Here is a 144179-nt window from a genome sequence, read left to right as displayed (position 1 = left end):
GAACCATCAGTATATAAATGTAGAAACGTTTTATATTTTAACAGCAATTTCGAGAAGGATGAACGAAAGTTGTAACTGACTGTGTCTGATTTATACATGTCATGAAATGAAAAGTCAACTTCAGGTGAATTCATGAGCCAGGGTGGAATTTCTATTGTTCCAAATGACTGAATTTGGTTAATATCAATATTTGTGTTTTGTAAAAGAGCGGAAATTCGCAAACCGAATGATGGATGAGTTTTTAGTTAGTTGTGAAACAAGGTTTTATATTTTAGATCAAATATAAGAGAAAAAGCAGGATTTGAAGGATTTGACTTTGGCTGAATGGTGTATTGCAAAGCCAATTTATTTTGACGGCTATATAGTGATGGTTCGTTAGCCTCTACATAGAGGCTTGCTGTAGGTGTGGTCTTAAAAGCTCTGAGAGCGAGCTTGAGACCTTGGTGACGAACAGTGTCTAATAATTTTAAATGTGAAGGTCTAGCAGATACATACACGATGGAACCGTAGTCTAATTTGCTATCAGCTCCCCAATCAGCTTGGGACACAACCTTTAGAATATTCAGTGTCATAAAGTATTTGGCTTTAAGGTATTTTATATGTGAAAGGATCGACAATTTCCTGTCGAATATTTCGTTTGCTCAACAACACTACAGAGAGACAGATTTGGATCGTCGTGTTGTTTCCGAATATAACAAAAATGCATAAAAACTGTTTTTGATTGTGAAAATTTAAAACCATTTTCATGTGCCCAAATTTGTAGTCGATCCAAACATTGTTGAAGTTGTCTTTCGATGGCTTAGATCGATAGCATATGATGAAGTCATCGACATAAAGAGCGCCCTCCACTGAAGGGGCGCCATTTGTTACCGTGGGTTCACGCTGATGTTTGGTTCATTCAATGTTTATTCTTGTTAAAAGAACCCTTCAACAAATGAATACAATATTCACTTACTACATTACCCGTACACATCTAACGATCGCATGGACATTCAAGGGACACAACTCAAACATGACAATATTTTAGCATTAAAAGCAATAAATACAAATCCGCCAGACTAACCTTATCTAACGATTCTAGTCATAGATATAACTTCAGATTATACAATTTAGGCAAATAGATATAATTTAATAGCTATTTACTAATATAACAATGAAATACTTTATAATTTAATTCCGACGTAATGTAGCGTTACGGCGATACATATTTTCTATAGAATGTATAGAAGAATAGGAAATCGAGTAAGAAGGTGAAGGTTACACCGATGGATTGGAATTGGGGAGAGGATCAATAGAAAGCTTTTTAGAAGTTAAAGGAAATACTTACCACACCTCCTGTACTAGGATACCCTGATCTCTCGTTTCCTTTCCAGTTATACACTGATGCCAGTGGAAAAGGACTTGGCACTATTCTGTATCAGACCCAAGATGGAAAGAAGATGGTTATCAGATACGCTAGCAGAGGATTGAACAAATCAGAGATACGATATCCAGCACATAAACTCGAATTCCTTGTTTTAAAGTGGGCCATTACAATTTTTTTTTCAGATTATTTGTATGGAACAACGTTTACAGTCTTGACAGATAACAACCCGTTCACGTATATTTTAACGACAAATAAACTGGAAGCAACTGGACACCGATGGCTTGCTGCCCTGTCTAACTACAACTTCACCATTAAATATACACCCGGACGTAACAACACAGATGCTGACGTTTTATCCCGTCTACCAGAGGAGCTGGATGCTGAGTCGATATAGCTGTATGTGGGATTTGCAGGATGATGGACGAGCAGAGATCCTCTCTACAGCTACAATGGATGATTACTCTAGTGATATGGAACAGATGTGTAGTAGAGATTGGCGACATGTACAGTTCAAAGACTAGTTCCTTCATCCATTCATCCATGCTGTTAGGGAAGGAAATACACCTCATCGACAGAAACTGAGCCCCAAACAGCAAATCCTTCTTAGGAATTCCCATCAGCTCGTACTGGAAAACAGCATCTTATACATGGAGACTATGAAAGATAAGGTCAAGGTGCGTCAACTAGTCCTGCCATCATCGATGATGAAGAGAACTCTGACATTACTGCATGATGAAGTTGGCCACCAAGGCAGGGACCGTACCCTTTCGTTGGTCCAAGAGTGCTGTTATTGGCCAGGAATGACCAGAGATGTTGAGGATGGGGTATCAGACTGTCAACGTTGTACTTTACGGAAAACACCCACTACTCAAAGAGCATCATTAATGAAAATCAGAACCTGTCAACCCTTCGAATTAGTATGTGTTGATTTTCTTACGCTAGAAACATCAAAAGGAGGCTATCAACATTTATTGACTCTAACGGATCACTTCACGCGATATGCCCAGGCTTATCTAACCCGTAATATGATGGGAAGCTTATCCATGAGCTGTGCTAAGTAGTGGAATAAAAAATTCAAGGACTTCACCATACCATCCTAGCTGTAATGGAATGTGTGAAAGATTCAACAGGATGGTGTTTAACATGCTTGGAACATTGGAGCAAGATCAGAAGGCTGTTTGGAAAAGACATGTTGGACCTCTGGTATATGCTTATAACTGTCCGCGGCATGAGCAGACAGGATACAGTCCGTTTTATCTGGTGTTTGGGAGGAAAACATGGTTGCCCGTAGATTTGGCCTTTGGGATTGACGGACAGGAAAAGAGTGTCAAGCGCTGCAAGTATGTGGATGAACTGAGGAGCAGACTGAAGTCAGCCTATGATGTTGCCACCAAGAGTGCAGATAAAGCGAGTGAGAAGCAGAAAGACCAGTATGAAGAGAGTTCGAGGTGCCAGCATAGCGGCGGAGACAAAGTATTGGTAAAGAAGCTTAAACATGAAGGGAAACACAAGGGAAACACAAGTTGGGTAACAGGTGGGAGGAGGAAGTTTATGTAGTGACAGAACAGGGGAAGGAAGATGGTGCCAGTATTTACGATTAAGCAAGAAGTAGGAACCGGTCGTACACGATAGCTTCACAGGAACTTGCTCTTGCCAGTTGGTGAATTATTTCGTAGTACTGAGGAAGATAAGGATGTAGATCCTGTCACTACAAGGCAGAATCACGAGTCCATGGATACCAACAAAGGCGAAGCACGGGATGCTGAGGGGGATGGTCCAGCAGATGACATATCAAGTGCTACATCCAGTGCTGATGATGGTATGGATTCTGTCATGGACCAAGGAGTCTCTCCAGTTGCGAGTGCCGATTCGTCACCTGAATGGACTGAGGTGGAGAACGGTGCTGATGACGATCAGACCTCTACTAATGAGGATCACCAATCTTTACTTATGACAGACTTCAACTTTTTAGGAGAGGAAGGAACGGCATCGGACAAGGCAGTAACAAGAGGTCCTGTCAGGATTCGGTCAACACCTTTTCCTAGGACTAAAAGAACGTGTCATCAACCAAAGTAGCAGACCTCAGGAGATCATGTCATGCGCCAGTGTCCAGTGCCTTCATAGTAGATGGCACGTGTCACATATTTACATAATTTAAATGCAGATGGAAATCCAGAGAAAATACCTGACAGAGGATTCCTTACTGTCAATTGTCAGCGGTAATACATGATTGTTTTATTGTTTTATTTTGCAGTTGTTTTATTGATACAAATATTTGCTGTCTTTTTTCATTACAGGTGACCTTTAAACCCCAGTACAATGACACGGTGGTCATTCATCGGGGGGGGGGGGGGGGGGGGGGGGGGGGAGGGTAGTATATAACAGGACTGTAATTAAGTGGTATTTTTATATTTTGTTTGCATTTGTTAATCAATTAATGAATTAAATGCAAATATTATTTGTGATGTAAATGTTTGTGTCAGGACCGTGTGCCTTTGTATGTAAATGATCTGAACAGGTAAGGGCGAGTAGAATGTAAGGAATGTGAGATTGTAAGTCACCTGGACAGACGATTTTCATTGGGTACTTTTATATAAACTCCTTCATGACTAGAAGCTCACTTTCATACACTTCTTTCCTTTCCGTGTCTGTCATTGTTCTTGGAGCCCATGCACTATTATGTAGGGGTTCTTTTAACAAGATTAAACATTGAATTAACCAAACATCAGCGTGCGATGTTTTTATATCAAGTGAACCTCAGGTAACACAGATATGAAAACAGTGTCAGACATAAGGAGTTTTTTCCATGAAAGGTACGTTTTTGAATCGTCTGTCTCCTTATCAAATCATATTTTATCCTCGTCCAATCGTGCAATCAATATGGCCATGATTTTGCTGACAGAACAATAGAACATGTCGGCATGGTTATTTATTTATCACCTAAATTTCATTCTAATTAACTGTATACTACAATGTGCATTCAAGTTGTAATATGAAATCACATGTAACGGAGACATGTAACCATGATAGGTTAGGGAAATTTTAGTGTTGCTATTTAGAAATGGAAATTCTACAATATAGAAATTTATGGGTGACATGATTAGGCCAGATTAGCCGGTAATACGAATGATCTGGTTTATGTAAAGCATGAAATAAAAACTCATGTAAAGTGTGTGTGTGCAGATTTTTACCTTTCATTCTTTCTTTTGTAAGATTAAATATCAATTTTTCCTTTAACTTTTCGTTGGTGTATTTTTCAACATCTTAATGTTATATTAATAATTTGATGATTGATCAGCATATTGTTTTACGTAAATATAAAAAAACACTCTACCGTGTATACATGAGCCTTGCTTCTACTTAGAATTACCAAAACAGAAGTAGAATGTGATAATATGGCGTCTTAAATGGTATAAAACATACACATTACCAGCATATATCAGTGTGGATATACCAATTACAGGTTTTAATAGTAAACTAAACGAGCAATGTGTTTCCTTTGAGGATTCATTACTGCAGGAAATTCTGTATTTGATAGTTAATATGACTATTAAAGACATTTATTAGTATGATAAGAGTACAACCAAACACACATGTTATACATACAGACTAGTGTATCTCTCGATAATATCATTATTACCACATTCTAATCATGAATGTTTTTCTGTTACTCACGCAAAAACTAGTGTATTTTTATTATGTCACATAAACACACATTAAGTTTGCTAGATACGACCATACGTATAAGTTCAGTGCAACGATTAGACGGGTTAGGCACCAAAGGTTCTGGATTTTTTCCATTGGCACTGATTGCTTCCTAGCACACAAGACAGTATGTCCAGAATCACCATGACTGACCTTATCGGCAGGCTTTACGACGACATTGTGGGCTGATATGGCTCAGTTGGTACGCTATAGCAGCATTTAGTATTACATCCGGTCTGCTCACCTAGATAACCTTGAGATGTTCGTCGCCATAGCTTAATCTACTATATTGATCAAAATAGAGTTAGTCATCTGTGTAGTCAGTCATTTCGTGTGGATCAAATAAAGAAATCTGACAAAAATCTTTGCGAAATTATCAAGTTATATTCGCAAAACCCATTGGATATAACCGTCTGGGCATTAACGAAAGAAGTGTTGAAAATAATATATAAAACATGCCACATCATGCTCCAAGCGTCAACTTATATACTTGAGGTTATGGTTTACCCCTTAAAACAACAACGAAGATACCGACACGCCAACAGAATTTTGAGTGAAACTCAAATCCGATCTAACTAGGCCAAAATATGAACACATGACAGAAACATCACTGAAAAATGCAAGGCAAATAAGACTAGGTACTCCTGAAAAGTAAGTGTCTCTTGTTTCCTCGATGAAACTCGATATCTTTATCAATCCAAGTAAGTAATGCCACTTTTCCAGACCATCACATCCATCATAAAAACAATAAGTAAATGCTATAGTATACAAGACAACCATTAAAAATGGAATGAATAAAATCATCATTTCTATACCACATGTATTTCTCTTTACTTATTTTTGCTTCTCCTTTTTAAACTAAGGTATGGATGCTACACGTTGGCAACTGAATGCAACATATGGTAAAATTGGTATAAAACAAAATTTGCTTTTTGTGACCAATTAAAGGTATGAAGAAAGTGATTTACTTTGGGGATATTGACCGTAATACAATACTCAGTGGAGATGTAAGAGAAAACATCACAATAAATAACTTGTCAACATTTATTACCAAAACATGTTCATCACTCTTATAATTCAACACAGATGCAACACACGGGAGATAACAAATGTATTACTCTAGAGGCAATGATCGACGACATGTTCTGCTAATTTATCTTAACATGGCACAAATATGTTTGCAATTTACAACACTGTCACTACTTTAACAGATGTTAGTTTTATGAAATGGATAGTGACGTTTTTTTTCAAATTGTATTTCAAAGATGAGCGTTGCAACTAGGTATACAACCAACGATACATGTATATACATTGAATCTGTAAAGCAGTTCATAGATTTATTGTATGCGTCCTTAGAGCCTACATAGATATTCAGTATGTTTTAAGATTGCTGCATTTTCTATTGTTGGTCCTTATATGGACGTTTCCAGATTTAATGCTTTCACGATTTGTTTTCCTTTGATGTGTAGCATTTACCCATGTAGATCTTCCATAGTCGTATGCTAGGTTTAACAACAGAAGCCCTCAACATCACTGATGGATCCCAGAGGGACGAAACGGCTGAATGATGCAGTTCAATTCATTATTTGGCTCTCCGGCTATTTTTTTATATACATTCTTGAAAGATTAATCTTTCTTGCAGTCGCCATAGATCTAAATTGTTTTGTCTAGTGCTTGATTTCAGTATTGCTTTCGAACATCACAGTTACATAAGTACGTTATTGATAAGATGCAGTACATCTTTACACTAAAGATAAAACGGAATAAAAGAAAAACAATTTTATAAATCCTGACAACCGATCGGAACGAAAAAGTTGATGTGATTTTGTTAATATGTTCATATTAATTTGCTTTGTTGAGTGGAGGAGGGGAACTGCCCATTATTTTTGCTGCCAAATTCAAACGTATCTGCTTTTCTTGCAGGTCAAAAACAATTTTCAAGTAACTGATAAAGGTTTGAGGCAATTGCCGAATTTATATTTATATATACAGGTCCAGAGCTATGGATTCGCTGGAAACAAGAACGGAAGGCAGGGAGTTACAAGTACGTGGCCAAATTGATTGAATACGTATATAAGAATAGTAAACATTTAAACATAATATTTTAAGTCAGTTATCATTCTGAGTCGACAAAATCTATGTGTAGACCTGATCGTCATTCGAAGCTGAAAAAAAGCATAAGAATATTAAGAACGAGTTTTATCGAAGTATGTTAATCTTCTTCTTCATTGACGAAGCCGTGTTAGTCTAGATAAATATATTTAATGTTACGTTCTCAAAATATGACTTGTGTTAGTATCGTTAAAACGAAAAAAGCGTCACATTATCGATTCCTGAAATAACAGATTTTCTCTGCGACAGCATTCCTGTACTATTTGATTTGTTCTGCATTTCTTCAGTATAAACTGGAATTTGGACGATTTCATGACAAGCTCATATCTAGGAAAATCTTGGTATACTATTTACAATGAAGATTTAGTGTAATGAATTGGTGTGTTGCGTGCACCAGGCCTCACTTAGGCAGAATCGATTGCAACTGAAGCAGTAAGAAAATACACATTGTTATAACTTATTACCCAGCAATAACTCTTCGTAGAATCATTTGTCTTCATTTAGTAAACAGACTCAAAGGGTTACTGTTTTTTTTTTTTTTTTTTTTATCTTTTATTGTTTTTTTCTACACAGCTGTATGACTAAAGCCTGTCATTATATATCAACTGTAATACCATAACAGTAAAAGTAAAATATACCGGGATTAAAAAATAACATAATTCTTAATTAATCTTCATAATAACATGTCTACCACATGATGAATTCTACTAAGTACAATATGGTACTGAGACTTAAAATCACTCAATCATGATCTTTTGTGTATGTGTATGTCAAAATGATTTAAGAATTAAATTGAATTATTGTGGAATCGCGTGTACATTTGCACAGTATTTCGAGATTTCAGTTCTTCAGCAAAACACGTTTGGCAAACATTTGTTTCCATTCTTTAATTGCTTTGTTTTCATTTTGCACTTAAACCGACACTCTGCTGTATTGATGGGGCCGTGAAGTACTCAGCATTGTCTTTGTCTACTATCACAGAAGAGATGAACATCCAAAGTGTTCATTTGATATCAGGAAATGGTTGTCACGAAATAGACCTAATAAATATCAACATATATAACTTGAATGATATCTCGTTTAGTCCATCTTCTCCCATGTCTCAAAATAACAAGGCTTTCAATTAAGCAAATGTCATAAGGCTGGGACCGTTTGAGTGATCGTGCATGCAAGTGCTTTGATAGCGCTGCGCACCTCTTTCTGTAGCAATAAACAGTGCGATTGATGCAGGTATCAATCTATTTTGTTTCGTTTTATAACATCTAAAGAATGATTAAAAACAATTAGTTTGTTGTTCTTATCTCCTGGCTTGCTTAAAATGTGTGGTGATATCTTACTGTAGCTCTTGCCCAATTAGTTAATGCTTGATGTATCTTGTTAGAGACGGAAGTACGTTCGGGATAACGAACGTAAGGTTTACGTGTCGTTGGACTGTTTGTGCAATTTGCATCCATATATTAAAAGATGTATTTGAATTTCATCAAAAAAAGTTACCTTCTACTGTAAGGTTTGAGTAAATGAATGATTTCGCATTTGGGTAAACACATAATAACACATGTATTCTGAGTTGATAAAGATTAAAGAAATTGGAAATTTGAGGTCATTTGAGTAGAATGTGAGGCAGTAATTTACACCTGATATTAATGGATAACATGCATGTTAAATGGAGTACTAGAAGTTTATCAGAACTGTGACTTTAAACACTATAAATTACACTTTACTGCTCGATGAACATGGCTCTGTCATATAACATCCTGCCAAATGAATTTTATCGAAAGGAGTAGGTGTACTTCTAAATGACGAAACAGTACATCTGAAATACTTTCACAATCGACAAACATATTGTAAACCGTCATAGTGTAGGTCCTGCCCAACGAAAATTCAAGTTTGATTTACTCTTATACACGCTTTATATTTATCTGATAGGATGTAAACGTCGTTGAGACAAACGATTTTCATTGTCGTTTAATTGTTTTTTCTTATGATGATCAATATGTGTTAAAAGGCGATGTTGAAAATTGTCATTGGTGAGAACAAGGTGAGATATGTTAAATTACTTTAAAATAATTTGATTTTCTTTTACAGAGGGAGATGCAGCTTCCGTTTAAACTGTCTATAGCAATTTGGATATAACAGCACGCAACGATCCGTAATCTCCAGGTTGCCGAGTTCTGACAACACATTTCGAATCCACATCTGAGGTTGCCAATTCGGATGCTTTGCAGTCTGAAATACCGTCCAAATTTTAGCAAATGAGTATCTACAAGATGACTCCTGAAATGAGAATCAGGCTAGGTGTTCCGGAAGTGTAATCGTCTGCTGCTTCATTGGCGACACTTGCAAATATAGAACAATGGAACCAACAGGCTAGTTATCAATCTTCAAATACGTCCAGCTTCATATCGCGCAAAGAAATCGAATATCTTAAATGAGATCACTATGACGATTAAAATCTATATCTTGTGGAACTCTACGATGTTGTCAGTCAGTTGACGAGTTTTAGCAAGAAGATGGTGATAATAAAAACAGGCTCTTGAATATCGAATTAATTTCAATGTGTAAACAACATATGTTGGGGGTGCAGTGATATTGTACAACTTGGTGGAAAGCCGTCATGTAGAAGAGTCTGTCGCGTTTGTTGATTTACAATTCTGCTGGATATATACGATGGACGTGATAAGTAAATATCTAATTATCTAAATACATGACATCCTCAATATATCTGAATTTTGATCAATTCAGCCTGTTATAAAAACAGAAATAATTTGGCTGACAAAGGAGCAGTTATATCGCATTAATATGTCATATAGTTAGATAAAATATATCATGACCAAAATAGACGAAGATTATTTCTGCCAGAAAGAAACTCGATCATATTTATGATTTCGTCCTCTGTAAAGGTCTTCTTTGATTTGGACATACAGTTATATGTTTCACAAGATACGCTTCAGTATAGTTAACTTTTTTTGGAGAGGAAAACCCTCATTGCAAGAGTTGAGTAAATATTATCACAATAAGACTGTAACCCAGTTTTGAAAGTGCTAAATTGGTAATTAATAGTTTTGACGAAAGTTTAATTGAACAGCTAGACAGGTTAGCAATAAAATACTGGTCCTCTGGATTCTTGTGAGATTTGGGGATCCAATACGAACAAGGAGGTCCGTATCCTTATTAATAGGCAATCTAAACAATTGTAATACTACAGCATAATACACCATGTTGCATAATGTATCGATGGGATTTCCTACGTTTTCAAGCAAGCCTAGTTCTTTTTGCAAAAACGGGAAATGCAATAATATTTGCAGACAAAGATTCAAATGTAGATTACAGATTTGACTTTATCTTTACCCACGTCGACAGAACACTGACAATCTTCGGTGAGACGAGGAAGGAAAACATGTCATCCAACCAAATAATTACTTTACTCATCAATGACTACTCTTATTTGACAGCTCAGCATTAAATATTCCGAATTGGGGGAATGTAGGATAGTTTCAGTAAGCCATGTATGTGACTCATTTCTACGCCAAAGCTACATCTGAAGTACTTCGTTAGAACTAAAGACACCTTTCAATGCATTAACGCAAGGCGACTGCGTCCTCTGTTGTTTCCTCCGTCTTTGTGCATGTAATGACAATCGTGCTCATGGCCTGGAATAGCACGAGGTGATGGATTAAAATTTCACCTGAATGCTTATCAAATAACTCCATATTTTAAAGAATTTTGCAAAAGACACGCCTTTATTTCCAATACAGATTGCATAAATTACGGTTAGACAAAGCATAACAATTTAAATAGATTACTGTAGGAATACTATATTCTGTTTTTCTATATTTATTTAATTACATTGTCAAATTTAAAGCTAAAACTGAAATATTCTGACATCCTGTTGACCTCTCCAACATCGCACTGTCTGATCTCTCTTGATTTATTGTCTTTGGAATGTAGTATCATGTGCCAACTGGCTTGTCGTAAATAAACATGTATATCAATAATTATTATGCTTAACAGCATTTGAATGTGAAAGAAGTGTGGTGTTTATAGTCCCTTCTTTGTAGCAGATATGAGAAAGGCTTCCTGCGCCAAATCCATATTGAGCTATAACGGTGATATCAAACATGAAATTCAACGACACGAGACTAATACCAAAGCAGGCGAGTTTCAATATCATCTAGAAAACATATTAATAAAAAGCATTGTTAGTACTGTTAGCTTAAATATTCAACAACAATTTATGAATTATTCTCCATTCCAAGACAATTTTCATTTCAAAAAATGTTCAAATGGATTTCACCATGTGCACGTTTCTTTTTTATAATTACTTAAAACTGTTGATCAGCGGCTTCTTGACTTAAACGCGTTGGTGTCCATGATTATGGTAAAGCAGTCTTATCCCAAGTGTTGTTCAGATGTATTGAGTTGTACATCTATATAACACAAGCGCTGGGTGACGTTTCCAATTACTAGCATGACTTGTAATCGATAAAACGAGAAAGTTTTGATTGATGTCACGAGAATCTTAAATCGGTAGCCTTTGTGTGTTGTTAATCTCCGAAGACACGTACAGAATAATAATTGTCGTGTTCTGATAGATAGGCGGCCATTTTCTAGAATCTACAGCCTTGCTTTCATTACTTTGTTATAAATAAGACACTAAATTAAAACATAAATGACTACACATATAGGGTGGTAAATAAGGTTTGGTCAATGGAACTTATTTGAAATGCTAAAGTGATTTGCGCCATATCACTATTTATTACTAAAATCAAAAAGCCTGAATCTATCCTTACTAAGATCATTAACTTCATATGCGAATGAATAACATATCACGTCAACACATGCTAATTCAAAAACAATATCAAGAAAATAGGAACAGAGCAACATAATCATAATTATGAACGGATAATCCTTAACATTACAAGGAGAATAGGACCAGGTGTTCCGGCAGAGAAAGCGTCTTTTGTTTCTTCGACAATATCCACAATGTAAACATTGGTCAATCCAAGTAAGAAATGTCACGTTCTCAAATGAGAATAAGATGTACAACAACGGAACTAACAGTCAAACTTACGAGCACCAAATACGCCCAGCGTCATGTCGCATAAAGAAATGGAATATTTCTTATTGAGATCACTGTGGTGACCATCAAACTTCCCCATGATTTTCATCACCCTTATGTTACGAGTTTGTCATGCAGTTGACGACTTCTTGCACGAAAATTGTGATAATTCGAACAGGTCCTTGTACATCGAATTAATTGTGACATGTAAATACCATAGGTTGGAGATGCAGGTATTCTGCTATCCAGAAATTGAAAATTTACAATAGGGAGATTGAAATCATCACGCTTATCATACTATTTTATGGAAAGCTGTCCATGTTGATTTCGTTGGTAGAAATGATCGAAATAAACAGCTGATGTAGAAGAGTCCTGTCGTATCTTTGATTTCTAGTTCTGGTGGATATGTTCGGTGGAAATACTCAATACATTTCTTGTGAAGGTGAGAGTAAACGATTTTGCAAGGTCCTTGTGACCTGTTTGATAAGCTCTCCAATAAGTGCAGCATAAAAAAAAGTCAGCCAACAGAGAGGTGCAGTTGGTTCCCATAGGTATGCCAATAGTTTGTTGGAAGATCATGCCACCTAACTCGACGAAGGTGCTGTCAACCAAAAAATCGATCGTTTTTATGATTTCTTCACTCCGTATATTTCTTCTTTGACTTTGATTTTACGAAATACACTACAGTATAGTTCACAATATATTTATACCGCTGATCACCTTTCTTGGAGAAGACAGATCTCATAAGAAGAGAAAGAAGGTGATGTACAGAGTGGAAAAGTCAAATGTTCTTATAGAAGTTGTGTAGAAAAGAGTGTTGAAATTTAGTCAAATGCTTTTTGGTGTTCTTGAAATCCTTATCATCAAAAGGCAATATAAATTATTGATATACCGAAGATTTGATTGAAAGATTTCATAATGTATAGGTTTGGTTTCCTTCGTTATCAAGCAAATCAAGTTCTTTTTGTAAGCAGTAAATATAATATTGTTTGCAGACAAGGAAAAAAATTATTGAACACCTTATCTGTAGGCACAATAACATACCTGTCATGTAATATGTCACATTGAAGTGTGGATTTAACATTAGTATCGAGGAAAATTGACCTGTGTTTCGTTTTTATTTTCAATTTTAAGCTGCAGTAAAGTGAATCCAACGCAGCATCTTCTCGTTTCGACCATTCTCTGGCATAGTTTTCAAAAGAGTCCATAAGTAGCTTGGAATTCACATTCCATTTAAAGGACGAGGTTTCACGATATTTAGGACCCTTCATGAAAGGCTCTTGTACCTTAATATTTTGAATAATGTTTAAATCACCAGTTACTAAGTACCCAGTTGGTAGAGGTAAAACAAGAACAAACTGACGGAGGACTAACTATAAGGTCATTTATATTCAGTTGCTGTAGCATTTGTTGAAAAGTTTGAATGCAATGGGCTTGCAAGAGCGAGGTTTATGGCTATGAATCGATTTGACACTGTTACCGACAGTATATCTATGTAATGCCAAGAAGTAATTAATAATACAAGCCGAAATAACTCTATTTTCAACAAGCTTACATTTGGGTAGGGTTACCACGTACGGAGTTAAACCTTGGTTACCAAGATGTAGATGGAGACGGGTGTAATTGAAAGTAATACAGACATTGGCAGTCATAATATAGATATTGGGTGTGTATGATCAATGTAAAGGACGATCAGAATGTCAAATTGAACTAAAATTATACGAACATATAGCAAAAAAGTAGGTCACTTAATAAAACTGCATTATATTATTAAAACCGAAAAATACTTGATAGTGTCGATTCTTCTATGCTGCAATTGAATACAGATCCGTTTTGCCTCTCAGATCATCTATTTCTGATATCATGAGATGACAGATCAGATTTCAAATGATCATTAAAATGTGTAGGTATTGATAGGGATAATACATTAACAACTACGTCAATGTAAGACTTTATGCTAATGAGTACAGGGCTTTTTAACAGCTGATGCCTGATATTATTAGAACAGATCTGCATTGAAAATGCAAGCATATCCCATCTTTAACACTATTCTATACTTTAAACTTTTATGTCGAGTACACGTTGAAGTGTTTTAGGTGTGTGCATTCATTAGATATAACAATATTAGATGTTTAAACTAAGATGGAAGTTATCACGAGTATTTCAAACAAGAAACCATAGTAAAAACAATAAGTTCTACATTGCGAGAGAAGCTGTATATTTTACTAACCCTCTAATATACACTATAAATGACGTAGCTCTGGTAGTAGCCGCAAAATATGTTAAAACAAGAAAAACAAACAACATTCTTGACCGGCTGATAACATGTCTTTAGTAAATTAAAATTTACCAACCAATAAAATCCACGTATACTGCTAGCAAATGCATTTAACAGTGTTGTGATTGACAGACAGAAGCTCTAAAGCATTTCGAGATTGCGGAACACAGCACCAACATGAACTGATGCAATATAATATGCAGAATTTGATTATGATCATTAAGGCTTTGATCTTAAAGTATCTACGTTTATACTTCAAACATCCCCGACGTATAACACAATTATAAAGCAAAGCACATCCATCATGCTGATATTTCTTCAATGTAACAGGGAGAACGTGAAATTGTCCTAGTTATATTACGTTATGTGGTGATATGGTTTAATGACTAATGATATGAAGGTACATATTTTGTAATCATAAAGAACAAACCAGTAACCTAAATGAAATACCCATCTACAGAAAGCGTAATCTCGAAGTCGTCGGGACCGACGAAATACTTCGAATTATACAAGGTCTTCGAGTTACATGAGATCGAGATAACGAGGTTTACTTAGATGTAAATATTATACTTGTAATTTTTTTCTGATTTAAGATATAAGTACATTCATTATTTTCTCATATGCAATTGAAGCCAGTACGGTATATACGTCTCTGATGAAGCAGATCCAGAAAATATTGTTGCGTTGTACGTTGCATACTCATCAGAAACACATGGTATTCAATAAGTGTAAAACATTTTATTCTGTAACCAACATTTCTTCCTTTCATTTGATGCTCATTATGTAACTATTGACATCACAAATGAAGGTTTATCACACTATTTTATTCGCAGAAATAATATATACATATTGTTCTTTCTATAATAAAACATTGTATCAAAATAAGATATGTTCTTGTATATTTAAGCCAATAACTTATCCGAAGTTGATACTTTTATACTTTTCTTTAACAAAATGTGCTTCGAACAGATTTATCAGGTCTCAAAAAGCTGTCACTATTTGTATCCTATCTTTTCACTTCTCCGCATCTTTTTCTAACACGCCAATCTCAAATACATTTACCATCCAAAATACTCATTTTGAAAGAACGTTTCAGGGAAATCTATTGATAAGCTGACAATTTCATAAATTTGATAAATGTTTTTTTTGTAAATAGAGTTAAGTAGTGAATGGTTAACCGCGAAGTCAAGTGTTAAACATTGAAGTTATTATACGATTAGAAGAAATAAGAGTTTGATCGAAAGACAAAACCGGCGAACTGGATGAATTCAAATAATCCAAAGTACAATATAGCTGTGATTTCTATGCATGTCGTTTGGCGCCATGTTGAAGTGCAGTGATTTTTATGTCGAAGCATCACGAGGTTTGGTGGTGAATCCAATTAATGAATTATTTGTCCAAACTTTTCTCCTATAATGATGTCATTAACTGCGATGGCTGACAAAATTAGGTTGACTTATTAATTTTTATTACTTTTGCAATCAAAATTGTACATGTTTGCCAGAAGCATAATCCATTACCCTAATATCAAATAATTACCACAAAGGCGTTTCACAGAAATATGTCTTAAAGTTATTATAAAAGTGCATAACAAAATTATAAAACAAAATTTACCCCTAAAGGATACCAGAGACTTTAAACAAAAAAACATACATCACAATAGTACAGTTTACTACATTCTACCAAAATGCAACACTAGACTTCAACACAAAACTGTAAACTAAAATGTGCGGAAAAGTGTACCGTACAACGTAAGTATAGAACAAATGCTCCTCTGTAAAATGTTATAAAAGGGGTCTGTCATTATATTGATTTCATTACTTGTGTGTTATATTACAGTTGAATTATATCAAAGAATGCTTAACTTGAGTATAATTTTAATAATTTGGCATCTAAATACTTTCGGGACCTTTCAGTTATCAATTTTAATTGTTTGATTTGACTATATACTATATCTACTTTTTCTGTTTTAGAAATTTGAAATTGTGAAGCAATGTAAGTAGCACTATTGATGGTTTTAGCACTGAAAATATGAAATACTGATGAATGTATGGAATTATTAATAGAGGCTGACGTAAAAAACACAATAACATATATACAAACTTCATATAGAAAATACATCACAATTAAAAATAACCATGGTTATCAAATATGTAATAACAACTACTGAACATATTGAATTAATGCTTCCACTCCGTTATGGTAATTCAAATAAAAAAAATAATCAGAAAATCACACACATGTGTTCGTAATAAAATGACAGAGGGTACGTTTTGCGCGTGTGCAATAAGAATAATATTTGTTTAAAAAATGACTGATGCTGCTGTTTGTCATAATCATTTGGTTGACCTACATTCCTTTACTTTAACTAATGGAAGTTAATACAGTTATATTCCTTATGGCATCGTGTTGTTATTCAGTAAATCATCGTCTTTACAAAGATCTATGCATTTTTTTGGCGTCGAAGACATTAAACGCGGAAAAAAATTTTGGAAACAGATCTAATTAGTTTCGTTTCGTATATGTAATATGACATATAAATAAAATTAACGTTCAAACAGCTTTTTAAGTAAAAATAAAGACAAAGAATAGAAATAAAAATAAATTAAATCAATGACCAATCTATTGAATTGAATTGTTTCTACTGTAATCAATTACCATCAAAAAGGAAGCAAACTTTATTTCAACAGTGTGATTCAATCATTTCTATTGCAATGAAAATAAATATTCATTACATTTGTGCTTGACTAAACACAATAAAATGTTACACAAAGTGATAGTCATAAACGACAGAAACGTAAGTAAATAAGTAAAATTTAATCAATGTCAAGCGACCTTAAAGTTGAAGTCTCGTGCCAAATTTTAATTCATTCGAACAGTGGCGTTCACGTTTCATATATGTACATGTACTTGACTTTCTTCTGAAATAATCCGTCAGAGTTATTAAATAATGGGACTGGTGCAATAGATGAATATCTCTAGAATCAGTCTTTCTTACAAGAAGTACGTCACAACACTGCTTAAATATACTAGACCTGTACTTTTTTGCTTTGCAGAACACGTTGTGTCTTAAACGTCATCGAAAGTCTGCACTACATCAATGGTTGTTGCTATCTTCACACTTTGTCACTTGTAGACTGTTTACGCCGTACTATGTCACAAACAGTGGACAACATGGCGAATGTTGTCAATCAAGCTGAAGACACTTCCTTCAGGAAGACCTTGACTTATACTAGGTCTCTGACAGTCGTTAAGCCTGTACTCCATCAGAGACACCATTGGTATTTTCTACGTCACAAAGTGTTGGATTAAATCATTGGTAGCAAATAGTATCACAGGACGTCACTGACGACCAGTCACCAAATAAAGCATAATTACTGTTATATGTCAATTAATCCACTCTACATGGTGCCGTGCCGTATTATATAATTTTACTCAACAAACGTGTCCAATTTGAGCCAAACAATTTATGACAAATGGACCTAGATCAAAGGAATTGTAATACAACTACTGGGAAGCGAATAATATTAATCAGCAAGTATGTCATTTAAACATTGGAGATGTCTCCCTTAGTTACCTAGACGACTATCACTAAACGTCATGATATATAAAATTTTACCATCCATCACAATAAATGTTTCTGTATAGAATAAACTATTCTCTTTAAAAGATAAGTTTACAATATGCGCATTGCCTGTGGGGTTGGTAATTGGCAGGCATAGATGATTTTTTCCCTTTTTATTGTGATAACTTAGTGTTAATTGTTTGTGTTTAAAAGTTATCCATGACTTTAACGACTCGTATTATCCTGACGAGTATGGAAAACTAAACGCAGAGTCAAGGATTGTCTAGATCATCGTACTGAAACAACAAGCAAATATCGACATGTTATTAGTTGTTAGATGAGAATATTATCAATGCAACCTAAATTCTCAGTGTAATGATACATAGTGCTTAAATGTATGCTTAATGAATGTTGAAAACAACTAAATACAAACGACATGTTAAAGTAAATCAGTTATACTAAACGATGAAACAAGAGTGAAATAAGAATTTATTTACAGGACACTCTTGCAAACAAGGAGAATACAAGGAGAATAAGAGCAAGTGTTCCGGAAGGGTAAGCGACTTCAACGACGACAGACACTAGGTAAATATTGGTCAATGGAGATAAGAAAAGTCATCTGATCAAGCTAGAGTAAGGAAACCATCAAGGAAAGTACATGAAACAATAACGAACGCCGAACATTTTGTAATTCTATTGTACAAGTTATGAGATCATTGTGGTAACTGAAACACTGCAGAAGTTCTCACCAATATGGTGGTCAGTGAAACATTTAATATAAATGATGTGTTTTTAAAAAACGTAAAATCGAACTCGTGTGGCTTGGATGCCTTCAAATATTGTCGAAGCACATATATAGGGTCTGAGGTTACGCACGGTTTACTTGATGATTATCATTATGACATTCTTAACGGCCCGTCAACACATAAAAGGTCATAAGGGCCATCAAACGGTAAAACATACAGTGATCCAAAAAGAAAATAACATCAAACAAACTAAAAGGTAAAAGACAAATACAAAAAAAATAAATGGTCATATTGTCACAAAAGTTGTAATCAGTCTATAATACAGACCAATATCTTTCAGATAACCTAGAATTTTGTTAATTTCGACAGTTTCAAAAAAAGGTCTTTAGACTTGTAATGTTAAAATAAAAAAAAATCTGGAGTAGACAGGAAATCAATGCAGCCCAATAAAAATGTTTAACGGTGAATGGCTCATCAGATCCTATGCACCGAGGGTTATATTCGCCTTTCAACATATACGAATGCGTAAGGTATGTATGGCCCATCCGAAGATTGGCAAGAACAACATGGAGATCATTCACCGATGACAGATTTTACGGAGTGCAATTTATTGTTACTGTATTGATTCCATTGAGCCATTAAGAATTGTTTGATCAATGGTTTAAAATCAATAAAATGAATTTTAAAAACAACAGGTGGTAGCGATAATGCTTCCTTTGCGGCACGATCTGCTTTTTCATTGCCTGGTATTTCCATGTGCCCAGGAACCCAGCAAAAAACAATACGAAAGTAAAAGGCAAGTTCATGATATAGTATTAATGTATTACGTATGAAAATATTTTCGATATTTCAATTGCTAAGACTAGTACAGAAAGAGAGCTGAATAGATAACAGCTCTCATTTCTTTGTTTGAATACATCCAAGGGCCAGGAGGATAGCTCGCGCTTCTGCCGAGAATATTGAGACGTTTTCGGTAGCCGGCAAAAAGTAGGATTTGAAGGATTTTGCTTTAGCTGAATGGTGTATTGCAAAAGTCAACTTATTTCGACGGCTATGTAGTGATGGTTCGTTAGCCTCTACATAGAGATTTGCTGTAGATGTTGTCTTAAAAGCTCCGAAAGCGAGCCTCAGACCCTGGTGATGAACAGTGTCTAATAATTTATATATATCTAGCAGATCCATACACAATGGAACCGTAGTCTAATTTTGATCTAATAAGAGTACTATAAAGTCTTAGCAAAACTTTTCTATCAGCTCCCCATCCAGTGTGTGACACAACCTTTAGAATATTCAGTGCCTTAAGACATTTGGCTTTAAGGTATTCAATATGTGGAAGGAACGACAGCTTCCTGTTAATTATTACACCAAAGAATTTGGTTTGCTCAACAACTGGGTACACCACAGAGAGACTAATTTGGGTGACAAAAATGTATACAAACTGTTTTTGATATTAGAAATTTAAACCATTTCCATTTGCCCAAATTTGTCGCCGATTTAAACATTGTTGCAGTTGAATTTCGATGGTATTCATATGCTTAGACCGATATCATATAATGAAGTCATCGACATGAAGAGCGCCCTCTATTGAAGGGGATAATGTTTTGACAATACTATTAATTTTAAGTTTAAAAAATGTAACCGAAAGAATGCTGCCTTGAGGTACACTCTGATGAACATCGGAAAGGGTCGTTCCATTCCGGATTTGAAATACTCTGATAATCTGATAGAAAATTCGAAATAAAAATAGGTAGATTACCTGTAATACCTATATCGTGCAGATCTTTCATTATGCCATATTTCCATTTTGTGTAGAAAGCCTTTTCCAAATCGAAGAAAACAGCATTCAATTCTCCTTCTTTAGAAAAGCCTCACGCACAAAGGTTTCAAGTCTATCCAAACTATCGTTGATATCTTGCTTAGATCTAAAACCGCTCTGTAGGGGTGATATTATGTGATTAGATTCTAGATACCAAATCAATCTTGAATTTATCACCCGTTTTACAAACGCAACTCGTGAGTGATATTGGGCGGTAACTAGAGGGATATGTCGTATCTTTACCCTGTTCGGGAATAGGAATCACAGCTGACATTTTCCATGGATTTGGGACATTACCCGATCTAAAAATATAATTAAAAATATCAAGGTTTTAGGAACTGAGAGTGAGAATATAATCAGGTCCTGCTGCAGAGTCTTTTTTTCAATGATTCTAACATGGAGAAAGGTTGATTGTAAGTTTCATGTTTTCGGAAGAGAATTTCAACTTAGTTTTTTCTCGCGTGGTTTTAATTTTTTGAAGTTTTTTGGAACGATTATTTGCAGACGAAGTTTTGTAAAAACAGATTCTAAAGCATTTGCAATATCAAATTTTGATGTGGCTAATTTTCCATTAGTTTTCAGATGTCCCATTGTTTTGAATGGTGTTTTACCGCTGATTCGTTTAATCGTATCCCATACTTTTTTATGTGGATGTATTGAAACTTAATTTGGACACATACGATCTCCAAGACAAATTTATGTGTAAGCGTGTTGTTATGACCATTAAAGTCACCCAAAAGAATGAATGGGGGAGGCAGTTGCGATAGGAGTTCGTCTAGTTGGTTGTTCGTGAAATCAGTTCGGATGGAGATAGATAGAACATACTGTAAGCGTTCTATGGACTATAACACTAACAACAGTTGCCTGGAGGTCTGTATTCCATGGTATATTTTTGTGAGGAACTTGGTCGTCAACCAGGATAGCAACCCCACCGCTTGCTTTGTTGCTAACAGGACCGAAGCAATTAGACAATGAATAATTTCTGAAATTGATATTTGCCTCGGCTCTGGTGAGCGTTTCTTCGAGACAGATTACACTAGAGTTATGGTCTTGAGATAGTCAAAGAATTTCATCAATATTGGATCGAAGACCTCTACAACTGCCTTAGATTATTGTATCAATTATTACTAATATAACTAAGTGGGGGGCCATTGATCATTAGCTAGACTTCTTGTTTAACCCATGGTGGATTGACAGCTTTAATAGAGATAGAGAGAGGATTTGGAAGCAGCTACCTGGTACTCCATATTCTCCAAAAGCTAAATTTGTTGAAGGTGTGAATTGGGTTGTCAGACCCTTTTTTCCTTTTATCTAAGGGAATTTTCTGCTTCGGCTGATTTTCCACTTTTTGGGTGCTGGGATCTAACATTAGGTAAAACATGTCAATAATAACTGTAAAATCATATGATATAATGAGCCTCATTTTTGTAATTCTATTTCTTGGGCACTTGATTTCTTGGATAAATATAGCTCAGTAAATCTTAATTGTACCAGGTCTTATAAATCTGTGGATTAAGAATACGTATGAATTTAAATGTTGCTCCCTGAAACTTCACTCATTTTGTATGCATGTATTCATCGACTCGTCTCTATGGATGCAGTTACGTTCTGTTTATAGAGTTGGTGTCCTGAGAACAAACTTATAGATCAGCAGGTTGATGTCGTATACTGGAATTTAAAACATATACCTAGTATCAATACAACATCTTGGTACCTTTTTGGAACGGATTTCGGAGGATATATGTAACTGAAAACAACTTTTTATGTGTTCCCACGGCTGTCGTCATAGACGTGTGGAAAGAACATAAAATAATTTAATCCTTTTGAGTAACATTAACATCGACGTCTACTTTTTAAACTGCAACCTTGTAGCCTATATGGAAGTGGAAGTAAATGTGTTATCAATGCACAGAATGCATCTAACAATCTGAATTCCGTGTCCATCGGAATAATTTCAACGATAAATGTTCATGTACAAATTACCGTAACCTTACCTCGATCTTTTTAACGAACCATGAAAAATACGATTTGATGGTTTAAACCATGCTCTGTCCTATTGTAAAATTTGATATCACATTTATACTTCGATGTTAATGTTGCTCCATATCCCTGTCACGTGACTTGCGCTAATTGCAAAAAAAAATCAAAACGTCACGATGTTGTCGTGGGGGATACGTATCAACTATATCAGTGTGTATGAGACCTCTACCAAGTAAGGAATCATGAAATTAAGACTTTGAAGCAAGAATGGTGTATTTTTAACGGTTAAATGCTTTAAAGCAACTTTAAAGGTGATCCGTACTCACAAAATCAACGAGAATAAATTCTTTTGAAAATTAATAATTTTGCACTAGATTCTCTCTATAAAAATGAAATTGAACATTGAACAGTGGAAAATGAACTCATTTAAAAATAACACACAAAATTAGGTAGATTTCAACTTCCAATCAAGTTAGACATGTACATCTTGATTGGCTTCGATGTCATTAGAGATTAATCTGTGCTTTACATTAGATAATAATGTTAACATGAATCATGATGTTGTAACACATACCATAAGTAGACTTTTTTTTTTACCTTTGTGACATCATTTTGATATCTAACAGTTTTTATTTAAATCAGTCCAGTTTTCAAAATGCATTTTTCTTGAAGTGTTTCATTAAGTCAACAGCGAATGGTTGTTCCAATCGATTCTTTTCATTAGTAAAAACAAACATGCCACAGGAAGAAATCTTAATGTGTTAATTTCCGGGAAACTAAATGTGAACTTTTTCGTGATATCAACTATGATTGATGGCGTTGTAATTCTGCAAATGATTAATAGAGACTGCAAAAATAACATGGTAATCATCAGCCAGTATCATCGTCTGCAAACTTAAAATGTTAAACAGTAAGATAACGGACTGAAAATTACATTTGTTGTTCGTAAGATAGTCGGTACTATTGAGACTATCGATCCATTCATACACAGCACTGCATCCCTAAATGACGGACTTTTTCGTAAGATGTCTATGTTAAAAAGATACGTGATTGTATTATTTTATGTCATTACCAGACGGAGGCATATATCTTCACTTCTAAAGAAACTATGCGACCTACACCAGTATCGAATGTAGACATGAAGAAAGAAACGTTGACCTGAGAAGATAAAATTTAATTAAAAAGCAAATTTACACGGAAGTGGTCCTTCATGCAGCAAGCAAGGGAAGAATTTCAGCTTTACCAGAATAAAGATGGACACGTTCAATCTCAGATAATTTCACTGTTTCATTAGGGACTTTTCACAATCATAGAAACATATTTCGATTAAATACTTTCTTTTATAATGACACAATATATGTCTTCTTAACCAAATGCCTAGTCTGAAATAGATATTGGATTCTGAAAATTTTGAGGTCTCCGTCTGTTTTTGTTTACAATCCATGCCTGCTGATATCAGTGAAAATTTCCTCTCGCGGTGGGTCTAGGTTGAATGAACCCTAGTAAAAGATATGTATAACAAGCAAAACGTTTTGTCAAAATGTATACGTTGCTTTAGACATCAGCGCTTGATAATGATAAAGAAGACGTGCCTATGCATAATTCAGCTGAATCGTTTTAGCAATAAAAACCTTAAGTTCAAGGCTGAAGCGTACGGTCACAGAAATGGGACAACAGCATGTACATAAACAAATCTGCAACATTATGTTTCATTATTTTGACCAAGTAGTCATAATGAGCATCAAAACTAATCATGTCATTGATGGTGATATTGATACACATCACTGGTGCAATTCTAAATCAATCTTGAATGGTAGAATAGACACAAGCCAAAAGATGTAGCGCTTCCACATATACAATATTTGATATAAACGACATCTGACAGCAGACGGTTATGTATTCTGTCTTGAGTCTCGAAAGTCGCAAATAATGTGTCAAAATTATACCAATTACCATTAATTCTTTTCAGTGACGAGATGACCTATATTATCGATCATTATTGATCGGTCGCGCTCAGAACGACATTAGTCATTTCGGCACAATTAACTATCTACTGACGGCTACCATAAGCGTGCTACACGGACGTCAGAGTATTTTATTAAAGCATATGCAGCTTGCATGCTACGTCACAAGAAAAATTGTGACGCCTTGATACTTACATAAGATTGCAATTAAAAAAGTATCTATTGTTTTGAAAAAAGAACGTCGTAACTGGAAAAGGATAGAATTATAAGTATGTACGAATGTAGATTTAATGAAAAATTGAAGCTGACCTAAATATCTGCTTTGTCTTATTACAGATATGTTCGATAGTCCCACACGACTGGATATATCATTAGACCGTTCCATAGGGATACATGATTGGCACTTGTGCATTACCGCCTGTTGGGCCTCACGAAGAGAAGCAGAAAATTCCAACGTCAGCACTGTTTACTGCAAATAAACACTCCCTGTCCTTGTTGCCATTTTGTATTTGGCGTCATCGACGTTGCATGATAAAGCCCGGAGAGTATGCTATTTTGTCTATAGGTTGGGGTAAAATGTCGTCGTCATTCTTTCTTCCTTCGACTTTACATGTAATGTTAAGCTCACTATGCCGGAGTTGATGCATCAATACGCAAAACAGCAGGGAGCGTTGATTGACACTTGTCGGCGACGGTCTATAGGCGCGTGTTTCTCATGTCGTTTACAGGAACAAAGACAATCAAATTTTAGGACAAGACGAATAAATCCTTTGTCACAAACCACATATTTACTTGATAAGTAAAGCCTAATAATTTCATTGCATTCGCTGTTGGGACTATGTCTATTGCTATAGTCTGGACAAAACTTAATAAGCATTTATTGAAACTGTTATTCAGTCTCAAAACATACTCATCTGTCTTGTCCGTGTATAATTATAGATACAGGGAAAACAAGCAAATGCATAGAGTTTCCAGTGCGGCTTAACAGTTACTTCTGTCTTGATAAGAATTTTCATCTGTAACAAAATCACCTTTCATGGGTTGCTATATTTATATAATGGTTCAAATTCATATCCTGTTTTTATTTTGAAATTGACCCTTTCAATAATGAAAAAGGTGCTATTTTTGTGAAGGATCCTTCCATTTCAATCAGCGACAGTAGAATGGAGGTTACAATTGCCTTCTGATCAGTGAAGCAAACGTGGTTATATCCAAGTGACCGGTTATTACTTTAATGCCTACCTACATACAGAAGTCTGTAATTAATTGATAAAATCCTAAATTTTATGATACCATAGTGTTTATTAGCAGTGTAAAGGTTGCCTTTGTGGGAAAGTTATTTTGTCATGTCTTTGAGGCGGTTTTTTGTTAACCCCACATTGGCTTTTTAATTACTTAAAAATAATCTTTTGTTCAATTTATGGTTTATGCAACTGTAAGATATGTTTTAAATTTCATAAATAAATACAAAGTCACCCCCTCTGTAAGGATGGCCTTTTTCATTCATATTCATTGTTGTGTCATTCCTTGTCGTAGTGTGCAGATCATATATGAAGCTACTAAAAAGAGAAAACACTTAAGCAAAGAGTGAAACAGGAAGAAATAAATTTGGTAGCTAACACATGTAGGTTTTAAGGGAAAATGTATTCCAATCATTGTTAGCTTGAATTAGTTTGGATTTAAAGTCCATATCAACAATCCAAGATTAAATATGTGAAATATAACAACAACAAACAAAGGTTTAAGTAAAGCATCACATTATACGACGGAATTCGAATTCAATAAAATACAGTAGCACAGTTTTACAATCCAGTGAGCAGTACTTTTTTTTTGAAAATGGTTAAATCATTGGCTTCAACAAGGGAAATCAAACGCTGTGAAGTGTTTTCAAGGAGAAAATAACTTTGAAAGTCTTACGAGCAGTCTTTGTCGTAGAAGCCAATATCGCTGCAATTTATAGCTTAAATGGGCTTTTTGTGACTTGGAACTGTACACGTTTTAACACCGACTTGGGTTTAATCACATGGCAATGGTACCGCGATCTATTCGCTCTTGACTAATTGATTGGAATTAATTGTCAGGATTGCATAAAATAAACAGCAATAATTTTGGTTTCAATTCAATTTATCCTGTTGTTCACACGCACACATTACAAAATGATATAGACAGTTTAAGTGTCCTCATTAAAGATACTAATCCGTGTTAACAGCGCTTGTTGAAACAGAAATCCCACAATTTTCTGTGCGTTTTCTTAAGAACAATCGTGAAACAATATCGTTCCATTGTTCTTCAGAAATGATAGAAACACACCATGCCTAACAGTTTATGATTAAAACAAATCTTGACAATCATCCTTACATTTTGTAACATATGATTTGCTTGTTCATTGAGTAGAACACAATTTGATATTTCTACGTCTGAGTAAACATCACAAAACGTTAGAACGCAATATAACTTCTACATACTCAAAAAGGTGCATCCGTTCGTTTTAGGACAAGACATCTTCAATCTATGGTTTGATTTTATCGTTCGAACGATTTCTCATGATGTTCAAATTTATGTCATGATTTTTTTTTTTTTTTTTTTTCACTTTAGATTATATTATGTCGTCTACTATATCCATCAGAATAGAATTATAAATTGATATAAAGTATATTGTATACAGTTACAGTTGGATTAAAGTACACCTCAAAATGAAGACTACTTCGCTACTAAGACCACTTTATCTCAGTTTAAAAATATCTTTTTTGTCTACAATATTTAAATTACATCACATTTAAGACCATTTCGCAATTAAGACTAGTTTTATAAAGTCTTAACGATCAGTTTTGATTTGGATTCCACCCACTATTTACACCAATAAGCAGTCACATCAAGAATGTGTATTCCAGCGTGTACAGGTGCTAGGTATCAGATCAGTTAGCTGTATTTAGGTGTGTATTCCAGCGTGTACAGGTGCTAGGTATCAGATCACTTAGCTGTATTTAGGTGTGTATTCCAGCGTGTACAGGTGCTAGGTATCAGATCAGTTAGCTGTATTTAGGTGTGTATTCCAGCGTGTACAGGTGCTAGGTATCAGATCAGTTAGCTGTATTTAGGTGTGTATTCCAGCGTGTACAGGTGCTAGGTATCAGATCAGTTAGCTGTATTTAGGTGTGTATTCCAGCGTGTACAGGTGCTAGGTATCAGATCAGTTAGCTGTATTTAGGGGTGTATTCCAGCGTGTACAGGTGCTAGGTATCAGATCACTTAGCTGTATTTAGGTGTGTATTCCAGCGTGTACAGGTGCTAGGTATCAGATCAGTTAGCTGTATTTAGGTGTGTATTCCAGCGTGTACATGTGCTAGGTATCAGATCAGTTAGCTGTATTTAGGTGTGTATTCCAGCGTGTACAGGTGCTAGGTATCAGATCACTTAGCTGTATTTAGGTGTGTATTCCAGCGTGTACAGGTGCTAGGTATCAGATCAGTTAGCTGTATTTAGGTGTGTATTCCAGCGTGTACATGTGCTAGGTATCAGATCAGTTAGCTGTATTTAGGTGTGTATTCCAGCGTGTACAGGTGCTAGGTATCAGATCAGTTAGCTGTATTTAGGTGTGTATTCCAGCGTGTACAGGTGCTAGGTATCAGATCAGTTAGCCGTATTTAGGTGTGTATTCCAGCGTGTACAGGTGCTAGGTATCAGATCAGTTAGCTGTATTTAGGTGTGTATTCCAGCGTGTACATGTGCTAGGTATCAGATCACTTAGCTGTATTTAGGTGTGTATTCCAGCGTGTACAGGTGCTAGGTATCAGATCAGTTAGCTGTATTTAGGTGTGTATTCCAGCGTGTACATGTGCTAGGTATCAGATCAGTTAGCTGTATTTAGGTGTGTATTCCAGCGTGTACAGGTGCTAGGTATCAGATCACTTAGCTGTATTTAGGTGTGTATTCCAGCGTGTACAGGTGCTAGGTATCAGATCAGTTAGCTGTATTTAGGTGTGTATTCCAGCGTGTACAGGTGCTAGGTATCAGATCAGTTAGCTGTATTTAGGTGTGTATTCCAGCGTGTACAGGTGCTAGGTATCAGATCAGTTAGCTGTATTTAGGTGTGTATTCCAGCGTGTACAGGTGTTAGGTATCAGATCAGTTAGCCGTATTTAGGTGTGTATTCCAGCGTGTACAGGTGCTAGGTATCAGATCAGTTAGCCGTATTTAGGTGTGTATTCCAGCGTGTACAGGTGCTAGGTATCAGATCAGTTAGCTGTATTTAGGTGTGTATTCCAGCGTGTACAGGTGCTAGGTATCAGATCAGTTAGCTGTATTTAGGTGTGTATTCCAGCGTGTACAGGTGCTAGGTATCAGATCAGTTAGCTGTATTTAGGTGTGTATTCCAGCGTGTACAGGTGCTAGGTATCAGATCAGTTAGCTGTATTTAGGTGTGTATTCCAGCGTGTACAGGCGCTAGGTATCAGATCACTTAGCTGTATATAGGTGTGTATTCCAGCGTGTACAGGTGCTAGGTATCAGATCAGTTAGCTGTATTTAGGTGTGTATTCCAGCGTGTACAGGTGCTAGGTATCAGATCAGTTAGCTGTATTTAGGTGTGTATTCCAGCGTGTACAGGTGCTAGGTATCAGATCAGTTAGCTGTATTTAGGTGTGTATTCCAGCGTGTACAGGTGCTAGGTATCAGATCAGTTAGCTGTATATAGGTGTGTATTCCAGCGTGTACAGGTGCTAGGTATCAGATCACTTAGCTGTATTTAGGTGTGTATTCCAGCGTGTACATGTGCTAGGTATCAGATCACTTAGCTGTATTTAGGTGTGTATTCCATTGTGTACAGGTGCTAGGTATCAGATCAGTTAGCTGTATTTAAGTGTCAAACTGTCTACTCTGGTATAATTATGATGTGATTAATGATACAATACCTATAAGAAAATTTAAAGACTGAAAAATGGACAAATTAGAAAAGCGAAGTATGTCTACTTCGTCAGACTCTCTATTCAGACCATTCCGCCATCAATACCACTTTAGTCCAGTCCCCAATGTAGTCTTAATAGAGAGGTTCCACTGTAAAAAATAGACTATTCTGTAATAAAGATTTCATATATAATAAATAAAAATAGATCAATACCTCCGATCATCAACAGTACGTTTTCATAAGATAAGTTTGTAGAATTAGTAGAACAAATAACAACAAAATATGCATACAATGTAACCACTTTAACTTTTATCTTCTTTATTACAAGACGTGAACGAGAACATAACTTGTGATGTATTATATACACAATCCGGTGTAGTTGATACTTACTGCATATGAATACGATTCTAACACCTCATACTCATCACCTGATGTGAGGAGAAATCTACCCACCGTGCTTCCCTTGGTAGATATATTTTAGTTATCTGAACCCTTTAATGACGTAAAAGGTCAATACGTCTACCATTAATCAAAACAGGAATTTGTGTTCCTGATGATAGCAAAATGATTTATAGCCAATCGCGAATTCGAAGATCATTAACTTCATCGGAGTACTATAAATCACGATAACTTCAAACAAAATGGCTTCATATGAAATATGGTGAGCGGTGCTTGTGTGTTTTAAGATGCTTATGGTATGATATATAAACCTATATTATTTTTCTATTCCTAGTAAACAGACTCGTTCATAAATGTTACCATGATTTGTTGATCAACCTATAGCTATATATTTGTCTATATTTTTCCTGTATGTAAGGGAATATATTTCAAGTATTCTTCAATTCATTCGCTGATTATAAGAGGAATGCTGAAAGCTATTCTAGAACGCTTTTGTAGTCTCAAGAGCATTTTACAGAATAAAGCAATAAGCGCTACAATCTATTAACGATTTTCCCTTGTAGGTATTCTTTCGTACAATTATTAACGAATTTATTCAAAGAAAGATATGTAACTGAAAACATAATCTACGTGTATTATATTAAGCCCTAACATGTTTAAGCATCAGAACCAAACCGATTTTCATATTTCTCGTAACACAGATAAGTATGAAGAAATCAATTCATTATTCATTGCATGATAACTGTGAAGCAAGCATTACTAACTGACGTTAATCACGCTTTCTAACTCATATGAAAGTGCACGCTCTTTGTTTGGTAGGAAAAGGATTACACGGGGAAAATCCCAATATTAAGTTCCAAAGTCCACCAGGAGCAGAATTAGCCGAGTTTTCGTAACTCGGAGAGAGGAAGCAAATACAACACATTTCAAACATAACGGACATCTTGTGTTTCTTTAAAGTCTCGAAACGGCCTTCAACCTTGACATTGTATCAGGATGATTTTCTGTAATTGTTCATATTAGGCAATGAAATGTATTGATTCATTGTCTAATAATCTGCAACTACATTTTTCTCAAGAGATCTTAGTCCACGTTTATGCCGATTTTGACAACAGTAATAAGGTGTTCACCTGTAGGCCATCACTAATTAAAGTTTATATCAACCCAAAGATAACGAAAAGAAAAATCATTTTTCCTTTCTTTTCAGCGATGATTCTTTTTTTTCCTAATGACAGCTGTAGAACTTTCGATATTTAGTTGAATCCAATTTTTTCTCCTGAAATTTATACGGTAGGATTTTAAACACAAATAGGTTGGTATTGAGGTGTACGTGTGTATCACTTCATTTTTGTTTTCTCAAATTATATTTTGTATGGAATTTTCGGTGATTTCCAATAAAAAAAATAAACGACGTTTTTCTATTTCACCTGCAAGCAATTACATTTTTACCTGAACATAAACAAACTAGATTATAATACTTGTGGTAAACGTATTAGGAATTACTAAAACGAAGTAATGTGGAGTTCACTTTTGACAACACCGACGTCTTGGCATAGGATGACCAACTTAACAGGCTCATAAGTCAAGATAATAATCTTTGGTCTCACAAAATCTTTAGAGAGTCCTAAATTCCTAGAATATAACATGCGAGTTAGCTTATTCAGTAAAACACGATGAAACATCAAGCTCGAGGGATCAGAAACGCGGAGATGACACTGGCAGATATATGTTTACGGGATTTCTCCAAATACGTATGTATTCCCTAATTGTTAGAGGAATTAGTTCCATGCGTTAGGAAGAAGTTATAGGAGAAAAAAATATCCATAAATCTTTTTTGTGGACATGTATATATCATTCTTCCTGGCCCAGAGGAAACCTTACATCGAAAGAGGATGACTGTTTAAGATATCATTCGAGTTGTTAATGTTTTTTTTTTTTTTTTTTTCGTTGCATTTGTTCTCATATGCCTATGAATACAAACATAATAATGAAGTTAGTGAACCCAGCTGTGTTTTATCTTCCTTATTTATATTATGACCTTGTGGATGCATTAAATCGTTTATCTGTTAAGGGAATAAACCCCCACAAATCGAAAACGACATGCCTGTATTTTATTTTAACACGAATATGTTAATGTAATAGTGAAGGGTTGATGTAAAATTGTTTTCATTAAGTATTTTTATCCGCAATTTACGGTCGATTTGCAACGTTTATTTGAATTTCTTTCTCTATTTAATACAACGTAATAATTAATATACGGCTGCTGGATCTAACAGAATTCCTAATCAATTTCTTCCATACCAGTATGGAATTAAAAATAATCCGATGAAAGGTTATGATTCATTTCTTAGATAGGTTAAGACAAAAAACAAAAAATAACAGATAAATGTACAAACTTGATCGTTTAATCACGGAACCTTTTTTATCACAAATCATTAAGTGTAACAGCTGGCGTGACATGACGTGACGTCATTGACAGCTATTTCGCGGCATTTTTAAGCATTCAAAATTCTCGTATATTAGCTGCAAAAGATGTTTATGTAAATATTTACTTAAAAAGACATATTCAAAAACATTCATAACATATAATGGTTGCATTTTTCACTGGCATTTTTATCAGATTCGGGATAAATATCTAATGACGTTGCTGACAATGGTTACCTAGACATACATACGTCTAATAATTAAGATTCCATCGTAGGAAGATACAGATCAATAATATCGATCGTAAATCACATTACGCGTTAAGAGTACTGAAATACTAAACTCGTGGCGTGACCTAATCAATCTTATTCAAATCCCCATATACAAGGACTCTAGAATCACATCAGTGTCGTTCGTACAGTATGTGGCGAGCTGTGCCCAACTAGATTACGAGCCGACGGTTCACACTATCCTTGAACCTATCAACCATAAAAATCTACAATGCTGCTATAATGACCACATGTAGAGAGACCCGTAAATATATGACCATTGAGTGCCTTATATCGGTGACGATCAATTGACCTGAACCCTGTTATTTCTTAATGCTTAATGAACGGCTTTTTGTGAGAAACAGATTTGTGCATATTGTATATTTTCATCATGGAGTTTTCAACTACCTTTTTTGACCCGCTGATCTCTTCATTTTAAAACCAATTCCGAAGAATTTGACGTCTTTATGTAGTATAATTTATATATGTGTTAAGAGAGATATGTTTCGAAAATTTGACCTTGTTGACTCTAACAGTCATGCAATTCCGTTGACAGTGATTACCAATATAAGGTCACGTCACTCATAGCATTTCACTCCCTGATGTGTCAGTTTCACTACGACCGTCACGTCCCTAGCCTACCAATTAGTTGCCACACAAATTGTGTCGTTGGTTATTGATTATCTTTTGTACCTTAACCCTGAAGTCGGTTAAAACAGTTTTTTAAAGATAAATAGTTTTCAATAATTTAGATGTATTGTAAAGAGCTTAATTGTATTTTTTTAATTATTGATAGATAAAAAAATCCTTGTTAAGAAAAGTAAAATTATTATTTTTCATAATATTTTTTTCTTTATTTATTAATAAATGATGCCAGGTGTTAGATGTAAATCAAAAACATTCTAAGTTACAGTTTAACACAACAGAGGATACCAAACCCACAGATATTTCAACACTATCGGTTTTATAATATATTGACAATACATGTGAAAATATGTGTAATATTATCTTTGTGACATGCAGTACACAACGCTGCTGTTAAACGTCCGAATTTTCTAACATGGAATTGCATTTGTTTCAACAAGACTGTTAACTATTGTTAACGAACACTCTATCAATTAAGAGCCAAGGTCACCTCAATGCCGATAAATTTCATGTAAAACACAACAAACCGAATATGCCAAATGTCATTGAGTTTGTTGTGATGAATATCAAGCTTGCTACAACCTTTAGAGTTAGCCAGCATGTACATAATCACAATTGCATGTCTAGTAGGAAGCGGATTTGGTGTAAGAGTAAAGCATTTGCTAAATCGTTTTAAGCAGATAATTTCCTGCATTTATCCTGAAAGCCATATAATTTTTCACACCCTGGGGCAATGTAATGAAGCAGGCTATCTGTTTTACTTTATATAAATAAGCGGGCTGTAGACAGCTATTTGTTTCTTAATTTGCAGACAAAAACATGACATAGATCGCTTATTTTCTAGAGAAATAAAACTTAGCATTCGCTTTTAATACAGCATTAGTAGTCGTCGCTGCTAACAGTCAGGTTTACAGAAGGGGCAATGGGACAAAATTAATTTTAAGCTCGACAAAGTGAGTTCATAGTGAATTCCTTTTTCTTTGTGTGATATAACGCTGGACGTGTTTGATGCTCGTTAGTTTGCTCATTTGTTCCGTTGTTGTATACCTTATTCACATTTGAAAACGTGCCATTACTTATTTGGATTGACCAAGGTTTACGTGTCAAGTTTCGTCGATGAAGCATAAGACGTTTACTCTTTCAGAACACCTGGTCGTTTTATCCTCGTCCTTTTTCAGGGGTCTCCATGTAAATCATTCTTTTGTTCATGTTTTGCGTAAGGTTTATGGAATTTGAGTTTTGATTATGTTGCCATGTTAGTAATTTACTTGATGTGCTTTGACAATGCTGTGATCGTTACATACTACAACATATTTCACAATAAAACTTACACTACACTTCATTTATGTTGCAAGTCGTGACAGTGATATTGGTTTCAATCATAATAAAATAACTTATCGTTCTATCTGTTCTTGGCATATTATGTTTCCTTACTTTAAGCATCGTACTTTTTATCAAGGACAAATATATTCAGTTCTATCATTATTTCGAACATGAGAAAATGTGATTTAAGGAAAGAGTGAAATGTAACTCTTTGCATTTTATGTATGTTTGAATAATGGCGTAGCAAACATGAGGTCCACTATTGAAAGCTACATAAGCAAAAGCAATATATTGTTGAAGTAGGTAATTTAGCAGTAATCTTACATACATTTTAACGCTTTTTGTACTGAAATCATTCCGCTGAAATATGATTGGTCTAATTGCAGTTTCTGTATGCTATTGATTTATCACTTGATTGTGCCGCATTAAGCACGTTTACAGTACCTGTTATATAAGCTGTGATATTGTATACACTCAAAATTATGGGGAAAAGTTGGAAGCGTGCAGACATCCTCATCTCAGCCCATACCATGAAAATTGGATTAATAAGTATTATTCTCAGAAACACCAGATATTGTCATTAGAAATACGATTATTCAGCGCTTTTGATTTGTTTTCGGATCTGTCTGCTTCCTGTCCGGTATAGCCAGCTATGAGTTAACAAGTTCCTGAACATATATTCTCTCGCTGTGTTAATTAATATAATTTCCTTACAGTGTTTCTGAAATTGACCAATCAGAATTTGATCAATACCCTGTCCTATCTGTTTCCTATTTCCGCTACGTGGCCAGTGTCAATGATTCATACGTTGGCCATCAGTCATTCTTTGACGAAAGTGTAAAACACATATGTTCCCTTTAACCAAAGTTAGACGAATTCCTAGCAATTGAGTGATCTACTTCATCATCAAAAACCAGCACTCTAACAAAATAATTAGATAAACCCGTTTTAATTCGCTTACAAACCAAAGGAGAGCTCCGTTACGCTGATGTTGGTGATAATGTTTTATTACATTAAGACCCACATTTGTTTCTATCAAATAGTCATTAATTTGAGTGATGCCATTAGAATGATTTTGTAAAATTGAAACCATAATTGTTTATCATATAATCCTATCAGAACACGGTCATGCATTCTTGGTTTTCGTTACATATCTAAACTATGATCACGCACTTGTAGCATCTGCACGTGATCCACGTGTCCACAGAATGGTTGGATTAAGTATCTGGTCACGGGTTCCCGTGTCCTATAATCCCGAGTGTGACCATTAGTGTGAATTATTTGCTTAGATTTTTATTATGAATTATTCATGTGAATTTCATTGTGACTGTATATGGTATCCATTGTGCTAATTCCCTTTGAGGGGCGTGCGTCTGTCGCAAAGACCATCTACTTCTATCGAGCTTACTTATAATTGCCTTTTGCAATCTCCCAGACACTGTTTGCTTTCACGCCAATACGTGTGACACTATTTACCATAGAAACAACGATCTGCCTTACACGTAAGCTCGACAACTGCTCGTGTCACAAGTAACATTTAGGATCCATTTTCTAATTGAGTTGACATTGTGAGTGTTGATATAGGGCTCTGCCTTCTCCATGTTGGTAATGGATGGATGGATGAATGAATGGATGAATGAATGAATGGATGGATGGATGGATGGAATGAGGGATAATGTGAACAATTAAACTCTTTAGGTATAATAATTTCCAAGAAAACACATTCTTCGCCTAGTGTATATTCATAGAAATCCAATCCATTGTTTTACTCGAATTTGCAAGTTTTTTTTCACTGAATGCTCTATCGTTACAAAACTGCTTTCCAACTATGTAAATAATGTATCTGATGTATAATGAGGGCTTTGATTTAAGACTGTACAAGTATTAACTGTACATTAAAAGAAAAAAGTGAGTTGATATTCCTATCAAGAATGCATAAACACCTACACAGCATGTAACAAGCTGGTTACGGCGCCGAACTTCCTGGTCTGTTTACTTTTTTATGTAACATTAAAATATCATTGCTTTGGGGCAAATACATTAAATAGACATTATTTTGTTTTGCATAACACCAATCAAATGCATAAATTGTTTTATCAGAAATATTTACTAATGAACCAGCGAAACATTCGTATATCCTCCAACCTTATTTTTTCTTCTTACCTTTTATAGTCTCCTCTTCCATCCTCTTTTCGTTATCTGTGTATTCTTAGTCTTGTTAACTGCCGTATAGTAGTATTATCTTTGCTTTGAGTGATATAAGTTGACAAGGGGTATCACTTTTACAAGAGGAGTCGATGAAGCGGAGGAAGTTCCCCTCTAAGACACCTGGCCCGGGGATTATGAAACAGACTTAAATCTAAGACTAAACTGGACTTAAGGTTTTACTTTGCTAAAACTGCAATCTTAAATCGATCATGGAACGTGCTAAGCAAAATCTTAGCTAAGAATACACTTAAGTCAATTTCTGTAAATGTCACGGCGTATCAGGGTATTTTTTAGGAACTCTTCAGCGCGGGAAAACATATATGTTACCATCTGCAGTTTGTCTACAAACACCTGTTGAGTATCGAGTAAAGCCCCGTTAACTGTACGTAAGGAAGGAAGTCCAACTTGACATGTGATGAAGAGGTCATGCTGGTAGAGGAAGTGATATCCAAAGAAAGTTTGTTGTTTGAAAAGCACGATGATGCTGGGGGGACACAAATGGAAAAAAATCGTGGCAGGAAATCGCCGATCACCTAAAATTGTATGTTTTCGCATACAACCTGTGAAAATATAGTACATTGCGTGCATTACATATTCGTTGTGTTCCATAAATGATCAAGATTTTAGTACGATAAAGGCGATACGTTAAAAAGAAGTACAAAGGCTGAAAACTTGTTCTGTTGTGAACTTTTTAATTAAATGCAGAGACGTGGGAGAAGTGAAGAAGAAATACCAAAATAAAAAGCAGAAAGTTATTATCTTTGTGTTTATTTATCACAAGAGTGCATTGTTACTCAGTGCATAGAACCATGTCATAATTTTGTATATTACACACAACAATAGTTGCTATATATATTTTTTCTATCATAGTTGCTTTACAAATTAATCATGTGGTAAAAAGGATTTTACATCTGTTTCCGTTTAGTATATGATTTGTGAATTTTGTCACATTTTTTTCCCATTTTATTCGCCAAGGGTTCACTTAAATGAAAAAATTCTTGACTCATTTCTGTTCATACATCAAATGAATAATGTAAGATCTAACGTCTGTATGAAAGCCAACTTGACTTGGTGATTAAATTGTGATGTAGACAAAGATAAATCAGCCTGAAGGTAATATATTTTTGATGATAAGTGATGGAAGTTACCAAATTATTCTAGAAAAATGTCTCCCATTCAAAAAATTACCTTCCATACTGTGCGTATCATCCATATAATCATGGTGGGATATATCTAATGGTGACCTTTTGTCCAGCGTCGTCTGTTGACCAACGTCCGCTGTGCGTCTGTAAACTTTTATGTCACCTGAGACAAAGTCTCGTGATAACCTATTGCGATCAACTTTGTCCGGCGTCGTGGGTCCGAAAACCATTCACATTTTCGACTTCTCAAAAACACCGAAACTGATTTCAGTGAATTTTTGCAGAAAACTTCTCTATCCTAAGATGTACCCAAAACAAAAAAAGTAAATTATACGGTCCCCTCCCTACAAGGGCCTGATGGGAGGGGCCAGAATAGAATGGATCAACTTGTCTCAGTTTTCAAAAATGTTCTTTTCAACACCTAAATATGGTAGAATCAAATGCTGTTTATGGATATATATACTTAATATACTTTCCTGTAGGGAAGGGGTAAAGTTTACTTCAGTTCATATTTTTTTTAACATAATTTGCTTAATTTCAATTGGAAACACTTAAAACTTCTCTTTTTATCCATGTAGTTGAATAGTAGGTGACTATTTTGTGTGATCGCATCATGACAGTCATTTCACATGTTGTCATTCACGTTTCACTTATGTTTTTCAACCAAAACAGAAATAGTATCTGTAACTTACCGAAACTCGAAATGTTCAAAAATAGCTCAGCTACCCATAAACATGTTTTGAAATCATCCGGAATCTAACGCGTTTATTTCTGGAACTACTTTCATCTAATTAACTTTTAAAACTGGAGACACTACTGCCAAGTGATGCTGACGTCGTACGAGTCCGACAGCACGACAACATTGTTTAAACTAGTATACGAACCAACCAAGTACTGCTGCAGACATCCCCATGAGCCATATTTTGTATACTGCTCTGGCTCTGCAGTATTGTATGCAACAATCAAAACAAGTCTAAAAAATTACGATATCCATGTTGCATTAAGAAATTGAAACGACACTAGCAGAAAAACAACGATAATGGTTTTGTGAAATGCCGCATTGCCGGCTCCTAGGTACATATGTACGAAGTACCTGTAGTTTCAAAGTGTCTACTTCTATAGTGTTTAGCACTTTCTTAAATTATCCAGCATTTTCTTGTTTTGCTTGTCAGAGCGCATCTAGATCGCCATCAAAGTTCTGGTAACTAATAGGCAAATGCTTTTTTCATATCCTAACTTTGGTGTAAAATTATCTGCAGTACGGTTTAGAGAGGGGGAATAATGTCAAACTTGTACCACATGATACGTCAGTTAACACGGTTTGTAAATAAATAATGATGTTGATTCGTATAAGTAGAAAGAGGCAATTATAGTTTGTCGTGCAAAATCACCAAGCAAACACCAACATGTCAACATAATCCCAATACAAACTCAAAGTTCAATAAAATCATGGCAAAATATGACCAAAATAAATAGTTACAAGCAGAATCCTAAAAATGTACAAGGATGATAAGATCAGGTAATCCGCAAAAGTAAACGCCTTCTGCTTCATCGACGATATTCGCCATGTAAATTTTTGTCTGTCCTAGTAAATAATGTCACGATTTCAAATGAGAACAAGATATACAACGGTAACGGCTCGTTTTCTATGTCTGTACCAAACAAGAGCAACCCAGATTCGACTTAAACTTGTAAGCATCTATGTATTGAATGATAGACATACACAACGCTGGAGATTGAATGTTTACACAACTCCTTCTCTTTATTTACTTAATACAACAATATATACACCTTAAGCAGCACAAAGTAAAATTAACTAAGACAAATCAAAACCACACAACTAAATAACTAGTGAGAAACAACATGGAGAAATACCAGCCAATGGCTTTTGTATAGTTTCCGAACTACATCTTTCACAGATGTCGATACATTTTTCATATATATTCAATCAAACGTACAAGATAGTTATAGTACATACAGATTATTATAAAACCACAGCACAATAGTTGCAACCCAAAACACTATCACTCAAAACACTTCTCAAATACACAAATACTCTCTCTCACACTACATATTCCATACATTGTTGGCACATAATATTCATTCTTACACAAACACTTTTGAGCAATGGGTATAAAAAGTACAGAAATATTTTGTTCGCATAAAGGGACAGAAAGCTCGAAAAATCCATATCCATTTCACAACAACGGAACCAGCTGGCAAACCAACGAGCATCAAACATATCCAGCTTTATATCACACAAAGAAATAGAACATTTCTGAATAAGATCACTATGACGACATATAACATTTCTGAATAAGATCACTATGACGACATATAACATTTCTGAATAAGATCACTATGACGACATATAACATTTCTGAATAAGATCACTATGACGACATATAACATTTCTGAATAAGATCACTATGACGACCGTAAAACTTCGCCTGGGTTTTCATTAATCTTCATTTTTTGAAACCCTGTGTTACGAGTTTGTCATTTATCTCCTTCTTGCACGAGAAATCGTAATAATGACAATAGGCCGTTGAATATCGAATCAACTCTTAACACCGTCAGTTCGGGATGCAGGACTGTTGCCATCCAGAAATGAAAATTAACAATAAGATCATTAAATTAATCATGTTTATCATACAGCTTGGTGGACAGCTATCCATGTTGGTTTCGTTGTAGGAAAAGATCGATATAAAAAGGTCACAGACATAAAAGTCAGTTTTAGAAATTAATTTCGTCAAATTAATAACACATATACCAAGCGGCTGTTTCGTTCTTCTTTAAAGTTAGGAAGGAAGGGGAAATATATACTATACATTAAAATGTAAATAATTCAGAAAGGGAACTTGGGATTTTTTTTTTTAATTTAAATGTTTATAAAACTCATGAAATGAGGACAAAGTTACCTTTTGACAAGATTTCAGTCGAGGACAAAATCAATTGAAGAAGCCATTTTATTGCGCCATTTTCAGTGTATGAAGTAACGTCATCCTTCATATTATGACATCGCAATCAATTTCTCACTGGTTCATCAAATAAAACTTAATAAAAATGTCAAAAAAAAGAGAAACGAAATGCATTACGGATCACATGAAAATGTAGGCAATGTATATAAAGTAAATAACAAAAGAGGAGAGATTTTTAAACATTTGAAATTAACAGTGGTATCAAATCAAAGTGAAAATTCAGTTTTATTGATTTCATCCAAAATGGTGCTTGTCGTGAACATCAATTACTTTAAAAGAAAGGTAGAACTACACGGGTAACAGCTTAAATAATTATTTCGTTTTCACATAATTTTTTCTTGATCATAAAGTTCAGGCAAGTATGTCACACATAAGATATCATAATGCTTGCATTCCTCGTCGTAATATTCGAAAGTGTTAACACTTTATGTTATTCTGCTTTATATAATCAAGCATTATCTTTTCATTAAATATTTTCATATAGATTCCAAATGCATCTTACATTCATATACCTAACGAATTCTTCATTAATGTAACATAAAAATACTTCATGATCAGCAGTTTTCAATTTCTGGTTCATTCCAACGTAGATATTTTTTCAAAGAAATTTTAAATGCTATTGTCGACACAATCAATTGGTATGACTTCAGTAACAGAATATGATTTTCTACTTCTCAATCTTGTTTTCAAAAGTAAGTGAAAGCAAAACTTAGAAAAGCTAATCAAGGTCCGATACGATCAGCTTTAGTGAAAATAATGCGACAATGATGATACATTTGACAGTAAAGTTAATTGCCACGAAAATCTCTTTTTCAACTCCTTAAATTCAAAATTTCCAATTTGTTATACTTTGAAACATGAAGCATATGTATGATACTAATCTGCTGTAGAGAGAACAAAACTTAACAAACGTGAGAATAATTTCACCTAATCTCTTAAAGCTATTTGGTATTACAGAATCTGCTTTATTTTTTGAACGAGCCATAGTCTGTTTACTTCTAGGAAAGTAGAGGAGAACATGAATACGTCAAAAAATAATGAGCTTACACAGGCCAGATAATGTGAGAGATATTGAAACAAGAATAAAGAATTCTTTCTCATAACGGCGGCTATATTAAACTCACCAGAAATATTAACAGCCATATGATCTGAAGAAATATCATATGTCATAATTCTAATAACATTTTAGCCCGAGAATGTGGCACCTCCTTTGTAATAATTCATCTCCGTTCTTATAATACGCACCACGTCCGTCAGTATTGTAAGGCTTCAAATTCCCTGATTAATGCTGATCCTATTCCCATTAAAGCATTGTCCTTGAAACAGCGGGAGATACATTTTTGTAAATGAATGTTTACTTTATCTCTTTATTGGCTTTAGGAGAATTTGGTATTTTTCAGTGTTCTTAACGAGAAATTTGAAGAGCTGTAGTGGAATGATGTTGTTTCTGGTTAAAAGTGGGATTTTTTATAATATAAAAACGGTTAGTTTAGGAGAAGGAAGATACCTCGAATGACAACACTGATCGGAAATTTCGGACCATTTTCTTTGTAATGATAATGTTTATCAGATAGTATCTCATATATCACTACAAGTTGCGAAATTATATTCAATGATTCAATGGCTATGGTGTCACCTTCATCAGCAAAAGGACCAATGTGAAGTATACGTGCACTGAGGAATCAATTGTACGAGATGGTAATGAAATCATTGGACTTTTCGGCCATGGTGTATTTTTATGTACAGCAAGGTGGGAAGTAGTGTGACGAAATGGAGATAATTCTAGCTCATACAGCAATATAAACACATTGATCCGAACGGCTTCTTTGATCATTATTAGGAATGGTATAAACTGACATAGACACTGATATTCTATGACAAAATTAGATAAGTTATATAGGTAAAACTGTATACATTGTAGTTCATTAGTGTATATGTGATTGATATCAAAATTTTGATTGCGGCTACTTGTTCATTATGCGATTAACATACAAGAATAAAAATGACTAAAAGTACACCAATATCATTTTGTTCCATTACATGGCAGTAATGGGCAATACTAAAAATGGAAAAACGAAGACGGAGATATTCTTCATGGAAGTAAACCCTACCATTGATAATTTGTGTGTTGTCTGGAAGGTTACATAACTGGGAACAAAGAGCAGTGACGTAAATACAAGGAATGTCTGATGTATAAACAAAATATAAATTAGAGAGCTTATAAGTAAGAAGTAAAAAAGGCATTATATCATCAAAGAAAATATCAGATCACTTGGAAACGAATCAAAGAGGCCAAAAAGTGGTATTACAAGCGTCTTAGGATTCTCCGGCAACACTTACAATGAGTATGGTAAATATATCAATACACGTATTTTGAAATGATCATTTTTGCACAACTAGTACTATTAGCATAATTATGTCATAACAATTGTATGTGAACTAAGTAGATTTACCTTACGTGGTTAGGCGATTTTCAAATGATATAGATCTTGTATTAAGGTACCCTCTACTTCAAAAGTATTGCGTCTATAAAACACGTTAACTACAAATACTTACCAGACATATTTACAAATTGAAAAAAAAGTTTCATTAAAATTTTAGATATAGAAAAACGTGTAAACTAAACTTAGCAGAATGTGTCGATTTAAAAACAGAAAGAGGCGAGACTTTTAGTTCAGTGTCAATGTATCACAAAAAAAATCATAGAATGAGTATCTGCCCATGAAAATTCATACGGAGCTGGATCCTTCGAGCTCCAATAAATGACAGACACAGTACAGGTGGGATATCATGATTGGTTTCATTCCACCTGTAGATCATGTTTTCTTAACACTACAGGATCTCATTGAGAAATAGCCTATGTCTTTATACGATATGAAGCTTGACGTGTCAGATGTTCGTTAGTTTGCCTGTTTGGTTTTGAAGTTGTATACTTTATTATTATTTGAGAATATGACATTAATCACTTGGATTATATTTCGGGTGTAATCACTGAAGCAGAAGAACGCTTGCTTATTCTGGAACATCTGGTCTTATTTCCCTTGTACGTTTTCAAAAATCGTGTGTATTTCTATTGTTATTATTATTATTATTTAGTTTTGATTATGATCATGGAGACTAAGTAAATTTTTTTTGAACTGCTGAATGCGACATAAAGCAAAAAAAAATAGGGGCAGACGAGGGTAATAGACGGAATGAGTCTTTTATTTCTTTTTTTTTATCAAAATTGTAGTATGTATGATAATTGTGATAATTTAAATTTTCAGTTTTCCGAGTCACTATAAGTCTCACAATGTACCCACTGCAATACACATGTATGTCTCACAGATACAAATGTTTTGACATGACCAACAAATAATCTTTCAGACTTGTCAGTAACGTGCTTTTCTGTAATATCTCGCTTACATCTCGATCGGATTTTATACAAGGCGTGGTTGTCAAAAACTATTCTTGTCAAAAATCTCGTTACCACACCAAATATACAGAAATTATTCCTCGACATCTTAGACATCGCACGCACAACGAGACCGAGACCCAAAACAAGTATTGGCTGAACAGTAACAGATGAACGGCTTTACGCTACGGTTTCATTATTTGTATATAAATACAGTCTAACCTGTCATAACGGCCACCTTAGTTAGACGGCCACCTGCTTATAACGGCCGTTTTCAGACCCTCCCAATCGTTTTTGCTCATTAATGATACCTAATTCAACGGCCACCTGTCTAACGCGGCCAGCGGCCATCCTTTTCGTCCCCAAACGGTCGTTTTGACCACAAAACATTTGACAAGCTTTCTTGACTGCGAGTCACGTTTTCTCCCCACGTGAACATTCCTACAAAGAAAACAGCTGACGGCACGTAAACACAATTCACCATGCATTTGGTATTGAGTTTGATTTCATTTACGTCACTGGTATACACAATACAGACATATTATCACTATTGTGGCAAATCACTTCGAAATATGAGCAGCAAGCGAAAAACTTTAACTCTTGAAGATAGGGCTCCGTACCGGTACTCGATATGTATCGAAAACCGGTATTTTACGTTCGATAGATATGTCGGATCGAAAGTTCTGTATCGAACAAAATATCGATTATTAAGAGAGAATAAATGCACTGTCGAAAAATACTACATTTAGTTGTTTTTTGTTGATCTTTCATTGCGAGTGTTTTCACTTCGTAAAACCAACATTTCGCTAGAATAGAGAGCGGCTATCCGTGACCTGAGGTCATGAATATTAATGAGGGATAGAGTAAAACCCAGAAACATTCCCGACAACAGGTAACTAGGATGAAAACGTTTTTAAAGAAATATTTTAATGGATAGAAAGCAAAAACAACGCAGTGGTTCGTTTTCGAAGGTTGTAAGAACAATAAATACAATACTGGAGAGCTTCCGCTCCGCCGCCATTTTTCGTGCGACGTCATTATAAAGTTCCCGCCCACTCTAGATACTAGTATTTACTGGATGTCGTTTAGACATGGCATCGAGTGTTTGATTGAAAACGCAGGCAGATTAAGAATGAATACTTTATGTTTACGTTTTCTTGGTCCTAAATGTAATATATTCAAACAAATATTAAAGCCCCAATATACGTAACATTCACGAAAAATTTAGTGTAGAATCACACATAATTATTAGGATATTCTCTAAGATGTAGTTAAAATTAAGTTATTCAAACAATAGTTACCATGATTTTGTGCATAAAGTATTGATATATCAGCAGTTGAAACTCGCTATTTGTAAACACACCTCCATTTTAAACACGCCGCCATCGAAATTACGATTGTTGCCGAACCACGTCGGAAAGTTCATGACCTGATCTCGCGAGAGTTGAGGTTTCTACTTATAGAGCAAGCACATGCAGATATGTCTTCGGGAAGTTTTTGTTTACAAACATTGTTTGCGAAGTCTTGTTGTAGACTTGAGCTTTCCTGTGATAATCATTCAGTTTTTGGGAAATTATTAGAAGGAATAATTAGTTTAGAAACGATACGACGCACAATTATAACATAAGAATTCAGAACTGGCCTGATGTATGATTGGAAAAAAAGGAAGCGATTGGTGAACGTCTGTACTGTGTCTGCCATGTTTACACACGCGGAATATGTGCCTGCGCAATGTCATCGCTACGAGCGGTAATGTATGAATTATTGTGGGTCCCACAGTGTTTATTTTCCGATTTTTTCAATTTTTATTTAAATTGAAAACAGTCAGTTTTATTTTCTTTAATTAAAGGAAAGTATTTGTTTTGTTACATATATTACGGGGAAAATAAGATAAAGTTTGTTTTTATAGTGATTTTTACGTATATTGCGGCTTTAACAATTATTGGGAATAATTTTTCATTAACAAACCAAACCATGACGAAAATGTTTTGACTTGAATCACATGCGAAATTACAGGTAGAACATTGCGGTTGTTCGATTAAGAATTTTTCAATAGCTTCAAAAGACTTGTACATTCCTTCTTTTCAATTGTGTTCTTTTGTATTTATAGTTGTGTCATAAAATAAAGATTGGTCTGTCTTCAAATTACTTGCTAACAAGATTATAAATGATAACAGATGATGTTTTATATCTTATTATTAAACTGTATTCAAATGTCAATGTGCAAATTGCCGCAACTTGGGTTCGAAAATAAGGAACCTCAATTAAGAGGCCACCTCTCTATAAAGGCCACTTTCATAATTTCCCAACAGTGTCCATTTAATACAGGTTAGACTGAATATATATTTGCACATAGTATCACAACTGACGAAGGAAGACAATGTTTGACCCGTGCGCTATCCAGCCGTCGAACACACGAACTACGGCACCAAGTTGCTTAACAAAGAAGTTCGCCAACTGCGAAATTTCAAATTTGAAACTTGCGGATCATACATTTATGATTAATTTCAGCATAGAAACTCGATCTACTTCTCAGAAACTATTTTATATTTCTATAGAAGGGATAATTATAAATATATATGTTATTTAAAACTAATTTATTTCACATATTAATGTTACAGTTCTGTAAAGTTACTCATACTTTGTCTGACTGAGATGGTCTTTAATCTGAAAACAGATTCCTAGACTAAGCAGTTGTAACGATCACAGCACAAAACAGAAGACTGAATAGCAAACAGAATGTCAATGGAAAACCAGCAGGATTGTTTTTCTCTAAATTATTACCTAAAGTGTATTCTATTCCTAATGCACTTTCATTGCTTTAGCAGATAACAATAAAGCTAGTTTAAAAGAGTAGTATTTGTAAGTACATCAGAATGTATCAGAGAGAACAGATGTCAATGATGAAACCCTCGCATCCCAATAAGAGATCAGATCAAGTAAATACGGCACAGGGAAATCAGACGTGCTTTTATGTAAGTAGAACACGAAACCTTTGTCTAGCACAGACGCTGTTGACGAGAACCAATCCCAGACTTCAGTTCCATAGAAAGAACATGTGAACCCTAACCGCGTATTGCACAAAGATCAGGTGTCTTTGAACAATGTGCACTAGTGCGAGAAGTAGACGTTCGGGATTGTGTCCGTGTTTCAGCTCCTATCAAATTCATCAATAAAGGCGAGTATTGGTGCCTTATTGGGATCAAAGAGTCAAATTATAGCTGTTAGATTCATTGTAGTTGTTATATTGATAAAAACAGTCTATTATTCCAACTTTACATGCAATCCATAAATAAATCTGTTGAGTTATTTTGTCAGGCATATCAATATATAGTATGATGAAATCAGCTAGTATTTAATAGGTCATTCAAATGTTAGTCAACTGATATTGGTAACTGATTCACAACAAGTAAGCATATATCAAAGCATATACTGTTTAATAAAAAAATCATTAGTTTTTGTAATGGATAACATCTTTTACCATATATGTCAAAATGATACAAGTATTAAGTATCAGTATAGTGGGCGAATGCTTCGTGTATCATTGGTAAAACTTTACATTTTGCAGGAGCTTATATCAGATCGTCTACACGTTGCCGATAAATTAGTAATTAAGCCTCGATTTCGTAGTGATATCTCACGTGAAATTTTGTACAAAAAGATAATTAGAACACAACATTTTGTATATATGATTAATTTCGTCCGAAAGAAATCAACATAGCTACGTTGCAGATTGAATGTGTGTGTTTTATAAAGCATGTGGAAGTTCCAGCCATTTTCTAATAGACTTTTCTCGTTCCTTTTCAAGATACGTGTTAATTTTTAGCAAACCTGTACAACGCCTCCGCATGCCTTGTTCGCCTGATGTGTTCTGCAGAGTCTAGTCTTTGATCTATGAAGCTAACAGACACTTAATGTTCCCTATATAATGTCACTTGTTTTATTAAAGACAAATGCAGCATATCTGATATATAGTTCTAACGATGCTTAATCTGCATGAATCTAACGTATATGACACGAGATGGACAGGTCTCTGCAGATTTCTCATCTGTTCTGCCCTGTTGAAGCTGAAATGGTATCATTTAAACGCAAAGGTCGTGAAGCTCTCATTTAAGCAGGAAGTGTAACTGCTAGATTGTAGATCTTAAAGGTCTGAGATTACAGACCATGCCGTTCCATCACGAACCCTTCCTTGTCTGTGTCGCTTTAGTATCAGCTTGCCGAGTGATATGTATCATTCTGTGATGAAAGATATTCTTATCTGAGTGTATCAGTTTCAAGTTTTCTTTTGTTAAAACGAAATGAAATGGAAATCTATATTGATTTATTCTTTTTTCCTCGACAATGTAATGTTAGCTAAGCCGACCTTTCTTGGTATCAAACACATAATCAGAAGCGTCTCGTGTCCAGTTACTAATCAATTTCCATCCACAGACAGGTAGATAGCATTTACACGGGTTAACTTGCCTTTTGATCTATACTTTTTTTTCTAATCCGCACATATACTATTCTAAACTATTGTTTGTATCAAGGTTCCTGTGTACTTATATTCCAGTTTGATCCTCACCATTTGCGAGATATGTAAAGGTGTTTCCATGCACATGTTATATGGTAAAACTTACCTTGATGCAAACACGTTTTCTATGCTTCAGTAAATTGATTGCAAAAGCATTGTTATCGTGTAACAACTTCCAATATCACGATTTAAAACAGCTGACATAAACTCAAAGACAGGTTTCGAAAAGATACAGGTTGATGACGATTACTGGAAAGTTTTATGGTCGACACGACTATCTTTTATGAAAATGTTCTATTTTCATGTTCGATATGAAGTTGGACTTGTTCAGTGATTGTTAGTATCCTGATTGTGGCGTGGTTGGTAAAATTCGTCAAGTTGTTTTTATCTGGAAACGTAGTTTAACTTTCATCTATTTGCAAAGATTAACATGATAAATGAGCCGGAAGATGCGCAGTCCTCCAGAACACGCGGGTAAAATTTATTTATATCGTTCAGGGCTTTTTCTCTTGGTATACTTAGGTTGAGTTTTGTTCATATTTTTGCACTTGTGTAATAGCTTCACGATTGACTGAAGAATTTACGATTTTGTTTATTTGTCTGTTGTTGTTGTTGTTGTTGTTGTTGTTGTTGTTGTTGTTGTTGTTGTTGTTGTTGCTACTGCTGCTGTTTTTGTTATTGTTGTTGTTTCTTTCGATGAAATCAATCTATTGTCTACTAATGCAGACAACCATAACTGTAGTCTTTTTAACTTTTTATCGACTCTCTTCTATCATCGCATCCGGTTCATGATAACCATTTAAGGATCAAGTTATTTGTAAATATCAAATAGAGAAATATATTCTTCAGAAACAGTCAGCATCAATAGTTTATAGTATAATTGTATAAAAAATTGTAACATTATTTTGTCATTAAAATCAACTCAAAACACGCAACTGTCAAACTCTAGATTTCAATTTGATGTATAAAATGCTAAATGTTTACGATCTGTAATAATAGAAACTAATACTGATGCAGTCATATGGTTTCATCAGGTATTGGTTTCTATCGTTTTTTTTATTCCTATAATAATATGTCGGTTGTTGGTTTGACATATGTCTTCTTGTATATGTGCCAAATGTGAGAGACGACTCTAATCTTTCACTTGGATGAGATGTGGTTTTGCATGCAGAGTTATCTTATTGTTTTCTCCGTTTATAATTCATGTGGTACGTTTGGGTTTCCACTTTCAATTCTTCGAGAAATCCTAAAACATGGTTTTACCCAAGATATTATCAAGTCCCTTATCTTCTAGAGTTTGGAACATAGTCACGGAGAATACGAAGTGTTATTCGCAATGCAAACTAATTGGGGGGAAAAGAAATAGTTTAAAGTTTAGAGTTTAAAGAAAAACAACGAACAAAGCACCGCAATGTTAATCTTGGTCATTCCATTCAAGTAATGTAACGTTTCCCAAATAAGGACTAGGAAAACCAAAAAGAAATCATTATGTACGTAAACCTATAATTATAGAATTGTGAAAGTTGCATGGTTAGATTACCATACTTAGGTCGAAACTTTGTCATCAGTTATCGAAAGTTATTCCAACTTTCAAATATAAACACTTAGTTGATAGATTGCAGAAAACAATTTCATTTTGGTTAAGTATTTTGTTTTGAGGGACTGGTCCTTCAGATTTTAGAATTTAGCAATTCATGATTTGTTGTGGTTATGTAAAGAGGGATTAGGTAGGTTCTGAGTGCTTTAGTTTCATCTGCCTTCGTCTGTTCTTTGGTGTTCCAAGGGCGTTATTTCCTGTACAAAATAAGCCTTTTCCTGTAAACATTAAGTTCAGCGAAATTGTTGTAAGTGGCGTACAGGGAACACTTTAGAAAAAATGAAAACCTTCAACTTCACGACGATCTGTTTATGCAGTACCACTGCTTCAAAAACTTTCTCATTTATCTCTCTTCATGGCCCTTTCTGTCCTCTAAACTTCGCATGAAAATAGCCCTTATCGTAGCCTTACACAACACGAAATGAGTCCCTTTTGGATAGTTAAGCAAGAATAAGCTTTGAGTTAAGTTGTCGTAATGTTCGTCGTGTACTGTTAAAAATACACCGAACGTGTCACCAGAGGTATTATTAACTTACATTAACCTTTCCAACGCATTCTATTTGTACATATCCAAACTTTCAGGTACATAAAATACAAATAGTTGATATAAAATTCGAGTTGCATTCACATGAGGATTTGTAATATCAATTCTGGACTAACATGATTTAAGGGATTTTTTTTAATTTGTTGGACTACGAATGAAAGATAATTTGCTCTACAGCTATTAAACAGATATAAACCTAAACAAAAAATATTTCAAATATATTGTACTTAAAGTTGCATTAGCTGCTTAGCTAGAATTGATCATATTGTATTTTAAAGCTAGAATTTCATAACAAGTTTTTATTTAGATTGAGATATCTTTGTTTTCCTATCCAAATTCACATTTTTTCAAAGCTTGACTTGAATTTCATTCCGAAAATTTCGCCTATCATAGGTCTATCTCACAGTTCTTCGAATAAAAAGTTGAACATGTATTATTGATAAACGCATACTTCTACGTAACTACGTAAGCCTGATTATTACTGTATGCGGCTTATCATGGATAAGTTTATCAGTATATTTTTTTTCGAACATTTTGACTTCATGAGTGTCTAAAGGAGGACTGTTATGTTGGCTATTTAGTATCTGATTAATGCGGACTAGCAAACGAGTAGTTGATTTTACAATCAGTTCAATCACAAACTGAAGCCATGGAATGAAAGCGAAAACAAACAAAAAAAGGACCCAAGGGTTTCTAAGGGGTACAGCTTACCTGATTTCATCTTTCAGACCTTTTTCTTATAAAACGGACAGACGAAAACAGATTATGTGTCATGATTTTTTTTCTGTTATGGTGCCATGATATATGATCCAGCGGACGTATGTTAAAGTATTTTGTATAATCAGTCAGTTGCTTCAATGTCGTAGTTTCTCCATTGATGAAATTTGTTCGTCAAAATATTGAAAATGTATGGTGTTGAGGAATACAAAATGTTAATGAAATGAACATATACAGAGGTTCATTCAGCAACTGGCGAAATACACCTGCCACATATATTTTTCTTCATTCGGTACTGACGGATAACATCTGTTATTTACCACGAGCATTAATTTGCCATAACTTCTTTCTGATTCACAGAAAAAACTAAATAAATGCGTCCAAGTCTCGTCACTTTTATCTTTCTCCATCCTCGTCAAAATACATCTTCTATCTAAAGACAATGTTCTATATTCCCTTTTCTATGTATATCAGAATTACACTCACGTTCTATAGGAACAAATGTCGTCCTGCCAATCTCGAATAATACATAGCTAGTCGTACGTATGTATTTACACATTATCTAATACTATAAGCTAGGCGTTCTGATCTCGTTCAACCGTCTGTCCGACTAACTAAGTCGTGCACGAGGGACATTATAATTGCCCAATAACCGCTATACAAATCGGACCACACACCATAAAACATAATGATGCACGAGAGACCATAGACGTTCTCCTGTTTAGTGTCGATAAAGTTGGTCTGGTACCCGTTAAATTTCTTCTACAAGGCATCATCAAACCAGACATCATATCATATAATTTACACTAGATGTCCCTTCATTGCTGTATCTAGGTCCTTCCCATAATGCAATAGTGTTAGTACAGTGTCATAAAGAACTGGCTAGACCGTAATTGTCAAATGTACCTGGATACTCGGTGTGATATACAGAAGTCTACGGAATTGCAATTTCAATAACAATCCCATAGATTCAGCATTTGCCGATAGAAATGAATACTGATCTTATCGTAAATTGAACTCATAAAAACATAAGTCATTATTTCATCCGTCCTGTACACAATGGGTTGAATCTGCTACGTCATAACTTTTATTCTTCATCACACTCAACAAATATCTTAAGTATCGTCATTAGATATGGTGTTATCACTCCCATGGAGGTGAGTAGATACAAATTTAGAATTGATAACGGTAGAAGCAAATATTGAACTGAAATTGCATCATGCAAGTTTCCGTCTCTGTGGGGCTCGTCAGCGAAACCGAGGGCATAAATTTTGAAACCCACGAGACGACTGAGGAAATCAAAATCGATCGAAAGAAATGTCGAAATCTAGACAGGGAGGTGCACTAGTCCTGAATTCAATCAATTATCGTTATTTTCATATAGGCAAAGAAGAAAAGTAATATTCCGTCTACTTTGAAAAACTGGACTGATTTTGATTTCACAAGTTTTAACCTCGAGATTTTTTCACAAAAAGGACTGCGAACAGAAAACAAGTATCGCACAAGTACCGGTAAAACTTGAATTCAGTTTCAACACCGATAAAGTGAGAATTAAGAATGAAAATGGGAGACGTTTACAAAAAAGGAATTGTTAAAAATGAAATAAGATTAAATGTTTTGAACGTCTTCCGCCTTATCGACAATACACATCATGCTAAATCCAGAAAAGTATTGTCATTTTCAATTATATTATACAGTCTCAATGTGATAAATTTACAGGGCACCATGCATATATTACATCTTTGTTAGAATACCGAAATGCTACTATCATCTAGATTCCGAGATATTTGCGGTTATCGTAACATTACAAGTCTAAAGACCCTTATTGAAACTGTTGAGAATAATAAGATTCTAGGTTATCTGAAAGATTTTGGGCTGTATTAAAAACTATGACTTACCATTATAATCTTTTGTGAAAATATAACCATTTCAGATTTTCAGCATTTGTCTTTAAACTTTTAGTTTGTTTGGTGTTATTTCCTCTTTGGATCGCTGTGTGTTTCACCACTTGATGACCCTAATGACCTTTCATGCGTTGACGGGCCGTTAAGATTGTGCTTTAATGTAATTTTATTTTTCTTTCTCTCTTTCTCTCAGTTGCCTCCTAAGATTTAAAATTCAGACTCTTATCTTCACTGACGAAACCTAGAAGGACTATACATCGTATGACGTAGTTGTGTTCTTTATTTGACTCTGTACCCTATGATAAATTGGTATTAAAATGTTTAACTCACTGTGATTTTTGTTCAATCTTTGGGTAAAGGGACTACTTATAGACAGTGCAGTCAGATTATGAATTAAACTATAAATGCTATTGCAGTATGTTAATTTAACATTTCTCAATACTTCTTTCCAAGTAAACATAGATAGTTGTACCTGAAATTCAAAACGCCGTCTTTTAGGAAATGCAGTTTGAAGAATATAATTAGGCACGATTTAAGGTCAACATCACGATCTCATGAGGAAATGTTTTAGTTTGTTGCCGGAAATGAAGTTAGATGTGTTCGAAACTCGTTGTCAGAAGAGTTTGTTATCTCATTCGATAACAAGATGTTCCTAACTTGAAATACCCAGATTAACATGGTTAGTGTCGTCGATGAAGCAGGCGATGTTTATCCTTTCCGAACACAAGGGATTATATTTCTTTTCCAAGGTCTCGGTGAGAATGTTTTTGTCGTATTTTGTCTTTGCCGGGTATGGTGGAAACTTTAATTATACATGAATAGAATTTGTTTCATCTTTGTTATCATGCAAAAACTTACAATAACAACCCAAACAAAACAATTGAGGGGAAAACTAGAATCAGGATTTCGCATGCAATTCCAATTACTGAGAATAGACAGAAATAAAAAAAACGAAGCCCTTCTAAACAGTAGTATAAATTGTCTGTACGAGGCGGCAATGCGACATTAAAGACAGAAATACCGTCAGACCCCATTTCACACCTGGAGGGAATAATGCCAACTGGCATTTAAAAAAATAGTTTATTGCAGTGAGAGCAGGTACAACTTCCATAAAACATGTCTTTCCTGTCACTTTTTCGAAGATATAATACTTTATTTCTTTCGTGTTGTTTTCCCCATAGATACATTTCCTGACTTCAACGTGGTCCTTTGTAAACGATTCATTTTCTCGTAGAACGAAGATTTGTTTTATTTCTCAATCGAAAATGTCTTCTACAAAACATCTGATACAAAAAGAAACTATTAAAAAAATCCACTTTGCTTTACAGTAAGGAAATCAAAAGACTTGCACGCGTATGGGAGCTAGTTTCTTCCTCCACAATACATTTTCTTGGAAATTCCATTATCAATATTTTTGTTTTTCTTTCAATTTTAAGATTCTTCTTAAAACAAGAAAATTATGACATCACATATGCCATCTCATTATCATCCGGTTGTAAGTATCATCACTTTAAAATTAAGTTGGTTTACACAGAAAACTATCTAATCTGAAATCCAATAAGACGTCTTCGTCCTAGAATCTAATTGGCCGTGTCTGTGTTGGTCTACATCGTACAGTAATGTAGTTCTAATTCTCCAAGTCGACCGTATCTAATGCCTTTAAGATGGCGGTTGGTAGCGAAATCTACATTATTTGAGGTTTGTCTTAAACCTTTTGCCTTTTGGATGCAAAGGCTTACTGGTTTCCAAATGCATGTAATATCCTAAATAGTACAGGATACTGGTTACGTGGGCACATATCCCCATAGTTCTCTGTCCAGAAGGACACTGGTGATAGTAATTCGTTTTGGGATTAATGGCTTCGGAGCTGTCATGCTGGATCCAAACATTGTACTTTGTCTGCTCTTATGCCAGGAGTGGATCTGACGTCGTTAAATGATAGATTCAGATCTCGTAGTCATCATCATCACCGACGTGCTCACTTATGCAGCCAGCTGCCAGCGACATTTGGTATGTGCAACAGAAAATTGTCTGAAGATATTCCATGTCTAACTATGAAATGTCAGAACTATTAGGAATAAAGATATATGTACCATCAAGTATGACAGTTGCCCTCTGGCAAAGAAATTCTTTTAAGAACACGGTGTTGTGCTCCAGAATATTTTCTGTTGTAAGATGTTCACGTAATGATTTCATTGCGCCTATTGTGAATTTTCCATTTCTGAATAGCAATGTCCCTGTCAATTTGTTGATACGTGTTTTTCTTTTAATATTGCTTAATCTAATACTGTAAAGTCATACATTTTCTCGTAGTTTTTCAAAACATCAATATTTCGTGGCGTGGACTTGACTTCGTGGAGGAATATGACTTAATAAATCTACATATACTTAGTTAAACAATTCGTGGACATAAGAATTCATGGCTTAAGAGTAACCACGAAGTCATCGAAAATGAGTCCTCCATGAAAATTAATGATTGTGCAGTACACCATTATCTTCATTTCTTCATAATATGTTATTGAGATGATACGTTAAAAATAGAACACACAAGAATTCCCTGAAGGCAGATGTAACTATATCCTAATGAATGAAAATGCGTCGTGAACGCAGTGTTGCCTATTTGCCATATCGTTACTCTGTCACCATTAAAGAAGAGATCACATACAAAAATGCAGATAAAACAGGGCGCGTTCAATATCTAAGAGCACTCATAAAAGGTTAATTTTTGAAAATTCTGATATAGCAGAATACCAGCTGACCCATTTTGCGTACGGTCTGTAAAATGATTAATTTTTGCGGGTGTCTTATTTTCATTGATATTCTGGTTATTGTTAATCCAAGATTTGATATGACAACGAAATGATAAACATATAAAACCTGGCTTTGCTTGTATAACTAGTTGATTTTGTTAGCTTTATCCATGGAATTAACTGTCAGCTTGTCAAAACACCAAATTTTGGTCCAATGAATGAAATTTCACGATTTCACAATAATTTATATTAGGTGTGTTTCAGCACAAACATGTCACTTTCTTTAAAAAAAATATAACCGCTTTATCGGGGATATTCTTTTATTTACACACTGAATCAAGCCCTGATGTATAGCAAACTTCAACTTCATATAATGATATACTTTCTTGTTCCCATAGAAGCATAGCGAACCCTACCCTTGATCATACAAATTGTAATGTCGGTTTTGTTGTGATTTTTAAGCGAAAGAACTCTGCTAACAAGCATCGTTTGAGTTCGCCTTTGAGGTTTAACATCTGGCAATTTATCGTCTAGTTGTGCCTGCCTGACAAAAGTAATAGATGTGGTTGAGCCTCACTCTCGAGTTGTTATCGTGTCTGACTATCAGAGCTGAAACGTTTATTTAAGAAAAACAACGAACACAACATGGTGTCAGCAGTAAAAACCCAGCAAAAAGGTCAAGTAAGTCCCAGTGTTGAAGAATGCTATGTTGCAGTGGGATGTCGCCTAATATATCATGAACTTTAAACATTTTTCGTCAGATCACGTGGGCGCCTCGTCGCATATGTGCATTGATACAGCCACCATTACGGCATTAGTGAGAAGCCCGATCACGTAGACATCTATCTTGCCCTGTAAAATACTAACATTTACAAATTAGTATCATTTCATAAAGAAAATGGAGCACATTAAACCGCCCCCACAGTTAGATTTTTCCACAACAGATGGGAATCTACCGGAGAGATGGCGACGCTGGGAACAGACCATGCGGTTGTACATAAACATTGCCATGCCAGAGAGGAAGGAGAAAGACCAATGTAACGCTTTTCTATACCTCATCGGGGGGACTGATAGAGAGATTTTCAACACGATGACTCTCACTGGTGATGAAGGGAATAAGATAGAACCTTTATTTACCAAGTTTAAAGCATATTGTTAACCCAGTGAAAACACTTTTGTGTGGAGACACAAGTTCAACACAAGGATACACACTCATACGGGATAGGGTAGTCTGAGGTGAGGTGTAAACAATGAAAAGGTAAAAGAGAGACTGTTGAGAGATGGGGAGCTAACTTTGACAAAGGCTACATCACTGTGTCGTTCTAGTGAAGAGTCACTAGTGATGATGAAAATTCTTCATAAAACAGAAGAATCAGTAGCGAGTGTAACTGAGAAAACTCCCAGGAAACCTCACACTAACAATGCCAAAGTACCAAAAGCACTGAAATCGACACAAGGGCATGGTAATTATAATAAGTCCATGGAAAATCCAAGCCGTATAAACACTGCTAAGTGCGGGAAGTGTGGAGGGATACATGGTAAAGCCAACTGTCCACTCTATGGTTAGCAGTGTCATCAATGCCACAAGATGAATCATTTCAAGAAGTGTTGTCGTTCGAGCAATGTCAGCAATATTTATCAAAAAGACAGTGATGGAGAACAGTCACTTTCCATAAAATCCATGGAAAGATCCATGACAGAGGTTGGTGATAATGAAGTATTTGTTAACCTTAGATTACAACAAACTCTTGTCAAGTTCAAAGTTGACACAGGATCTCAAGCTAACATAATTCTTTTGAACATCATAAATAAATTCAAACCTAAGCCAAAGGTGGAGATGTCCAAGATGACACTAACCAGTTACACTGGCAACAAGCTTCCGGTAATTGTAAAGAGCACTATTTTATATGACAACAAACCCATAGAGTTCTACAAATGAGGTATACCCGGAAGTATCCATGGGGTTAGGCTGTCTCCTACAAGATACAATTTGACACCTCAGCCAATACGGTAGTAAATCCACCGCGGAATGTCCTAGCCGCATTACGAGAACACATTAAGGATGCACTAGATGAAATGGAACAAAGTGGGGTTATAAGGAAGGTTGGTCACCCTACAGTTCACTTGTCATAGTGGAGAAACCCTCAGGAAAACTTGAACACTTCAATAAAGAGGGAACACTATCAGCTTCATACTATAGAGGATATTGTGTCGCGGATGTCAAATGCTAAAATCTTTTCGAAACTTGATGCAAATCATGGATATTGGCAAGTTGCCTTGGATGAGGAGAGCCAAGAACTCACCACTTTTAACACGCCATTTGGCAGATTTAGTTACACAAGGATGCCGGTTGGTATTAAATCAGCACAGGAAGTTTTCCAAAAGAGATTCAGTCAACATTTTGTTGATCTGCATGGAGTTGAGACATGTTAGCTTTGAGATTTGATGTAGAGGAACATGACAGGAACCTCAAAAAGGCATCTGTCAGATGTCAGGAAATAGGTTTGACATTAAAATTAAAAAATGTCGATTCCGGGAAACACAGGTCAATGATATTGGACATCAACAAAGTCACAGCATTTAAGTACATGCCCAGTCCAGTTGACAAAAAGGGGATTGAAAGACTTCTAGGAAACGTAAACTACCTGGCAAAGTTCAATCCAAGGATGTCAGAAGTAACAGAGCCAATAAGAAAGTTACTGAAACGTGATGTCATGTTTGAGTGGTGTAGGCCTCAAGAAGAAGTTTTTCAACAAATCAAAGATATATTGACCAAAGCACCAGTTCTAAAGTATTTTGGTGTAGCCAGTCCAGTGACTATCAGCTGTGATGCTTCCAAGTCGGGATTAGGAGCAGGACAAACCTGTTGCCTATGCATCTCGTGCACTCAAAGACACTGAGAGAATATATTCTCAGATTGAAAAAGAGCTGCTGGCAGTTGTTTTTTAGAATCTGACCACAAACCTCTGGAGTCCATTATTCTCAAACCATTGACACCTCCTAGACTATAAAGGATGCTACTGCGTCTACAAAATTATGATATAATTATCAAGTACAGACCGGGAAAAGAAATGGTTGTGGCTGACACACTCTCACGTGCCTACCTACAAGAATGTGGTGAAGATCATTTCGATGATGAGATATCATTCCATGTGAACACTGTGCTGGAGAAATGACCGGTTACAGAGCAGAAACTGGGTACGATGCTTAAGGAAACAGAAAATGATCCTACGCTTCAGGAACTGATAACTGCTATTAACTTGGGATGGAATCTAATCAGATTTCATATCTGAAACACCAACCAGGATTCATGATTATTGGCCTCATAAGGAAGAACTGACGATTATCCAAGGGATAGTCTTCAAAGGAACGAGAAGATTTATTCCCAAATCACTACAGGCTGAAATGTTAAAGAAGATACACATATGCTATATGGGGATATACAAAAGTAAAAAGAGAGCACGTGAACTCTTGTTTTGGCCTGGAATGTCCAATCAAATAGAGGACATGGTATCATCGTGAAGAACATGCCTGGATTACCAAAACGCAAATAGGAAGAAACCCCCACTACCAACACCTGTACCACAGGGACCATAGGAAGTTGTAGCCACTGATCTCTTTACTTGGAACAACACAGATATGTACTTATAACTGACTACTACTCTAGATTCTTTGAGGTAGGAAAATTTCACAATACAAGAAGTGTCACATTCATCAATCAGCTGAAATCTTTCTTTGCCAGACATGGAAATCCTACAGAGGTAAAGAATGATAATGGTCAGCAATACTCATCAGAGGAGTTCAGACAGTTTGCTACAGAGTGGGGATTTGAACATAAAACCTCAAGTCCTCATTTCCCTCAAGGATACGGACTTACAGAGAGAACGGTCCAAACCGTAAAGCGTATTCTAGAAAAATCTAAAAAGGATGGTAAAGATCCATACCTGTGTTTATTAGAATACAGGAATACACCAACATATACTGATTCTCCAGCTAAGTTACTGATGGAGTAGGAACTCAGATCTATAATACCTGTAAACAAAGGAGAAACTTCACCCGTGCGTCAACGACACAGAAAATTCTAGAAAGAAAAAGGAGATAACTAAAACGAGACAGAAACGTTTTCATGACCGTGGTAGCAAGTCACTGCGTAGCCTGTCACCTGGTAAACGAGTTCGGTTCAGACACTCAATGAGATCTTACCATGTGAGGACACCTGATGGTTCTCAGTATCGGAGGAACCGAAAGCACATTATCAAATCCAAGAAGGAGAAACAGCATACTTTCAAGGACCCCGACATGGATGATGTCGTGGACGAAAAAAAATTGACAACGTGACAGGAAACCTTGAATGCAACAGTCCTCAGTCCATCAGCCATGATCATCCCAGAACTATGGTTTCTCATCAAAGTCCAGCTCGCAAAGATCCAACGACGATGACAAGAAGAGGTCGCGTTGTGAACAAACCAGTGAAATATCATGATTCTGTGTTTTAAGGGTCAGGATAATCCCCTATGTGTAACTATAGGTGAGTTAGTCTACCCTTTCCTAATTTGATTCACATCATACATTCATATTTTGACTTTTAATTTGAAATGTTTTTCCATCTTTCTAGAAGTAAATACAATGTGAATCAAGTCAAGATAATAATGAAAAATATTATGTTTCCAACCATTGCAATATTAAAACGGGTTTGTGTTCGTCTGGTGGAACAAACAATCCATTGAAATACCAGTACAGTTTTGTACAGTACGGAAATACATACGAAAAGTGTACCTATCATATGAACAAACTGGGAAAGAGTTTCCGATGAACAGTCTCCAGATTAATGTAACTTTGCTTTTCTACAGGTGTAAGAGTAAAATTTATGTAATTATTTACATTATTACTAATGAACCTGACAAGTTTACACAAAAAAACAAGGGTAGTAGTGTTCTCCCAATATTAGTTCTAACTTATCTAATGGTTGCTGTCCTAAGCCTGATAATAAATTGATTGTAATTACAACAATAATAATCAAAGCAAAACATTAACAAAATTTACATTGCGACAATTAAAAAGCTACAAGGGAAATAGCAGCTGGATATTTCATATTTAACCATAGTTAGCAATATATTCTGAAGCAGAACCAAAAAAAATTGTGTTTACCACTATGTAATCTCTTGGTTTGATTGTTTTGTTCTTTTTTAGGCATGACTCATATTGATTACTGTTGAATGCAAGATTCGACCATAAGTAAGTCGATTCTATGATGGTGTGCCACGAGGAAAAAGTGAGCTAAACATATACCTATTGAATTTGTTTTCGTCACATAAGGTAACTTGGGAATAAAGTGTGAGGAATTACTGTATTTGTAAGTGGAAATATGACACTCGTTAGGGTTAACGTTGACTGCAATATAGCCATAGCCAGATGGGGTCCTTTTGTTTGATCGACTGGAGTATGAATTTGTAGTTTCTTTATCTAATTTCCACAGGCTACTATATTCGCAAGAGGTTAAATATAAGATCCTAACATTTTTATCCCTACAACTAAATGGTGTTCCCCAAGAGGTTCTTCAAAGAGAGGTGGTTTTCTGCATGCTATTTTGATGAATATCATACCTACCAACTTTTCAAAAATCTCATGGGGAAGAAAAGCATATTTAAGTCGCCACGATTCCTTGCGTGTCGCGACATTTGTCACAAGGAAGAATTAATTAATGTATATTTAATCAATACATAACTTTATTTAATAAAGCACATGTTTTACTATACTTCAAAAATAAGTTTCTTTGCAATAAGGTTCGTGTTGGAATTCATTCATTTTATTTCTTTGTATTCATTGAACTTAATAGATATTAAGATAGGTGTTTATCTGTTTGGTTCTTAGTAAGGATATGTATTTCCACATATGGTGCTTCTGAAAGAAATTGTTGAATTGAGATAAGGGGAAAGTAAAATTAATCATCTCAGTAAAATTTTGGCCTGTAATTTTATTAAAATAGGAAGAAGCAAAAGAAGATAAATGAAATAAATTCTTTCATAAAATTCAAAACGTTTTAATCTATATCTAATTGGTCCATCATATTTGACTTTTTGTATTTCCTACGGAAGATATATTTAGCAAAATAACTTTAGACAAATACAAATTCGGAAATTTGGTACAGATACGCTCCAACCTTGCATAAATGTAACTATTTCCTATTTAACTATCATGACGTTTTGTGGGAAACAAGACTTGATTGACATTTTAGTCATCTTTTCAGTGAGTGAAATATTTGTTTGATCTGGTTATTTTTACTCATGATGCCAAGTTTGACGTATTTAAAGGACTGATGTGGTTATATTATTGGTATTGATTGAGGAATGCTTGCACATTGTTACATCATAAAGATCTTTTTTCAAATCATTTTCTTGTTGAATTAATTATTTGAACAAATATGTAGTATAACCATTGTAATAACTTAATAATCTGTAAAATGACCTCATCTTAAACAAACATTTACCAGGGCCCACCCCTGAGTCCTGACCAATATTCTACTGTTAATTAGGAAGGGAACAATCTCCCAAATACAAGTGTGTTTCCAGGCTTAAAGGTCAATAATGAATAACTAGAATTAGGTGATTCTAATTAGATAATTTGGCAGTGTACTCACCTAGCTAGGCCTTACCAGGTGGTCAGTCTTATCCATTTGACAAAAACATAGCGAGGTTACTTATGGCTTACCAAGCGGGATCTCTATAATCGGGAGATTACCCAAAATTTGATCCATACGATCGGGAGGTATGCATATTTTTATTGCACTTCACCGATATATCACAGAGAAGTATCAATGTTCAATGTGCATACCTAATTCTCCTTCAAACAATATATTATTGGTATGAATCCTGTAAAATCTATACTCCAAAAATAACTCTTTATTAATTAGGATATTTATGAAAACATAACATAGATTATGATGTTGCCATGTTGGTATTTTCTTTATTTTTTATATAGATACACTCCATTAAAATGTTTTTTTCTTTTTTCAATACTTCACCAAGGATATACTTTGACATCGTTATTAGTCGATAGTTCTATCTCTACCTGAAATACCGATCTGTAGTTGACAGGAAAAGTGATATACTTGATAGGGTTTCATGCTCGACATCATCATCTCATTAAATCGATTTAATCGTATGATATAAAGCTAGCTATGTGTCATGCTCGTTAATATGGCTGCTGATTTAGTTGTCATGTACATATATGGTTCTGATTTGAGAATATGACGTTCCTTTCTTGAATTAATTAATACTTACATGTATCGCCAATAATGCAGAAGACATTTGCCATTTCGGAACACCTGGTCTTTGAACATTTTTGAAATGTCTCCGCTTATATCTTTCTTATACTTTGTCCTCGTTCCATTTTTAGACTTCAATCAACATTGTCGATAGGCCCTTCTAACTCCAAACATCGATCATTTAAGGATTAATCTTACTTTTCGTTATTCATTTGTTTATGTAATAATTTTCAATTTGATTGACTCCCTTAGTTTTGCAATATTTGGTCACAAACTCTCAGCTGACCTATTACGTCCGGTGTCGTGCGTCATAAACTTTTAACATTTTCGACTTCTGGAAAACTCCGAAACCGATTTCAACGAGATTTAACAAAACATTCAATGGCTAAAGGCTCCCAAACTTGTAGTTGATATAGTTCCCAACACCCATAGGCCTGAGAGGCGTGGCCAAAAATGGTCAAAATGATTGAATTTTTTTTCAAATCCGAGGTATGATAGAAATTAGTACTGTTCATGGATGGAAAAGCCTTACCATGCTTTACCAAAATTGCAAATTTTATGACGCTAGGGTCTCACAATTCCCCTTGAGAAGGTTGGGAAGTTTACTATAGTTTTTATAAGAAAATGACATTTTGTGACGTTAGATAAATGTACATTATGTGTATAATATAATAAAAATTATATCACTTTTTTTAACAAAATCATGTCTATGACATGTTGCAAGGAGTATTGTGACTCAGGTGACCATTAAGGCCTTTGGGCCTCTTGTTTACAATCATTTCTTACATCTTTCACTCATTTGTTAGACCTCTTAGGCGCATTTGACGTGCAAGTAGCTATTACGCACACACTTGGACGATCCCAGCAAGATTTTGTAACCCGAAAGGAAAACGCACGTTCCATTCCATTTTTGATACATAACGTCTTTCTACTTTGTTGTTTTACCATGTCATTGTAAATTTTCAGGAAAGGTTACCAACGATTTCGAGACAGAACAGCATCCATTATTGTCACCAAGATGGAGATTAATTTCGAAATGGCGTGAATAACACCAGAGCAGTATAGTAAAATGTATACATGTGGGAGGACACCACAGAAAACTTAAACGGCCTATAACATTTAGCAAATTCCCAAGTGCTCTTAATAAGCTATTGCAAATTTGGGATAACCAAATGATAACACGTTTATTATGTTAATACTGTTTCAAAGGATATAAAATTGGGTGTTACTGTACCGGCTCAGTTAAAAGATTTGGCATTTCGTATGAGCACTTAATGACTTTCCAATTATAAGCCCTCTGAACACTGAAAATGTTCAGAGGAGCTACAGTAAGAGAAATTTGAAGGAAAAATATGTCAAAGGCGTCTTAATAGGTTTCTACACTTAATGACTTGTTTAATTCAATTTGCGAAATTATTTTGGAAAGTGTGTTTAATGGACGGTTGTCAAAGTGATATCATTGAGAAATATTGCATTCCTTTATGCAATATGAAGCTGAACTTTGTTTTGTTGGTTGTTGGTTAGCCTTTATTTCCCCGTTGTTGTTTACCTTGTTCTCATTAGAAGACGTAACCTTATCCACTTGGATTGACCAAAATTAACATGACGGGTATCGTCCAGAAAGCAGAAGATGCTTATACTTCCGGAACACCTGGTCTTATCATAATTGTACTATTTCAGGAGTTTTTCTTGTAAGTTTGTTTTTGTTCATACTTTGCACAGTTTTATTGAGTTTAAGTTTGGATTATGATTATGTTGACATGTTGGGGTTTTTTTATTATTATTATTGATTTTATTTATTTACTAACAACATAACGATATGATCAATACGTCTCCTAAAAGTTTATATTTATGTGACATTTAATCGTCATTTCCGAACCCCTTAAATTATGCCTGCAAGTCGTCATCTACTTCATATCCAACGTATATCAAACCTGGCGCCTCCATCTTGTTTCAATCAAAGGCTGAAATTTACACAACCGTACAGAGGGAACAAAATATAGAAAAAAGACGTCTTCAGTGGATGAGCATATATGAACAAACGTTTCATAACGAAAAATCCATTTTACCTCTTGAGTCTTGTCTTACGGCCGTGATAATGTTTCAGCCTTGAAACAATGTTTTCCTATAATTACAACACATAGTTGGTTGCACAATCAAAACGAATGTAAATAATTCCATGCTTATGGCTTAATTGGATAGAGCAAGTAAATGACTAAAACAAAAAATTAACTCCTGTGCGAAAATACAAGGCCTGACCAGTATATGATTTCTTAGTGAAGCATTGCAAATTATTTTAAACGAAGCGTTTACTGTTCTTGAGGTATACAATATTGTTTTACCAAATTTCAGACCACTGAATGTGTCCTAGGAACAGATTTTTTGTCTTTCTTGTCTTCTTCCCGAGAAAGTTTCATCTTTTTCTTCTGACTCTCTATGATCTTGGTCTTAGTGCTTAGTGTTCGTACACGTGAGTAGGGTTGTGGTTTCTGTGAGCAGATTGAGACAAATACAAATCTGTGTAAGTGGTAGTTGCTTATATTTGCTTGACGTCCAACGTTAATGGAAGTGGTAGTTGGGAGTTCTAAGTCAGTTGTCAAAGTAATATGGTGACAGGATGAGATGCCTTTGAGTTGTCAGGGTTATGTAATTAGGGCTTTTCACTAACTTGTGAAAAGACCTATTGTTTTTGTTCTGTTTCTTATTCTTATTATTATTATTATTCTTTTTCTTATTATTCTTCTTCCAATTTTGTGGGTTCGTAATCTTTTAAATTGTAAAAGCTAGAAATACATTCTATTCACCTATCTGTAGATAGGTATATGAACTTGTCGATGCCGATTTTGTAAGTAGGTCAAAAATCCAATATGGCCGCCATGACGTCATAAGTTAAAAACTTTAAAACGTCAATATCTCAATAACCATTGATTGTACAGAGTTGGTGCAATTATATTATTTTTAGAAAATTTCCTTATCTAAATTTTTGTTATGACATGTTATCAGAGAATATGTCGAATAAAAAAGCTCGCTGTTGGGTAAAGTTTTCAAAATTTAACAAATTTTTAATTTTTTTTCAATTTTGAATTTTCTTGAAATTTTCTTCTTCAGATCGATGCAGAACATCCTTCCGATGAATTTAATGTTTTGTTTTTCGGTAGATTGTCGCCAAAGAAGTGAAAAGCCCGCAAAATTGTTAGCAACAATTTCTAGTTTCATTGTGATTTGGTGACAGGATGAGATGCCTCCGAGTTGTCAGGGTTATGTAAGTTCATTGTGATGTGGTGACAGGATGAGATGCCTCTGAGTTGTTAGGGTTGTGTAAGTTCATTGTGATGTGGTGACAGGATGAGATGCCTCTGAGTTGTCAGGGTTATGTAATTTCATTGTGATGTGGTGACAGGATGAGATGCCTCTGAGTTGTCAGGGTTGTGTAATTTCATTGTGATGTGGTGACAGGATGAGATGCCTCTGAGTTGTCAGGATTATGTAAGTTCATTGTGATGTGGTGACAGGATGAGATACCTCTGAGTTGTCAGGGTTATGTAAGTTCATTGTGATGTGGTGACAGGATGAGATGCCTCTGAGTTGTCAGAATTATTTGATTTCATTGTGATGTGGTGACAGGATGAGATGCCTCTGAGTCGTCAGGGTTATGTAATTTCATTGTAATGTGGTGACAGGATGACACGCCTCTGAGTCGTCAGGGTTATGTAAGTTCATTGTGATGTGGTGACAGGATGAGATGCCTCTGAGTCGTCAGGGTTATATAATTGCATTGTGATGTGGTGACAGGATGAGATGCCTCTGAGTTGTCAGGGTTATATAATTGCATTGTGATGTGGTGACAGGATGAGATGCCTCTGAGTTGTCAGGGTTATGTAATTTCATTGTGATGTGGTGTCAGGATGAGATGCCTCTGAGTTGTCAGGGTTATGTAATTTCATTGTGATGTGGTGACAGGATGAGATGCCTCTAAGTTGTTAGGGTTATGTAATTTCATTGTGATGTGGTGACAGGATGAGATGCCTCTGAGTTGTCAGGGTTATGTAATTTCATTGTGATGTGGTGTCAGGATGAGATGCCTCTGAGTTGTCAGGGTTATGTAATTTCATTGTGATGTGGTGACAGGATGAGATGCCTCTAAGTTGTTAGGGTTATGTAATTTCATTGTGATGTGGTGACAGGATGAGATGCCTCTGAGTTGTCAGGGTTATGTAATTTCATTGTGATGTGGTGTCAGGATGAGATGCCTCTGAGTTGTCAGGGTTATGTAATTTCATTGTGATGTGGTGACAGGATGAGATGCCTCTAAGTTGTTAGGGTTATGTAATTTCATTGTGATGTGGTGACAGGATGAGATGCCTCTGAGTTGTTAGGGTTATGTAATTTCATTGTGATGTGGTGACAGGGTGAGATGCCTCTGAGTTGTCAGGGTTATGTAATTTCATTGCGATGTGGTGACAGGATGAGATGCCTCTGAGTTGTCAGGGTTATGTAATTTCATTGTGATGTGGTGACAGGGTGAGATGCCTCTGAGTTGTCAGGGTTATGTAATTTCATGGTGATGGGACCATGATCACCAGTTGAAATCGTCTCACATTAATTATTTGAGAAGGTGAAATTATAATTGAAAACAAAAAAGGAAAGAAAATGTAACATCTTAGATGAGGATGTTCCTATGGACCTGTGCATTACATCAATATTTTCCGTGTAGTTTTAATAGTGTAAACAGATATTATATTTCATATAAATCATATAAAATTGAAAAATCACATTGGAAGCTTTCAAAGTGATTTGGTTAAATACACAACGCAAGCCTCACTGATAATCAATTTAGTTTATATACAACCGTTTCGTTCATGCATGTCTCTTTGCAAGAGTTCATGATTGTTGGTTTCAAAGAGAGGGTAAAGAACAATCTCTATCGGCCTAATAAATTTTAAAAACTTCAACTGCAAACATTCTTATTCGAACCTTCTAGCAATGCCGGATGATTAAACAGAACACGCACTAAATCATAAAGGAGGAACAGAAATTACAGGGAACAGTTTATCATGAAGCTGATTAGAGTTTATCGACATTATCGGGTAGGAATGTCATTTTAATTGCATTACATGTCTCATGATTGTAAATTCATGCTCATTAAATCATTGATGCTAAGAAAAAGGAGAGAAATATTTATAAAACACAGCAAAAAGTGTTTATTCTTCATTTTATATTGCTACAATAAAAGTAACTTTATCTTAATTTGTCAAGAGAACAAAATACCCGTTTCGTTTCATACGCATCTTGTGTGCTTCATTATATCTTTCGCGAAATCAGATACGAATACAAAAGAACAACACACTTTTTTCTTGTCGATTAAAGTGTTTTTGGTCATAGTTCATAATTCAGCCAGACAATTCAAACTTCCTTGAAGCTACATATGAACGTACTGCTATTTCATTGTATGGTAGATCATTTTACACTTCACAGATAACAAAATATCCTCAAATGAAGTCCTAGTCCGGAAGCCATCTTACATCTCCCGAAATAGCAATGATATATTCGAAGAATGCTCAGAATTACCAGACGTTTTCATTGCAAACGAATTGTCTGGATTTGATGTTCAAGATATATTTCAAGTTTTAGCCTTTGGATATAGGAATCCTGCCAACCATGATTACAAATCTGTTCGCAAGGCACAAGGAAAACAAAGTAAACCACTAACCATTGCGTTTCGAAAACATTTCATCTCATTTTATGAACCACTGCAAGGCACCCTTAAACAATAAGCGTTTTGATATATATCAACCTGTAGATAAGAAACGCATATCATGAAATGGTAATGTCATTTTAATTAAAATACGGACTCGACTTCTCCAGTTTTCAGGAAATTTGATTTTCGTAAGCATGGGTCTTATAGATATTGCCCTATTTGTGAAAGATTTGATAGGAAAACCTACAAAAAGACATGTTTCAAAGTTGCATGTTGATACGGATGAACAGTTAAAATGTGTTTATTATGATGAAAACTATAACATCGTTTTGTGGACATTTACTGCTACAACGTCTTCATTAAAATGAAGACTGAAGTATTGGTGCATGATATTTATTATGATAAAACTGGTGATACACATATGACGTTAAGATTACATGCCTTACGATGGTAACTATAGTTTTTTTTTTTTTTTTTTTTCGTGATGATGAATACTAAAGTACAGTTGGATGGTCTTTATTATGGGGAAATCAGTAGTATATTGACAGGAACTTTATCAATATGAAGACTATAGTTAGAGTTGCACTATCCTAATTTAGATCAGGAATTTCATTTTATTTCGTTGGGACAGAATTCAATGTATCAATAAGAAGTTAAATGAGTTTGATGCTTGTTATCATACATGATAGTTTTTTTATTACAGTTTACGATAGTTTCTGTATTAATACCAATGCAAATATGAAGATGAAAACAGCAATTGTTTGCTTTCTCAGGATTCTTTCACTGTTTTGTTCAGAAATTACATGGGTCCAGTTTTAGAAAAGAAGGTTGATGGCGACTGTGAATAGTCACCATCAATCCTAATTATATGTCTACGTATAATTTTGACTTTTTCTCTTTCTGCATTCTAAAAACAGATTGGTGTATTAAGTTGTCGTAGACGAAGCTAACCTAACGTGGTGTAAGTTCAATTAGGTACATCTGCTGACGTTTATGAAAGACACGTATTTTCCATGTTACATGTATGTGCGATCATTAAATTGACATTTTCGTCGTTGTAAAGAAATCTACCACCAAATCATACTAGTATTTAGTATCGACTCACCAGAAAAAATCAATATACTTCACAATAAGAATTTATGAACAATTAACTTCTCCTGCATATACCATTTCCCAGATTTGTTTTCATGTGCGTTTTGTTTATTCGATAGCAAATACTGTAGATTTAATGTGATTCTATTAATCGCTTTTTTGAGGATGGATGATTAAAACAATGAAAATAGATTCTTGATAAATTAGATTAATAAAACAACCTTTAGTCCGTTTTATCGCTTCATTATTTTTTTTCTGCAAGAGTTCTTTTTTACAGTACATCACGTTCGCAATATCATCACTGAATTTTACAAGAACCACGATAAAAAAATTATGAAGATGAAGTGGTAACATGATTTTGCTTTAGAATAAGGACGTAGAACCTCAACTCAATGCGTATATGAATTAAACTTAGAGTTTATGAAACTGACTTTAAAGGGACATCACGGTAGAAGTTTAAGAAACTGAATGAGCAGACAAAATATAACACCACCAATAATGGCATTATCTTATCTTGATAACCCTCCATCCCCTCTAAACACAGCGATGATAATTTATAACAAATGCTCAATATACATTTATTAGGCTTTATTCTAATAGTTTTAATGCGTTTTTTTCTCAGCTAGCCTTTGCCAGTTATATTACCATTTAGCAAATAGATTGTAAGTATATACAAAAGACGTATGTCAATTTTATTGGACAAGTGATATAGCTATTACTTGAATATCGTGAAAATATTATTATCATTTCTTTTCTGAATTCTGTCTCCACTTTAACGGAGAAACCCAGGGGGCTTCGAATCGGATACAAATAAACTTTTAAAGCCAAGCTTTTGAAAAAGAGACAACCTGACAAACGGAAAACATAAAAGAAGTGCTTCAGAGCTTAAAGGCAGGTGGTCTGTGACAGGAGATATAGCTCATCGTGTGATAATATACACATATAATAACAAAACAAAAAAAGATAACTTATTGGATGATCTCAATTCGATTGGCGTCTATGATAGAAGAGCCAGAAGACAATATATTTATATTTGCTAGATATAGATTATTAACGAATGGCTAGACATTTACTCGAATGTCTAAGACAAAAACAAGAACATCCCTTTAAGTCACAAAAACATGATATTTTTGACAGTGGTGTATTTTTCTACTCTTCGGGTAACTGAAAATACCTTAGCTGTTCGAGGAGGCCACACGTATACCATTAGAAAACTGCTGCTATTTCAACTTTGAGTCATATCTGGTTACCTAAAATAAATAAGGTTTAATAATAGTTATTACATCTATTAGGAAAGTTACAATGACAGTTAATTAATCATCACCAAATGTCCATCATCTCACTTGTTGCTATTGACCGCTAGCTGGTACCATCATGTCTTCGACCAATATACATAAACTCCGGACAACCCGTTGTTTCGATTCTCCACATCATGAACATTTCACGACCAAGCATTAATTGCATACAAACGACTAAAACGAAATAAAATTGTAGAAATGCGCCAGAAATCATTAGTAATATATGCTAGTAAATCAGAAAATATTTATGAAGTGTACATACCTCCAAACATATGCCCTTGCCTACTCAAAATATGTTATTGTCGTCATGATTTGCTATAGAATACAAACACAAGAACCAGCAGATGACCTTGAACTTGCTTGTGACGGAGTTTTCTTCTTCATTTCTCAATACCAAAACATGTCCAAGGCTCGCTTCCGTTGAGATATATTTGATCCAATAACCAATGGTAATCTTATGGGCAATGGCAAATTTGCCTTTATCATTAACACAGAATTATTCAATCTGTCTTAAAATAACTTTCAATTTCGTTTTCTTACATTTCATTTTCTTATTGCATAAAGAATGGTTTCATTATTTCCAAGTCAGCAATTTTTTGTTCGTTCGATATGCTGTTATCGTTGCAAGAAGAGCTACGTATTGATTAGACAAAGGAAATATTTCGTTTATAATTAAAAAGTATGCATTTCTTTCTTTTTTGTAATGTTTTCAATCCTCTACACATACTCTTCTTCCGTCTTCTAGACTCCGAAAAGTAGACAACGATTTCAGGCTTATTCTAAAACAAATCTAGAATTTGTTCAATTACTGACTACTGGAATTTCGAAGTATACGGACAAACAGAGCTTTGTGATCTATCTATACTTTCAATGAGACTGTTAATAACCGTCATCCGATCCCTCAAAGACGGAATTAGGAATATTGATATAGTTATTTTGCTGGAAAATATGTGCCTTTTTTTGTCTCGAATACCATCTTCCAATTATTTTCCTTCTCACCATTTTGTGTTTATTGCATGGATCATCATTCTACTAATGGCACCCTACATCTTTCTACAATAAGATCTATCAGCTAAACATGTTTCGTCTGTTTTTCATGATACTTAGCCGTTTTTTATCAGAAACAAAGATTCATGCCATAGATTTGGGATGCTGTCTGGACATGTTTTTGATACCGATATTTGACAGATTCGGACTATGCCTTTTGTTTGATGTGAATATGATTTATACAGGGTTTTATGACCTTTGTGTTTCTGATTCGTGATAGCAGAATGTATGAAAGATACTTTGATTCTGGATGACTACCCACTGTTCTGTGATATTTTTAGTGACATCATCCTACCGTACCGTCCTACCTATTTGACTCAATCTTGTATGGATATGTTTACCTTTCGTCTCTCTTTGGAGTAATGATAATGTCATTTCCAATTTCAATCGCGGATACTTCTCGAAGTAATCTCGTTTTTAAAAGGTTCTGTGATTTTCTGAATTGATGCTGGAATCTATACGTTTTCCCTCTGCTTGATGTATGAGTCTTTGTTTTCAATTTTGCTTTACATCTGTTTCTGATCGACCACAAAACACTTACCACAACCATGTGGTATGTTATGAAATTGTGTAACACCTCGTTCGATGGCATGCGTTTCAGTGTGGTGTGCGATATAGTGCGCTGCAAAGCGATGCAAAAGTGTACCGTGAGGTGAGACGTGATGTGAAGTGGTATGAAAGTACCTTGATGATATATGGAGTGTTGTGATAAGATTTGTCTCGGTGGTGAAGAGATATCGCGCGTTGTAATAGTCTTATTTTTTACCTTGTAGCCGAACTCTATTTTTAAAACAATCAAAAGAAGAAAAGACACAATAGTGAGCGTTAAACATTGGTTATATCAAAACATTACAACGGATTTTACTTCAAATAATAGCTAAACATTCTCCAAATCTAAGCAAGGAATAAGAAGATGTTTAAAATTAGGGTAGCTATAAATCAATCATTGGGAAAAACGTATGACAATGAATACATCAGTGTATATCATATAAGATTAAACACATAACAATCAAACTAGATAATAGAATACGACTGTCCCGTTTTTCAAATATTGTTGAATATTTAGATAACATTTATTTGCATAAGCTTCTTTACGATATGTCAATTACTAGAAGTGTTTGTGTTCGCCAATATGACACCCAACGCGACAATCTCGTTTTATGGATAAAATTCCAATACTAGATATGGAACAACAGTGCTATCTTAAGTCATAACATTTGTCTTGATTCCTCCGCTTGTAATCTTTGTTCGTCACGAACATTAGCAATAAAGAACCTTTTGGGTATTAATTTTGAAGCTTTCTTGGAAATGTCGTCAGTGCTATGTCTCCATAGAGAACAATCGAAGACAACTAGTTATATTACCGTCACGAAAGCCAATTGAGTTTCCGGGCTTCAAAGCTGTAAGATTATTGCTTAGGGTGAAGATGAGAAGGGTTATCGAGTGTGAAAGGTTGGGGTTTTTTTCTTCTTTCTTTTTTTGAGATTTTTATTTAGATTTTTTTCCGTTAGAATTTGCTTGCTGTCTTTTTTGTGCCTGTCTCTGTGTGTGGATCTCTCTTGTTTGCATTTCCGATCACTAAATGTATTCAAAAGTTATTAGAATTTTTGTGTGTATCTCAGTTTTTATGAGTTACAATTAGAAATTCGAAATATGCTGATAGTTTGTGTTTTGCTTTCACCTTCTTTGCATATATATTTTTATTTTCTTTAGTATTTTATTTGTGGAATTATCTTATCATTTCTTTATAGTTTAAGGGTGCCTGTAATTTGATTTGGTGTATGAGTTTTCCTAAACTATGAATAATTCCATATCAAATGACTTATTTCCCAGCAGGAGTATACTTGTAATAGCTCTCATCTATCACTATCACTGTCGTGTCTATTTTACATGCTTATGTAAGCATTGAATACAAATCTTTTTGCGAAACAGTGTATATCATCCACAACATGAAGTTTAATGAGATATATTCTCCTTAGAGAGAATTTTACATTTATTACTTATAAGATGGCTTAACATTGAACAGAAATCATCGCGTACGAAGGACACATATCGGATATAAAAAAAATCGTTTGTCAACAGATTCGATAAACATGTGTATTTGTGTCACAATCTGATATATTTTATAACGGTATTTGGTCGAAGACTAGTAATGGATCGGTCCACGCTAACTTCTTGCGTCCTTGAGCAAGACAATTCATCCTTATTTCCCTGAACGGCATTCCAAGACGCCACATGCTACTACAAAGAAACCCGCATCAAAATGACTCTGGCTGTTTATAGGGCGATTAAAATAGCAAACAAACAAACGGATGGCTATCGTTATTTGTCATAAACTTCTTCAATCAACAATGAAGCAATTCTCCTTAGGTAATTTTATTAGAATCTGTACTCTGCATCGTAAGTATTTTTTTTCTAGAAAAGATCTTTTGATATGTAAGCCCTTTTGAGGTATGAAATTGAATATTCCAATTCAATCCCTTTTCTAACTGAATGACTTGTTAACAAGTAATTATATCTGAAATTTATATGATAAGATTTTTTTCACAACAGACTCTTTTATACTAAGCCACCACATATCGACAAGCATCCGTGCCTACAATGACCAGCAAGCGTTAGAACTAAGGCACAAAAACTAAGTGAAATAAATATTCATACAGTACAGACTTTACCTACAGAGGATAAGACTAACCCTTACACATTCTGCAAGTGCATACATGGATTCCACGCCCATGTACCAACCACAAAAAGGGGACATACCCCGTCCGTTTCAATCTTCATTAGTATTTAAAGCTGCTTTGCAGTGACTGGTACTTGTGGGAGAAAGGCATTAAAACAAAAGTTAGAACTACCCTATTACCGACTATTCATTTGAAAACATAGGGACTTGTATATTCCGTCTGTGTCTATATATCCGTTCATATTCTTGTAAACCTACACTGACAACAACACGTGCGGATCAGGCCTTCAAGCAACAAAGGGAGGTTACCAAAGCTTACTATGCTAGTGATAATTTCGGTATATACGCAGGGACTACATCTAAGCCACAACAGCAAAGAAAGTTTACCTAAGCATACACGTAGGGAAAAGTTCTGCAGGCAGGGCGTAAACTTTGTCCCTGCTGCCCTCATCGCAAGATTGTTAGTGGCGACTTTAATTTGATTTTTTTATGTTTTCTCTCTTCTCTACAGATATTTGTGTCTCCCAATGCACTGTCTCAATTCTGGTCTGTAGCTGAGCATTAGCCCCTGTCCGGAAGGATGTGAGATCTGCTCCCATTTAACTCTTTGCATTTTGACATGTGTGGGTATGCTATTAGCTGGTGGATTGTCCGGCTTGGTGTCTTCGGCAGTGTACTTCAGCGTGGTAGCGAACACTAACATACAACAGCATCGCAATCAAACGCACATACCACACACATACCACACACATGCAGCTCTCCTTTAAAGACAATAGCTATCGATAGAACGCTAACATTATAAATCAAACGCAAGAACGATGCTACAAAACAAAGGGAGATAACCCCGTGTCAGTGCTTTCTCTGTGAATCTTCTGTGAGCCTTATTGTAACAAACTTTGGCATACTTTCAATAAGCACACGCTGAAAAAAATCTACGAAAAAAAGAGGAACTTACTGACATATGTTCCTACAGTGTCGAACATCATTTGAGAGTACCGATATGTGTTCGTATTATGACAGAAGCTAACAACACGAAGGGACATAACCCTTATATTTTTGCCAGTTTTGATGCGTAATTCAATCGACTAGATATATCATTAAATCACGCAAGCAGAAATATATTAATACGTGTTCAATTTATAATGTTTTCGAAGACATTTTTCACTTATATATTGTTGAATACGAGCACCAATATTTCACGGCTTTTTTTTCTTTATATATAATTAATGAAAAGCTCAGTTAAACTTATAAAGAGACTTGGAAATGTCATGGATGATTGGAAAGATTGTTCGTTTGAATGGGAAATCTAGAATTACATCATACATACGTTGGTACGGAATCGTACTTACGCTCAAGTCTAGAAACGAGGAAATAAACCATACAAATTGGATAAATTCATCAGACAATCTTCTGGCACAGTACACGATGAAACCTCCTATGTCGTCATCATGAGACGGTTCGATGGCTTCCCATGTAGATGTAGGCTTAACCAAGCAGAAATTTATCCTGATTGAACTAAATTGTCTGAAAGACTACATGACATGAGAGGGGCCTTTGATTGACATTTCCGTGTTCAGGAACGCATGACAATGCACCGAGAAGCCTTAATACATCACCATGATCATTAGAACTGGGCATCTGCTTGGGGCCATTGCCCGTCCGGATCTGTTCCGATGCGCGGTAGTAAGAACGCGATAGAATAAGGCTCCTTTCCTTGATTTAGAGTAATGATAAATCTACAACGTGTGGACACAATCAGCCGTATTTCACTGGCGAGAAATAGGATGTTCTAAAAACCGTCATCAGCAATGCAAATACATACGGTTGTTTATGGCTTCAACTGCAACTCCTTTGTTAACTTTATCGTTTGTTTCTATGGGGATGTATAACCATTATTATTAATACATAAACTATGGATGCATATTTCTGCCATCCACATACTTTAAGTCGTATCACGTAACATGACTTTTTCATATAATTAATGCGACAATTCGTACTATTTTTAATACTAACGCGATCATTGGCCAAATTTATTTTCGATTTTGGGATAATTAATATATGTCAAGCTCAATTATCACCGATGTTAACCAAATCGTTTACCTTACGGAAAATAATTGCAATATAATTGTTACGTAACAAGTCGTGTTAACTGTTGATTTTATATAACAGTAAATACTAAAACATGTTTATTTATGTTATCATTATGTTTAGTGTTGGTACATTGCTAGATCTACATTAATTAGTACAAGTCAAAGCAACAAATACCATTGGCTCGACATTTATAGTATGAGATATAGTATTAGACATTGTGACTGTTTCCTCCAGGGCATGGAGAGCAGACGACTCATACATCACGTTAACACAAAAGTCATCTTAGGATGGTTTACCCAGCGGAATCGGTCAATGTAGCTCCAACATCGCTCCAGGATGAATTCATGAAAAGCTAGTTCGTATGTTGGGTAAATGAGATCGTAATGAGACAGTCTCGATATATCTGTGTTTTGAAGAAGAAAGACACCGTATGACCCCTTCTAGCGCTTCTCAACATCACAATGTTGCCACTGCAACAAGAAGGTATTAACGAACATCTGCCTCGCCGGAAGAAGTCTGATAATAGATGAAAGTCACTAACTAACCGTGCCGATATGATATCTAGAAAATGTCAAGAACAAAATAGATTTCAAGATACATTTTTATTGCGTCAATGAAAGTCATCGAAATAAAAAAAAAGAAAAATATCTATCAAATCTCGAGTTATACAGGAACCAAACCAGATTATTAGTACGGCTTGGTGTCAAAGAATTTTCCATTGGCTAATGGCCAATGATAACAGGTGCTATAAAATGAGATTTGATTTTGACGGAATAAAAACATCACGGTTAATTAAACTATAAATCACGATACCTTAGCTAGGCCAATTATCTTAGAGAGTAAATAATATCTAGATCACGCAAATTTACAACGATGAATAGTACAACCATCGTGGTTGGCCAACAAACTAGGAATAGTAATCATGTAACACCTGATCTTGAGTTGCTAAATTCGCAATTATATTATAAATCAATGATATAAATCTAGCTAAGCAAATTGACTTCCATGTTTAGTGCAACCGTCAGGGTAGATTAACAAACAATGACAAGAACATAAACGTAAGTTTCAAATTTGGCCAGAATTACGGTTATCTAACCTTTGGAAGTCAACAAACATTAAAAATGTGTAAACACGTAGTCTTGAGTTGGCAAAATAACAATAATACATATCTTAACTTTGTGGTATAAATCCTGGACAGAAGTAATATTAACTTACCTTTTGGTAGACCAACTAACAATAACAATTTGTAAACATTATTTTGAAGGGGGGGGGGGGGCAAATAACAATCATTTAATGTTGTGGTACCGATCTTTAACAAAATTACGAAAATTTAACATTTGGTAAATTAACAAGCAATGGCCATTTATGAATCTGTGAAAACAATCCATAGCCCCAATCTAACCCAAGGCAAGCAAAGGGTAGATAATTAAAAAAGTTAACCGTTCGTACATATAATTTTGCTTACATAAAGGAGAGCAATATCATATTTTGGTATTGATTCAACATCTCCCAACCACTTTTTATTTATATATGATAAAAAAATACCTTCAATATTTACACATAGCGATGAAATACAAAATAATGATATATAACGGCGCATTTAATCCATGGCAGAATCTAAGCCAGCACTGTGTGGGTGTGTGACGAGATCTAAAGCTCATATATCATTGTCAGTTCTCGACGGGATTGATAATGCAAAGGTTCATTAGTTCGGGGTCTAATATTCGACAGTCGATGATGAAACAAGCCAAAAGAATCGAAAAGAGTTTTTATGACATGTCCTTTGTTAGTGACCCTTGGTAATATACGGGTTAATAATTACTCCGTAAATAAGTGATTATTTTCTCATTATCTGAAACCTTTATTACTGTAAACGTAATTATTTAGCGGTAATCTTATTTTAGTGCGTTTCGAACTTACGATACAGCGCTAAAATATGATTGCGCCAATTTCAGTTTTGTAGCAATAATTGCGTCAGGAACATCTAGTCATATTCTCCTTGTACGTTTTCAGGAGTAACCGTATATGTATTTCTTTTCTTCATAGTGTGCCCTAATTCCGTTGATTTTGTGTTTGAATTCTGATTCTGTTAATATCTCGATATTTATTTGTTGAATTATTCTTTATACCTACTATCTGATTCTTTCAGCAAAACAACCAATACCTAAATTTAACTGCATTGTACCGCGGCTGTGTCATCCTTAGGCGACGGAGGAAAAACATGATTGGTCAATACAATACACGATGTAAAACTGCAAATAGAGGTATCTTGAATGCTTCAATTTATCTGAGTGAGAAACTATTGTTATGATCACGATATGGACGTCCAAACGTGTTGGACGAGAGTTGATATCAATCTTCATACACCTTGAGCTAGTCTGGATAATTGTTCCGTCAGTATCATACTCTGTTACTATCACGTGATTAAAGGCATTATACAGGAGATAATTACGGATATCATATACCTTACAATTAAATGTTTTTCAGTGGCGCTTATGTCATGATTATAGCCGGTGTTGTTGATGATGACTAAAAGTCGAACTACACTGAAGTATTAGTAGTTCAAGTATGTTGTGGGGCATTAATTCTTGATAGCATCAACAATTGAAGCTGTTCGAACAGATTTTAAATGGTGGTGTGTATATCGATGTTACCTGTTGTAAATTTATTTTATTTTGTTAATCTAATATTTCGCAGTTGCCATAGTAGGAACTAGCCCGCGGAAATTGAAATTCTTATAAAAATACCGAGTATAATTTCGCAAGAAAGAAATAATGTCTCTACAACCACAAATATTAATAATTTCATAGTACAACCCCTATTGCACTTCGAGCGTTTACTGTTTAATATCAGTGTCAGTGATAATTTAGTTACGAAATATCGTAGTTTTAAACATCAAACAGTACATTATAGGCCAATTCCATCGTCCTCTCCAACCATACAATTTATTTCTTATCATACGGTCAGATGACCATTGTCAGAGGATTTTTGACGAAGCCGTCTTTTCTCTCAATAAAAATATCTTTATAATCTCAGGGAATGGTACACCAAAGACTCTACTGACTTCTACGCCCGAAGCTTACCTTGATCTTTACTGACAATACAATCAACAGCTTCTCACGAAGTATATCAAACGAACGTGTTATCCCTATTATGAACCGTCTATTTTTACTTGGTAAACATCCACTCTTCTCAACCTATGGATTTCATAGGTCACAGTCAGACGTATGCCCAAATATTTGATTGATAGAAACGACTGGAGTTTTTTTGTTGGCTGCATGATCAAAATTGAAAAATTCGTGATGCGAGATAAACTCATATGTGCCCAATGTTCCCTTGTTTGAAGGACGAATTACTTACTTGAATTGGTCAAAATTTGTAGAAGTCATCGGTGAAGCAAAAGATGCATATCCTACCGAAACATACGCTTTTACAATCCATCGACTTTTAAAGGGCCTCACAGTAAATCTTGTTTTGTTTAGATTTCGACTGTTTTATCGATTTCGAATTAGGATCTAAATCACGAGTCGGTATTTCTTCACTGCTATCATATTTAAAGAAACTGTATTAATCATTAATTAATAAATATGTAATTAGATGTTATAAACTTTAATCCAAAAAATACTTTATCGACGACACCTGCCACGTAAACTTTGGTCTCTCCAAGTTAGCAATGTCAGGTTCCCGAATTGAAAACGGGGTATAAAACAACGGGGAACCAAAAGACAAGCTTAAGAGCATCAACCACGTCCAGTTTCATATCACACAAAGAAATATAATATTTCTCAATTAGATCACTATGACGACCGTAAAACTTCATCAACCTACATTTTTTGAAATCCTATGTTACAAGTTTGTCCTTCAGTTGACGACTTCTTGCACGAAAATCGTGACAATGTGAACAGAACCATAAATGTTGAATCGACTGCGACGTGAAAACCCAGGGGAGGAGGGATACAGGGAGAGACAGATACAGCAGTAAGAATGGTAGTAAGTAGTTTTGATAAAGTTTTGTTGGAACAGCTAGACGAGTAAGCAACGAAATGACGACAAATTATCAATTCTTAGTAATGGTGACTTTTGTAGTTGACATTTCGACTCAACCCTCTCTGTATCACCTCATAACCTTACATTGAGTAAAATTTCATCGAAATCCTTCCATCTTTTCTGAAGTTATCGCCTGGAAACCAACATCTGGACAGACGGACGTACACCAGATGGAGACAAACACTTTCGTCTCCTCCGGTTTCACCGGCTGGGGACTAATTAATCTACTCAGAAAGAGAATCAAATTCAGCATTTGCTCGTTTCACCCATTTTTGGCATAGACTTCAACGGAATGCATAAATATATTGAAATTCATATTTACATTAACGGACGGGATTTCAAGATAATGAGGAACCTTCACGAAAAGCTGTCCCAGTTCAATATCTTGGATAATTTTTAAATTACTAGTAAGATGCACTAGATAGATATAAATACAGGTAGAACAAGAACGAGCAGACGGAGTAAATCTACACTTAGTTATTGCAGCGTTTGTTTGTGATTGAAAAGTTTGAATGCAAACATCCTGGAGTAACTGTATAAAATCACAGAGACTTTTCTGCTTTAAATGTATGGTGAAATGTTAGCTTGAACAGATTCTGATATAAAATATTGCTGATGTTGATAGCATCCACTCCCTTTTTGTAAACTCAACTTTCATAAAATGGCGAGTCGTTGGAGGATCGCGGCTAAAAGTGTGATAAAAGTGAAATAGAATAGACAGTAACAACGTTTTCATGTGATGAGGTATTTACTAATAAGAATGTTTCTCTTATAAATGACAATAAAGCGAATTTCTTATACTTGGATCATAAATTGTTGCTTTCCTGATAATTTTATTCGTTCCCAAAATGATGTAATTTTTTTTTTCGAAAAGATCAAATGATTCACAGTGTACTGTCGGGAAGTTATATATCGTAAAGGAGTCCGCTTTCAAAAAGATCTGTTTAATAAGTAATCGGACAGTTTAACTGTGCCCACAACCTTCAGCGACTATCAATCATCCACTTGGTGTTGCTAACCGGGCGAACCAGTGCATCATCGAATGTGTTCCTCTTATTATTGCGGGAATGACAAGAGGTCTTATGAGAAGCTCTTATAAGCACAAAAACACCGATACAGTTTTTAAAAGCTTTTATTTAGCTTATGTTAGATTGCCTCACGCAGGATTCGGATACAGGTCCAACAACAAACAAGGGAGATAATAAAATCGAATACTTGAGCAAAATCATATCTAGGTATAAATTAAGATTTCAAGAAAAAAAAATGGTTTAGACAATGAAATATGTTTTTTTTGGAAACTACATTTCCAGGATGAAAAAATCTTAACACAAAATATTGTGTAAATAACCATATTTGTGTGTAATGGCTTCTATAAAACTTGATCCTATCTCCATCAATCGTGACCTTCACCTTAATTAATACTCGTATTAAAATATAAATAATACTTTACTTTTAGTAATATTAGTTAAGTGGAATACTCAATACTACCGTTAAGTTATGTTCTCTTCACAGGTTTCATTTTCTACAACAAATTATAAGTACGTATAATTATTGCATCACCAAATCTAAATTTAAACGCATATCAGTCTCGCTTCCACTCCTTCATCTCGACCAGGACCAGAAAAAATTTAATTCTTTTAGGTTTAAATGATATGAAAATCAAATTAAAAGTTTAACGTGAGAACTAATGCAAATTTCTTAAAATTAATAACAAATAAATAAAGTTCAAAGGAACAATACATTCTAAATTATCTACATAACGTATTAAGAAAATTATAAACAATAAAGAATCAATATGTTCACAGTATATTTGTACATGAATATTTAACAGTAATTCAGCATATATATCACAGATACCACTAAAAAAATCCACCTTTCAAATGGATTGTTTTATACTATATTGAAACTACTGTGTATTTTAGTTTGCTCCTTATTTGTATTTTTTATCAAAAAGATAATTCTACGTTTACACGATTTTGTTGACGGATGAAGGATGACCTCGATATACTCGATATGTCATTACACATGTTGACTCTTCATTCTTGGACGTGTAAATTCGTGACAATCAAAATAGTAATAAATATTATTATTTTATTAGTACAGTGACTATATGAATACACTATAAATATTATGACAAGAGTTACTCCAACATACAATAACATTGCTTGCCTCGTCCGAAAGAAACAAAACTTTCATATGAATTTATCTTCTTTTGATATTACACTGTGGTAATTACTATTTAGGACATTTTGGTTTAACTGAAAGTAAAACAAATTATATCGTAATAAACGAAGATTAGTAAATGTCGCGGCTTAAAGTAGTATAAAGATGAAATATCTAAACAATATTCAGCAAAGCACTTCACGAAAACTTTAGGAATTACAATCTTAGATTTTTGTATAAAAGCAGCGTAGAAGAAATGATACTTATAGAAACTGTCATATGTTCATTAATAATGTGGTACGTTTCGCACCCAATAAGTAAGTAAAACATATTTAAGAAATGAATACAGTCTGTCCCCCTATGACAAGGTAGGAGAACTATTTGGTAATAAAGTGTTACAGTACAGAATATCTGTTTTTCGTTATATCACGAAGAAATAATATTTAAGCAATTCACTTAGAACAAAATAAGAGATCTAAACGGTGACATGTTGATTTGTTATAGTGAAATGCAAAAACGCAGCTGTGTCAAATACCGAGGCAAATATCATCAGGCATTTAAACAGATCAGTCGAGAAAGTAATTCAGGACTAGCTACCACAAACATGTATCGTGAAATGTTGGGAAACATAAAACATAAAAATTCTATTTTAGTCTGCGATAAAAATGTCTGCAATATCTTTAATGATAAAAACAGTTCGCTGACTGACGGATTGTCTTTTATTTTTACAATGCTGACATCATTAGTAACTAACTACCACATATAAAAAGATGTTTCATAATACAGTAAACATAAAATATCATTTCTGTCCTATTTTATAACAAATTATCTGGGGGAAAAAATTAATATCTTAACCATTATGTTCGTTTCACCTCAGGGCTTGATTAAATTAGATTTGTCCAAGCGCTTGCAAAGTAATCGTTGTATTTCGATAGTTGTCATCAGTAATTGAATTGAAATAATACATTATTTGTCGTTTACATTAATGTGAAGCATGTTATGCCGTAAGCTGTAACCGTCTGACCTTCTGTTGATCCGAGCTGACAGATGTCAGTAATTATACATCTGAGGTTAGAGCCTTGTCAATGGTAAGGCACTAAAGTCTCGCTTCAAAACGCTTCAGTCAACAATCGTAGGATTTTTTTTTTTTTTTAAGAACATATCCCCACTGCACCAGTGTAATATTATCTGTTTGATAATGAAATTGACATACTCGTATTTGTGACAATACAATGAAATTGATTAGTAAAGATGACTGTGCTTTCAAATCTTAGATTAGACCATCGCTATAATGAAGACCTTTCGTCTCATATACTCAACGGAAAAAACAGATAATCCAGTTGTGGGAAAGAAATGGTTCGCTGTACAGCTCGTCAGTGAAACGAATGCTAATACATCCCCATTTGCTGCTGACAGCGAGACAGGTATTTTGGTTTTCAATAAAGCTGTCACTTATTGAGAGAAGTAGCAGTTACAACGCATGAGAAATCCAATTTCAATATGTCGAAGAATGGTAGCTTTAGGATGTTGTCTACGAAATAAGATCAGCGATAAATGTCAAGAGAATTCAGACATGTTAACGCTGCGTTGCGTGTCTGTCATTTATTTACGTATTACTTTCAAATATATTGGCGTTACGTTTGGACAATATCTTTTATTCACAATAGGTAATGTTTTCACAGAAAAAAAAATATATTCATTTTTGAGTTGGCCATGCATATAATCGGCGGTTGATACTGTTAGACATACACCACTTTACAGTGCGATGATCTGCCGGTTATGGAAAATTCTTTCTGTTTTTAAATCAGTCTGGTCTTCAATATGCTGCCCTTGACCGTTGCAAATATGGCGTAATGATAATCCATTTTATTTCTCCTGCACGTGAAAAAAAAACAAACACTTGCGCATCGTAAACATATTTCCGATAAACTTAACAAAAATGTTGTCTTATCGCAGCATGTGCTTGGAACGTTCTTATACAAATATGTGTGCGGGTTTCTCCCATAATTCGTTACAGCCTATATCATAAACAGAAATAAAAACTCTGGTATTTACAATTTGTGATACAACATATTATTTCCGCGATATTCACTACAAAGATAAATGAAGATTTTTTTTCACTTAAATACTGCGTTTACTTCTATAGATTTATCCATCCCTTCATTTTTTCTAAGATTTAGAGACTGTTTCAATCTTAATTGAAAATATCTTTTATAACATTTGAGTATTAGGCAAGACCTGCATGATATCACAGACATGTATCTGAAAGTTTCCAGATTCAGAAATTTTCAAGGAACTGCTCCGTATTTGTCAGCAGCATATAAGGCAGCATGAAAAATCAATACCCTGATTTTGACAAGGATGAACGGAATACCACTTTCACGAATAAGACCAAAAACAATAATACTTAAATATCACTTGAATTATATTCAATAAAATGTACAACCATTAACCAGTAAAAACAGTATTAAAGCTTATTATGTTACAATACTAAACTGATATGTAATGTCAAAAGATCATGTTGTCAATAGAGGACAGTGAATGCTTCTTGAAAACAGCTGTTTCCATATGTTTCACAAAAATACATTTGGTGAGAACATAACATTCGACAATTAGGCGCCACAGACAATTGTTGCTTGGATGTTTTATCATCACTTGCGCAAATAGCACATGCAGTAGCTGTAGCGTGTTTATGACAGATAAAATACCCTACAAAGCGACAGTAAAATATCCTGAACAATTTATCTATACACACACATATATATGTATATATACTCCAACTATGTTTCATCGATCAAACTTAATTCAATACATCATTAACACATATATTTTACTATATCATATTACATTGTTAAAAAGAAGGGTCGGTGATGCTAAATTAAATATTTTATAGACCGCCGTCATATACAGAGATGCTTTAATATTTCTTGCATTTGTAGACATTGTAAAATCGATATCAGGGATTTACTTCAAATTCATAATTTCAATAAATCCTACTACAGACAACACATCACCACCAAACAAATAATATTGATGACATGTTTTCACAATTGTAAAACTCCGTCTGCTGGGAACATGATGCAACAACAGTAAGAAGCCTAACAAGAGCTTCACTAATTTGGACATCATTTATCTTTCAAGTCTCCAAATGACACAAACCTGAGAGGAAACTACGTCAATAACGGCTTCATTGAGATTCTACTCATGTTGTAGAAATGGTCGCGACCTCCCGTTTCTACGGTTACGAAGCAGGAAAGAAGATAGAAAACACGACGTAAGCAGGTTTGTCCAATTTTTCAAGTTTAATTACCTGGAAGAAACGAGAAAGCATATAAGTACAGTGGTAGATCGAAGTTAAACCTATTCTCAACAGATTCGATGCAATTTTTAATTGGTTAGGAAGATCAAGATATGCAAGCTTTATCATAAAAATCCCATTTCCATTTTAACCTGTTGTAAAAACGACGCAAGTTGTTTTTTCCCTGCTATCATTGATTTTTGCCACAGTATGAAGTTCATGAATTTGTTTTGAATCAATCAAGATTATTGTGAAGGTGTAAGGATTTATCTATTGTTAGATATTAAACTAACAAAGTCACCAACACTAAAACATTGTGAAATTGCCAGTGTCACATGACAAATTGATAGTTTACTTTCTCATGAAAAGGCAAAAAGATATATCACGACAAGCTTGAATGTTCCGTTTGTTACGTACATGTTGATCTCCATAGCATTATTGAACAGGAAGAATCTGTTGTGCCTTAATGATGGAGATTAATCTAAACAAGTCTGGTAAATATATATGTCTGGTCTGCATATGTCTGGCTATCATTAAGCTAGATCTCATTACGATGTATATGTGAACCTGATAGAAAATCAGAGAGTACGGTTTTACATGTTAAGATGCAGGGACTTCCATTACAAATTGGAAAGCACAATTTCATTTAGCGTCTGGAAATGTGTTGAGTATATAAGCAATCTCGGGGTTTTATCAAGCAAACATATTTTTGAAAACAGATACTGTACTCAGTATATAATACGTCATCGTTGACATATGGATTCAAAGAAGCCAAACTTGCTTCGTCAAATTGTTCACGTATCTGTAAATTTAAAATCATGACAAGATGTGTTACTGTCACCGACCTATGCAAGTACAATTTGATTAATACTGCAGATTCAATTTTAAGCGGAAAAAAGTAATTAGACACAGACTGGCAAAATATTAAGCAGAGACAGACGTCTTCGCTACTTAATTAGCAAATAGCATTCTATATTGAAACCATCGCTCTTTACAAGAAATCCGTTTTGTTATGTCATATAATGCAGTTAAATACTTGCTAATTTGAAACTTTTTGGTACTACAGAGAGGATGAGTCTAATGAATGTAGTTTTTGTATCTAGTATTTAAAAACAGCATAAAATAATTCTATATTTGAACGTCTAAGGTTTAGTTTGCTTCAAGAAAACTCATTCATCAAAGGTAAAAATAAATTCGTTTGATAGTGCTATTTACTGAAAGGCCAAGAAGCAGAATGTGCTGGAAAGGTTTGAAACATGGAACTCATACAGTAGGTAACCACATTCTTTTCCTCGAATTCCTAAGTGCTTCTTAAGGGGACTTTACAATTGTTGTATAGACAGTCCACGTTTCTGTTTGCCAAGTATGCACATCAACCTACGCTCCTTACAATAGCAATCTTGGATAACAGCAACTTTGATCGACTATTTCGTATTATGAGGATCACACAGAATCCAGTTATGTTGAATTTTTAGGTAATGTCTCGAACACCCGTCAAGATATATGATATTTTGGTAAGATACTATCCATCATTACGATGATGTGTCCGTTTAAATAGATACATGGTATTTTGCAATGCCTAGATTTTTGTTACGTTCAACCATTCATATATCTACTGTCCTGTCTATATCGAAAAAGAAAAAGATGTCTCACAAAGGCGTCAATGGAGCCGAGAAAATACGCAGTTAAATCTCAAACACAAAATTCTTGTTCTTCCATAACTTGACAGAATTCTTCTCTTTTCTTTCAGGTCGTATTTGCCGTTGTGCTATCTTTATTGTAATCACGTTTGCCTTCATACCTCGCCGTCATTATTTATCTACTTACACGATGACGGGTTCAATATTGCTACACTTACATTTACGATGTGACTAAACTTGCCAAGACAAGATGTTATTTTTTCATCTGATCATCAAATGAATATGTCGATGGTAGTTAAAAATGAACAGCCTTATCTTAGTGTCACGTCAAGACATGTGGTTCTGTGAACACAAGGAATCTAGATGCTGTCATAAAATTTGACACATTGCAAAAACGATAAAATCTGGCGACGAGAAAGGAAATAACTAAACATTGCTTCTCTGATTTTACATCAACTTTTTTTGTCCTTCTGCGACATTTTTTCACAAAACTGGCATTGTTCACAATGTGCAAAGTCCAAAATCAGGGACAATTAGAAACAGTAAAGGTGAATGTGTCTGACCAGGGTCATGCCAGCCCTCTATTATTCCATCATTTCAATATGAAATATATACAACATTCTATAACCACTTTTTAAGCTGAAAAAATCATTAATCCGATATATGATTTAAAATGCAAAAAAAATACTCTTCTATTATATATTTAGGTCTTTCAATACTTCTTTCGATAACATTTAAAAGTAATTTCAATGAAACTATCACTCATTACTTACTTTGACCTGATTAACTGATGACTCATCAGCGTGTATCATTCTTTCATACAACGAATATTTTTATTGTTATTACAGTTGAAAATTAATTATGACAACGGTAGTGTCAGGCAGATGTTCAACAACACAATATTAATATTAATACAGAGATGATCCAGTATTTCAGAATGGCAATGTTGCAGCTCTTATTGTAATGATAACGCTTTATGTAATGACTATTACATTAAGCGTTGTTTTTACATAAGTGTTGCAACATGGCAGTATACGACAGAAGTTGTGTTTCACCGATAATTGAATCAGCTTACTTCAATTAAAGTCTTTAGCATAATGGAAATTCTAAGCAATATTGTCCACATTATCCACATTGCCCATGGGTAACTAATTACAATTTACTCATGTTTAACTAAATCATATATTTGCAACAGATAGTAACACAATAATCATATACTAAACAAAAAAAGAAAGGTAACACTACTTTATTCTGTAATTAATTAATTAACCCCTTCATAAATCCTTACAAATCATGTACGAATAAAGCAATTGATCAATTCTGATAAAACTGCAGTCATGGTTCATTATAAAACTTTGCGTTCAGTTGATTTTATTCGACTGCAAAGGACGTTGAGGTCAATTTCAAAGGTAACACCATTAGTAACGGTGATGGCCACCGTTTGCGAAGTAAACAGCATTACAGCGTCGTCGCATGGAACTCGTAAACCGGCGGATAATTCGAGGAGAGATGTTCGTTTGAGCGATCAAGGCTTGGGCCAGCTCCTGCAAGTTTGACGACTGATTTTGACGTTCTCTCACGCGTCACCCAAGAACGTCCCAGACATGCTCAATCGGTGACAAATCAGGTGATTTAGATGGCCAATCTAACACCTGTACGTTATTCTGCTGCAAGAAAGTTCTGCTGACGCTAATGGTGTGCGCGAGTGCGTTATCCTGTTGAAAAATGGCGCCAACGCCGTGGCGCCTTAAGAATGGCAGAACCACTGGTCTTAAAATTTCGTCCCGATATCGAATGCCGGTTAAATTGCCATTTAACATAACAAGCCTGGTACGAATCCCCCCACAAATACCACCCCACACCATTACACTTCCGCCGCCAAAGCGGTCCCGTTCTGCGACGCAGCAGTTCGCAAAACGCTCCACACTCTGCGCCTACCGTCACCGTGTTGCAGACAAAACCTGGACTCATCTGAAAACAGAACATTGTAGTCTCTACTGCGGTTACGAATCGATTGCGCAAGTGTATCAATCGTATACGACGGTCATCCCTGGCGGTCGTTTTACGGGGTCGGCCGCTTCGGGGACGATTGGATGTTGACCCAGTTTGGTTTAAACGACTTACCAACTGGCAAATTGTCTTAACACTGCAACCAAAATGCCGTGCAACTCGACGGCGAGACTCCCCAATCTGGATCATGCCTACAGTCCTTTCTCTCTGTACTTGTGACAGATAGCAAGATTCGGTGATTTCTAAGTCCTAAGGATCTACGGAACAGTTGTCAGTTTGAATGTTTATGAAATTCAAGCGAAGATACAAGTTAGTCGCAGAAAACCTCGTGCAGCTCTTTCGCTAATACAGACTTTCACGCTTGAATGATTTTGGTAACCCCCTTGGATATTGTAATGTAAAACATTACCATTTTCTAATATTGCACAAACGTCATTTTGTTTTCACTCATTTACAGGTATTCGCCAAGGAAACATGTTAACCTTTCTTGTTTTGTTGAGTATATGTATTGTTTCCTGTGTATCTAGAAATCACCTGAGCTACAGGCTTTTTCAAAGTAGATAGCCAATATCATGACAAAACACATGACAAAAGTGTTACGAAATTCGGCTATCTGCTTCACAAGCGTTGCAATTTGTATCGCTATTGGAACAATTCTCATGGAAAATAGCGCATTTCATAAATTTACCATATCTTTTTAGTTTCCGAAAGATTAAAATGCAGACACGTGTTTGAAAACTTCTAAAAATATCTACTTATTAACAATTAGTTTTGCGTCTTACAAATTTTTTTAACTTACTTCACTTCTACTGGTCTTTTCGCCAAGACCAAATTTCTGAGTGACTATTCCAGTAGTTTTCAAGTTGTGATCACCGCTGTCCATTTGCTGGACTGTAATACAATACCGCACTTCCCGATCAGCACGCATGGAGAAAGTGTGTCGCTCACATTGTCGGAAACTCAATATAGGATCACCCGGCCGAAGGCGCTGGCAAATAAAGTTGATCAAATTGAAAACACAAGAATAATTCTGAATGTTTCGGCAAAGGAATCTCCAATGTGTTACCTGATATATGTTCCTATTTTAGTTATGATGTGAACCAATCAAATGAAAGCAAACGTTCAGACAGAGAACGTAGTTGATTCTCAGAAAAAGGATTTCAAATGCTACATAAGGTTTCATTTTCAAAAGTTAACTCGTTCTGTATTTCTTCATGGTAGGAACAAAACATGATGGATCCTTTAGAAGTATAGCACTGACAGGTCTAAAATCAGCTTGTGATCAGAGTGGGTACAAACCTACAGAGGCAGCTTCACTACTGAGTATTCATAAAAAGACATGCAATGAGAGGTGACATATTGAATAAAAGTTAATGATTTTTCATGTTCATTCTACAAGCATACGTCTTCACTGGACACAAGACAATGAAAGAAACAACCTAGCGACATTAAAGAGCAGTATGCAATGTGTCAAATAAGTTTAAGTTCTTCTTCTGTAATAAAATCTTTCTTGAAAAAAATAGACATAAACCAGTGCAATTGATTTAGCAAATCAAGAATGTACTTTAGATTACCAATGGACCAAATGAAATGTGATTTAAAAGCTATGGTCTTGGAAGGATGACAACGGGTTCTTTTTGGAAACATGTGAGAACTACACTGTGGTAAATGCGCACTGCACTGCGCATAAAATGTCTTTCATTGAAGATTTGATAGAATCTTAGGACTTAGTGCTTCAACCTGATTTCAACAGATGTATTATATTACAATAAGTGTAATTAACTTTCATTCTGTAAATTTCGAGCACCGCTCAAATTCGACATTTTTTTGTCTCTTAACTGCATTAGACTACCTTGTACACCTGAGTAATATTCGAAGCAAATATATATAAAGATTTAGTATAGAAAATCAACAGCGGACATCGATAGTGACAACTCTGAATGTACTTGTAATGTGTAACTCAATCTATATCATATGAAAAAATTGGATAATGCTACTGAAGTTCCCGATAAAAAAGAAATCAATGACAAACAAAGAACGTAACAGAACTGCACCTGCATAAAAACAGCAATCTGGTCTTTGTTGTTTCTGACAGCTTTCAGCTCGAAGTGAAATCCATGAAGCGAAAACACTTCAGAATGGTAGTGTGGCTCCTGTAATAATAGAATATAATAGAATACCGCATTGCCAGTGAGAACATCTTGTCATTATATTACCACTGTGACATCAACTAAGAGAATATCAATATATTTTCTAAATTTTGTCAAAAAAATCTCACACGGTCCAATGAAAAACAAGTTAGTTTATATCAATATTGTTATACATGTGTCAGCAAATTATAATAAAATTTAAAGAGGACAAAGTATGAATATGTTCAACAAATTGAAGTTCCATATACAACAATTATTTAATTTGAGTCAAATGTAATTATTCCTAGAATACATATCGAGAAATGATAAAAGTAGGACACTCTTTTTTTATTATCAGCTCGTTTTCAATTGCAAACCAATATTTTATGTTGAAGTTGGATAAAATAATTTCGCATCAACATTAAACAAGGAGCATTAAACTAATCAAGGTAACTATGCTTTCATATGTTGAAATCAGAAATTGAAGATGAATGAACACGTCCTTTTCATTTTAAACAGAACGACTTTGTGAAGGGAATGCTTACTCATCACATTAAAATAGAGACTTACAATTCACTGTTCTGTTTCAATTATCTACTGTGCGGTTGTATAATCCAATACCACGATTCCTTCCGTATCGTATTTGCGACTTACAATGTGTAGAAAGGCGTTACATAGTGCCATGTCGTGTTTCATATTTCTTGTGTTAATTATCGAAAAAAAAGCATAATTCACGGCTGTTCATGTGTACAATCTTTTCGAGGTTCTCAACATAGTAATGTATCAGAGTTGTCCCTGCCACCTCCAATATATTGTAAGATGTGCACAAAAGACATAATTGTATTTTTCTCTCTTCTAAGGAATAATGATAGTATTAGGTGATAATACTAGTAATTAAATGTACAAGAATACATTAGTCAGCTTCAGAAGACGAATGTCGCCGATTGCATACAACAAAATGATACATTATGACAAAATCGTGTAACAGAATTCTCCCTAGACGGTTAACAACTGTTAAAATAATTTATCACAGTTTATTACCAGTATGTTTTTCTTGTGTGAGATTTTATCCATCATCGTCTATATGTGGTAGCATGATTGAGAACATGGAAACCGTTTTTCTGGATAATTTAACAGGTGATATTAAAGCTTTGTACATAGCTCCTTGACGCTTGTATGTATACATGCACGACCGCGCTTAAAATCTGAAGGAGTGAATTAAGCGTTACATGTGCGAAGAAACAAACATTTTAGCTCGTATTTTACTTAAAGAGACTGAAATGGTCAATTAAAGGCATACAAGTATCTTCGTTAGCTGTTAAAAGCTAGTTGGGAGTTTGTTTAATCTTAAGTATCTGCCACGTCTGTATAGCTGCGTGGTACAAATTCATAACAAACACGTTTCGAACAACAAAAGGCCATTACAATGCATTAGGCATCTTTATCTTGAATCACATTTTTCTACTTATGACAAACCAATATACAACAGGAAAACTAAAGGTTCTGCATAGAATTGATCATGACTTCCAACGTGAAGATTAAAAAAACCTTTAGTACCATCACGAGATAACAGTACACATATAGGTGAAGTATCCAAACACACTTCCGGAATATCATTACAGATATTTCAGATGATACAATTTAATATCACGTACATATAAGGACTAATTTCAATAACGCATGTATTTCGATACTTCTGTACCGTTTTCAATATGACTATTAGCTTCGCCATTAAACGTTTGAAATTCAACTTTTAGATATGAACACATACACTCTGTAATGTACACCGCATTTCAAAATCTTTCATTTATTTCAAAGACTATAATTTTTGTTACAAATTCCCTTTTCCATATCGTAAAGCTAACAATATTTGCAGCTACGTTTCGACCAGATATAAAATGCCGTTCAAATGTGTTATGCCAATAACAGCCGATAACAAAAACTTATGTATTCACTGTAGCAGAACACATTTATTCAAGCAAACATATATCTGTTACATAAAAGCAATTTTCTAATACGCTGTGTTAAGATTGTTTGCAATATTTGCGATGGATGTATCAACCACTAGGTTCTATGTACTTTTAACACGACAGCCATGCTTTTTTTCCCCGAGGAGTATGAATATAAATCATCCAAGACCAGAATTGCATAGAGTTTTATTTTGCCAACTAATTGTAAACAATAGTTTAAAGTCATTCATCTTTATTGCATGAACCAACTGTTCAGATTCGTGTTTTATTCAATACAAATGCTGTCTGGTATTGATTTATCATTCTCCATGTATGAGTAAATAGGATTAAATAAGAATAAATGAAAACATTTTATATTTACTGTTCTTTCTGACCATACGTATCAGCACGAGAAACAAAAACTGTTCTAGAAGGTCATACTTACATCATCTACAACAAATCCTTGTCTGATGGCACCCGTGGTGAAATGTCGGAGAGCAGCCATGTCTCCCCCACCTTGGAGCTGTAAAAATCAAACAGTTATTGTATGAGTGGAAAGGACAGAATGATCATTTTTCAATAGTTTGATCCTGGTTGAAAACAAGAAAATTTGATTAACCCGTTTCATTTTTATTTTCTCTATGCTGTCTCACAACACTGCCGCTGTTGGTTAGGGCTTTGCTTTTACTGACTGGTAGATGTTTGAGAATTTCTCAAAACAAAAAGACACCATCAAAAACTATTAAAAGATATTTGTGCTTTAGGTACATTTAGTGTCAATTTTATTTTTCAAATGACTTATTTGATTGGTCAATTTTAATTTACTGACCAATTAATTTTGTCATTCGAAAAGTTCATATTTCGGTAATACTAACAACAATGACTGCTGGTTTGATTACAATGTGGTACTACACGAAAAGAAGTTTTATTCCGGAGACTGGACGCTTGATATGCGAGTTTGTATACGTATATATGTAATCGGAAAATATCACCTGTAAGTGAATTTAAAAAATGACAACGGCGTTTTCTCATGATACCAGCCTTATTTGACCGGGATTTTAGCGGACTGACTTAGTTACATTGGGGAAAATATCACCCTTGTTTCGCATTCACAATGAGCGGAAGATATGTCAATTAAGTCTGTTGTATTTCCAACTGTGGTTTTCTTGTATGTAATTTGTGATCCTTTTGTTACCAACGATGTAAAAAGAAAACAGTATTTGGCCGAGTACCGGCGACTTTTCTGAGGGCGATGAATTTCTCTCTGGTATTTCGCTGGTTCTCTTAATTAGTTATAGAACACCATACAAGCCCTCATCCCCTAGAACGTTGTGAGAGAAGAACTGAAGTGACAAAATATCACTTTCTTTTTTATATGAAAATAGAACACTACTTTTCATACATTCATTAACTTTGGGTTCCAAATAAGACACAACCAGCAAGAAGCATCTTTCATAAAAATTTAGAATTAGATACATTATAGCCAAATAGTTAAGCAAACTGCGTAACACTACTGTTTCGTCCCTCTGGGACTTGTCTTTGAGACTAGGGGCCTTAGTTGTTGAAACCTATCAGGCGTCTGAAAAAAAAGAAATCAAAATTAGTCGACACGAACGTTAAATTCTGGATTGTACGGATTTTTACGTAAATTTTCGAAGTAGTCATGAGTTTAAATAAAAATTGTGTATCAGCGTCGAAAGTGTTCACGTATGCAAAAGAAAGGGTCAAAAGCAGTTTATGAATATCATCTTGATTCAGAAGACACAAAATTACATCATATTATTTCATTATCGAGTTAATGGGAATTACGTGATTTTAATTCAATCCCCAAGGGTACAAAATACTATAAATGTATTCGATTGCTTAAATTTTCTCATGGAAGTCATGACTGTGACTTTCACATATAATGTATGAGTAAATCCTGATGTCATTCCTCATTGTGACTGCACATGTATTGTTGAACAGAACAAGAGATGCCAGCATGGATCTTGGCACCAACCATCGTTTGATCTTTATTCGTTCTTTAAAATTTTGATATTTTCCTTCTTTTTTTCTTCTGTTTTGGCCTTTAATAACATGAAATTGAAATTTGAACACTCCCCTTAATAGCGTTAACAATCTGATGTTAAAGTCAAAATTGTCGCCTATCTGCCCTTTTCTGGTCAGTCCCAAAATACCGTTTAAAGATTTTTTTTCTGGATTTATTTCATTCCCAACAGAAGCGAAATGTCAAAAGCCACATTTACTCTTCCGGAATGCTTGGTCATATTTTCCTTATACTTTTTCCCTCGTAACTTTTTTGTGGAGTCTTCAAGTAAATCTTTCTTTTGTTCAATATTGCCATTGTTTATCGAATTTGAGTTTGGATTAGGATTCAATTGACATGTTTGCATTTTCTTTGTTGTTATACGCATATGCAAAACTGTTTCCTGAGCTTTACACATCGTATACAGATGTTCATAAAACAATGTTTAAAGATATTAACGTGTTGGTTGTGATCACGAAATAAATGCATACATCTTCATCTTCCCTTGTAAAGTCAATGAAAGTGAGAATTTGAGGGATGGATTTACACTGATGTTAGCTGTTAATTTCAGCACCTATTATAACAGACGTTTCCTTCAGTGTAATTGTGAGCGACGTTCAAATTCCGTGCAGGATGATCACACTTTAAACCTACTTTAAATCGATTTCAATTTTTAAAATCACCAATAAAAAACATTGTTTCAGCTGAAGGTAAATCGTTCTTATTTTGCAAATACATATCGGTACGGTTTGCTATATAAGTAGTCACATAGACTAAAATTAATGCAAAAAGGAAAAGATACTGTCATACAACAAAGTGAAGAAGAAACTAATGGTTCTTGAAGGGTGTATCTGTCTTAATAACATCATGCCTTCTTCTTATTTGGTAGATGTTACTCGTATCAACCTCCACTCACACGGAGAACGCCTACTAAGAAAATATGGGAGCTTTCGACAGGCCTTGGAGTGGGAAATTATTTTCAGCAGATTGTATTTGATTTAAGGCTAACTGCAGTAACAAGAAAATACTGAAATGATAATATAGATATGATGCTACAACAAAAAAATGGATTTTAAAAAATCATGAAAAAATATGAGAATTAGTATAAGGAGAATAAGGCTATGTGTTTTGAAAGATTATGTGTAAATGTGCACTGTTTCAACGGCGACTACATATACAGCTAATGATCATCATTGGCAATGGTACTGCAAAGACAACTGTGATCTTATCTTGTACGATAGTTCAGATGGTATTCAGCAGTGCATTTAATGCATTTCCTTTGCATAATTTGCAGTCAAGATAAACAGTAGAAAATTTATCAACCGCACAAAATACTACATTACACGTATATCGTCCTATTTCATTTTTTAACCCAACTATTTCTATATGACATCTCCTGTGCCATAAAGGAGATTGTCTTGTTGTTTTGCTGCTTCCCTCGTCACTCATCTATGGTGAACAAGAAAGTCAGCAAACAAATACCCATATTTAAACCATAACACGGCTACACAGCAAGCCACTGAATGCTATTGCAGTATTTAAATGATAGTGCAATTCATTTTACTGCATCGTCCCATTATCTATAAGGAAGACTTCAACCGCAATAAAAAGGCACTTTAAGAAGGTTGGAATAACAATAGCATCATACCATCAAATTAGATTATGAACTATGAACTTAAAATTATATGGCTTCAAGAGAACTACTGAATTTGTAATGTAGGTCAGTTTCAACCCATTTGTAATAACTAGGATCGAGATTAAAGATTACTGCACATTAATAGAGAAGTACTGTATTTACCTTTTAGAATCAATGCCTGTATAATAAAATTATTTTTCATGACGAAATTCTGGTCACTAGTTTGTGATGTTTATACTAATATGAAAAGTGGCATGGTTCAGATCTCTAAGGAGACGTAAAAGGACGAAATAGGTGCATGACGCAGTTTAATTCATCGCTTGATATGCAGTGTATCCATTCTACTTTAATTAAAAGGTGCTATTGACTTGTTTGCCTTTTTTACAATCTTTGTACTGAAAGCCAATGAAAGGTGCAATTCACTTGCCTACTTTTTGTACAACCCATTGTTTAAGCCAATAGCTACACTCATGCCAGTTACCATGTTGAAGATGTATCTATATGAAGCGTTAATTATTCAATAAAATCTTGTCAGCAATTTTCCCTTCGGTTTTACTCGCGTTCATTTTATCTCCTCCGTACAGGTTGAACTCGTAAATCTTCATTTTTAACTCAATTTTAACCTCTTCAGCAATATCTCTAGAACTTTAAATCTTATTAGAATTTGTCAGTCTAATGTCAAAACATTTCCCATTTGTAATTTTATTTTCATTTCAAGAAGAAACAAACCATAAATTAGAAGCAATTGGGCAATTCATCACAAGTTGACACCGAAAAGCCAAAGAAATTTAATGATTGGAGAAAAAATATGAAATAATTATGCTACGAAATAGAATATAGAAAAACAATGGTAGATAAGACAGTCACAATATAAACAACAGTGTCGTCAAACTGTGACAATGTCAACATAAAGTTGAAACGAAAACAACTGTTAAAAATCGAAGGAAAGAAGAAGACAAAGCAATCAAACGCAAAACAGTATGAACACGTTGGACTAATTGAACGTCTTAGCTGATAAGATGTCTTCTCTTGCATTCAAAATCTGGTTTAAACTATAACGAGCATCCAATTCGTAGTAGCCTCGTGTATATTCATACGCCCATATATAGGAATCACCAATTACATCAAATCCACTGAAGGAATTAGACTTAACATATGCATTGTTATATTTGCGACAAAGTTTTTGAACAAAACATCTAGTACGTTTATAATCAATAATTTCACATTTCAAAGTAATTTCCTGATTATATCAAGGAATACACTTTACTTTGTCAAATAATATCAAGACCTCCCACAGACAAGGAAATGATTCCAATGTTCTATCGTTCCTTGGTATATGATTTTGTCGACGGACACAAATCTAAAGACGAGATAGGATGATGAGTCATTAGCATGGATGTATAGTAATTGATAGAAAATCCAACATTTTTCCCCACTTTGAAATTTTCATGTATATTATTAGTCATGATAAATGTGTCCTTTTGCACATTGGAAAAAATCATTCTTTAGGTAAGGAACGTTTGAACTTGCTGATAACAACTCTACACAGAATATTGATCAATCGATGTTTTGTACAAACATTCAAAACGCAAACTCATGCAAACACTAACGAATCTTCAATTCTTGAATCTTGAAACTGACTGCTGCAGACTAATAATACTTTATCAAGTCAGCTCCAAAGTGTTTTTCACCCAAGGCACTGAAATATCAACTCTCTATAGAAATGAAAGACCACAAATTCAATTTAAAGATGGAAGACCATGAGAAATAATTCAACAAAAACATTTCTTCAACAGAAAGAATGTTCATAAAAAATGCAAATTAGCATAATGCATTTTTCAAAATAGCAAGCTGCTTTTCTTTCATTGATTTCTATTCATCATATTAAACAAGAACAGAACGATTCCTTATGACAAGCATATGATCTGGTTTGCTTTTTTCAAATTTCTAGCTTGACTTTTTTTTTTTAATCAATGCTGTGAACGTTTGCACGAAAATAAAAGATGTCGCATGTGATGAAGCAAACGTGCATATTCTTGTCACCATTAATTCTCATGTGTGCAGGAAATAAGGACTGTTTATGGACACAATTTTAACAGCCGTGGGCATGCACATATCACGTGACAAGTGAGTCATTATGTTTCATAAATATTTCAATGAAAACCAAATCCAATAGAACCAGGCATATTTGGAAAAAAACATTGGAAAAAGGGTTCTATATTGTGGTTTATTTTGGACTAACATTTGATTTCCTCCACCTGCATCTCCCACACACCAACTAAACATGAATGTCAAGAAAACTTCGACTATTCATTGAGTTCTTCAACATGTTATATGAGAATACAATTTTTAAGCATTTTCTATGAGTACTAAATTCACCATGACCCTCAGTTTGTGATTCTGTAAAAGATGTACAAAAATCAATAAGGCCCTTCTCTTGTGATTTTTCAAAAGGAGAATAATCTAATTGCAATATAAACTTAATGGAAAAAAATGTATGTTACATTCTCTGATTTTGGTGATTTTATCTTCAAAACTTCATAAAATTAGTGTATTTCCTGTGCCCATCTTAAGTAAGAACAAGCAAGCTACATACTGAACATCACCCATGTACAGATAGACGAATAAACAGACATCCGATTCAAAACACTCGTATACTTTATTGTCGTGTTTTCCCTATCTATCAAAGCCATTTATTACCGACATTGAATGCTAAATCAACAGAATGTCTACACATCTCTGCCACTTATGACTATGAGTGATATTTTTACAGCATGATAATACAGTAAACCAGCAGATCATGATGAAAAAATCGCTTTACTTGCAATATGATTGCACATCATTGTCATAAATTTCAAATAAAGATTTGCATTTACACCATTACAATTTGGTACATGTAATGTAATGTACAGCATGGAAATGTTGTGTTACTTCTTTGAGTGTTACAGATTACAGAGGGTGGTGATAAGTTCATCAGTGTCAAAGCTTACAGACAGCGAGTCATTTATTTTTTATCAGTGTAACATATTACACAAAGTGGCAATAAGTAGATTATATCAAAGGTTACATACAATGAGTCATATATTTACAGCATGATAGTATTGTGATACTTCTATCAGTGTCACAGATTACACAGAGTGACAATAAGTTTATCAGTATCAAAGCTTACAGACAGTGAGTCATTTACTTACAGCATGGTAGTGTTGTGACAGAAGATCTATCAACGTAGACTGAGGTAAGATGTTCATTAACTGCATGTCCTGGATATTGTTGGCTGCCAAAGAGTAAATCAGTTCATACAATGGCATCATCAGAGTATGGTCTGCTATGCACACAAATAAACTTATTATTAGAATTGAGACATTCTTAAACATATATGCTTTAAAGAAAATTTTGACTTTTTTTTTTCTGAAATCACAATTTTATGTCCCTGAAAGAAATTAAACAAAATTGTGCATAACAAATTTTGATTTTTCTTTATTTGTATGAGCTGGCCAAACCTAAACCTAAGTCTAGATGTCTATCAATTTCATACGAAATTGACATTCCAAAATGTCAATGATTCCAAGGGCCTGTCAGACTATAACATGTGAAATATACACCCTGTCTGGCACGTTCTAACCTAAACAACTGCCAATGCAATCTACACAAATTGAAAACGACATCTCAATAAAAAAAACACCAAAATTGATATGGAACTGGCAATAAATGTGAAAAGCATTCCTGTTTCATCACATTGAGAAAATGATTGATAATATACATTTTTTCTTGAGTAATGCTTTTTAAAAATCAATCATTCGTCTAGTTCTATATTATAAAGTCAATAAAGAAAACACTTTCAAAATTGCCGAAATAGCAAAAACTATATTGCTTCAATTCGAGTTTTTCTTCCCTTTTTTTCAGATGTGAAGGTATACATATCCTATATACTTTTTTAATCACATAAATATACTCCCGTCCCTAATTTTGCACAGGCACACAAGCTCTTTATTTGTAAGTGACCAAGAGTTTTCTGTGACCTTTTACCTTTATAACCAATGAACATCAAAATCTAACAAAGTGTAGACCTTGGTATTGTAATGCTATGGTATGAATCTGAACAAATCTGTTCAGGACTTTGCGATATCTGGCACACAAAAATGCAAGACTTTCATATCTGAAGTGGTCAAAGGTGACCTTTAACTCTGAACAATGACCACCACAAATCTAACAAAGTGTTGACCATGGTTGTATGATGCTATAGTGTGAATTTGAACCACATCTGTCCACATGAGTTTATGAGATTTCTTGTTTACAAGGTGATCACAGACCCATGGACTGATGCAAGGACACACAGATAAAGTACTTTCTATCCTCTTACGTTATTGGAGGATACAACTACAAAAGTGGCTCAACACAAGTGTTTCCATTATAGTATATCATTTATACTTTATTAATCTAGATTTTAATAAATGAGAAATTCAACTATAGATTTCAAAACTTTGAAGCCTGCAAGGCATTTGCTTGTGTAAGGAAACATTACTTCATTTTTAAGTTTAAGTTGCAATTAATGTTGAACATTACCCAAAACTTAAAGCCAATAAGTCATATATATTGTTGCTATCAGAAGTTTTTACAATTTCACTTCAAAGGAAATACAAAAAATCCACATATCTTAGCAAATATCTTTGAAAACAAATTTGGTTAAGAAGCATTCTTAACCAGGGTTATACGGGAATCTTATGGGTTTTTTTTACTACCATTAGAATATTGCAATTTATAAAAAGACAAATGACATGCCAAGATTTTACATAGGTCAATCTCCCTAAGGTATGGAAACATTCTGATAAATGCATAAATGTTTCGGTGTACAAATCTCCCTGGTAAATCAGCCACCAAAATTCAAACTATAGACGCCTCTGAACTTTACATAGCATTTTAGGTATTCTTTTTATTATTTTGTTGTTTTTGTTTTTATCCAATTACACTCTGTATCTAAATGAAATAAAACTAATTAAATCAGACACTCAAAGAATAATTATTGTATTGTAATATAGCAGACTTTGAAGTTTAATTGTAATTCAGTGCCACAGTTTGGTACCACTTTCCCAGCAATGCACAAAATCATGTTAAAAAACCTATTAAAGACATTGCTTGAATGCCAACACTTATTTATATATATATATATATATATATACCTTTCCATGTCTAAATTAGATTCAGTTATTGGAACCCCTATTTTTTAGATTTAAACAATATTTTTGTACATACATATATACATAAAATATAGATGTATAAAAATATTTGAATGTTTAAATCTAAAAAATAGGGGTTCCAAAAACTTAATCCAATTTAGACATGGAAAGGTTCAACCAGTGGCAGCAGCTCCAGTAAGAAAATGGAGAAAAGGTCATGTTTGAGAGCAAATTTTACTTCATAGCAGATTCAAGGAAACCAGAAAAGTTCTCTTTGACAGCAGTTTGTGTGCACTACTTGAAAAAAAGACTGAGAAGATTTTTTTTCAAAAAGACAAGCTCTCTTTGACTTAACAGAAAATTTGCATAGGATCAGAAAGATATTCTATGACAGCAGACAACAAAGGAGGAGTTCTTGACAGCACATTTATGCATCATTTTCTTTGACAGTACATTTTTTAAAACATTGGAATGTTTTTCTTTGACAGCAGATTTTGTACAAGACTGAAAGGTTTTTCTTTCATTGCTGATTTCATGCAAGTCTGTTATGATTCTCTTTGATAGGAGACTTTGTACAAGGCTTGAAGATTTCTCCTTGACAACAGACTTTGTACAAGTCTATAAAGATTAACTTTGACAGCAGACTTTGTAAAAGACTGGAAGATTTCTCCTTGACAACAGACTTTGTACAAGTCTAGAAATATTAACTTTGACAGCAAATTTTGAAGATGACTTGATGATTTCTCCTTGCCAATAGATTTTATACAAGACTAGACATTTGCTCTTTGAAAGCAGATTTTGTACATTCACTGGAAAAATTCTCTTGGAGAGCATATTTTTTGCAAATGACTTGGAGGTTGCTCGTTGATTGCAAATTTTGTACAGGGGTGGAAATCTCTCTTTAAGAGCAGGTTGTGTTCAAGGCTGGAAAGGTCATCTTTTATAACAGATTTTGTAACTTATAATCAACCAAATCTTTTGAAAATGATATTTTTTATCAAAAAGTGACATTGGTGCAGTGGCTGGGAATAAACATCATAGAAAAAAAAAAGCAAAAAAAAAATCAATGCATTGAAACTCAATATCATTACATGCATGCAAAATAAGTTTTTGTTCCCACATTACACCATTGAAAGTTCATATCATACTACTACTACTACTACTATGCTGACGGTCGCAATGCGACAAAGTCTGTTCCTCTGTTCTATCCAACCGCTGATCTCCATATGCTTCTGTCATTACACAACTCTGGCCAGGAATTCAAGTTGATGTTCCTCCGTTTCAAATTTCTTTTGACTGTATCTTTAAACCGTAGTCGGGGTCTGCCTCTCTTCCTACTACCAACTGGAAGCTGTGAGAACAGGATCTGTTTTGGAAGTCGGTCTTGCGGCATCCTCATGATGTGCCCTGTCCATCGAAGGTTCTTTCTGATCAGCATGTCTTCCATGGGTGTTAATCCAGTTCTTTCAAGTATTTCCTTGTTGGTAACTTTGTCTTTCCAGGTTACTTTTATGATGGTTCTAAGGTGCCGCATCATAAAAGCATGAAGCTTCTTCACATGGCTTCTGTATACCGTCCACGACTCGGCTCCATACAAGAGAGTGGATATGACAATGGCTCTGTATATCTTTCCTTTCACCTTCAATGAAGCATGATGGTTGTTCCAGAGTCTCTGATGTAATCTGCCAAAAGATGAACTGGCCTTAGCAATTCTTCTCTGTATTTCGGCATCAATACGCCCATCTTTCGCTGCTGTGCTACCAAGATAGGTGAACTCTGGGACAGAATTTAGTTTGATACCATCGACCAGTATATCCACCTCCTGGGACTTTGAAGAGTCTGGTTGGTATAGCACTTCAGTTTTCTTGATGTTTATCTTTAGTCCAAATTTCTTTGATGCTTCCGAGAAGGCATTTACTATGCGTTGAATTTCCTGTGGTGAGTGGGCAAGTAGGGCACTGTCATCTGCGAAGAGTAGCTCCCTTATCAGTACCTGGATGCTCTTGGTTCTTGCCTTGAAGTGTGTGACCTTAAAGAGGTCTGCATCTTGCCTTGACTGGATGTAGACACCATCTGTCAAGTCTCTGAAAGCTTCATCCAGCATCGCTGATAGGAATATGGAGAAGAGAGTAGGTGCTAGTACACAGCCTTGTTTGACTCCATTTGTAACTTCAAAAGCATCGGATGTTTCCACTCCATCGCTGACTTTGGCCTTCATCCCTGTGTGCAGCGACTCAATCATGGATGTGAACTTATCAGGGCATCCATACTTCCTCAGCAGCTGCCACAGACCTGTTCTTCCAACTGTATCAAAGGCTTTAGTGAAGTCTACAAATACAACGTACAGTGGCTGGTCCTGCTCGATACACTTTTCTTGTAACTGTCGGAGGCTGAAGATCATGTCGATGGTGCTCCTATTGGGCCTGAAACCACACTGTGACTCGGGAACTATTTCTGGAGTGACATGCTTGGAGAGTCTGTTCAGAAGGATCCTAGCGAAGACTTTGCCAGCAATGGACAACAGAGAGATTCCTCGATAGTTTCCGCAATCTGACCTGTCTCCTTTCTTGTAGATGGTTACAATACTTGCATCCTTCCAGGCTTGTGGAACTGTACCTTCATCCCATGCACTGCATATCAGCTGGTGCAGCCTGTCCACTAATTTGGTACCTCCATGTTTCCATACTTCCGCGGGTATTCCATCTTCACCGGGGGCTCTGCCATCTTTCAATCCAGCAATAGCTTTTGTCACCTCGTTCATGGATGGAGTCTCATCAAGGTAGTGTTTGGTGGTCCGCTGCTGTATGTTGTCAAGGGCTTCAGTCTGAATCTCTCCGGGAACATTTAAGAGCTTCTGGAAGTGTTCACTCCATCTAGCCAGAACTTCTTTGTTGTCTGAGATTGTTTCCAGCCCGTCCGCTGACTTCAGTTGTACAGGTCCTTTTTTCTGGGGTCCCCAAACTTCCTTGAGCCCATTGTAGAAAGCCTTCATGTCATTCCTGTCTGCAGCTGTCTGTAGCTCTTGTGCTTTACTGTCCCACCAGGCTGTCTTCAGAGATCTAGTATGTTGTTGGAGTTGCCTGCAGGCATCTTTGTAAGCTGCAACTGTTGACCGTGTGCTCCTGGACTGTAGCACTTTCTGGTTGGCTTGGTCTCTCTTTCTTATAAGTTGCTGTAGCTTTTGGTCACCGGGATCAAACCAGTCCTGGTGTTTTCTGCCGGGCTTGCCTAGAGATTCCTTTGCTGTGTTGTAGACCACTTGTTGTAGAGCTGTCCATTCTTGATCTATGGAATGTCCTTCCTCTATCTCAAATCTGTCTAAAGCATCGTTCATATCTTTTGCTAGAATCTCTCTTTCCTTTATAGATCTCAGCTTTGCGGTGTTGAGCTTGGATGGCTTCTTTGCTCCTTGTTTGATGTGTTTCTGACGTAGATGGAATGTCACTTTTGATCTTGTCATCTGATGATCAGTCCAGCAGTTGGCTCCACGCATTACTCTAGTATTACAGAAGTCTGTCTTATCTCTCTGTCTTGTTATGATGAAGTCAATCAGGTGCCAGTGTTTAGAGCGAGGATGCATCCAAGTAGTCTTTCGTTCATCTTTCTGCTTGAACATGGTATTGGTTACTGTCAATTCAAATTCTGAACACATAGCAAGAAGGAGTTCTCCATTTGAGTTGCATTTACCAATTCCATACTTTCCTAATACCGATGGCCACTTGTTGTAGTCGCTCCCTATTCTAGCATTGAAATCTCCCATCATTATGAGTTTGTCGGTACGGGGAACACGCCGAAGAGTTTCTGCTAGTAGGTTGTAGAATTCCTCTTTCTTGTCATCAGGATTGGTCAAAGTTGGTGCGTACACACTGATGAATGTCGCCGAGTTGTTCTTCGTCAAAGGGAGTCGCATCGACATTATCCTGTCACTGATTGGTAGTGGTGTCTCAATCATCATTGATGCAATGTTTCTCCTCATTGCAAAACCAACTCCGGCTTCTCTTTTCTCTCCATTTGGTCTACCACTCCAGAAGAATGTATAGTCCATGTCATTTAGACTGCCAGACTCTGAGATTCTTGTTTCACATAAGGCTGCAATGTCTATGTCATACTTTGCGAGTTCCATCGCCACGAGTGCGGTGCGTCTCTCTGGTCTGTTTGCTACTTCACGGTCAAGAAGTGTCCTGACATTCCACTAAGGTCAAATTCCTGTATCTTCCTTGTCTACTTTTCACTGTCGATGGAAGTTGTCGAGCAGCGCGGTCCTTGGTAACCCGGCCGATCCGGTATGTGGTTTCTTGCGGTTGTACATTTCATGAAAAACTGCTTGCAAAGGATGTTGAAGTGTCGATAGCTTTTGCAAGTTACTAGCGACACTCTTTCAGGATTTAATAGTATTCCTACACCGGCAAGAACATGTCGAGACAGGCGCAGACTATTAGTCCTTGTAGCGGATGGCCGGTAGATGATGGGTGTTCCATTCAGCAACCGCCCTCATATCATACATGTACCATATTTTTAAGGTTATATGTCGCACCAGCATATCGGCCACAAAGCAAATTTCTATCAATTTTTTTTTTGTTTGGTCCATATATTAGCCACACCAGAATATAAGTCGCATCATTCTTATGGTGTGGTAACCATGATGTTGACAGTTTCTTGATATAACAGACAACTGAAGGCAATTCGACAGGGAGAGTAAGTTTGAGAGTATGGAGGTGGATGATGTCACTAGATATTTATATCAAATAGGATTGAAACAATTTAAGGAAAAGAACATTTTGTTCATGCACTCACATGCAATAAATACTTCTCTACTTTTATCTTTTTATGTCTGATCTTAGATGAATCATTTAATGCCTTTCTAATATAAAAGAACATTTAAATTGACCTTAAACTCTTCCATTCCCTTCTCATACTTGATCCTTGAATAAAGCTCACTAAAACCTGTTCAGGGATAGAGATGTTGGATTGATGACTTGGTTTGTTTATTGTATTTATTGCCTCATTAACAGCCAGGGTCATTTTGAGACAGGGTATTACCATAAGTAGAGAGAGTCACTCTAAGCATGTCGCATTTTCACCAGATGTTACATAGATGTAATGATGTAACTGAGTGAGCTATCGCAGCCACTTCTGATGATATTGGATTAGGAAGCAAAGGCACAAGACTGAGATGTAAATGGGTTACTGAAACTTTATCCAAACCAGTCAATTCAGCTAAATTATCTACAAACTTTGTCTATGTGTTTTCAAAGACAAAAAAAATCTGTTGTAAAGATAATGATGAAATTAGTATTTTGCAGCTTTTCTGTTTTTAAATTTTGAATATAATTCTGATAAAAACAGAAAAATATTTGGATTTTTGGATGTGTACATTTCTTATACAAACCCTAATGTGATTGATTTCTTCAGAACAGATACAACATATGCACTCAATAAGATTTGAACACATTCTAGACTAGGCTTAATGGCCATTAAGAAAATCTAGTTTCAGCATTAGAAGGAGACACAAAACTATCTACAAACATGGATGTACCAGGAGAATTAGATTTGTAACGAGTCTCCCGTATCCTGGACAATGTGATGCAATGCACCCTAACACTGGGTTCACAGTAACCTGATGACAACAGCACTAGTTCTCATAACAGTACACATGGACACCAACCAAGAGATATTTAAACGGAGCTATTGGTGTGGTTTGTACATAGTGTTAAATATAGTCTCTGTCACTCAGCTGATGGAGCATACTTGTTTGGTTTAGTTGGTAGCACAATGGATTATCACACAGGAGACTTGGGTTTGATTCCTGTCATGACAATTGACAAGAATTACCTTTTCACTGTTCTATTAGAGATATAACAGGCACATATACATGCAAACTACTTTTATTGCTCAACAGACGGTGGATAGAAGTTTAAATTATACTCTAGATGATATTGTTGTATCTGTGTTATAATTAAATCACCAAGATAAAATTTGTTTATCTTTGTTTGAAAAAGGAATTCCTTTAGATATCATTGGTTTATTTGTGGCTGGTAAATAACTCACCTAGATATCATTGGTTTGTCTGTGTGTGATAAATAAAACAACCAGATATTATTGGTTTATATGTGACGGGTAAATAACTCACCTAGTTACATTTGTTTATCTGTGTTTGATAAATAAAACCTCTAGATATTACTGGTTTATGTGTTACTGATAAATAACTCACCTAAGTTTTATTTGTTTGTCAGTGTGATAAATAAAACACCTAGAAATTGTTTGTTTATGTGTCTAATAAATAACTAGAATTATTCTGCTTTGTATCTTTGTATACCCACCAATCAAGAAATAATATTTTCAAAGCTACTTTGGACACTTAAATCACAATAAATAGAGCAGTAAGGGTTGGAGAGCTTGAGACAAAAAAAAATTTGGTCTACTTACTGTCTACAATTCCATGCAGCCTGACCGCCGCAAACAACGGAGCATAAATCTGACCATCATCATTGTCCAAGAAACTGGCAGATTTAGGTAAACTGTCAATAAGAAATTGAAAATGTGGGATCAGATCTGACAGAAGTTATTATTATATCTTCAAGAGTCAGCGAGGGTTAATTCAGATGTCTAGTTTGTATGAAGAAAAGAGTACATGTGAACAGACCCATTCCAGAAATATGATTAAAAACAATATGTACATGGTGCATATACACTTTTGCCTTTTATACAGGAAGAACTGCCAGTATGGATACCAGACAGGGTCATACAGTTGACTACAGGACCAGCAATTTTGTTTGAGTCTAGAATACTGTCAATAAATTTTGAAGTTTGTAGGAAATCAATAACGTTTGCATGAGTGCTTTGGTTAGCAAGAGTAAACAATGATGTTCTGAGACTCTCATAAAATTACATATCTGTTTGCCCTTCAAGATTAGAACAAAAAAAATCAATGATGTAAGAAATCCAACTATCATTGAAATGTGTCTATATATAGGTGCCATTGGCAAATGTACTTGTAAATAAGTATCATTGTTCCTGTATGTTGGTATCATTGACAATTGATATGTATCTGTATATATGTTTCATTGACATGTACAATTGTATACCTGTATGTAGGTATCATGACTTGTTTACCTGTATGTTTGTTTAATTGACATGTATATCTGTAAGTAGGTATCATTGGCATGTGAACCTGTATGTAAATGTCACTGACATGTATACCTGTATGTATGCATCATTGACATGTATACCTGTATATAAGTATCATTGACATGTATACCTGTATATAGATGTCATTGACATGTATACCTGTATGTAGATGTCATTGACATGTATACCTATATATAGGTATCATTGACATGTATACCTGTATGTAGATGTCATTGACATGTATACCTGTATGCATGTATCATTGACATGTATACCTGTATATAGGTATCATTGACATGTATACCTGTATGTAGATGTCATTGACATGTATACCTGTATGCATGTATCATTGACATGTATACCTGTATGTAGATGTCATTGACATGTATACCTGTATGCATGTTTCATTGACATGTATACCTGTATGTAGATGTCATTGACATGTATACCTGTATGCATGTATCATTGACATGTATACCTGTATGTAGATGTCATTGACATGTATACCTGTATGTAGATGTCATTGACATGTATACCTGTATATAGGTATCACTGACATGTATACCTGTATGTAGGTGTCACTGATATATACTAGTATATAGGTTCCATTGACATGTTTACCTGTACATAATAATCATAGACACACACATATTTTTTTTTTAAATATGATATCATACTTGATTAAGTCAGACATTAAGATTAAACAGAGCATGTATGAAGGGAGACAACTGCTGTTATTTTTAATCATTAAAAATGAAAATGAAATAGTAACCCACTACAATGCTAAATTACAATGAGACATTTTATATTTCCTTTATGGTTCACAGTTCCAATTGTAAGAAATTTTAAGAGTTCTCTTTGAAAGACTACAAAATTTACAACTGGTGACTTCATTTTTCAGCAAGGTTTCCTCTGACAATTTTGCACAGAATAGTTGCCAACTGGATCATTTTCAACCTACATTTTGTACTTACACTTAAGAAGTTGATGCTATCTTAGAGAGCACTAAATAATGATGCTGTTATAGTTAATTATAGATGAGTATATATTGCAATATAGATTTTCAGATTGTTTGACTCATCAATGAAATGAAAACTTCAAATCAAACTATCTCAGAAAAGATCTCCATCACAAAGAATTGTGGATTGTGCAGCATATCAATCAAATTTTGTACACAAAAATTAACCTGTCTGCAATATTTGAAACTGACCTGTTGAAGAATGTGAGAACTGTACTATGTGAGGGCATCAACTGGATGTGTTGGTTCAGTTGAAGGAACAGCCAGTAGGCTAAGGTCTTGTATACACTATATTCGTTGTAGACAAACAACCTGCAGAGAAAAGTTGGTCTCTATATAAAAAAACTATATAAAGGTTAAAATGTTTTATAATCTGCGAAAGACATCTTTTCAAATTTTCTAAATGATGGTTATTCCAGTAAAACATCTACTTGACTACAGGTCTCCAACTTACATCATTTCTATCCGTGATTTGATTTCCTGCATAATACTGCTAAGCAACTTATGAAATATATTAAACAAACTATAGAGTCTTGAGCTGCAACAGATGATTTACTGAAATAGCCTGTAGCAACAATATAAAAGTAGGGGATATTACTAAATCTAAATATCAAACATTCTCTAAAACTTTAAACAAATCTGTCAGTTCAATCATTGGCTTTTGAAGAATGATAAAATTGGCTATGATTATACTACACCACATGCTACTTCTAATATTAGTTATTCTACAATAATCCCAGCACAAAACATCCAACTTAGTAAGAAGTGGGCTTATTACTGGGAATGGACTTCTGAAAGAACACCTATTAGGATTTCTACAGAACTGCAATAGATCTGGGTGGGTTTATTAAAGAACAATAAAAGGGTATCTGTTTCTGAAGAACTGAAATAGATTTGGTTGGCTTATACAGGACTATGACAGAAGATATGTTGGTATTTCTACAGAATTGCATTAGATTTGAGTGGGCTTATTACCAGGCATGGGCTTATCACAATATACATACTTTAACAACTCTAACTCTAACTTACCTATTTGATTTAAGGATTTTCTGTAGAACTTCCATTGGTACCTCTCTCAGTTGGATCTGTGTGGATAGCTATATAAAATACACAACAAATCAGGACTGTTAATCAAATATTGAATCAAATTAATCAATTAAATCATGAAATATTTCGATCAACTCACTTGATCAAGTTGTAATAATTTCTCAAGGTTGGAAAGACCCTTTATTTTCCCCTTTTACTTCTTCATATGAAATACAATGTGAAAGTTAACTTGAAAAGCAAAGGACCTGCATGAACAATGACAATAACATTCCAAGCATGATGAACTTTTCATGTTGAATAAATACAAACCTAAGACAAAAACCACACCATGTCTGCAAGACATGCATGCCCTTGCTCTTATGCATATTGTAAGTATTTCTATTAAAAGGTGTCGATCATGTGACCTTTAACTTTTTTAACTTTGACCAAGGACTACCATAATAAGAAAGATGTGGAATATGATTTTACAATACTATGAGGTAGATATGAACTAAATCATCTGTTGAGAGGCTCTGAAGATATGACAATGATTTGAAATAGAGTATGATGTGTATAAGGTAATGTGATACGACAGGACATATATACATTATACATGTACATCCAACGCTATATGCTTTCAACTCTCTTTCCCACATCCCTAAAAGACAGGTAATAAAAGCCAGCACATTCCACGCCACAGAAATATATCTATAGACTATTTGGTAATTTCAACTAATTGTTCAACTGAACAATGACCTGTTGAACAGGCTTCAACACTGATATTTAATTAACAGACAACTGACCTGAGCTATGAGGTTAAGTTCCATCCACCTCTCACAGGCCAACACTACATGTTCCTGTTGATACTGAAAATTCAACAAACACAAGTTATAGTTAGATACTCATTGAGAACTTACCTCAGTCGTCTTTATCTTCAAATCATTATGGGCATGTTTATTTAAATGCAACATTAGAAATGCATATGTTGTACATTGTACTCATGGGCATAAAAGAAAATACTGTAGCAAAATTATCCTGTAAAAAATGGTCTGAACAGATAATTTGTTTGTGATTGTACTGAAAATCAGTGGGTTTATTACCAGGCATGGGCTATTGTTGAATAAATAAGGTATTATTACTTGCTTAGAAATTTCATATTTAAAAATAACTAAAAGTATGTCATATTTCTTGGAAATCTATCACCATGTTTATTCAGCAATAAGCCCTTGTCTGGTAATAAGCTCATCCACTGAATTCACCCATACTTCTAGTGTGAATTAGATTTTACATATTAGCCCATGTGGTTATTGCAGATCAAATACAGTATTTATCTGCTGTAATGTACATTTATACCGTTGATTTCACAATTTTTTAACCTAATGCAAAATACATTTTAAGGTATAATGTCATCTGAATGAGCATACATGAGAGTAATTAAAATACTTCAAATTTCAAAGAGTGAGAATGCCTGCATTCAAAACTAAGCCTCAGAAACTATGTTGAAATATTAATATATCTCTGTCTTTTTCACTTAACTCCAGACAAATGAAAAGTTATGATGGATGGAAAAATCTATACCATAATACCTCTTGTAAAAAATGTTGGACAGTATACTAAAAGGTACATGTGTGTCAGTTAGTAATGCTAATCTATTTGTAACAATAATATGCTGTTTGTCCAGAGTAAACAATTTTTTTTCCATTTAATTTCAATTTCCAGACAAAACAAAACATTATTTGTACAAAAAGTTTCACTAATCAGCACAATCTATGTAAAATTGATCCTACATGATTACAAAACAATATCTATCGTGACATTTTGATGAAATGAAGCATCTAAAAATAAAAATCTGAAGGAACGGTATACCTGGAGGAAATTCTCAAACTCAGTAGCTATATCAAAAATGATTTAATATCCTGCTTGGCTCTTGATTTACACTGACTATTAAAGCTGCTGATGACAGGTAATGCTACACTTCATAGCGTTCAGAGACTTAGGATAGGCTCTATTGTTTTTTTCACTTAATTAAGTTTGCCGTCATTATACCTTTGACGCAGCCTTATGGTATTGACAGACTGTTCTGTAGCTGATAGTCTTCAACATCATCTTAGCACACCTAAAATATAAAAAAAGGAAAATCTCTTGGTAACACTGATGTGCATTTAAGGATATTTAACTCTTTGCAAGAAAATAGAGTGAAAAAAAGGCATTAAACTGTCTACGAAATATGTTTTGATTTGACACAAAATGTATAGCTATTCACAGGTAATCATAATGGTAGAAAGTATAAACTGCTGACAAAGCAGGATTTGCTTGGTAATATATACAAAGGGAGACAACTATTACAATCTAGTTGAAATTCAGCAGAAAATTTTAGTTTATTAAAGTAAACAAAAATCAAGCATGCATTTCATTTGTCATAGTATTTTGTTCATCAGCGATCTTATTGAAATCTCATTTAATGTGATCCACTTACTATCTGCGAGGTCATAAAGTTAATTAAACAAAATACAAAACATTTTCATTACATATTTTCCACAAACAAAAGGTTCAAAGAAGCTGTATTGCTCACATAAAAATTTACGTGTTTTAAACTGAAATATGGTCATAATTCATATAGTCCTTTACAAGGAATAGGTTTTTTTGCAAGTACTTTTTTCTAACTTGGCAGCAGTTTGACCAATGTTCCTTACAAAGATCTGTAGGGTTGGCAAATGCAGCTTCCACAACATTTCAACCCCTCAATGTTCTGTTTATAATGGTAAATATTCAAATACTCATTGATTAAAAATCTTTGAATCCTTCATGAAGAAGCATTTTTTTAAGCAGAAATCTACCCTAAGTTCAAAAAGGAAAAACCTTCTTTACTGTAAGTCAATCCTGGTTCCAGTTAAAATCCATAAAAGACTCCCTCCTGAGATAAGACACCATAGTTAACACTTCAACTACATATATACTCTATATATATATCATATACCTAGCCATAACAGACTTGCACCTGAGGTAGGAAGCTATAGCCAACACCCTAACTACATACTACATATACACAATATACCCATCCATTACAGATTTGCACCTGAGGTAGGAATCTATAGCTAATTCCCTGACTACATACTACATACTCTACAAACACCATATACCCATCCATTTCAGATTTGCACCTGAGGTAGGAAGCTCAACCAACACCTTGACTACATACTCCATAAACACCATGTATCCATCCAATACAGACTTGCACCTGAGATATGAAGCTATAGCTAATACCCTGACTACATACTACATAAACACCATGTACCCATCCAATACAGACTTGCACCTGACTTCATACTCTATATACACAATATACCTATTCACTACATATTTGCACCCAAAGTAGGAAGCTACAGCTAATACCCTGACTTCATATTCTATATACACCATTGCCAAATCATAAGACCTCACCTTAAACCCAACATCTTCTTTATATATCCATGAGAGATTTGCACCCAAGGTACATTGCCACAGCTAAAGCCCTTCTTTTTTATACACAATATTTACCCATCTATGAGAGATTTGCACCCAAGGTAGGATGCGACAGCTAAAACTCGAATACATCTTCTCTATACACAATACTTACCCATGCATGAGAGATTTGCACCCAAGGTAAATGGGACAGCTAAAACCCTGATAACATCTTCTTTATACACAACACATACCCATCCATAAGATTTTCACCCAAAGTAGGATGTGATAGCTAAAACCCTGACTATGTCTTCTTTATACACAATACTTACCCATCCATGAGATTTGTACCCACGGTAGGAAGTGACTGCTAAAACCTGACTACATCTTCTATATACACAATCATTACCCATCCATGAGAGATTTGCACCTAACGTAGGATGTGACAGCTAAAACCCCAACAACATCTTCTTTATACACAATACTCACCCATCCATGAGAGATTTGCACCCAAGGTATGATGCTGCAGCTAAAACCCCGACTATGTCTTCTTTGTTCACCTCTTGCTCATCATGGTACAAATTCCCCAGGGTAACAGCCATGGCTGCAGTCATGAGTAAACAAAGAAATTTGTTTTGTTTGAAAATAAGCCTATGTCCTCTAATAAGCCCATCTTCATACCTATAACTGTTCAGTAGAATAACCAACAAATCCTATTTAATTTTTTGCCTTGTAATAATCTCATCCCTTACTTTTGAATTTTCACTTTCAACAATTCATTTATCATGTTATGCAGAACTGTTCCATCACCTGCCTTCTCTGTGTTCTGATGTATATTTCTAACTGAAACAAAACACAACATTGCTGCTGATGAATTGCTGCATTACCATTAAAATACTTTTGGATTTCTTTTCAATTTGTATTTCTGGTTGCTACAATCAACAGACAACAGCAAGTGATATGTTTACCTCTCTGAAACCTCTACTCCTACCCCACCCACTACTCATTAATAACCCTACCCTTACCCCATCCACCACTCATTGATAAACCTACCCTTACTCCACCCACCACTCATTGATAACCCTACCCTTACCCCACCCACCACCCATTAATAAACCTACCCTTACCCCACCCACCACCCATTAATAACCCTACCCTTACCCCACCCACCACCCATTAATAAACCTACCCTTACCCTACCCCCCACCCATTAATAAACCTACCTCTACCCCACCCACCACCCATTAATAACCCTACCTCTACCCCACCCACCACCCATTAATACAAAGATGATTTGTACATTGTAAACCAATAACACCAAATACTGAACACAATATTTTTATTCTTGATAAACGAATGTCTAGTATTTCCTTTTTTTTTTTGTACATAAATATAATAACACCCTTGAAAAGTCAGTTCTACTCAATAAACATCAGATGTTTTAGGCAGGGTTTTCCATAAGAGCCGGTCGCCGGCCAATTTGACTGGCTACTTTGATCATTTGGCCACCTACACCAATCCAGTTCCGTAATAATGTTCCGTACACGACTACATGTACACGGCAGGCCAGCCTCCTACTTTCACTACACAGCCTACTACTAACAAAATTATGGAAAACCCTGTTTAGGTCAACATGTTTTTACCTCGTTTGGTGACAAGAGGGTCTCTGATGTCAAGTTTGATAACAGTGACATTATTAAATCTCTTCTGTGAGATATGGGCTGGATGATCTAATCCTTTAGCTTCTTCTTCTTCTTGCTTTTCTTCTCCATCAACCATACTCAACCTGTCAGAAGGAGAACAGCAAAAAATATTATTAACTTTAATGAATGAAGCAATCAAAATGAGTATAACAAACATTAACTTCATTCAACTAATCAGAAGAGGTATAACAAACATTAAACTCATTCAACCAATCAGATGGAGTATAACAAATATTACCTTTACTTGACCTATCAGAATGTCTGATACTTACAAAGTTAACATAATCTTTATGCAACTAAGCAAAATGAGAAAAAAAATGTAATAAACATTAAAAACACTCAAAGAATCAGAATGAATTCCTAACATCATTTGAACGCATATAATATCCAAATAAATATAACAAATTTTACAAAGTTCATCTTGATACAAAATTTAAGAATTTTGAGGGGTTTTATCCAGGCAGTGAAAACACATCATGATGTGGAACTTGAGTTATTTTTCACAACATCTGGACAAAAAAGTAAAACCTTTCAGTCATGATACTTGCATTACATTAATTAATGTTGTTTTCCTAAATTATTTATATACAGTACCTGTTACTAATCTCACGGTACTCATTGCTATAGAAGTTACTCTTCTTTATGTAACTGTCAAGGGTTTCGGAGGCTGGGCTGCGATAGTATTTCTGGACACGAGGATCATCAGCCTCACGAAGAAGCTGGGCGAGAACCTCAGACTTCTGCAAGTAGGGGCGGTGTAACTCCCAATCCATCCCAAGGCATTTCAATAGTACATCTGGCAACAACAAAGTAAAGAGTGACTACAAGATCATACTCCTTACAAAATCAACAAATTTACTGGAAAATTTCTGTCTATTTGTCAAAGTTTTGAGTCAGCACATTGAAAGAGAATCTACAAAATACTGAAATATGTTTTATTGATACTTGTATCATTTTTTCCACTCTTTCTTTTTCTTAGTTTTTTTCTTTTTGTTTAAAAAAATGTTAGATAAAACAGATATCCATTCATTTTAAGATTATAAACAGTTGCTGTTTTTAATAATGAGATTCTGATTAAAACTGTTAAAGAAAGAAGAATTTTTTTAATAAAATAACAATGTAAAGTCTTTATCTGTGAATCAGAAAAAAAAGAAACTAAATGCAAAATTTGTTTTTTTATCTATGAAAACAATTTAAAATAAACATGTATTAAATAATTTCAATAATTTTATTATTATTATATTGAAGTCATGAGCAAAATTAGAAAGAAAAATCCATGCAGTTAATGATCTAACTTATTAAACATGTAATTTTTTTTCGTGTTTATATCCACATGTTTTCATAATGAACAGATAAAAAGCTATAAACTTAAGTCATAAAACAAATAAACAGTAAATAAATTATACATCACATTTTGGTAAATATTTGTGATACTAAGCCAAGCAGTGAAAATAGAACTATTTACATTCTAAACCTGATAAAAAGACAAAAGAATTTCTACTAGGGTGTTTAAAATATCATGGACATATATATATGTATGTACAAAATATTAACATGTCAACTAAAATTCCAAAATACAATCACTAGTGTTTTCAATGTTGTGGCCATCTTCAAGCAATTGCATTGATGCCATAGGTATGTTACATAGTAATTTACAATGTACATTATGACATAATGTTACTGTCAAATATAAGGAAAGTTAATAATGTTGGTTACTGTGTAACGTACCTATGGCATTGTAATTTGGAATCTTAGTTGACATGTTTTTATATTTATATGTAGGATATGCAAAGCATTTCTTATATTTGAGTGTTATATATAAGCTAACAAAGTTGTCATTCTTACCCAGGGATGCCCCACATTAAGTTTTTGACAATTTAGTAGCTGAGGCTATATGGGTTCTATCATTGGTTTTCACTGTTAACATGTATATTGCATTATAAAACATTACTGATCACGTGGTCAGTGAGAGGTGTTAAGTCCCTAAGGACTTTGACAACTCTCCATAATCTTGCACATGCTTAAACTCCCTATCAAATTATTTATGTATATTGGTTGAAATTTCACATTAATGATATCATAATTACTTTCACATCCAATCAGTATTGTATGCAGTGAATCAGCTCACATTAATATATACTTATAACACTGATTATACACAATACATACTTCATGCTGACATGCATTTCAATAAATAATGATCCATGTTCATTAGGTTGATAAATTGACAACTTCAGGCAACAACTTCATTTAAATATTGCAAGGACACATTTAGTGTATTATCATGCTTAACAAAAATTGATAATCTAAATATCTTGTTCTTTACCATGATTGAGAGCTGAAAGCAAGTGAAAGAAGAAGCTATTTAGTATATAAAATGCATGTCAAGCTTTCTGCATTTTTTCAAAACAAAAATATGAAAAGCGAGATGAAATGACACTACAACAATGTCTTATTATCAAACTAATGCTGGATAACATGATTTTTAACTACAAATTCAAAATTAAAAGCCTTGTTTGTTTACAGTACTTACTCCTAGCTCTATTGTGAAAAATAAAAATATTCCATGTAAAGTTTGATATAACAAACGATTTTGATTAAATATCCCTGCATCAATTTAAAATTCTATCTGACTAACAAATATTCTTTAATCATACTGATATTTCTGTTGTCAGCTGAAGAAGAAGAAGGAGAAAGAAAAGATTTAATTAAGACAAAAATACACAACTTTAAAAATCAGTTTTGACACTATTGAAACTTTACCAAATGACAAGACAATATCTAAATCATATTGAAAAGTAATGGGTTAACATACAGTAAATACATATAAACAAAGTATGCAGTTAACCCTTTACAGTTTGGTATAAATTAGGGTGTGGGAATGAAGAAAAATAAATGATACGAAAAATAAAAGTTGAGAGCATGTTGGTGTCTAACTTATCAATAGAAAAGTGTAAGTATTAGCTTATATGAACTGGCGATGAAATGCAGTTTTTAATAAACATAGATGAGCATTAATTTTAACAGCTCAAAATAAATCCACTGCAAGAGAGAATATGTACTGTGGGATGCATGTATACTGATTTTTTTTTTCAATTCACAACAAATAACAATCTGGCTCTTGATTCAAACATGTTAATTAAAAATGCAACCATAACAATAGAGAAGACCAACCATATCTAGACATTGGACCCAAAAACCCTGTAAATGAAGCAGATGAATTGACTAGTATTGCTTAATATCAACATTCACTATATAAATAAAATATAAAAGAATTCATAAATAAGTCAAGGGGGCCAACATATAATATCATATTCCAGGTCAAGGGGTGGGCTTATTACAGAACCGTAATGTATAATATTTCACAATAGTATTCTGGCAATATATATTTCTGTTATTTTATCTTTCTGTAAAACATTTAAAATTTCATATGTATCAACAATCTTTTCAGGCAATCAATGTTTTTTTCCCTTTCTTTTGGCTAATACAGGACAGCAAACTTTTCAATATGGTATCAAACATATTGACAATATAAAGTAAATTTAAATAGCAGTAAGCAGAATTTTAAAATTGAAAATTAAAACAGATCATTTATAATTATACAGATTTAACACACTCATAGTAAAAGCTTTAATTAACACTAGTACTGATCTGAAAAATCTAACATGTGCATTATTGAACCTTCAAGGTAAACAAAAATAATGTATTTTTTCACATTGTGTAGACACTTTGGATTTTATACATAATAAAAAATAGCTATTATCCCATAAATGTACAGAGTTAATTCAAGCAATTTCTTTGACCCATGGTTATAACTTTACACAATTAATCCATCACCCTTACAAAATTTCAAACACCCATTCAACAAAACAAAACATGGACCATACCACTGATGCCCAAGGGGCTGATATAGAAAGACCGTTGATTAGTTCCTGCAAGGGGAGACAGGATGGATTAGCTATCTACAGTCACCTCGCTCCATTAAACAATGAACTCAATCCAACTGCCACAATCATTAAGGAAGACATTTCAAAATCAGTAGAATTCCTTTCAAATCATGGAATGTTCTGTATGCTTATATATATATATCATTTCATTTTTATTTGTAACTTTTTCTATACATGTTACAATATTTTTCTATGATTTCATGATATTCTTTTCTTTGAAACCAAATTTCAAATTTTATCTCAAATCTGTATTAGTTATCTCCCTTGGATGAGAATATTTCCTTGATGATGGCAGTGTTTTTAAAAGAATTGTTTTTCTTAAATTCATATCATCAATAGATAAAAGTTTTGAAAAAAATTACAAAGTCACTAATGTGTTATTGACATGCAGTTAAATGTTTACAAAACTAAGAAATACAATATTTAGTAGAATACTCATCAGAAGGAAGATTATAAAGTGATATATCCCATGCAATTACACTAGGCAATTAAGAAAAAATAAGAAATTAATGTGATTGCTAATAGTCCTCCTTTTTACCTTTATTTTTCTCAAAAATGAATCTTAGTGGTAAATATTTTAATATAAAATGTAAGTAAAAAGTGAAAAAAAATACTAATTCTTACCACTAGCGTAAGCCAACACCAAAGCAAAGAGCAAATACATTTTGTAATTGTTAAATATAGTTAGAAATAATTACAACAATAAATTCTTCAATTTGATGTTATATATATATATATATGAATAATGTTAAAAGTTATGCTTCAAAAGCCAGTCTTTCAAAAGGATCTTTAGTGTTATGGTACACACAGTAAACATATATAAATCTAATCTGAAGCACATTCTTTCTTAGAAAAATTAAAATTCATCACTATTTTTTTCATCAAACCTTTCAAAAGAAAAACAATTTTAAATCAAACATTTTTTTCAGTTGATGCCTTCACAGCAAATTCTTGCAATATAAACCAAAATCAGTTTTAAGGTTTAACAGTTTCTTGTCTTTTTTATCTATGCTCTGGTCAATTGATTCACTTTCAACAAAACCTATCAGAAATTGAATAACTGCCTACAACTCCTGAAAACTAAGATGAATTGAATGAAATATGGTATGTGTTATTGTTTTTTAACCATTAGTACAAACAAAACAGTACTAATACAATTTCTAAGTTTAAAAACTACTAGTTTATGCTAACGATTCTTTTTAAAACATCTCAAAGAACAAAATTTTCAAATTTAAATGTAGCATACAAAGCAAAAATTATTAAATCAATTTGAGACAGAGAGTAAAACAATTATCAAACAATTTTAAACAAAAGGCATTAAAACACAGTTAATTTTCAAATCCAGTTCATCAAATTATGTCAATATCACTGAATGTTACTGGAAATAAGCTCCCTCTCCACTTTTATGTGTCTTCCAAGAAAAGGGAGGGTTACCCACAATTAAGCAGTAGAAAATAATATGTGTATTAATTTATTGATGTTGCATAATATCTGATTATTTATGCATATCTCAAAATTAAAAAAGAAATTCCAATAGATATTCAATACACTGTATCTTTAACCTGTGTTATATGAACCTTGTGTGCTACGGAAACCTGCCTAATCTATATCATTATTTACACCATTGTTGTAAGTCTTGTGTTATCTGATATCCTGTTTATTTGGAATTAATTGCAAACTTTAACTGTTTTATGAAAATGAATAAACAAGTTTTAACAATTTATATCAATTAATCCATGTTCGCTGAGACAGAAGTGTGGAAGGATCTCTTACAAGGGGAGGAAGCTTGACTCTGCATTACGCCCATTTGGCCAGCACTGGTGAATTAATCCATGTCCCACACATAAAAGGAATATATATACAGGTGTATATCATTAACAATGATTACCAGAAACAAAAACAAAAATAGAAAGTACACTTTTATCATTATTATTCTTTTATCAGTCAGCTTCAAGGGATGAGTATGAGGTACTAGGGATGTGAAGTATCTCATTGGATGAAGAACTTGAAGTCCCTGATGGAATTGTTAGTCAGACTGAAGGTTTTAATCATGGTAACTAAAATATGCATAATAGCATATATGCAACAAAAACTATAAGTACCAAAGAAGTTATGAGAGAAGCATATCCTGCCCTCTTTATCCACTACACATAGCTAAAACCACAAAGTCTAACACATAAAGTTACAAAACCAATTTTTTCTCTAAATTAGGACAAGTGAAAAAATAAAAGCAACAAAACAGAACAAAAAGCATTAAAATATGGCATTACTCTACAATATGTATATGCTAATTATATATCAGTAATTATAAGTATTAATTATATACTAATATGGTTTGGCGGACAATCTACAGCGTTCCTGATAGATTCAATACAGAAAACTCACCGTGATCTCGTACTTTCCCGCCTATGATTGTAAAATGTTAATTGTTTCAATACAATTTACCCTCTCTTATCAAAATATGCTAACTTGTAGTTCCTGGAAAAATATTCTGTCAATAATAGTGAGAGTTGTGTCCCTTCTATCACAAACATCCAGAAATGTTTGTCAAAAGATGAAAATTTAAAAGCTCAGACACAAATGAAACTGTATGGTCTACACACATGTACTTCATATTTTGTAATTTATGAATAAAAATAACTTTTTTTTCTTTCGTAAATCCTTTCTTTTTTTTAAATTTTATTTTAAATCATTATTGAACTACATTGCGATTTCTACAAAAAAAATTAAAACAATAATTTACCAGGTCCGACATAGTTCTTGTTTTTCTTTGAATGGTAGAGAAAGATATCTTTTGGTGTAGTCGGCCGTGCACTGGAAGGAATATACTTGTTGACAGGACCAGCAGGTGCCCTACAATATCATTTATATAAATCTATACTCCAATGTCTCTATATCATCTATCCAACAAAAACCAAAGAAGGCCATCACGTTACTTTAGTGTACAGAGGTGGAATTATAATAGAATGATAAAATAGCAGTGAATTGTATTTTGGGTAAAAATTTATTTTAGAAAAAAAATAACTGATTCATTAACAGATATTTACTTTAAATAATTATGATTAGTTTTTAAAGTTACAAGCAAAATGCTTAACAGATAACTGTGCAATATAAGTTCTAATGTAATAAACTTGAGTTTGGCAATCCACTTGAAGGTTGAAGGAGCAGATTGATTCTTTAACCGGAAGGTAAAGAGACAGAGTTTGGAAATTGTCTCCCCTTAACTGTAGATTACAGAGACAGGGTTGAAAGATTGTTTCCCCTTGCCTGTAGGGTATGGAGACAGGGTTGCGAGAGTGTGTCCCCTTACCTGTAGGTTATAGAGACAGGGTTGGGAGATTGTATCCCCTTACCTGTGGGGTATAGAGACAGGGTTGGGAGATTGTATCCCCTTACCTATAGGGTATAGAGACGGGGTTGGGAGATTGTATCCCCTTACCTGTAGGGTATAGAGACGAGGTTGGGAGATTGTATCCCCTTACCTGTAGGGTATAGAGACAGGGTTGGGAGATTGTATCCCCTTACCTGTAGGGTATAGAGACAGGGTTGTGAGAGTGTATCCCCTTACCTGTAGGGTATAGAGACAGGGTTGTGAGAGTGTATCCCTTTACCTGTAGGGTATAGAGACAGGGTTGTGAGAGTATATCCCTTTACCTGTAGGGTATAGAGACAGGGTTGGGAGATTGCATCCCCTTACCTGTAGGGTATAGTGACGGGGTTGGGAGATTGTATCCCCTTACCTGTCGGGTATAGAGACAGGGTTGGGAGATTGTATCTACTTACCTGTAGGTATAGAGACGGGGTTGGGAGATTGTATCCCCTTACCTATAGGGTATAGAGACGGGGTTGGGAGATTGTATCCCCTTACCTGTAGGGTATAGAGACGGGGTTGGGAGATTGTATCCCCTTACCTGTAGGGTATAGAGACAGGGTTGGGAGATTGTATCCCCTTACCTGTAGGGTATAGAGACAGGGTTGGAGATTGTATCCCCTTACCTGTAGGGTATAGAGACAGGGTTGTGAGAGTGTATCCCCTTACCTGTAGGGTATAGAGACAGGGTTGTGAGAGTGTATCCCTTTACCTGTAGGGTATAGAGACAGGGTTGTGAGAGTATATCCCTTTACCTGTAGGGTATAGAGACAGGGTTGGGAGATTGTATCCCCTTACCTGTAGGGTATAGAGGCAGGGTTGGGAGATTGTATTCCCTTACCTGTAGGGTATAGAGACAGGGTTGGGAGATTGTATCCCCTTACCTGTAGGGTATAGTGACGGGGTTGGGAGATTGTATCCCCTTACCTGTCGGGTATAGAGACAGGGTTGGGAGATTGTATCTACTTACCTGTAGGGTATAGAGACGGGGTTGGGAGATTGTGTCCCCTTACCTATAGGGTATAGAGACGGGGTTGGGAGATTGTATCCCCTTACCTGTAGGGTATAGAGACGGGGTTGGGAGATTGTATCCCCTTACCTGTAGGGTATAGAGACGGGGTTGGGAGATTGTATCCCCTTACCTGTAGGGTATAGAGACGGGGTTGGGAGATTGTATTCCCTTACCTGTAGGGTATAGAGACGGGGTTGTGAGAGTGTATCCCCTTACCTGTAGGGTATAGAGACAGGGTTGTGAGAGTGTATCCCTTTACCTGTAGGGTATAGAGACAGGGTTGTGAGAGTATATCCCTTTACCTGTAGGGTATAGAGACAGGGTTGGGAGATTGTATCCCCTTACCTGTAGGGTATAGAGGCGGGGTTGGGAGATTGTATCCCCTTACCTGTCGGGTATAGAGACAGGGTTGTGAGAGTATATCCCTTTACCTGTAGGGTATAGAGACAGGGTTGGGAGATTGTATCCCCTTACGTGTAGGGTATAGAGACAGGGTTGGGAAATTGTATCCCCTTACCTGTAGGGTATAGAGATGGGGTTGGGAGATTGTATCCCCTTTCCTGTAGGGTATAGAGACAGGGTAGGGAGAATATCTCTTTACATGGAGAGTACAAAGTCAGGATTCTAACATATATTAATAATTTTTATGGCCTGGATAAAGGAAACTATAATACCAAGACAAACCTGCATGGTCACACAGGTGACCATATGGCCCATAGTTCAAGGAATCCAACCCAGGACATCTAAGTTGAGGTGACTGTATAATATGATTTTGCCACTAGGTCATCCATTAGGAGATTGTCTCCACTTACCTGGAGGGTGCAGAAGCTGGAACTGGAGGAGGCTTTGGTACCATGAAACTGCCATTTCTCTGCACAGCTTCTGGCTGAGACTCAGCCATTGGCTGTGTGTAGGGTCGGTCCATTATCTGGCGGAACTTATAAGGCATGCTTGTGTCCAGGTTCATGTTGATCTGGGGACTTTCAGCTATAACAAATAGTGACATAATAACTATATGACATTTTCAATTTATTTTGTTTTGTTTTTATCTTATTTTTTTCAACCATTCAAAAAAATGCCCAAATATTGAACATTTATCATTTATCATGAAGTTCATGAATTTCATTTTAACTTGGTCAGCTGATATTTGAAATGTACTGGTAGTTGTTAAATTTTAAATATGCTCCGTAGAAAGCTTATTCACAGCACTTAAATGTAATCTTCACTATGCCTCTTCAAGCTCATAATTCAGAAGGTAGGAACAGGTTTAGAACCTGGAGAAACCAGTGTCAGATTCATACAACAGAACTTAAACTGATTTTCTCTTGATACTCTATTCATATTTTAAGATGTGTAGGGGATCATTACATACAAATACAGACTCAAAGTCAGTGCTGGGCTTATTGCAAGACAACGAAATGGCAGTATGTATGGGTTCATTACCAGGTATGGGCTTATTGCCAGATAAATAACTAAATTATCAGACAAACCTGTGATGATATTGATGAGACTTTGATTGAAGGGCATCGCTACAGATTTTATGGCCTGACGACTCCCTAACAGATCACTTCCCAGTGACTCCGGGAGGCGCCACCTGTTGGTGCTCCCGACAAGTTTCCTCATCCGACACCGTGGAGTAATAGGATGCTGGAAAACACAGAAATATTTAAGAGTCATGTCTATCATTCTAATATCATAACAAAAACATCAACAAAACTTCCATATCAAAAATGACTCAATTTGTTCTTAATGTCCACTTGATGAGCAGATGAGAAACAGTTATGCTTTAACTTCATTAATTTTAAAGGGTGATTTACTTTCATTGACTTTATGGTAAATCTAAATCCCAAATTTCTATATCCATGAAATGATAAACAGATAAAAGCTGATATGGGAGATAGTATTATAGTGAATTTTGTGAGCAAGATTTATCCATGAAATCGAGCGCCTACAAAAATGTATAATTTTGAAAAACCACAAAAATTGAGCCCAACAAAAATATACGACTAACAAGAAATTCAGAAATGGAAGTAGAAATTAACCTGTACTTTGGAAACCCTAACTGAAATTTTGTATCCATCAAATATAGTACCACTATTTCCTCATCAAGTAAATCAATAAATAGAATAAAAGTAATTATCATCCATTTCTTTGATGCTTTTAAAATCTTTAACAGGATACGATGTACTTTTGGCCATAAGACTTTTACATGATACAGTCATCTGTCACAGACATACATACATCTTCCTGATTTATATATATCGGGCAGACATCAGAAGCATGTTGGTGACCTAGTGCCCTGCTACAACACCCACGAAGAATACAGTTGACAAATTGGTTTAACACCATGAATATAGCCAAATGGATGACTTGACAAATGTCAAACAGGATTGCCAGTACTCCTATATATAGGGGACAAATGCTCAATAACCGATGTTCCTAGAACTACTTCATTTATAACAGTTAATTTGGTATATCTGCCAAGGAGTGCTGTTTACTAAAGTTGATTGAATTCAACTCCTACCAATGAGAAAAATAAAGAAGGATCAATCAGTTATTGTGTTAATGATCTGACCAAAAGATGTGTCAAGGATAGGTATTACATGACAAATGAGGGGCAGAGACAGTCAACAGCAACATGGACATTAACTGGGAGAAGGGGTGGAGAGTGGGAAGAGAGACAGGGAGGTGCTAATTAGCATCAGAGAGTCAGTAGAAGGATATGGCAATTAACAGAGATAGAATAAAGTCAGAAACACTAATGTATACACCAACAACAATTGAAGACCAATCCCACAATGTGAAGGTAAAAACCTGCATTTTATACATTGTAAATGTAAGTATAATTTAATATTGAGGGTCTAGAACCTCACTGTTTATAAAGTTAAACCTGCTGCCTATACCTAGTGAAATCAAATCAATTAAATAGAGAATTTGTGAAATTCAAATTTAAAATCTATATTCATTGGTTATTAAATATTGAAGGTTTAGACTCTCACTGTATATATATACTTAGCAAGACATAGCTTGTATTTAAGGCTTAACCTGCTGCCTTTTCCATTCAAATTAAATTGATTTAATGAAATATAAGTGAAATTTTAAATGAAAACATATATTCACTATAATTTAACAATGAGAGTTTAGATCCTCACTGTTTAAATATTTGCAAAACAGAGCTTGTATTTAAGGCTTATCCTGCTGCCTTTTCCATTCAAATTAAATTGATTTAATAAAACATTTTTAAAATTTGAAATGAAAACCTTTCTTTCATTGTAATTTAAAACTGGGGCTAAATATATATTTAGATATAGAAAAAAATTACAAACATGGGTTCAAATGATTAGTGCTTTCATTCTTACTCTTCAGATTTTAATGAACGATACATTGTACATTGATGACAACTTATATAAACCATATCATAATACCAGGTACATAAAATGGATTTAATAAGGGAGGTAAGTCTCATACTTTTAACTTTTTGGGAGGTTTGAATAATTGAATTCTTAAAATACTTTTTTCATTTCAAAAATGTCTGTATTCAAATGACTAAATAGAAAATCATTGTTTGTTGTAACCGTCCTATCATGGTGCATACAATTGATTTTAGAGTCTTAATTAAAAGCCAAGTTCTTCATTGTAAAAAGGAAAACCCCTGTTTATTTCTTACAATACATTTTCATGGCTGTGATTTTACATATATCAAAGTGTAAGTTTTTTTTTCTATGAATGATAAGAATCATCGAGCAAGTACAGTCACAGATATATACACAAAAGAAATAAACTAACCGCCTGACACATATATATTAATTATATTTAGTCCTTATTCTTCAATAATCTTAACATATGATATATCGTAATTTGAAACAAGCTATCATAACATGACACTCAGCCAATTTTTTTTTAAACGTCCATGACAAAGCCAAAGAATAAATCTATTTAAATACAAATGTTTACGCATGATCCTAATCAAAGGATCATGTGAATGATGTACTGACAGGCTTCCGATGGGAACAGTTTATCTGGCCAATATCCATTACACCCTAGTGTGGATCTACACAACTGATCAGGCCTTAAGTCAGCGAAATGTAACAGTGCTAGACACTGGGTGTACAAGTCTACCATGTCAAATATACCTGGTCTATAGATATTTCCTTCTTATGACTAAGGGAAACATTTTACCTCAAAATGACAATTTAGTTAGAAGAATTTTTCACACAACTCAGATAAGCAGATTTGTCCCAACTACATAAGATCGTCAGACTTGTCCTTATACTGTGTGGGATCTCCAGACTTGACCTTATACTGTGTAGGATCTCCAGACTTGTCCTAACAGAACGTAGAATCACTAGATATCTCCTGACACTATATATGATCTCCAGACTTGACCTTATACTGTGTAGGATCTCCAGACTTGTTCTAACAAAAGGTAGGATCATCAGATATCTCCCCACATTATATATGATCTCCAGACTTGCCGTTTCCTAATATAGGATCTTCTGATTTGTCCTAACAGAAGGTACTGTGGGATTACTAGATACCTCCTCACACTATATAGGATCTTTATACTTGTTCTAGCATAATATGGGATCTCCAGACTTGTCCTAACAGTACGTAGAATCACTAGATATCTCCTGACACTATATATGATCTTCAGACTTGCCGTTTCTTAATATAGTATCTCCAGACTTGTGCTAACATAATGTACTGAGAACAAAAGATATTTTGGGATCACTACATATCTCCTAATGCCAGTTAGGATCTTTAAACCTGTCCTAATGTAATATAGGATCTCCAGATTTGTCCTTACAGGAAGTAGGATCATCAGATATCCCCCCACATTATATATGATCTCCAGACTTGCCATTTCCTAATATAGGATCTTCAGACTCATCATAACAGAAGGTACTGTGGGATCACTAGATATCTCCTAACACCATATAGGATATTTATACTTGTTTTAGCATAATATAGGATCTCTAGACTTGTCCTAACAGACGGTAGGATCACTAGATATCTCCTTGCACTAGACTGGATCTTTATACTTGCTCTAGCATGATATAGGATCTCTAGACTTGTCCTAACAGACGGTAGGATCACTAGATATCTCCTTGCACTAGACTGGATCTTCATACTTGTTCTAGCATGATATAGGATCTCTAGACTTGTCCTAACAAACGGTAGGATCACTAGATATCTCCTTGCACTAGACTGGATCTTTATACTTGTCTTAATAGGAGATAAGATTATTAGATGTATCTAAACACTAAATAGGATAACTGAACTTATATACAAGGTAGGATCACTATACTGATCTCAAAACAAGGAATTGTCTTAACATAATGTAGGATTTCCAGACTGAAACTTATATATAGACTTATCCTGTCACAATCTAGGATCACATGGTATGCCCTTACACAAGATTTGTCCTAACAAAAGCTAGGATCTCAAGACTTGTCCTAACTTAGGTAAGATATCCAGAGTTTCTCCAACACAAAATCTGAGAGTCAGACTTGTTATAACATAAGGTATGATCTCCAGACTGGTCATGACTTAGGATGGATCTGCACATGTCCTCTAACGAAACATAGGGCATATAGACTTGTCCTCACTAAGGTAGTATCTCCAAACTTGTCCTAACATACGAAAGCATCACCAAACTTGTTCTTACAAAAGGAAAATCAACAGACTTATCCTAACACAAGCTAGGATCTCAAGACTTGTCCTAACTTAGGATATTCATAGTTGCTCCAACACAAGAGTTGATGGTTAGACATGTTATAAGACAATGTATGATGTTATAGCCAGACTTCCTCTAACACAACATACAATATCTAGACTTGTCCCAACTTACATGTAGGTAGGATCTCCAGACTTGTCCTAACACAAGAGAGGATCACTAAACCTGTTCTTACACAAGGCAGGATCAACCAACTTGTCCTAAAACCAAACTAGGATCTCAGGACATGTCCTGACTTAGGCTTGATCTCCAGTCTAGTCCTAACTTAGGCAAGATCTCCAGACCTGTCCTGATTTAGGTAGGATCTCCAGATTTCCTCTAACACAACATAGAATATCTAGACTTTTCCTGACTTAGGTAGGATCTGCAGACTTGTCCTTACACATGTGTTAGGATTACCAAAGTTGTTCTTACACAAGGTAGGATCAACAGAATTATCCTAACACAAGCTAGGATATCAAGACTTGTCCTAACTTAGGTAGGATCTCCAGACTTCCTCTGACACAGCATAGAATATCTAGACCTGTCCTGACTTAGGTAGGATCTCCAGACATGTCCTTACACAAGATAGGATCTCAAGTCTTGTTCTAACACAAGGTAGGATCAACAGGCCTGTCCTAAAACAAGGTAGGGTCTCCAGAATTGTTATCACAGTGAGTAAGGGATATTCAGATTGGTCCTAACTAACGTACTTATGTACAAGCAAGTTAATGGAGCTTTTTTTTCATGGGTAGGATGGCCAGAATTATCCTAACACAGTGTAGGATAACAAGCATTGTAATGTCTACATGTATGTAAAGGATATATAAAGGTTGGTATTACAGATTCACTATATACACTGAAATCAATTTCTGATCAGTAAATGTAGCATTACAAATTCTGAAACAGATTTATTAAAAGTAATGTTTGATACTGAATATTTGTATTTGTGCATCCAACATTGCAACTTGATAGAAAGAAACATTTTATTGAAACACACCTTCTCTGGACTGTAAGTTTGTAATCTATTACAAAACTATTACAATATCATTACTGATACCATCTGAGGCAGCACACTGGCGACGTTTATTTCCTTTTTAGAAATTAATATGTTTCTTTCTTATCTGGCATTTGATCACACTACATACTGGTTAAATACAGATTACATACAAATTGATATCAAATAGTAGTTACATGTATCCATTACCCATTTCAAATCAATTTCTATCAAAGTTCAAACACTACATTTCAAATTTCATTCGCATGTGTATCAATGCCAATATTAAGCATACACGGTATGCAAATAAAATGAAGTATAACTTTGATAAAAATAGACAATTTTGTATCTATTTCATATCGTTCAATATACATGGATCTGAACAGCATGTAATTACTGCAATGTTAATTCAAATTTCTTAAACGGTTCATCAAAATTCAAGTGCCTTCATAGTCATGGTCATTCAGAAGAGAGTCAAATTTTCAATTTAAACTCATTTTGTATATCAAAACTATCCACAGTACATATTCAGGGCCCAAAACCTCGGCCCCCAACCAACATACATATAGGTTGACCCCAAACCTAAACCTGACAGAAAATGAGATACAAATATAGAGATTTTAGATCCCAATCAGTTTCATGCAATGATTCATCTCATATGTGATACAACAATGGTATACCATGGTAATGTTATGTCGGTTAAAATTTAAATTTCAAAGAAAGATAGTAACTAATTATATTCATTTAAAATGATGTCCAGGTGATATGTATAAAAAAATATCAAATTTAAGGATTTCCATTATATCTCTTGAATTTTAAAAGTTCTGTAGCATTTTCTATTTAAATTAGTTTCAAACTTTAAATTAAAGTTAAATCATAAAATCTTCTAAGATTTTAAACTACTCACAGCTTTTATGTACATTTAATAGATTAAAAACCATGACCTGAAAACTTTTAAACTGTGTGCAATCAATGCTGTGACAGGGAGATAATACAGTGTTAAAAGCATTTCTTCTTGTATCAATATATCAATAAATACCATTTCTACAGATAATCACTCTGGTCATACACAATCAACTCTGGAATCTTTTATATGCCACATTATACCCCCATACAATACCCCCCAATCCCTAAACAACTAATGCTATAAACAACAGACTAAACAACCTCCCCCAATCACCCTCACAACCCCAACCCCCCACAACTCCCCCAACCCCCCCGATTCTCAATACCATTAGACCTGTTATGATTAAGCTACAGGCAAAATAATGTTATAAACAAATAATAATACCCATCCTTTAAAGTCACATGCAAACACCTTTTGAACTTACATCATTTGAAGTGTGTAAAACACATCACAGATTGATCTTCATATCAACGCCTTATTTAAAATCTGTTAAGCTGAAGTATGTTGGTTGATGTAAATATGACATTACAGATTAATATCCTTAAGGCATTCAAATTTTACAAATTTCATATACATCATATCTTTTCACATCTCCCACTAACTACATAATGTGGTTTAAATAGTAATCAGTTTGTTTGTGCATGCCTTCATCAGTGATAACCTTGGTACCTGTATGCTACCAGCCCCTGTTCACTTCATTTTTATTTAAAGTGTTTTTGTTCAAAAAAAAATTGTTTATGTAACTAAAAGAAAGCACTTGATGACAAATAATGGTCAATTAATAATAGCAATCAGTTGATAATTACTTGCTCTTTTTTGGGTTAAATTCTAAATGAAAACTAGTCATGACTGATTCAAATATTTATTCAGCAGACCAAACAGATATGATTGTTTTTTTGGGGTTTTTTCACCCTTCTTCATAAACATTATCTCTTTATATGAAGAAAACATTATTATATAAGCCATTGAAATTAAAGTTTCTGCATATTTCCACCCTAATTCAACACCCCCAACTTGAATATCATAGAACGCCCTCAGCTCCTAAGAGACCTCAAAATCTACAGCTAGTATATATACAAGTCCCACTTAAGTGTACTACAGTCTGAAATATAATCAATAATTCCAAGTTTTAAGCCCCACACAGAAGCCAGTCGGCTCCTGAACTCCACTCCCTATCGTCACAAGAGATTTATATATATGTTCTCCACCGAAAAGCTTCAAGTTTCACTATACCTTTGAAATATAGCCAATTTAGTGCTGTACATTGTAGCTCCATGTTTAAAAGAACCTTTAGAAAAAATCACAAATAAATTACAGTCGACATTATGTGTAATACTGGTTTAGCTTTAATGCCGTAACTTAATTTAGGTGGTTTGTTCCCTTTACTTGTCAGCTTAAGGAGTATAAGTTTTTAAATATACACTACAAAATAAGCAAATTTCTTTTTCTAAAACTGAATTTTCTTAAAATATCAAAAAAGGAAATAATCTCTTCAATTATTCATAATACTAGATTTTCTTACATGAACTGGCTTTGTACATTTCAGGACACCGATTTTTTTAATCAGGATGACAAAGCTTTCACATTTTAGAACCTGACACAATACACAGATTGGCTGTGACTTAAAAACATCCAGTGTTGCTACAATTTTTCTTTCAGTTCAAGTCTTTTTCATGACAACATTCTGAAAAGTACTTGGTCAATAAGTGTATCCTTGAGTAGTGTAAACTTTAAGGGAATTAAACTATTAGCAAAACAAACAGACACCACAAGCATACCTACACTTGTTAATGTTTATGGTCGCGACCTCTTTGTATATTTATCATTTTTATTGTAAAGTGCTTTTAACAGCTATATTGACACAGTTGAACATTCATGTACTACTGTGAAAATATGAACTGAAATAAATGACTGTTCATTTGATTCATTCCTTTTCACATAGCATATCACTTCACCACCATATGAGTGTGACTTCACCTGGTAAAACATTTGTCAAATAAAACTTATAGTGGTTAAAACAATGAATGTTTAAGAAATTCATATAAAAAAAACTGTTTCAAGTATTCCCTAAGAAATTCAAAGGGAATGCTTAAAACAAAATGGTTATGTCTCCATATATAGCACAAACATTGAAACCACATATAACAACCACTTTACAATCAGAGATATAGAACCATCAGTCATTTTGGTAGATTTAAAATTTTAACTAAAATAAAAAGAAACCATTTTCTGTATTGTTGATATTGTCTAAAGCTTTCACACTAATAGCCAGCCTATACTTTAGCCCATTTCGTTAGCCCATATCATTTTCATACAAGTTATGTATTCATTACGTGTTGATAAGTAAACCCTACTCAGTTGTAAACTCTCAATTGTATATCAGCAATCAATGACGACTGCAAATTAAAGCTAGTGCTCACTTGACAAACAAAAACCGTTCCAGTTAAAGATCTAGAATATTACATTTTCTAATAAGAGTATGATCAATGACGATTTGTTGACTTTCTTTTTCAAAAACCATTGCATACTAAACTAACACCTAGTACTGATTGAAGTAATGAAAAATTTTCTCTATAGCCACGTCAATAAGAAGTAGATAGCATTTTCTCAGTGTGACATACTCCTGCTCCAAGAAGGAAATTCCTGTTTCATTTAACCTGTTTACTAAAACAACACTGGTTACAAAAGAAAATAAAACACTTTCTTGATCTCTTCAAATAATTATTTTTTGTCTCTATTTCCTTAAGCCTGTGAAACTACTGGACAATATGACAAAATATTGTGGAGATTGAACCCTGAGACATAATAGATATTTGTTACAACATGAAATCTGTCATATCAAGGCTATCTGAGAAATAACTAGGCCACCAGCATTAGAGAAAATTGATAAATGATTACGTATGTCATGAATATCAAAATCATTATTTCCATTCCCTGACCTGCAGCAACATAGTTTCTTATTCATCTACACTTTCTGTTTCAATTAGTTTGCAAAATAGAATATTTTGAATAAATTAATATACTTCAGAAAACTTTTTTTGGTCTAATGACAAATGTCCTGTATTAAAAACCTACAAGCTCAGCTATAGAATGATTTATGACCTTACAAATACGAAATCCATTAATATTGATAAATATCAGCGTCAACTAGGTGCATATTTCTGTAAGTAAACATTAAGATAAACAGAAAATGGCTTATCTACAAAGTTCTATCTTCGAAATACTTTATATCAATAACTGAGTATGACAATATCAGACTCTGAGTAACAAAATCGAATTTGTTTAATAACTGTGCGAGACTTGTTCATATAACACAGCTTAACAGTTTATTGAAAATCTTTGAGCGCTATTTAAACACCAATTCAAGTCCACTGTCAACATTGTTGATTATAATCCTCTTACAAGATGGAATTATACACTACACTGCCATATATCAACGCCCATTTGATATACAGGTCAGCTTTAATCCCTTTCTTAAAAGGTGTGAATTTGCAATAACTTTTTATTCAATTCTTGTACATTATAGTATTAGATTTTTTCAATATCCCCAATCCATTCTGCTACAAAGTCCTCTAGATTTCCATCTAAAACTGAAAACTTTTGAAAATATGACGGGCATTTTTAAATCCTATCAAAAGCTTGCTGAACTTATGATTTCAAAGCACAATTCAAGCTAACAATGCTAAATTAAGTACAAGCTTCTGTGAAATCCGTAATTCCTCAACAGTTCAATATCAACTACTGCTTTTCAAGTACATTCTGTCTAATGTATCAAATTCTGTTTGTAAAATGTGCCCTCCTAAGAACCCTAGATATAAGAAAAGCTAACAATTTGTTTTTCAAAAGGCCACTTCTTTTCATCCATATAATATATATATATTTACTGTTCTTTTTTAAAAGAGCTTCTCTTCAAGTTAACGAGTAAAAAATGCACCTAAAACATGAAAAAATAGTTTTATCCTGCCTCTTCAAAGAGGAACAGTGTGTTTTTAGTAATGTTTCCTAGAATTTAATTTTCAAAATAAACTTTTCTAAATCTAATTGATTTTAATTTTAACGATTCCAATGGTATCAGATTGAACGAATATCACACAGGTTTTTATGCTTATAGGGTGGTACCAATATGACTTGCTTACATTCTAAATTCTACAAGTTGATATGTAGCAAGTTGCAAAATGAACAATCTTCTCATCATAATTTGTGAAAATATATATCACAATTGATAGGCTGTAAATTTTTCTTTTCATATTCTTTGTTTTTGACATTTGTGGTTCTATAGATATATTTTGTGAATTACATCATATCTATAATGTGCAGGGGTTGTTTAGTTTGAAGACTTCAATAAATTCACTACAGATAAGGGACTAACTCCCTAATTTTGAAGCAGTTTTTATCAAAAGTGGTGATCAAGTCATTTCAAGATGTTATTTTACAGATATATTCATAATTCATATTAAAAAAGTTTTTGAGCTTTTATAGCAGACTTGAAATTGGATACCAAAAGTATTTTATGAAATGTATATGTATTCACAAAAAATAAAGAAACACTTTAACAACTGAAAATTAAAGCTTCTATCACTTCTAGTAATAAAGAATCTATTCACTGCTTTAAATCTGAAACCTCCCTACTTTAATTTTGTTTAATATGACAAGTTATATAACCAATGAATAAATTTCACTGATCAATTACCATGGGTTGATATTATGTTCCAATAAATATTTCATGTTGTATGCTGTTTTTCTGTCTTTATGAGAATACATACCCTATCTGGCTGACGAGCATCCACGACCACTCCCATAAGTGCCGTGTATGGAGCATCATTGACGGACCTGAAAATCAATTAAGAAATTGAGTTAATTACCAACGTATTGTCTAATTAGAATGTTCAAACAAAACAAACAAGTCTAGTTACAATGTATTGCTGTGTTAGAGTTAAAGCAATGCAGGCTACTTGTTCTATTTTAAGGTTAAGCAATATACCACCAAGAACAGCGAGTTTGGGGATAATGAAGGGGTAAGGGACCGAGGTGGAGGAATTCTCAAATAAACAAACCAGGGTTTGATCCTGGGGCACTCAAACTTTCAAAATATAAGTGTTATGACAACATCTGGCATTTTGAGGCATGTTATTGGTGAATTCAACTCACATTTTGTCTTTATTTCCATCGGGATTAAACATTCAAATTCATTCTTCAAAAAGATTCACCATTCTACTGTATGCTGGTAAAAGCATCTATAATATCACTTTCATTCAGTGGTCCTCTACTTGATTCTCTATGAAATTCAGAATACAAAGTGTAAGAGACTATTTGATAAAAACAAGACGAAAGGCACAGAGAATCTAAGATTGGATTATAGTAAAGTGATTTAAAACAGTAAATGTACCCATTAACAGATTGATGAAACAAAGGAGGTTGGGCTTTAACAGAATATACACATGAAAGCGGATAGAGAAGAAAGTGGAAGAATTTACGAAAAGTAGGATATATTTTGCAATAGAGCATGTATTTTACAGCGAAGTGTGATAATACATGTACATTGTACATCCAAAGACAGTTACAAATCAGGAAAGCAGTAGTTGATTGTAATAGGAAGGAGTAATGAAAAACACCCTGCCAGCGCTAGGGTTCGAACTAGCGACCCTTCAGTCTCTGGCCAGACACTCCACTGCTCAACTTAAGGGAAATTCCCACTAGCCAAAGGCTAGTAACGCAACCTGTACTCTCAACTTCTACAGGATTACTGAAATGGTTCTGTGTTTTCATATCCTATATGCATGATTAGAGAATAGAACGTAAAAAAAGAGTAGAACAGAAGATGTCTGTGATTGGTTGGTGGGGGCCAAAATGAACAGAAACACCCACATACAGTGTTCACCACAGCTGAGAAAACTATGTGTGTTTGTGTTGGAGTGGGGAGTTTAGAGGAAATGAATTTGATTTTGGTGCATTATTACAGAAAAACCTATTAAACAGCATTGTAAATGTGCAAGTATATTATGATAAGAAAATATTAATATCCACCATTGTTTTAATATGAACAGGTACAGACACCAGCATCTAATCAAATCACTATGACTTAGTTCACGGTCATCAACTTCTGATCAAGATATGGCTATCAAAAATCAATGTCTCTACCTGACAGAAGTGGCAAACTAAAAGCACATAAAATTAGTTTCATAGAATTATTGATACAACCATAAACACTTCATAATGTTAAAGAGTTAAAAATTGTTTAGTGTGAAATGGTAGTGATATTGACTTATATGAATAGAAATTGTAAAATCGTCTTCAATTCGATTGATCTTCTGTGTAGTTGATCTTATCGAGAATCACTTATCATATGTCGTCTGCATTTTTCGTTCGGTAGTTACTGCTAAGTAAAGCATGACACAAGTCAATACAAATATGCACCATATGGTTTTCTTACTTGCAGTACGAGATTGCAGCCTTAGGTGCAGCAGGTGGAATATTAGGGAAGTATGAAGTCGATAAACGACTCTTCAAGGGATGCGATCCCATCGTCGATACATCCGCCATGCTTGATCTCCCGGATTGGACCCGATCACACTGTTCGAATATCCTTCCGCTAAAATAGGACGCTAAGTAAACAATCGTTAATTCAGTTTTTATTTGTAATACTTCTATATTTTTGTACAAGTATTATCAAAAATATACGTATCAATGCTTAGAAGTTAAGAAGTATTTATAGCCAGTGTGTATTTGCTTAATATTCCGCCGAGGCAACGTAACTATGGACGCAATTTAAAGTCCGCGAATTAATTCGCGTAATCTACTTCCGGAGTAAACATTGCCACGTGCTTTTGAAACCCACCAAGAAATCGTGAGGTCTCGACATAGACAACGCGTTTCAGTGCATCCAATTCAAAAGATGTTCACTAGTGCGTGATATCCTGACATGGGTTATAATATCTGAAATAAGGAAAAAAGAAATTGGCATTTATGAATGATAAACAGTGCGTCACATTTATTATGCTTAGTCAGGGACGTACATGTACAATAATCATGTAGTATTTGAGTATAGTTATGCCCTGGTTTAGGGGAGTCTGCTTTGTATTTCAAAATATCGATGATTTTTATTTGAAAAGAAAAGAATGAAAAACGTCCATTGGCAAAATTTGTTTGTCTATTATCTTTCTTGCTAAATTAATAAATCGGAAAATGAAATAATGAAATATAAAACAAATACACATACTGAAACAAGCAAACAGTGATGATTCGTATATTTTTTTTAAAACTTTATTGACAACGGGCGTAAACGATTTTTTGCTTAAAAAGTGGATTGGATACTTTTCAAAATGAGATCGTGATAAGTTGGTTACGTCTGGCAGAAGGCTAGAATATTTTGAAGCGAAAATTGAAACAACGAAATAAATCAAAATAATCATGTTTAGTTCACGTATACATGTATATGTCAAATCAAAGTATATCATTTTCTGTCCGTCCAATTTACGAAAGGAAATATCAGACGAAAAATATTCAGCGTCTCGTCACCTGTTAATGATACAGATATTTCAAACTGGGTAAATATAATTCCTCTCCACACCGTGGTCCATCATACGGTGCCTTATAAAGTCGAATTGGCAAAAGAAAAAAAATATTAGGTATATCAATGTATTTGTACTTATGCCTCAATTAAAGATTCAATTCACATCTTCCATACTCATCAATTTTCATACTAGCTCAGTACAACATCATTGTGGAAGTGAGGATATCCTAAAAACCATGATAAACCAGATGAAACAGGACTCAGATTGACATTGTTTTATGCTGTTGTATCAAACATTTAAAATATAACATTTTTATGTTACCAAATGAGAGAGTTACACTTCCCGGTCACCATTCTGGGATTTTGTGACGTCATCCCTTTCCTTGTGACATCACAATAATGACTTGCGACGACGACGACGACGACGATGATGATGATGATGATGATGATGATGATGATGATGATGATGATGATGATGATGACGACGACGACGATGACGACGACGATGATGATGACGACGATGATGATGATGATGATGATGATGATGATGATGATGATGATGATGATGATGATGATGATGATGATGACGACGACGATGATGATGATGACGATGATGATGATGATGATGATGATGATGATGATGATGATGATGATGATGATGATGATGATGATGATTAATTTTCTTTTATTACATGGTTGCCTTGTTATTTAGTGAATTTTGTATATCCGCCTACTGTGATCTCAGGTTTGGACACTGTAAAGACATCACATGCTCAGAGATTGCATTGTGACGTAACAACACAGATGTAGAGCAGAAATTATGTCGAGTTTGAGGTGAAAATGTCAGCTTAATCGATCTGGTAAAATAAGATCCGTTTTTATATGCGATGTATGAAATTATTCGTCTTTTTCCATGTTAGCTGGACTTATTGCAAAAAAAAAAGTGGTCTTCATAAATCACACATTAATAGGACAATTATCCTATAATGTCTTTTTCACTGTTATAAAATGATGTAAAGGATTAATGGACGTTAATGTGTGTATTTTATATTTAAATAGAAAATTTTCAATAATCATTTTATTTTTGTAGGATCAATTTTATTATTAAGTTGTCCTAATACAAGGAAATAAAACAACTCGAGAAAAAGAAAATAAAGATGCAGGCAGGAGCATCTATTTGGAATAGTGTACTGCAGAGGAGATACAAAACTTCTGATTCTACAAAAATCGGTATTACCCGCGTTTCCATACATTGGGGATCAAACAAACATACAGTATTTTTTTTGATTTTTTTTGAAGTGGTTTAGAAGTTTTCTTGTCTTGAAACAGTACCCGAGATACATGTTTCATAGTAGACGTTTTACAAAATAGCACTGAGAAACAATACGTCCGTGTAGGACATATGACAGAGTTCTGTCCCTTGTATATGAACCCCAATAGTTTCTACCAAAATACGAGTTGCTTCCCTTCTCTATTAAATGCATTGACTGGGCTTACCAGGTACAAAGGACGTAGTTACCCTTAGTTTACGTCTTTGTGACGTAAGTTAAGATGTATACCTGTATAAAGTTGATGAACTTTGTATTTTTTTTAATTTATGACCAATCATATCCTCGGGTAATGGCTGAAATGGGACAAATTCTTGAAGATTTATATCATTTATATCATATTGATTTGTATTATAGATTTTTAAACATTATGTATCACTGACTTAGATACAAATGTACATTTCCATGGTTATGTCACGAACTTCAGTATAGTTAATTCAAGTCCGTGGTCATATGTACCAAATCAAGTCATGTGTGCTGACACAAACACATCGAAGCAGACAGCATTTCAGATTAAGATGGAGATTGATTAAACCTAATCAGATTGATGAAATACGCCACTCAGTGATCGTGAATTTCCGCCAGCACCCTCTAGGTTCCTTTATCTATAGCTGGTAATAATAGCAGTCAGATACTGATGCTCGCTTACATTTAGTGCTGCTGTACTGTCTAACCGTTTATGCTAACAAACTGTTTAGAAATGTTATTAAAATATCACTCTATAATATTTACACAGTGGGATGTAGACAGATAAGGTTTGACTGGAAAATTGAGCTTCTACCGATCTGTGCAAAAAGATGAGAGCGCGGTCGGCAGGAACTTTTCAATCGCGTGGGCGGTAACAAGATATGTTTACTATTTTCAATCACTGAATGGGAGCCTGTGATAGAGCATGTTTAGTTGGTAGTTATTCTGCAGAAATGGCTCGTGCGTTAATTTCATTTGTTCTTTGTGTGCAAATTACTTCAATTAAACCTGTTTATTATGATTTCCGCTTCTCAAGCAGCTTATTTACAAATGCGCACTGTTTCGTCCGACATACAATGAGGGCCTTTATTACTGCCCAAAAACTATCAAAAGACCTTTTCCGCTCGACAGCAACATATAACAGCAATTTTTCTTACTCAGCTCGACGATAAACTGATTCGAGAGGATACAATGTACATATATCTACTATATCTTACATGTTACGCATATTCTCACATTCCTGTTTCCTGGTTCGACACTGAATAAATATATCATAACATCTTAGGAAAAAATAATGTTAATTCAAAAGGTTTTAGCTTAGGAAATACACGTGTACCAATGTATGTAACTACTTCGGAGACCATAATATATAAGATATTAAGATTTTTTTTTGTCTTTATATAAGATAAGAAAAGTACTCTGTAGTTTCCTTCATCATGCGTTTCTTTCTATTTTTATGTCATCCCTGTACATTTCATCTGTTAAAAAACCACTAAAACATATGATATAAGGCGATATGTATTATCATGTAAAACAAAATTACCGAGCATAATGTTACAT

The 144179-nt window shown here is 34.6% G+C and overlaps 1 protein-coding gene across 1 annotated transcript; it reads right to left on the bottom strand.

Moving 5' to 3' along the window:
- Nucleotides 1-86928: 86928 nt before the first annotated feature.
- LOC132552860 (BTB/POZ domain-containing protein 16-like) lies at nucleotides 86929-140354 on the bottom strand. Its single transcript, XM_060217050.1, has 20 exons — nucleotides 140245-140354; nucleotides 138578-138644; nucleotides 127685-127841; nucleotides 127007-127181; nucleotides 124556-124665; nucleotides 124198-124218; nucleotides 121040-121066; nucleotides 118460-118661; nucleotides 117806-117948; nucleotides 116652-116766; nucleotides 114768-114837; nucleotides 113525-113587; nucleotides 112725-112792; nucleotides 111888-112007; nucleotides 109976-110067; nucleotides 101567-101649; nucleotides 95159-95236; nucleotides 92690-92788; nucleotides 91435-91623; nucleotides 86929-86997 (listed from the first exon to the last, which is right to left on the bottom strand). The coding sequence occupies exons 1-20, from the start codon at nucleotides 140352-140354 to the stop codon at nucleotides 86929-86931; spliced, it is 2058 nt and encodes a 685-aa protein (XP_060073033.1).
- Nucleotides 140355-144179: the final 3825 nt, after the last annotated feature.

Source organism: Ylistrum balloti, unplaced genomic scaffold (genome assembly GCF_031769215.1).
Source record: "Ylistrum balloti isolate Yb309-2 unplaced genomic scaffold, AGI_CSIRO_Ybal_v1 Utg370282, whole genome shotgun sequence".
Classification (NCBI taxonomy): Eukaryota; Metazoa; Mollusca; class Bivalvia; order Pectinida; family Pectinidae; genus Ylistrum; species Ylistrum balloti.
This window is presented reverse-complemented; position numbering and strand designations above follow the sequence as displayed.

Excerpts from the sequence above, each read along its gene's own strand:
- LOC132552860 (XM_060217050.1), bottom strand. The coding sequence starts at position 140,354 with ATGGCGGATGTATCGACGATGGGATCGCATCCCTTGAAGAGTCGTTTA. Across the intron at positions 138,645-140,244 it reads GCTGCAATCTCGTACTGCAA|GTCCGTCAATGATGCTCCAT; the intron begins GTAAGAAAACCA and ends ATTGATTTTCAG. Across the intron at positions 118,662-121,039 it reads GGGTCCAATGTCTAGATATG|ATGTACTATTGAAATGCCTT; the intron begins GTTGGTCTTCTC and ends TGTTGTTGCCAG.